This window comes from Cuculus canorus, chromosome 10 (genome assembly GCF_017976375.1).
Source record: "Cuculus canorus isolate bCucCan1 chromosome 10, bCucCan1.pri, whole genome shotgun sequence".
In the NCBI taxonomy this organism is placed as follows: Eukaryota; Metazoa; Chordata; class Aves; order Cuculiformes; family Cuculidae; genus Cuculus; species Cuculus canorus.
In genome coordinates this window covers 19928201-20031597 of record NC_071410.1, presented here as the reverse complement: position 1 = coordinate 20031597, position 103397 = coordinate 19928201, and the positions used below count along the sequence as shown (strand labels likewise).

At 46.1% G+C, this 103397-nt stretch overlaps 1 protein-coding gene across 2 annotated transcripts; it reads left to right on the top strand.

The window, feature by feature from the left end:
• Positions 1-24384: 24384 nt before the first annotated feature.
• On the top strand, positions 24385-91953 carry GAB3 (GRB2 associated binding protein 3). Of its 2 annotated transcripts, none has more exons than XM_054075724.1 (10): positions 24385-24670; positions 72083-72386; positions 79222-79438; positions 79880-80358; positions 82882-82934; positions 84060-84315; positions 85452-85533; positions 87203-87305; positions 88523-88630; positions 89602-91953. In XM_054075724.1, the coding sequence occupies exons 1-10, from the start codon at positions 24599-24601 to the stop codon at positions 89716-89718; spliced, it is 1791 nt and encodes a 596-aa protein (XP_053931699.1). In that variant the 5' UTR covers positions 24385-24598; the 3' UTR covers positions 89719-91953. The 2 variants fall into 2 exon arrangements, with proteins under 2 accessions (XP_053931699.1, XP_009560624.2); XM_009562329.2 differs by having other exon boundaries at positions 82879-82934.
• Positions 91954-103397: the final 11444 nt, after the last annotated feature.

Sequence of the window (103397 nt, the reverse complement as noted above, 5' to 3'; positions counted from 1 at the left end):
AGTGTTGAAAAAGTTCCTATTTCTAGAATAGAGGTAGCTAAATAATGTTGGTGTTATTCTGCCTTGCTTGTTATTGCGTGCGAAGGAGGGAGGTATGGGCCTTTAGATAAGAATCAAAGGACAAAAAGAAAAGGAAGGATTTGATACAAGAAGTAGTTACTACTGCAAAAGGTAGAACATTTTTATTTAAGCTAAAGTAGAATTAGTTTTCTGTAGAATCAGTTTTCTAACCAGTTTCAGTTAAGTTTCATTTAAGTAACTGTATTTTTTGAAAGTTGGGCAGAACGTTCTTCTGAGATCATGGGGTTTTTTTAATACCGTGTTTTTTTCACAGTGTTTTTCCAGACACAGTTCTTTGAGAAATTGTAATGTTTTATGTTAAGTATAATCTGTGCTGAACAGAGGTGTCTTCTCCTCTAATCACCTCTGTTTGCAATCCTTCTGTATCTGAAAATGCAAGGTGAGACAGGAAACTGGCTCCAATTAGCAGAGGTTTGTTTAATAACATTAAAATGAGTTCTTGGAAAGTAGTAGAATATGCATAAGATTTCTTGGAAAAATTATACACATGCATGTAAGTGGGAAATCTGTTCTGTAACAAGCTCTTGTTCTGTTATGTGTGATGATGGATATCATTCGCTCATGCTGAAATTAAAGGATGTTTCCTTTTTAAAACTCCGAAATGAGTTATAGAGAGTTTATTTGCTGGCACTTTTGGTGTCATGGCACAGTTGTAAAGACCTCCTGGATCAGCAGAGCTGCATCAAAAAGAAGCGTGGCCAGAAGGGCGAGGAAGGTGATTGTCACCCTCTGCTCCTTTCTCATGAAACCCCACCTGGAGTCCTGTGTTCAGTTCTGGAATCCCCAGTATAAGAAGGATAGGGAACTGTTGGAACAGGTCTAGTGGAGGCCATGGAAATGATCCGAGGACTGGACAGGCTGAGAGAGTTGGGGTTGTTCAGCCTGGACAAGACAAGACCCTGGGGAGACCTTAGAGCAGCCTTCCAGCACCTGAAGGAGGCTACAGGAAAGCTGGGGAGGGACTTTTTACAAAGGCCTGTAGTGACAGGATGAGGGGGGATGGCTTTAAACTGGGAGAAGGGAGACATGTTTAGAATAGACATTTGGAAGAAATTCTTCACCATGAGGGTGGTGAAGTAGTCGCACAGGTTGCCCAGGCAGTTGTGGCTCCCTGTTCCTGAAGGTGTTCCAAGGCCAGGTCGGATGGGGCTTTGGGCAGCCTGGTCTAGTGGGAGGCATCCGTGCCCGTGGCAGGGAGTGTGGAACTGGATGAGCCTTAAGGTCCCTTCCAACCCAATCCATTCTATAATTTTATGACGTGCCGTCTTGACGGACATGGCAACTCGGAGCAGAAGTTCGTAGACCTACTCGGCAGAGCTGTTGGCCAAGCATGTATGGGTAGATCTGCTGGCCCAGCGTAGCAGGGTAGACCTGGCATTCTGATGGAGCCGGGAAGATGCGCTGCCAGGCAGAGCCAAGCACCCTGCTAGCTTGGCAGAGCTGGCTAGACCTGCCACCCAGCGGAGGTGCCTAGACCTCGCAGTGCTTGTTTTCCCCGTTAAACTCTCCATCTGGACCTTGGAGTCACCTCCTATAAGCTGGTTCTTCAGCGCAAGACGTGTTTGCATCATGTGCTTTGGAATCCCTGCAAGCGTTGAAACCTTTGAAAGTGCTACCAGGAGAAGGAACTACCCCTTTAGGGACTCCCAGGACCCCTCTAGAGCCCCCCAGTCCCTTCTAGGATCTCCAGAACCCCTCTAGAGCCCCCAAGGACTCCTTAGGTGATGCCCAGGACCCCTTTAGGGACCCTCAGAAACCCTCTAGATCCCCCAAGGACTCCTTAGGTGATGCCCAGGACCCCTTTAGGGACACTCAGAACTCCTCTAGGACACTGAAGACCCATTCAGAGCCCCTCAAGATGCCTCTAGGGTCCCCAGGACTCCTCAAGAGCCTCCTGGGACCCTTTTAAGCAACTCCCAGGACCACTCTAGGAGCCCCAGGACCCCTCTAGTACACTCAAGACCCCTCCAGAGCCCTACAATACCCCTCTAGCACTCCCAGGACCCCTCTAGAGCCCCCTGAGACCCCTTAAGTCCCCCCCAAGACCCTTCTAGTATCCCCAGAACCCCTCTAGGGACCTCCAGGACCATTCTGGAGCCTGCTGGACACGTCTAGATTCCCCAGGACTCCTCTAGAGCCCTCTGAGACCCCTCTGGAGCCCCCCAGGACCCTTCTAGGACACTCAAGACCCCTCTAGAGCCCCTAGGACCTCTTTAGAGCCCCTCAGGACTCCCCCAAGACCCCTCTAGGGGCCCAGGACTCCCAAGAACCCATTTTGGGACCCCCAGGCCCCATCTAGAGCCCCAAGGATCTGTCTGAGACACTCAGGACCCCTTTAGAGTCCCCAGGGACTAATTAGGAGACCCACAGGAACCTATTATGGACCCCCAGAATCCCTCTAGGACTCCTGGGACCTTCCAGGACCCCTCCAGAGCCCCCTAGAACCCTTCTGGGACTACTAGGACCCCCTCTAGAGACCCCCCCGAATCTCTTGAGGGAGCCCAGAACACTTCTAGTAGCCCCAGAACCCTCCTAGAACCACCAAGAGCCCACTAGGACCCCACAGGACCACTCAAGGATAGCCACGACCTCTTTAGGGGTTCCCAGGACCACTCTAGGACACTCAAGTCCCATCTAGAGCCCCTCAGGTGCCCCTAGGACTCCCCAGGAGCACTCTAGAGCTCCCCCGGTCCCTTCTAGGATCCCTAGGACCCCTTTAGACCCCCTTGGCTCCACAGGACCCCTTTAAGGCCTTCCAGGACCCCACTAGGGCCCCCAGGACCCCACTAGAGCACCCTAGGACCGTCTAGGACCCCCAGGACCCCTTGAGAGACCCTGGGACCCTTTTAGGGCCTTCCACGACCCCCTAGGACCCTCAGGACCCATCTAGAGCCACCCAGGACCACCTTGGAGACTTGCAGGACCCCTCTACTACCACCAGGGCCTTTCCAGAGCCCCCTAGGACCCATTAAGAAGGGTCCTGGGGGAGCTCTAGAAGGGTCCTGGGAGTCGCTAGTGGGGTCCTTGGGGTCCTAGAGGGGTGCTGCGGGTCCCTAGGGGGGTCCCGGAACGCCTTAAACAGGTCCCAGGGGGCTCCAGAGGTGTCCTGCGTGTCCAAGAGGGGTCCTAGAAGGCCCTAAAGGGCTCCTGGGGGGCTCTAAAAGTGTCACAGGGGTCGTAGATGGGTCCTGAAGGGCCCTAGATGAGTCCTGGGGGGCTCTCGAGGGATCCTGGGCATCCTAAAAGAGTCCTGGGGGGCTCTGGAGAGGTCCTGCGAATCTTAGAATTCCAAGAGGGGTTCGGGAATCCCCAATAGGGTCCTGAGGGGTCCATAGAGGGGTGCTGGGGGCTCTTGAAGGGTCCAGATGGGCCCTAGAGGGGTCTTGAGGGTCCATAAATGAGTTCAGGGGGTCCTAGAGGAGTCCTGGGGGGCCCTAATGGGTCCTGGATAGGAGATTCCTGGGAGTCTTTTAAGGGTCCCTAAAGGGGTTCTGACTAGTCCTGGGACTGGGGACACTGGGAGCACTGGGAAGGTGACTGGGGGTACTGGCAGGGTGATGGAGGCACTAGGATAAGGACTGGGGGCACTGGGAAGGTGACTGGGGCACTGGGAGAGGACTGGAACCCATTCAAGCCCCTCAGGACCCCTTTAGGCACCCCCAGGACCTTTTAAGGAACCCTCAGAGCTCCTCTAGGAACCCTGTGATTCCTCTAGGGATCCCCAGGACCATCTATAGCCCTCCAGAAGTCCTCTAAGAGCCCAAGAACCCCTTTAGGGACCACCAGAACCCTTATAGGACCCCCAGGACCTCTCTACGACCTCCAAGAGCTCTCTAGAAGCCTCCAGGATCCATCTAGGGACCCCACGGACCCCTCTAGGATCCCCAGGATTCCTCTAGAGGCTTCTGGAACCCCTCTTGTGACACTCAGGTCCCTTCTAGGACCCTTAGGACCTCTCTAGAGCCTCCTAGGACCTCTTTAGGGCCCCTCAGGACCCCTCCAAGATTGGTGGTTCTTCCTCCAAGATCCTCAAGGTTCTGAAAAGCAAAAATTAAGGCAAACAAAGACAGTTACTAATTTTTACTCCGATCAGCACAGCAAAAACAACTCAGTTGCCCACACATCCAGGGGCCGGTGCCAATACAGCAGGAAAACAGACAGAGGGCAAGAAGGAGGTTGGGATTGCAGCCATCTAATTTGTATCAGTTTAAGCTACCATAAACCAGACTTTAATAAACAACACTGCAATTGTGAATCCTGTCCTGAACGCCAGATTTTTGCCCACCTACGAACAGTGATATCATGCAGATTCAACAGTGATCATAAGGATTCCTTTGGAGGTCATACATTAATTCTTGACGTAATAAACTACGACTTTGTCAAAAACCGGGGACGCTGTGACAAGAGAGCCCTTGACCAGAAGAGACTAGTTCTTTTGAGAGAGAAACTCCTAAAGTTATTTCAGATTGAAGCAAAAGAGGGTGATCCAGATGAAAAACCATCTGAAGTATACTTTGCTCTTTGCTGCAAGGGCGTCCCTTTCTTGCCTACCCTAGGCAGCAGGTTTCTCCCCTAAACTTCTTCAATATTAAACATCTGTAAATAACCTGTCCACAAAAGAGACCGAATTTTGAATGCCTGAGAGCTCCCGGCGAGGAGGCGAGCGCAGTACAGCCTTTAACTCTCTTCAATGATGGTTGAAATCCTTTCTTCGCAAATTCTCTGCCTGAAGTAATCACTTTCTTAAGCAAAAGCCTGTTCCTGTAGGTCTGATTTCACAGTTATCCCCAAGCTGATCACAGCCTATTTGGAAATGTAACAATTGTTCTCCAAAGGTTTTAGCATGCACCAGGATTTCCTTTAAACATGGGAAATACACAGAAGGATGCTGTAAAGCGCTGCCTCCATTATCCTTGCAGACGTGGCAGATGCACTGCATAAGCCAAAAGCCATCACTTCAGTTGCCACATGCTTTATCCTGCTATCAAAACAGTTTTAAGCCTGTCCTTTTAATCCATTCTACTTGACAACATCCACTCTCTGTGGGAAACAAGGCTGAACCTGTTCTATTTTCCAGAGCACTATCCATTTCTCCTGGAGGACCTGTTAAATCAGAGTAGCTGGGTTTAGTTTATCCTACTCCACAAAGAACCTGTTTCTGCCTTTCCCTTCGCTCCAACATTTTTTGGCTGGTTTTCTTGCCTGCCCGCCTGGGGCTTCGTTCTTCCTCATCCTGTAATGATTCTTCTTTTTTTTCATAACAGCCTCAAATACACAGCTGTCATCAAAACAATTCTTCCTTTCCTGCGCTTACATTCCTCACACGGGGCAAAATCGTACAGGTGTAGTACAGAAATCTGATCTGTTTGCTGTAACACCCTCTACTCAATTGTAATTTAAATAAAGTACCATTTGATTTTTCCTTCGGGGGGAGGATACCTGTTTCACCCACTGTTTCGCCATCTGCATGAAGATATCTCACAAATCACAATGTGAAAGGTAGAGTTCCTGTAACTCTCAGTCACACAATTTTCCGGCAACATAGAGGACAGAGGCAGACAGTGTCCTGTGTTAACTCTTCTGTCTTCATTTTCATGGAATCATAGAATCACTAAGTTGGAAAAGACCTCTTGGACCATCAAGTCCAACCACTCCTATCAACCACTAAACCATGTCCCTGAGCACCTCATCTACCTGTCTTTTAAACACTTCCAGGGATGGTGATTCCACCACCTCACTGGGCAGACATTCCAGTGCCTGATGACCCTTTCTGTGAAAAATTCTTTCCTGATATCCAGTTTGACCCTCCCCTGGCACAGCTTGAAGCCATTCCCCCTTGTCCTGTCCTCAGTCACTTGGCAGAAGAGCCCAGCTCCCTCCTCTCCACAACCTCCTTTCAGGTAGTTGTAGAGAGCAATAAGGTCTCCCCTCAGCCTCCTCTTCTCCAGGCTGAACACCCCCAGCTCTCTCAGCCGCTCCTCGTAAGACTTGTTCTCCAGCCCCTCACCAGCTTCGTTGCTCTTCTCTGGACACGCTCCCGAGCCTCAGCATCCTTCTTGTGGTGAGGGGCCCAGAACTGAACACAGTACTCGAGGTGCGGTCTCACCAGTGCTGAGTACAGAGGCATCTCATCATTCTGCAGTGTTCACGGGTCTCAGCAAGAATATTTTATAGAAGCCAAGACCCTGCACTTCATGATGAGCCTTCCACATTTGTGCATCTCAAAATAGCTGGGTAGATTTTTTTTCATTTAAATATAAAACTACGAACTACTTTTTCCATCTGTTTCTGCAGGCCTTCCAGAGACCCCTCTTTAAGCATCACGTCCAAACATCAGGTTGCTCTGAATAGCTTAGAGTAAACTGTTTTCAGCAAATTCTTGCTTTCAGGAGATTGAAATTAAAGTTTAATCATGATTAATAATAATCTCTTGATAATAATTAATAATAATATATTGTGAGACCTCATCTGGAGTATTGTGTCCAGTTTTGGAAGCCTCAACATAAGAAGGAGATGGAGCTGTTGGAACAGGTCCAGAGGAGGCTACAAAGATGATCTGAGGGCTGGAGCACCTTCCATATGATGACAGGCTGAGAGAGTTGAGGTTGTCCAGCCTGGAGAAGAGAAGGCTCTCAGGAGAACTTACAGCGACCTTCCAGTACCCGAAGGGGCTACAAGAAAGCTGGAGAAGGGCTATTCATAAAGGATTGTGGTGATAGGACGAGAGACAATGGATATAAACCGGAGAGGGGCAGATTTAGACTGGACATAAGGAAGAATCTCTTCACGCTGAGAGTGCTGAGGCTCTGGCCCAGGTTGCCCAGGGAACTGTGGCTGCCCCATCCCTGGAGGTGTTCCAGGCCAGCTTGGATGGGCCCTGGGCAGCCTGAGCCAGTGGGAGGTGTCCCTGGCCACAGCAGAGGAGTTGGAACTAGATGATCTTTAAGGTCCCTTCCAACCCAAACTATTCTATGGTTCTATGATTCTATGATTCTGAGATTTGCTATTTCTGATCTGGAAGACCCATGTCATAATCTTGTTGTCATACAGATTATTTTGGATTTCAGGCTATTACATTCAGGCTATGGATTTCAGGCTATTATTTGACTGTGTCATACCACCAGAATCCACCAGCTGTGCAGATGAAAATTCCTGCAAATTGCCATATAAAGTTACTCAGTAGTAAGGAAATTGATGACACGGACTTCGATATCTTGGATTGAAGACCCTTTATTGCTCACAGTGAGCTCCTTGTATACACAAGGTTATGCTGCATATAAAACTTGGTGTCATTCAATTGGTTACAAACAACTGTTCACACATAAGGTTATAATACTGTGGGTTAATTGCCATTGTCCACGCACCTAGATCAAATGCTTGATTGGTTAATCAGCCCTGCACATATTTACGTGCTCTTCTCCTACTTCATCAGGACTTCTATTTTTCTAACTTACCCTTCTTTCGTAGCTCCTGGGTGTGCAGCCATAACTTGCTGTTGCAATCGGTTGCGTCCTCATTCTGCACCGTTCAAGGTCCTTCAAGGGCGTCGTGGCCTTCGTTGATATAAAATGTCTCCACAATTCCACCTTTCTTTTCTTCAACAACTAGGATATCGAGTTGTTGATATTGTTTTTCTATCATTCCTTGAACACATTGTGTTTTGCAAGGAATTACCATCAAAATCTGAATGACCACCAATAAAATGATTCTAATTTTTATAACTAGTTCTTGTAGCCAACCTCTGATGCCCCATCCAGACAACAACTGCCTCAACCAATCTGGATCATTATTGTGTTGTAACTGTTTTGTCAAATCCTTCAATTGTTTCAATTCATGGCGGATTGATTCAGAGTGATCCGATAAATTCATGTAACACATTCCTTCAAATTTCTTACACCCGTGTCCTTGGGCTAATAATAAAAAATCAAGGGCTGCACGATTCTGAAGTGTAGCATGTCTTACTGAGTTAACATCTACTGCAAGTTCTGAAATCAATTGTGAAGTTAAATTTGTCTGCTTAGCTACCCAACAACCAAGCTTATCTATCTCTCCTAATGCTTTTCCTACAGGTATATTTGGCAAAAACAAAGCTGTTATTACCTTTTGCCAATCACTCCACGTGTTAAAGTTTGACTACAATTTTCATTATAAATTTCCCTTTTCCTTTCTGCTTTGTTTTGTCTTTGTTTCATTTAAAATTTGTTGCATTGATGGAGTAAACGTTGTTAGCCTCCCGATCATGCATGGTCCTCCTACAGGTCTTGCTGGTATTCCTGGTCAAGCTCAATCCCCAGAAATTAAAAACACTCCTGACGGCAACATTTTTGGGGCATTATTCTCCTCTGACTTCACATATGCCTATTGACCTCCACACCACCAGCTACTATTTTGATATAATTCACTGTGGGGAGAAACACCTTGTAGTCCTCTCCTAATTATATGTCAAATGTTTTCTATACGATATTCATACCAAACATCTTGGAAAACACTTGAAACTGATTGAAATTTTTCATATAATCGTTCAACATTCAGGACAAATCTAATACAGCTATGGTTTCCCCCTGATGCTAATATTTGCAGTTCCTCAGGATCAACCATGGTCCCATTCAAAGATGTTATGATCTTTGCTATGTCACTGCTGCTTTTTACATTCTGAGTCACTGCTCTGTCATTTACCAATCCTTTAAAGCTATTAAAATCAGTTATTGATAATCCAACTAAACATGTTCTAAAGGGATCGCTCAGCGTAGCCAAAGACAAATATAACGATTGCTGTCCAGTCATGTTCACAAATGAAATCCAAAGGTCATCCCTGGGTTTTATGGTCCAGGATCCTGCTGTGGCAATCGAAATCGTTGCTAGCCAGATCCATCCTAGCAATGCTCCTTTCAGGGTGTTCTATAACATACTTTGTCTACTGCCGGCTTCACCCATTTTGCCAGGATCCAATTCGGTCCATTACCTGTAATGACACAAGTATATCCTCTTCCCCATGTTGTTAATTGAAAAGGTCCCTCCTATGACCCTTCTCTGTTTTTTACCGACACCTTGGAATGCTCTTGGAATGTAGACGTTCCTGTTGATAAAGTCTGTATGTGTTTAACAGTGGGAGGAACCTCGATATTCCCTGCTAAACGCAAAAAATTCATTACATATTGCACTTTCGTAATTCTGTTTGCGGGGGTTTCTCCTGATTCCCTGCTTTTTTTTGTCTTGATAAGTACTGCTTAACTATCTAATGTGTCCTTTCAATAACAGCTTGCCCTGTGGGTGAGTGTGGGATCCCTGTGGTGTGTTCTATACCCCATCTTTGGAAAAATTGCACCATTGTTTGTGATACATACGCTGGTCCATTGTCTGTTTGGACTCTTTTTGGAATTCCTAGAGTGGCAAAGGCATGTTGAAAATGTGATTTAACATGCCTAGCTGTTTCTCCACTTAGCGCCATTAGGCACACCGCCATAGTCTATAGGTACATGCACATATTTCAATTTTCCAAACTCAGGAACATGTGTAATATCTGTCTGCCATAGCTGTAAAGCACTTATCTCTCTACGATTTACCACAACACCAGGACCCTTCGTCACTCTTTGACAGTCAGGACAGGCTTGGATTACTGCCTTTGCCTCTGTGATGGGGATGTGAAATTGCCTCTTCAATACCCTGGCAGATTGGTGAAAAAATTCATGTGACAATTATGCCTGTTGTCATAAGTTAGGAACAGGTGACATAAAACCAGGTTGTGTTAATACGTCCGCTCTCCTATTTCCTTCTGCACAAAACCCAGGCAGCGATGTATGGTTACGATGATGACAAACATAATATTCATGCTGTCTGTTTTGAATTTCCCACCATAATATCCTTAACTGTCAAAACCACATCTCATTGTTCACTTGTTTTAAAACAGATCTCTCTATCCACTGCACTATCCTGGCTACATATGCTGCATCTGTGACTGCATCTATCGGCCATTAATCCATTTGCTAAAAACCTCCACTACGGCTCTCAGTTCTACAATCTGAGGTGAGGTCTGTAGTGTTACCACACGTGATTTCCACTTTCCGTCTTCTAGCCATGGGAGGGCAGCCGTACCCATTTTTCCGCTGCCATCTGTAAATACGGTGAGTCCTTTAACTGGAATGTCTGGACATTTTGGCTTTGGTTCTCCTACCTGTTGTTCTAAAAACGTTATTAGTCTGTGACAGGGATGATGGATTTTTATCTGCCCAGCAAAACCAGCCAAGGCAATTTGTAGAACCTGGCTATTCTGCAGACACTGTTGTAAATATTCTTCCATCATAGGAATAATAATTACATGCGGCTCTTTTCCAATCAATTCTAATATTCTATTTCTGCTCTTCATAAGTAATTGGGCAAACATTTCTGGCCAAGTGACAATAGCCTTGTGTGGCTGATGTGGCAAAAACTGCCATTCCAATAATTTTAATCTTTCCTTTTCTGTTTCTTCATTTAGCCATTGCATTATTATTCCTATGGGTTGTACTTCATTGCTTATAATCAACAAATCAACTGTTGTCCATACAGTTATGCGATGTTCTTGTCTCTCATTAATCAACTTTTCAATTTTTTGTAATGCTTTTTCTGCTTCCCTCGTCCAGCGTCCAGGGGCTGTTAATTCTGAACCTCCCTCAATATTTCAAACAAGGGTTGCAAAGTTTGATTGTCAATCCCTAATAAATTCCGTATCCAATTGATATTCCCAACAAGTTTTTGTAAGTCGTTAAGTGTTTGGACTTCGACTCGAATTGTTACTTTCTGAGGTACAATACTCTGATTCAAAATTTTCCACCCTGAATATTGCCATGGTGCTTTCTCTTGCACATTTTCTGGCACCACCTGGAGTTTACTTTCACCCAATGTTTGACATAATTCTGTTTTTATTCCTTCTAAGTCCTGGCCCGCTACCAATATATCATCCATATAATGATATATCTACAGTTCCTTGTGTTTTCCCAAGGCCTTATCCACACACAATTGACACATTGTTGGTGAGTTTTTCATCCCTCGAGGCAATGCCACCCACTGATAATGTTTCATCGGTCCCTCCTTATTTATAACAGCAACTGAAAATGCAAATTTCTCACTATCCTCAGGATGTATCGGGATAGTGAAGAAACAATCCTTCAAATCTGTTATTAAAATTTTCCACCCTTTCGGGATCATGGTTGGGGATGGCAATCCTGGTTGTAATGGACCCATGTCTTCTAAAGTCTCATTGATCTGACACAAGTCATGCAACAGTCTCCATTTTCCTGATTTCTTGGGTATAGCAAATGCTGGTGTGTTCCAGGGACTGGTAGATTCCTTAATGTGTCCTGCATATAGTTGTTCCTGTACTAACTGTTGTAATATAGCGACCTTTTCCTTTATCCACTGATCTACCCAAATTGGTTTCTCTGTTTGCCACCTCAACTTGAGCAGTGGTTGCTCATCAGTGGCCAAAATTAAAAACGCTGTTTTGATTTTGTTCACAATACGCACTTCAATTGTCCCAATAAGTTTCTGCTCATCAAATTCATAGGTATGTTTGCAACATAGGGCTTTGTCCAACATAACAATCCACCTGGCATCTTTACTGCAATTGTGGTTTTGCTCATTTTTGTTGTGGTGTTGCCACCCACGCCAACTAGGGCACCATGTGATAGGACTACTGGCCACTCTTCAGGCCATTCATTCTCCGCAATGACCGTTATGTCGGCTCCTGTGTCAACCAACATTTCCCTACACACCTCATGATTATTCAAAATCAAAGTCACTTTCATTTTTGGTTTTGCATTTTGTATTTCCAAGGCCCACATTATTTGTTTTTCTTGTCCTGTTGAGCTGAATCCTCCGCGCCCCCTTTCTTTTCTTTCACACCAGGAGGCTTTGTTTACGAAGGATAATTAATTGTGCCAAGCGTGTCCCTGATTCTATGGACACCGGTGGACTCAGAGTCCACACCAGAGCCTGAATTATCCCCACATAATCACTGTCAATTACTTCAGGTAAAACAAAAATGACTCGCATAGTGATGCTAAACAATAAAGCACTCGGGGGCCATGGGCGTTAAGCGGTATTCTGTGTACCTTTGATGATGCTAAAGTTACCTGTTCAGTCGTTACAACATCCACTTCACTACTTCCTTGAGTTTTCATGACAAGTTGATCCAGACATCCTGATTGTCATTTTGGCCATCCAGCAACAGCGATTGGTTTAGCACATTTAAGGGCATTTGTGTCTGGGTGTGCCTGATTCGCGCTGTTCCTCCAGTTTCTCTGGTGGTTGGTGGGATGACCATCCCAGTCAAATCTCGATCAACATCGATTAGCAAAACGTGGGCCCTTGCGACATCCTGGGCAAATTCCTGGACCCCGTTTGTCTTTCAGCCCACGCACCCTCTAGCGTTTCGATTTCCGCATTGATAACTCAGATGGCCCCGTTGGCCGTGCGTATAAAATTTCTTGGACTGTAATGGTCTTAGAGCGGTAGCAAACGCTTCAGCCAATACACTGGCCTGTTGTTCCATGCTCCCTACTCTATTGGCTGTGTCCACCATCTCTACAAGCATTGAGTTTCTTGGCAACTCAGTCAAAACCTTTTAACAATCGGCATTCACATTTTCTATAGCTAATTTTAACATTAACAACTGTTTTGCTTCTGGGTGTTCGACCTCCTCAACAAAGGCTTCTCTCAGCTTGTCTATAGATGGCATATATGTTTTTCCAGGCTTTTACTTGATATTAGTAAAAGATACCAGTGATTTTCTGGCCTCAGATAACATTGCAAATGCCCTGAGGGCCAACTGTGCAGATTCTCTTAAAATCTCGGGCATCATTCTCGCTTGTCCCTGTGGATGGGTAAATGGGTCTGTTCCCATATAACGTTCAATGCCCACTCCGAGTAATGGGTCACCTGGTTCCCTCCCGACGTTTTCTACCACTTTTACTTCACAAAGTTTGAGCCATCGGTCCTGCCATAACAATTTTTGTGTCGGCGTTAAAACCATTGAAGCCAGCTCCATGATTAATTGACCTGTCAGTCTGTTTTCTAATAACGTTTGTGTAAATGGAGCCTGGAGTCCATTTTGCGTGACCGCCTTACGCAACTCCTTAACGAGCTGCCGCTCAAACGCATGATATTGATTTGGTTGCCCTGGGGTAATGATAACGGGGAACGCACTGTGCATTTCTCCCTCCTTTAATGCTTCTAATGTTATTTTCCTCCAACGTTCTCTAATGGATTCTCCCGTTGCGTTGTCTTCGGGGGCTGTCGGAGGCGGCCTCGCTATTAGTGATAGCTGATCAAATGCTTGAGCTTGTCCCCTTTTCTTACCTTGCCCCTTATGCTCAGAAAATGACATAATAATGCTGTCATTACCGAGTTCGATCTCGCTTTGCAGACATGTCAGCATGGATCGGTTCCTTAACCCGGTCAATAGACGGCGGCACCGCTCCACCACCCGAGTCTGTGGCGCACTTTGTTTCTTCAGTTCCCCGTTGGTGGTTGTATTCAAACATGGCATTCTGTGCCGATATGTCTTTCGGCCCTTAAGTCTTTCAATGCTTCTAATACCAAGTGCCATGTTGTTAAGACTCAACTTGCATTTAAATCTTCCTTGGAGGCACCATCAAACAATTTTTCACGTGCCTCCTTCCAAGTCCCAATACCAAAAACACATGGAGATTCCACGGGCATATTGTTGCCTTTTAAGCAGGCTAACAACAGTTCCAGTTTATGTTCTTCATAATGAATTCCTTTCCTTTTCAAACTATGTTTAAATATCTTTACTATAGCCTTTTCTTCTGTTGACATATTTGCCCCCACCTTATACTACTTGGCTTCTCAGCTGCTCACCTGAATCTTGTGCAATAGGTGATTATGGGCCCCGGGGCTTTCTCCTTATGTCCGTTTGGTCCAGCTGGCAAGGTGATCGTTCTGTTGAGATGCCTCCACCATACAGAATCACACAGAATCACAGAATCACAGAATCACAGAATCACAAGGTTGGAAAGGACCCATTGGATCATCGAGTCCAACCATTCCTAACACTCCCTAAACCATGTCCCTAAGCACTTCATCCACCCGTTCCTTAAACACCTCCAGGGAAGGCGACTCGACCCCCTCCCTGGGCAGCTGTTCCAGTGCCCAATGACTCTTACTGTGAAGAATTTTTTTCTGATATCCAACCTGAACCTCCCCTGACGGAGCTTCAGGCCATTCCCCCTTGTCCTGTCCTCAGTCACTTGGGAGAAGAGCCCAGCTCCCTCCTCTCCACAACCTCCTTTCAGGTAGTTGTAGAGAGTAATAAGGTCTCCCCTCAGCCCCCTCTTCTCCAGGCTAAACAACCCCAGCTCTCTCAGCTATCATATGCTATCTTCTTCAGCGTCCTTCAGACCAGCGTCTCTCTTACTGGGTCACGTGATCACATTGGGGTCACCATTGAGGAGATTGATGACACAGACTTCGATATCTTGGATTGAAGACCCTCACAGTGAGCTCCTTATATACACAAGGTTATGCTGCATATAAAACTTGGTGTCATTCGATTGGCTACAAACAACTGTTCACACGCATAAGGTTATAATACTATGGGTTAATTGCCATTGGCCACTCGCCGAGATCAAACGCTTGATTGGTTAATCAGCCCTGCACATATTTACGTGCTCTTCTCCTACTTCATCAGGACTTCTATTTTTCTAGCTTACCCTTCTTTCGTAGCTCCTGGCTGTGCAGCCATAACTTGCTGTTGCAATCGGTTGCTTCCTCGTTCTGCACCGTTCAAGGTCCTTCAAGGGCGTCGTGGCCTTCGTTGATACAAAATGCCTCCACACAGTAGACCCTCTCACGCACGGGCTGAGTTGTATTCATCATTGTTATATATGAAAAAGGAAGCAGATTTTTCTTAGCTTCTGAAATCAATCAAGACAGTTAAAAAATAAACTTTTCCTCATGAAAAAAAAGACATCTTCTCTATTTCTGTATCCCCTCCTTCAGCTGCAAGGATTATTTTCTGGTCTTGAGGGGCCATTGATGAAATTAGCCCACAAGGAAATCCTCAGGAAAGGGTTGGTACCGATGCGTATGTAGTGATTAACAGCCATGACTTGGTCGACTTGCTATGTAGACATCATAAAGTCATTTTCTAGTCTGGAAACAGAAGCTGAAAAGTAGCAAAAGTGCAATTTTTCATGTATACTTCCATGGACGAGGAGAAAGAAACCTATCTTCTGATGAAAATGCCGGGCCATGTGTTTGCGCCAGAGCAATCTTCTGTTTGTTACCACCACCACTTTAGAAAAAGGCAATGGTACATTGCAGATAAATACAGAATCACACAAGGTTGGAAAGGACCCATTGGATCATCGAGTCCAACCGTTCCTAACACTCCCTAAACCATGTCCCTAAGTACTTCATCCACCCGTTCCTTAAACACCTCCAGGGAAGGCGACTCGACCACCTCCCTGGGCAGCCTGTTCCAGTACCCAATGACTCTTACTGTGAAGAATTTTTTTCTGATATCCAACCTGAACCTCCCCTGACGGAGCTTCAGGCCATTCCCTCTAGTCCTGTCCCCTGTCACTTGGGAGAAGAGGCCAGCTCCCTCCTCTCCACAACCTCCTTTCAGGTAGTTGTAGAGAGTAATAAGGTCTCCCCTCAGCCTCCTCTTCTCAAGGCTAAACAACCCCAGCTCTCTCAGCCGCTCCTCATAAGACTTGTTCTCCAGCCCCCTCACCAGCTTTGTTGCTCTTCTCTGGACACGCTCCAGAGCCTCAACATCCTTCTTGTGGTGAGGGGCCCAGAACTGAACACAGTATTCGAGGTGCGGTCTCACCAGTGCCGAGTACAGAGGGAGAATAACCTCCCTGGACCTGCTGGTGACCCCATTTCTGATACAAGCCAAGATGCCATTGGCCTTCTTGGCCACCTGGGCACACTGCTGGCTCATGTTCAGTCGGCTGTCAACCAGCACCCCCAGGTCCTTCTCTTCTGTGCAGCTCTCCAGCCATTCTTCCCCCAGTCTGTAGCGCTGCATAGGGTTGTTGTGCCCCAAGTGCAGGACCCGGCATTTGGTCTTGTTAAACCTCATCCCATTGGTCTCGGCCCAGCAGTCCAGCCTGTTCAGATCCCTTTGCAGAGCCTCCCTACCCTCCAGCAGGTCGACACTTCCTCCCAGCTTAGTGTCATCTGCAAACTTGCTGAGGGTGCACTCGATGCCTTCATCCAGGTCATTGATAAAGACATTGAACAGAGCTGGACCCAGTACTGAGCCCTGAGGAACTCCACTTGTGACTGGCCTCCAGCTGGAGTTAACTCCATTGACCACCACTCTCTGGGCCCGGCCATCCAACCAGTTTTCAACCCAGGAGAGTGTGCGCCTGTCCAGGCCAGAGGCAGACACTTTCTGAAGCAGAATGCTGTGAGAAACTGTGTCAAAGGCTTTACTGAAGTCCAAGAAGACTACATCCACAGCCTTTCCCCCATCCAGTAGTTGAGTGATTTTGTCATAGAAGGTGATCAGGTTAGTTTGGCAAGATCTGCCTTTTGTAAACCCATGTTGACTGGGCCTGATCACCCGGTTCTCTTGCATGTGCTTCATGATAGCACTCAAGATTACCTGTTCCATGACTTTCCCTGGCACTGAGGTGAGACTGACAGGCCTGTAGTTCCCCGGATCCTCTCTGCAACCCTTCTTGTATATGGGCACAACATCAGCCAGCCTCCAGTCTAGTGGAACTTCCCCAGTCAGCCAGGACCTCTGAAATACATTATTCAGCAGAACGCCAGCTCTTCCACCAGTTACTGTCCTGAACAAGAGCCTCCTCTCTGAGATGCTGGGTGTCTGCCGCTCTCTCCCAGGGGCCATCAGTGCCAGAGGGCGTTGGTCTGCTTTTCTGAAACAGATTGACAGAGCTCTCCCTAATGGTAAAATTAGATTCTGCCCTGTCCACAACAATATATAAAACAATATAAAACATGCAGCTCACATCGTTCATATACTTCCTGGAGGAAAACCACAGCAACACTCAACTGCTTATTTTCTCTTCTTTTTTTTTGACTTTCCCAATGGCTCCTGCTTCGGAAGCAGGTACCTGGCCGTGAGTCCCAGCGCTGGGAGAGCCTGGGGCGGACTGGGTCTGCCGCCTGGTGCAGAGAGAATAGATTTGTCGGTGGACCGGTGTAGTGAGAACACAGTCAGCATCGCTCGGTGCCATCTCCAATATTCAAGTTAATTGTTTAAACAATCACAACATCTTGCTAGGATGCACTCCTCTGTTGGATCTGATTTGTGTGGTGAGGACAGGCTAGGGAAGGGAAGGGAAGCGGCTGAATTACCCGCTGTGTTTTTGCTGGATTTGTCCTTGTGAATGGAAAGCGAGGGAAATATTTGTCACGGGGGAGGGGAGCAGAGTGGTAGCTGTCAGGAACAGCTGGAACATATATACTGTGTCATGTCTTTTTGTGGCACTGGGCTTTTCTGCTCGCTGTGGGAATGCTGCAGAGGCATGTTAGCATTTTGCTGAGTAAGTGTGGTGCGAGCTCCCTGTGTAAACAGGGATCAGGCACCAGATGAGAGAAAAGGGCTGTTCTCCCAGGCTGTCTCTCGCATGCACCTCAAGCTTCACAATGCCTGCAGGGTTTTGTAAATTAAGTGTGGGGCTAAATTCTGGGAAAAAAATATATGCTCATGAGAGTGTCAATCTGGATAACTCCAGGGTCTCTTCCTTCTTTGATACTTATAAATTTGTGAATTAATTAAATCATCCTGATTCTTCCCATCACAGAATCACAGAATCACAGAATCACAAGGTTGGAAAAGACCCATCCTCTCTGTCCTGATTATTCTTCTGTCCACAGCAGAGCAAGGACGTTCACTGCTCTCAGAATTAATAATTACACCACCAGTTGCTCCACAACATGTAAAATGGGAAGCTTAAATAGCACGCTTACTGCTTTAAATCCAGTGCCTGTAGGGTCATGAAGGAATTTCCCATCAAATGCAATTAGCCAATTTGTTCTCTGCTGTTTTATTAGTAGTCAAGTGTTGTTTTTCTCTGAAACATCAGGAGCATAAGTGAGAAAACGAGAAGAGTAGAGCAGTACGTTAATGACAAGAAGAGAATTCCTCTTATGTACCTGGCTGGTGGGAATTACCCACACATTCAGGGTCAAACTGATGATGCTTACTCTGATCTTTGCTAGCGGCACAGCTGAGATCAGTCTGGTGAGGACAAACACACTGACATGATTCAAATAAAGACAGATTCTTGAAATTTGATTGAGACATGTCAGAACATGAGTCACCTGTGCAATCTTTGTAGAACGGAGAATTATTTTACCTTCTGGGATTTCAGTTTTACATTTTACATTTTGTTTTTCTTCACTTGCTCCATAATCACTTTTACAGTTCACATCCATGAAGGCTCGTTAGATTTTAACTTTATTCTAGGAAATGTCAAGAAAAAATTATCCCTTGCAAGATTTTGAAGATTTGCTACAACTGGCTTTGATCTCGTATAGAAGGAAAGATAATTTTATTCTAACTCGGGTCATTTGAGGTTGAGTTTTACAGTGGTCAGTCACATCTGAGAACGTTCTCGTAGCTCCGCCTGTAGTGCATTTGGAGAGGCAGCCACCACTGCCTGATGCTGTTGTTACCAAGCAAAACCTGATCTCTTTCCAGGTAACTATGTGATATGTATAAAATAAACTTAAACAAGCGTATGTAATTTTACACTTCCAAACTTTTCAGCATTGTAATATTAAGGAAATAATTTTTATTTTTAAACTTTTTTAATTGGCTTTTGCCAGCGATTTCAGCATAAACATTCAAAATATACTTGAAGTCTGAAACTAAACGCTAATGGATAAATGCAAAAGCTGGAACCAAAATAAAATATCCCAAGGGCTTTGCAGAAATGTTCAGGTGAAATCAGTTTTTCTTTGCTCTTCTTTCCCTTCCCATTCTGTTTCCAACCTCATCTTGCTTTCTACATACGTCTGCAAGATTTTTGAAACAAGGACCCTGTGATTCACCATGAAGATGAAGGGTTTAAGTAGAGAATTTTATCATTTAAAAGTGGTTGAAAATTTGTGCATGGAGCTAGACAAAACTGAAATCCCACTTCTCCCATCAGGGCTTGATAACATGAGTTTTTAAGCCTATTTTCAAACACTATTGTCAAACCTGTACCTGAGTGACACTTTATCAGCACAATGAAAATCATTAGGGTAAGAAAATGTCTTCATTTGCTCTTTTAATGTTTGGATCACAAATACCAAGAAGGCAGGGCAGCTTTCATAACAAACATGTTAACCCCCACATGCTCGGCTTAATTATGATTTCTGGCTTCCCGTATTTCCCCTGAGGCTACGGCACTCTAAGCAAACTGGCACAGATTTTATTTATTCTGAATAAATTGAGCTGCAACGTGCAAGTAGTGGGGCAGGTGCTTCACAGGCAACTGAGCCGTTCCAGCAGCGAGGACAGGAGTAGTCGGACAGAGGAGCAAGGGGTCTAGCAGGGAATGGAATCGAAGTACCCCTCCCTGTCACCATGGCTACCGCTCAGCAGGCGCTTTTTGGGCAGAAGTGCCAATTTTAAGCAACTGCTGATTTGTTATTCCTGCCTCCACATCAGCCCCTCCGCTGGTCAAGGACGAGCATGTGGCAGACCACAACATTTCTTTCTGGCTGCCCTTATTCAGATAAAATTCCTGATGTGTTTAAGGAGAGCATTTCATAAGGAGCCTCACAAAATGCTCTCCTTAAATACACCAGCAATTTTAAATTAAACACATTAGGAGACCAAAAAGTAGTTAAAATATGCTGCTTTGCATGTGCTTACTAGTTTCCCTTACACATCTCATCCAGTGGGACGTGTCCCTGCCCATGGCAGGAGGGTTGGAACTGGGTGATCTTTAAGGTCCCTTCCAACCCAAACTATTCTATAATTCTATGATTTATCAGAGCAGGAAACTAGTCCTGATCCCGCTGGAAAGTAATCGCCTTTTTTTGACTCTTTTCCAGACAGTTTTCTGATTCAAAGCATCCTGTAACCACCCAAATACACTGTGACTGTGTGACAGAAGAGGTGGCGGAAGGGACAAGAGGCTTAAGAGAGGGGGTGGGCTGCTGGTGATTTAAGCATCCTGGTCTCCAAGCAAAGCTGGAGAGAAAGCTCTCCTTAAGACTGTGGTTTGGTATTCAATATTTAGATCCATTTGGGGCCCAAGTTCCTGCGCACCCAGTCCCACCCTCTCCTCATCTCCTCTGCTGCTTTCTTGCAAGTATTCCTGCAGCGGCACAAGGAACCTGACAGGGGAACCCATCTGGCTGAAGAATGATCCAGTAAAAGATCGCTATTGTTATGTCACTGCAGGGATAACACTCAAAGGATATCGCTATTCATGTCATTTTGGCAAAATAATGTTTTAAAGCCTTCAAGTTTACGGCTCTCCTATCTGTCAGAGGAACGCAGTCAAGTCACATGTGGAAGAAAAGTGTGACTTTCCTTCCCTAAGTAAGTTCCATGTTTGGATGCGTCTCTCCAAGGAGAAGTGCTATAAAGTCTTGTTCACAAACCTGCTTTTATACATGTGAAGTTGTTAAAACATCACTTTGGATGGAGCTGGGTGAAGGTGGTAGTACAATGGCAGGCTGGGAATTAAATAAGGCTGCATGAAAGTCACTCTGAAACAAAAACTTATCTAGAGGAGTCAGAGCATGTTTGAAATAAATGGCTTGCAGTTTATTCATGCCAGTTTTCATCTGTTGTAAGATACTTTTAAGAGCAGTGATAACGTAAAGCACTAGCAACGGGGATGCTGCGAGTTCATACAGATTTATTTATGTGATTATGTAAATGCACATAGGGCATATATTTATGTATTATAAGCCATTAATAGTACTTATTATTATATTGTAATACAATAATACAATATTATTATATTGTATTAAATACAATAAATACATATTGCTATAATATTTTTGCCTAAAATCTTGCAAACCACAAGGATGGTTTCTTGTCTGTCCAACTCCAGCAGTGACACTGCACAGAATCACAGAATCACAGAATCACAAGGTTGGAAAGGACCCACGGGATCATCGAGTCCAACCATTCCTAACACTCCTTAAACCATGTCCCTCAGCACTTCATCCACCCGTTCCTTAAACACCTCCAGGGAAGGTGACTCGACCCCCTCCCTGGGCAGCTGTTCCAGTGCCCAATGACTCTTACTGTGAAGAATTTTTTTCTGATATCCAACCTGAACCTCCCCTGGCGGAGCTTCAGGCCATTCCCTCTTGTCCTGTCCCCTGTCACTTGGGAGAAGAGCCCAGCTCCCTCCTCTCCACAACCTCCTTTCAGGCAGTTGTAGAGAGTAATAAGGTCTCCCCTCAGCCTCCTCTCTGCACGCTGTGGTCAGCCTGCCCTGCTACAGAGCTCCAGTGCAACCCTGAACATCTCTGTCCAAACGTGGTCCTCTCACCCAGGCCTGGTCCCAGGAACCACTCCTGGTGAGATGCAGCCCCACCACGTGGGCTCTGCCCATACAGAGGCACACGAGGCTCCTCAGAAATCGCAGACTCGTAAAACCTAGTGAGGAATCACTGCGTCCACTTCAAATATGCTTCAAGATTATAAGCAGCTTCTTGAAAATGAACACAAGCTGCCGTGTCCTTGAAGAGCCAGGAGTTTCCCATCCTGAAGAGAGGCACTCACTCAAGAATATCAGCAACGTTATGCACTCTGCAGTCATAGTTTTCAGCTCTGACAGTGGAAGGGCAACCCAGCTCCATGAAGTTCCTTCTGACAAAGTCCTTTTCTAAAAAAAACCTGAAATGATATGACCAGAAAAGTCAAGTTTATTCATACTAAATTCATGCATGGGGCCAAATGCCACTGAAAACTCTTCAAATCCACAAAGTGAACTTTGGAAGCAGTGGACTGGGCAGGTGGTGGAAGCTGAGGTGGACATTTCAGTGCAGGCAGAGCGGAGCTGGGGCTGTCAGCATCACCTAGGCAGGGAAGGGGCTGTCAGCATCCCCGGGGCTGGGGGCTCTCAAGTATCCCCAGGGCTGGGTCTCAGCATCCCCGGAGCAGGGTCTCTCAGCATCCCCAGGGCAGGGTCTCAGTATCCCCAGGGCAGGGTCTCTCCGTATCCCCAGGGCAGGGTCTCAGCATCCCTGTGTCAGGGGTCTCAGCATCCCCAGGGCAGGGTCTCAGCATCCCCATATCAGGGGTCTCAGCATCCCCAGGGCAGGGTCTCAGCATCCCCAGGGCAGGGTCTCAGCATCCCCAGGGTGGGTCCTCTCAGCATCCCCAGGGCAGGGTCTCAGCATCCCCAGGGTGGGTCCTCTCAGCATCCCCAGGGCAGAGTCTCAGCATCCCCAGGGCTGAGTCTCAGCATCCCCAGGGCAGGGTCTCAGCATCCCCAGGGTGGGTTTTCTCAGCATCCCCAGGGCAGGGTCTCGCAGCATCCCCAGGGCAGGGTCTCAGCAGCATCCCCAGGGCAGGGTCTCAGCAGCATCCCCAGGGCAGGGTCTCTCAGCATCCCCAGGGCAGGGGTCTCAGCATCCCCAGGGCTGAGTCTCAGCATCCCCAGGGCAGGGTCTCAGCATCCCCAGGGCAGGGTCTCTCAGCATCCCCAGGGCAGGGTCTCTCAGCATCCCCAGGGCAGGGTCTCAGCATCCCCAGGACGGGTTCTCTCAGCATCCCCAGGGCAGGGTCTCAGCATCCCCAGGGCTGGGTCTCTCAGCATCCCTGTGTCAGGGTCTCTCAGCATCCCCAGGGCTGGGTCTCAGCATCCCCAGGGCAGGGTCTCAGCATCCCCAGGGCAGGGTCTCTCAGCATCCCCAGGGCTGGGTCTCAGTATCCCCAGGGCTGGGTCTCAGCATCCCCAGGGCTGGGTGTCTCAGCATCCACAGGGCAGGGTCTCTCAGCATCCCCAGGGCAGGGTCTCTCAGCATCCCCAGGGCAGGGTCTCAGCACCCCCAGGGCAGGGTCTCTCAGCATCCCCAGGGCAGGGTCTCAGTATCCCCAGGGCTGGGTGTCTCAGCATCCACAGGGCAGGGTCTCTCAGCATCCCCAGGGCAGGGTCTCTCAGCATCCCCAGGGCAGGGTCTCAGCATCCCCAGGGCAGGGTCTCTCAGCATCCCCAGGGCAGGGTCTCAGCATCCCCAGGGCAGGGTCTCTCAGCATCCCTGTGTCAGGGTCTCTCAGCATCCCCAGGGCAGGGTCTCAGCATCCCCAGGGCAGGGTCTCAGCATCCCCAGGGCTGGGTGTCTCAGCATCCCCAGGGCTGGGTCTCAGTATCCCCAGGGCTGGGTGTCTCAGCATCCCCAGGGCAGGGGTCTCAGCATCCCCAGGGCAGGGTCTCAGCACCCCCAGGGCAGGGTCTCTCAGCATCCCCAGGGCAGGGTCTCAGTATCCCCAGGGCTGGGTGTCTCAGCATCCACAGGGCAGGGTCTCTCAGCATCCCCAGGGCAGGGTCTCTCAGCATCCCCAGGGCAGGGTCTCAGCATCCCCAGGGCAGGGTCTCTCAGCATCCCCAGGGCAGGGTCTCAGCATCCCCAGGGCAGGGTCTCTCAGCATCCCTGTGTCAGGGTCTCTCAGCACCCCCAGGGCAGGGTCTCTCAGCATCCCCAGGGCAGGGTCTCAGTATCCCCAGGGCTGGGTGTCTCAGCATCCACAGGGCAGGGTCTCTCAGCATCCCCAGGGCAGGGTCTCTCAGCATCCCCAGGGCAGGGTCTCAGCATCCCCAGGGCAGGGTCTCTCAGCATCCCCAGGGCAGGGTCTCAGCATCCCCAGGGCAGGGTCTCTCAGCATCCCTGTGTCAGGGTCTCTCAGCATCCCCAGGGCAGGGTCTCAGCATCCCCAGGGCAGGGTCTCAGCATCCCCAGGGCTGGGTGTCTCAGCATCCCCAGGGCTGGGTCTCAGTATCCCCAGGGCTGGGTGTCTCAGCATCCCCAGGGCAGGGGTCTCAGCATCCCCAGGGCAGGGTCTCAGCATCCCCAGGGCAGGGTCTCTCAGCATCCCCAGGGCAGGGTCTCTCAGCATCCCCAGGGCAGGGGTCTCAGCATCCCCAGGACGGGGTCTCAGCATCCCCAGGGCTGGGTCTCACCATCCCCAGGGCAGGGTCTCAGCATCCCCAGGGCAGGGTCTCTCAGCATCCCCAGGGCAGGGTCTCAGCATCCCCAGGGCAGGGTCTCTCAGCATCCCCAGGGCAGGGTCTCAGCATCCACAGGGCAGGGTCTCTCAGCATCCCCAGGGCAGGGTCTCAGCATCCCGGTGCCGCGCTGGGGCGCCGGTGGCGTTGTCGCAGCCCGGATCCCCGGCCTCCCCATCACGTGCTCGGTGTGTTGCATTGTGCTCTCGGCGGAGGGGAGGGCTGGCCGTGTCAGTGATCAATGTCATGACTTCCTCCTCGGGCTGGAGGAGCGGCGCAGCGCGGCCGGAGGCAGCCGCTCGCTGCCGGGCTCCCAGCGCCGGGGAGCGCCCCCGCACCCGCGGACCATGAGCTCGGGGGACGTCGTGTGCACCGGCTGGCTCATCAAATCGCCCCCTGAGAAGAAACTCAAGAGATACGTAAGTGCTGATGATTTTCCTGGCTTCGCTCTCCCTTTGGAATGTCTTGCCTTGGATCGAAACGAAAAGGTTTACGCGTCTCTGCGCCCCGGAGGTGGTGTAGTTTTCACCGATATTCTTGAGCTCTTTGGAATTAACCTTTCCCGGCTCGTAAATTTGTATTACTCCGGTCGTTATGCAACGTACCTTGCGTTAAAAAAACCACATTTCGGCGTCTGTTAATGTTGCCGTAACTAACGGAATTGTTGTAACATAATTTCAGCTGTCACTTTTCCCGGGAAGGGCAAGAACCTCCTGAAAAAAAAAAAGAAGCCTAATACTTTAAATTCTGAGGCTCAGCTTTGTTGGGATGCTCCATAATTTCTACGACACTTGCTAAAGGCCACATCTGTGATAATTTTATTTATCGGTTTAATACGCCGGCGCAGCTGCTAGAGGAGAGCCTGGCTTTTTGTCTGAGGTGCTGGAGGATGCCTTGCTGTAAAGTTCCTGAGAGCTGATGGGTGGAAGGGACCGGGAAGCAGCGAGGGCTGCATGCGTGGAGAGCTGCAACTGCATTCTGTGGGAAGGGGCCCCCTTGTTCCTTTATCTCCTGCCTGGTTTTCTGGGTTGGGAGGGGAGAGGGTGCGTGTTGCAAACATCGGAAACTCTACCATTGCGAGGAAGGCACCAGAAATAAATGACCCTTACAAAATAGCATTAAATCTGTCAGCCCACCGTGGGCCCTTTTGCAGGCTCGGTGGTGATGGTTCTCCACCAGGCATGCGGGCAGTGCTGTTCTACTTTTATTACCGGTAATACGATTGCAAACACGCTCTTCTAACTCCCCGCCGAGCTCCGCACCGGACAAGAGGGATCCCTCCCGGGACAGACCCACAGCCCATTTGTCCTATTCACTTCTGTTTATCAGCATATTTTTCCTCCGGGTGCTGATGTTAGCTGTTTCTAGGAATGGGAGGAATAACTCTCTCGCGAAGAATGCGGTAGATATCATACGGTAGTATATTTTTTTTCTCTTTGCACTGAAAACTAGGGGAAAGGATCTTTTACTGATGTAAGAATTTGCTTTTAACTTATTCTAAACCGGAGTTTCTTCCTTTAGATGGCTTAATTGCATTGAAACGGCCGAACACTCGCTTTGTTCGGTTAGCATTTTTTTCCAGTTCTAAAATAACCACTACGATGTGTCTCGAGGGAGCCGCAAATAAAATATGGATATCTCATTTTTGTTATATTTTGTAGCGAGTGCACTAATAGCAGCGTACATCAGGCACCAGACAATGTAAGAGCCACTGATTCACCCAGCTGGTATCATTAGTAACTCTGTCAGTGAAGCTATTTTTGATGACTCAATATTCATAAAAGGGCAAAGTAGAGAAAACAGAATGTGATAAAGCTGGGGTTTGAAAGCCCCCATTATACAGTCAAGATAATAGTCACAACAGGGGCTCTGAGCAGCTCACCAGAGAGCTGCAGCCTGCTCTGCTCAGATTTTGCACCACAAAACCTAGGGAAATGGGTCCGTGTTATTCTTCAAACATCAGCCACTAGATTAGCCAGATCTCTGCAGATTAGGCTTTGTTTTCTGGTTAGGAGGATAAACTACTCCTTTGTCCATAATAAAGCAGACAGAAATCTGCTGCGAGTACAGCAAAGATTAATGTCCATTCTCATGCGACTGGTTACACAGCAGATGCTACAAATCGAATGGAAATTGGCTCTTACCCACTGTAAAATCTTTTTTTCCCCCACTTTTTATATAGTTTCACCACCGTGCCGGCTTGTGCATCTTGCTCTGGCGTGGTAGATAGCTCAGGCTGAGCCACGGTGACTGCTTCAAAACAACACGAGCTTGAAAACAATGACTGTTTAAACTGACTTCAGTAGGTGTCAAGTGTCAACCGCTTGCAGGAGAATGGACTTGGCTCTGGTTCTGAACTGACAACGGACATAAATCCCCGAGCTTTACACCACCCTTTGTGTTCAGCTGGCAAAACCCAGGCTCTGAGCTGAAGCTTCCAGGGAGCTTCAAATATGGGCTTGGTCTGCTGCCCCCGGGGAGCTGCCCCACCTGGCTCAGTTGCTCTCCTGGGGTTGTCTCCCAGTTGACATTCTCCTGAGCTCAGCATTTGTAAGGTCCAGTCTGAGGGTCTCTTGTTTTACACACAAATAAATTCTTAATCCTCAATCTATTAACAATCACTGGGAAAAATCCAATTGATTTCAGTGCAATCTGTAGTTAAGAGAGCAGACAAAGTGATGAATTCAGGTTGGGAGACTGGGAACTCCAGATAGTCCCACTGGAGGCACTGTGAATATTCACAGCATTTATAAAATTAAACAAATACATCTTTGTGAGACTGGAGCCCAAAGACCGAAGTATACCTTCATTTATGCTTATTCTCTGATAAAAACAATTGGGTTTTCTACAGATAAACAAGTCAGAATTTGGCCCTCCGTAAGCAGAACCTTATTTTCAAAACTTTGAAAAGCAAAAAGCAGGTGTTAGGAGTATATTTTTCCTGTAATATCTTACAAAGCTGATGCTCGTAGTAGCACTATTCTTAGAAGTGTCTTATCATTCCCTAACAAAGGCTGCTCTCTTACATGTGCAGGAAACGAACATGAGATTAATTACCCAAGTGTAACTTTCTGTAAAAACAGAGAGCTTAAAGCTAAATGCACAGAATTCATTAGAAAGCACAGCGAGCTTCACTTCAGCAGGCAAATGCCCTAATAGTGTTTTAATAGCATGTACAATGCTTTTCTCTCTGTCTGATACTTGAACCACGAATCCAGCGCCTCCGCCTCTCTAAAGAGGCAGTTCTGCAAGGGGTCTCCTGGGAGAGCATTTGGTGTGTGTTACAGTTCTTTGTCCCCAAAGTGTGACCTGAAAGCTGTGCTGCTCTCATTTCCCCACTTTGTTCCAGCTTTTCTCACCAGTCAGGGCTGTGTGGAACTGAGGGGTACGGCGGAGAACCCCAAGCTTTGGGGAGCTGAGGCAAGAGAGGAAGAAAATGGCTACCAAAAACTGGGAAGTGGTGGTGGTAGAGGTGAAGTCCATCGTGCTCTGGACCAAAAATGCTAAGTTTCAGGTGCAATTTGACCCATGGGAAGAAAATCTGACCCCACCAGAGATTTTTTGTATTGGTATTAGTGGACCATGGGAGAATCTGCATCGGGTTTGATGGGTTTCACAGTGCCTTTACTACTGCTGAATATATCCAACCACGGATTTAGATTAGGCGTTCAGAGCCACAAGGGGAAAAAATTGTTTATGTCAGTTAAAAAATTCAGAAGGCTCAGGGTGGTGGTGTTCACGTATCTCGATTCTGTAACGTCAGCCTTGAACAGCTGGCTTTGGATACTTTTCATATGGAAATTTATCTGCTCGCAGACTGGTAATATTTGTTTTCTGTTTATTGGAGAAGGGGGAGAATGGTTTCATGGCCTAGAAAACAGAGGAATTACTACAGCCGGTGCAAAAAGTCACTGTGAGAAGAAAGTTTATACGGGTATAAACTGGTAGAAATGGTTATAACTGGGTATAAACTGGAGAGGGGCAGATTTAGGCTGGATATTAGGAAGAATTTCTTCACTATGATAGTGGTGAGGCCCTGGCCCAGGTTGCCCAGGGAAGCTGTGGCTGCCCCATCCCTGGAGGTGTTCCAGGCCAGGTTGGATGGGCCTTGGGCAGCCTGAGCCAGTGGGAGGTGTCCCTGCCCATGGCAGGGGGTTTGGATCTGGTTGATCTTTAAGGTCCCTTCCAACCCAAACTGTTCTCACAGCGGTGAGGAGCAGCAGCGGTAGTGAGCCAGCCTGTCCACCGGCTTCCACAAACGCCACGCCAGTATTTCCTTGCAGTTGATGTTCAGTTACGTGGTTTGCAATAGTAAAGGGCTCTGTAGAGATTCTTGCGTGTTGTGAGTCAGTGCAGCTCCGTTTAAGTCAGTGCTGCACAGCTGTACCCCAGCTGAAGGGCTATTTTTAATCTTCAGTACTATACAGATTGATGAGGGAAGACCACTTGCTCAAATAAAGACGTTTCCCACTTTGCTTGAGTGACTGCATTCTTCAAATGTTATTGAAAATCAAAATTCTTTGTCAGCATCTCCAGAAGAAGAGTCCAGAATGGACCCTGTGTTAGAAAATCAAGCCTTGCACCTCTTACCACACTTCTTGGAGTGTCTGTCCTGAGAAGACAAAGAGAGGTGTAAATTAAGGTACCAGAAGCAAAAAGCTGGTAAAGCAGTGTCCACTCCTGCTGTCTCTGCATGAGGGACAGTAAGGGCCATCAGAAAGGCTCAGCAGCAAGGAGTCGTAGACGGCCATCTCTGGTTGTTGGGGGGATTTGCCAGAACTTGGCCACAGCACCCACTGCCAGGGTTTTACAAGGTAAGAGAATCAAGACGACTTCTCCATTTTTAGCTGAAGTTCCGGTGTTTATCAGGAGAACAAACGGGAAGTTACTAGCTGCTCAGAAGAAAAAGTAAAGTAGAATTATGGAAGAGTTTGCTCAAGTTATAGGAACAGAAGTCCCACAGCACTGCTAAGGGTGAGTGGGATGCAGATCAGCTGCTGTCTGACCTAGCGTTGGGCTGGTGTCTGCAGGGAACACTGCCCCCCTCGCCTAAAAGAAATCCCCAAGTGCCATGTGAGGTCAAGTAATACTTCTCCTGGTTTGGGATTCAGGGGAAGTCTCCAAAAAATAACTGTCAAAGAGAAATCTTAATTTTGTCCATAAGCCTTTATATTTCCAAGTGCTTCCTACGAATCCTCAGCTCTTGGGCACTGTCCTCTCTGAATAGAGAGTTACAGCCACCTTCCATACTCCGCTGGAGTCAGCATTGTTGAAATAACTGAGTTTTTTAAATGAATTTTATCAGTTCTAGTTTGTGGTCCGTGTGGGAGTAGGAGTCCCGTGTGACAGAGAATGTTGACAAGAGCTTTCTAGCTGGTTCTAGTTGTAAGTTTTGTTCCTGTGCTCTTTCCCGCTTCCGCTTCATTTAAAAACTCAGAGTATATTCTGTCTGGTTTGTATATTAAGGAAGAACTCAGTTTTGAGAAAATGAAGACTCATACAGCAGCTCTGGTGCTACAGGCTCCGTGTTCCCTTCTCCGTGAAATCCTGAACAAAATCAATCTCACTGGTAAAATAACAGTAGAAAATTTATCTTAGGGAGGAGTTTTCATCATTGGAGTTAAACCTTTGTAATTAGCTAAGAGCGAACCTGACTCTTTTCTGCTCCTTAACCTTGTTTTGGTAGATTAAGGACAATGTTTACTCTAGACCATCTTCTTCCATTTTAATCCTGCTTTGGTAGTTTAAATGCAATGTTCGATGAGATAGGCTAACTTCTAAGAAAAAAATAATTTCTAAAAAACACTGCTGTTCTTGGCAACCTGCGTATCGGAATGTGAAGCAGAAGAGTTTCCCTTGGACTATTTATTTGGGTGGAGCCATAATAGCCCTGAAGCCCCGGTTTAATCTTTGACTACATGTTTTCAGTGCACAGGAATGTTCAGCTATTGGTTTCTACTCAAAACATGAGTTATCAGGTCTTTGCATTCAAAAACAGAGACTTAAAAACATGCTAGTTTGAAATAGAGAAGGAAATGCTAACTTGAGTGGTAATTAAACTAGTGATGCTATCAAACATGTCTTAGAGGACAAAGCATTACATGCGGTTCTTTGGTGAACTCTTTGTTGTAGCGTGAAAACTATAATACGGATAAACACATTGTTTCTATCAATAATACATTAAAATGCTACAAGTGTGTATTCTGCCAATTTGATAGGTTTTTAGGGAAAGGGACAAGTTTACTCCTATAATGTTACTCGGTAAAGAAACAGTCATTTTATTTGCTTTCTTGTCCTCTTCATTTGAGTTGGAAATTAATTAGCAATGTGATAAGACAAGGAAAAAAATGCCAGCTTTGAAATGAAATTTGCATGTCAAAACATTACATCCAGCAGGATAAAATAGATTTTCCTCTTTCGCTCATTTACCTGTTGCATAAAAAGCAAAATTTCCACTTTTGGGGTTTTTTTTTTCTGCTTTACATTATTTCTTGACTTGTTTCACTTTGTGTTGCATCAGAAAAATGACGAACGTATAGCCACGCTAAACTCAGTCTTAAGATCTGCTGCAGCTTGGTATTTGTTAAAAATAAACCAAAACTGATGCCTAGTCTTCGTGGCAGAAAAACACTCCCTTTCTGAGGCTAACACGTTTGTGGCTCTGTAATTGTTAGAATGAGACAACTGTTCTTAGAGATTTTGTTATTCCCTTCCCTTCTGATGCCAGAAACCCCACCTGACCCCTGCCGTCAAAACTGCCTCGTAGCTTTCCAAAAAGCCTTGAACGGTGCGTTTCAGTTATTCAATATCCTTCCCCATCGAGCATTTTACGGAAAGGCAGTAAAATGTCATTATTACTATGAATTTAAAATTACTTAAATGAAAGCGTTCATTTAAAAGGAACTTAGATTGTCACCTGGAAGTTTTTGACTCGTTTTTGACAATGCTTTTTAACAGCCAACAGTTTGTGTGAGCCCCATTAGTGACAAATATTATTCATCCTCTGACTCCCAAGTCTCGGAGACTGTGGGTTAAGTATTTCTATTTCTATTGGATAAGGGCCATAATGGGACCCTTTCTAAATTTGCAACTGTTATAATCTCAACAGAGTGAGTAGTTTGGGAGCAATCTGGTTTTACATACCAGACTTGCAAACTGTTTGTAGAAGTTCAAGGATTTTACAGTTGCGAAGTCATTTTTTTCAAGCTGACACGAACTGGTCATGCCAAGGAGAAGCCAAGAGTTCGGAACAAGCATGAAACGTGTTTTACTTCCAGACTTTACAAACCGTGCAGTAAAACCACTAAGTTTACTGAAGTACTGAGGGTATAAACCCTGGGAAAATGCCTGCTGTAAAGCAGTGCTTCCAAGATCTGTTGATCAGATTGGCTTTCAGAGATGACCGTGTGCTGATAACATCGCTGTGAGATGAGAAAAAAGCATTTGAAGAGATGCCAGCTGAGCTTGCAGTAGCAGTGAAGTTTCATGAGAAGTCATACACTGCTTCATGAAGTGCTCACTGCAGTTCCAGTTACTACATCTGGGTTGTTTACTAGTATTTATAGCGGAAGCTTCGCAAGCTTAAGGAGTTCTATTTTTAATAAGTTCAACATTTTGAACCCATCCTAAAAAAATGATGGAGTTCTCCCTGAAGACGAGGGAGGGGGTGGAGTCACCATCCCTGGAGGTATCTAAAAGACGGGTAGATGAGGTGCTCATGGACATGGTTTAGTGGTTGATAGGATTGATTGGACTCAATGATCCAAGAGGTCTTTTCCAACCTGGTGATTCTATGATTCTATGGTTTAAAAGTAAGAACCACTTAAGTAGCTCAGGGAATTGCTTTTTTTTTTCTTGAGATACTTAGGCACATTGCTTTCACAAAAAAAAGGATTTGCAAAATGTTTTCACTGCCTATTCCAGGGCTGCTTTCACAGGGTCTTCACTGTCTGCCTTTCCCTGTGAAACGGCGTATTACCCTTTAGCTCTGGTTTAGAAATGAAAAGTGAGGGAAAACAATCAGACAGATCCCATCATTATTTCCACCTCCTCCCCAAACTCCGGCTTTGGTCTGTGTTGAGCCTGAGAAATATTCAAGCTGAAACATCATTAAGATGAACAGAAAGGTGAGGGCACAGTGACTGCCGTAGGAAGAAAAGGCTTCTTGAAGGTGACGTTGTACATCCCTCTGTATTGGGTTTGCAGACTGGAAACTTAATAATACTGGCTTGTAAAGGGAAAAATAGAAGATTTATTGAAGTGTTACTAGACTGCAATTCTTTAACAGTTTTCTTATGAAAAAATACATTGTTTTTTTTTCTTTTCTTTTTTTCAAATTCACAACTGAAAGTACTGTTGCTACGTTACTGTAATGGTGTGTAGGCTGCTAAATAAATAGAGGGAGTTTAGTCCATGCCAGAAATAGAAAGCCAGGTCAGAGGGGACATTTGGGACATGTTGAGAAAAAAAAGAGAATGTATAACTGTTTCTTTCCTTCCTATCATTCTCTTCAATCTCATTAACCTCAGACAATTTAGAAGGAAATTACAACAGAATTTCTGGACACATGCAAGTACTAAAAACTGACACTTGTGGGGCTCTACTAAGTCTTTTGGCTTTGTTTTTTTGCAAGTTCAAATTTACAAGGGAAACTGGTAAAAGTATGGCACCTCGCACCTTTGTGAATTGATAGCTTTGAGTTATCAAAGGGCAGGGGGAACTGCTAGAAATTCACTCTGCCACGGTGTGACCAGAAGGGAAAATACGGCAGAGGGAACAAGCTTGGAGAAAATGTACTCCTGGGAAGCTAGAAACAGGAAATTTGAGTCCATTGTCATTTGGGGGGCAGTCTGGCAGGTTACCAAGGACCAGATATATGAAAGCATGCTTAGGTTCTTGTGCAAGGAGCCCTAGGTACCTGCTTGCACCTATAGCTGCCTAAACATATTGTAAACCTGGCCCGTGAGCGTGCATGAGTGCCTTGTTTGTACCACAGGGTCATTTTCATCCCTTCTCTGTTGTCTGTGCATGCTCCCCATTTACAGACCTTAGCATCACAGGCTTTCATTTAAGCTCCAGCGGCTGATTCTGTAAATGGTGGGACCTACAAGCTGCTAACGTGAAGAGTAGGGCCCAGTCCTCCCTCTATCCATGCCAGCTGGAACAGAAGCAGCCCTTATCCTAGGAACGAGCACTGCAGCCTTGTTACTTGCAGGCAGCGCTTTCCAACTTTATTTCCTGAATGCTATCACAGAGGCTGTGTGCTCTGTGCTGTTCCCCCAGCCACAGAGCCCCCCAGCCCCCTCCCACACCTTTGCAGGCATTGTTGAGGGCGTGCACCGCACCCTGATGCTCCAATGCTGCCGTACCCTTGGCCCCGATGCTCCAATCCCACTGTACCCTTGGCCCCGGTGTTCCAAACCTGCTGTATCCTTGGCCCCGATGTTCCAATCCTGCCATACCTTTTGCCTCGATGCTCCAATCCTGCCGTATCCTTGGCCCTGATGCTCCAATCCTGCCGTACCCTTGGCCCCGATGCTCCAATCTTGCCGTACCCTTGACCCCGATGCTCCAATCCTGCTGTATCCATGGCCCCGATGCTCCAATCCTGCCGTATCCTTGGCCCCGATGCTCCAATCCTGCCATACCCTTGGCCCCGATGCTCCAATCCTGCCATACCCTTGGCCCCGATGCTCCAATCCTGGAAGCTCTTCTTGAATATATATATGTTTACTTATAAACAAATCATGAATATGACACAATATGTGGCATCTAATGTCTTTGTGAATCAGGGAAGAAGCCCGGAGCCATAACTTAAACCAGTTCAGTGCATGCAATGGCTGTTAGTATTTCTTTGTTGTATTTTTGTAATTCCACAAATCTTTTGCTTTCCTGCAAAGAAACAATGTAAATGTAGCCCCTGCCCAAGAGATCTTTGGATCTGAGGTGTTCCAGAAGATGCTACATTTACCATAAAACCTCTAGGGGAGGATTAAATTAGAGGGTACCACAAGAGCCAGTGATGCCAATACAGTTACTCTTGTCCCTAAATTGCAGGTTTTTTTAAATTTTCTTTTTATTTGTTAACACTCCTTGAATGGAGGACTGGAATTTGAATGGCTAGGAGTATTTCCTAACACAATGGATGCGAATATCTCATTTATTAAGAAGCTTTACTAATTTTCAGCCACAAGCCAACCCCTAGTGCCTTAGACCTTGAGCCATGTCTGCAGAATGTCTGAGGTTCTGTGTCAGAAAAGGAACGAGAAGTTCAGGAACCACCAGGGCTGTTTATTTCCTTCCATTAGGAGTTTGCTGCTGCTGCGATGGGAGACAGTTCTTGTTTCCTAGCACAACCGGTATTCAGCCTCAGGCTGAAGGAAAGGGTGTTAGAGGCTTTCTTGTCCCCTGTGGAGTTCATACCCTCATTTAGGCTCTGTCAAATGCTTTACCCTTGCCAGAGACTGCATTTATCTCGGAACCTAAAGAGCAATTATTATGATTTATCTGTCTTCAGAGTGACCAAGATTTTACCAGGCATTTTCTACACAGAAATCTCCAGCAGAAATGCAACCTACAGCCTGTCCTTTGTAGGGCTTTGTTGCCCATGCTCAGCAAATTGCCTGGTTTTAACCGTCATTATCAGCATTGCTAAATGGAAAGCAGGATGAATTATACCCTCTGCAGTTGTGTTATCCTCCTAAAAGACCTATTTGTCTTTCATTCTATTTCCAGGTCCTTTGCGCTTGAAACAACCTTCTAAACTTTAGAAGTAAACTTGGTTTGCTGACTGGTAAATGAAAGCTGTTTTCCCGTTAGAGTGTTCCAAGTGGGCTGCAGTGATATCTGCCTGTGCTCTTTGTCGGGGCAAACAGCTTGACTGGGAAAAGCCGAATGAAATACGGCAGACACGGCCGGGTTTCGGATAAGCTAAAGTTACCTGGGTGAAGATGAAGCATCTTTATGCTGATGATTTAAATCCTTAAGGACTCCTCTCACCGTGACACCTTGTTGTGGGTTCAGAGAGGCTTTAGTGAAACTTGCCATTTGAGAAGAGGCAACAGAAGTTTGGGAGGTGAAGAGCCAGAAGAAGCTTGCGTGAAACAGTAGCAGTGCAGTCCTTTCCAGGATGCAGCGATGGAGAGGGATAGCCGTAGAGATCGACCCCAGTGCTATGCCTCCAAGCAAATTATTTGCATGTAGTTTAGCAAACTGAGCTATGTGGCGATTTCAGCAGTGGCAGCTAATGCTCATTTGCTCAGAAATTTACTGTGCACCCACAGTCAGGTTTCAGTTTGACTCATTCCTTGGGTTTACTGGATTTGAAATGGAACTGGGATCTCTATATGAGCATATCATTGTAGATTCTAGTTCAGAGACTGGTATGGTTTATTTTTTAAGAAAATAACACTCTTACCTACTATCTATGAGTAGGAATAAAACATAGGGTGCTGAGGGAAGCAGTCAGCTTATAAAGCTTGTACTATTAATGGTTGTGAGTCGTAGGATCATTTTATTGCAGGGCAGCCGGTCCCTTCTGACTTGCACCCAGGGTTGCTGCATACAAGGTAACTGCTCTGAATGGAAATGTGGTCATGCAGAATCACTCCAGATCTAGTTCATGGTGCCAGGTTAGGGCAGGATCTTCATGATTCCTTGCTGGGACTAACAAGAAAAGGCATATGACCCTTACACAGCAATAGCAGCAAGGAGATATGGGAATGTAGCACAGCTGAGTGTAACCATCAAACAGGAAACTTTTCCCTTCCAAAATAAAATGCCCCCATAATGGACAGAAAGCGCAGGTAAACATTTGCCTTAATAAGCTGCTGGAATTGGGCAAGTGCTCAGTCAAACTGGAAGGTTAGATTGGAAGCTTTTATTTGCATTTATCAGCTTGCACAAATCTGCTTGGAAAACCTCTTTGTCCTCTCTAAAAAGATTTTAGATATGAAGTACTTAGACTTATCAGAAAAAAATATCCTGAAATAGAAATGGCACCTTGTGTTCTCTAGCAATGTAGGAGCTTAAGGAGAAAACAGAAGCCAAAAAATGCAGTCTTAAATTCTAATCCATTATGGCCATATTTATGGGGAACATTTAAATAATCTGAGCTGTTTCCCTACATGTTCCGTGCTGTTAACAACAATACCTTATGACTGGTGATATCTTGTCTTCATTAAATGCTGAACTTGAATATCAGAGTGGAGCTTCAGGCTTTTCTCTTTATCTTTTGTATCAATTGCCTGGATGCAGATAAGGCACAGAGCCATGGCCCTCAGCAGCAGGGGAGTGTGAAGAGAAAAGCGGATAAGAAGGTTTTGCCTCCTGGTCGATGCCCATACATCTGCCATTATCAGAGCTCCTGGTAGCTCCAGTGCAACTGGGAGAGGTGGCACGTGACATGGGAACTGCAGTATGTACCAGCTTGTAATTGGAAACTGAAGACAAGGAATGGATAAGAATATGTCGAAATGCACGATTTCACTTTGTTTTGTGTACCATCTCTCACATAAAGCTTTCTACTCAAAGAGATTACAGACTGATAAAATTATGGTGAAAACTAAAAGCAGGGTTGCAGCGAAATTGGTAACTTCTTAAAAAGAGTAAAAATCTCACTTTCTATTTGAGAGATAAAATCTATGCATAGAGCAGCTTTGCATAGATTGATGTAGAGATGCATGACTCACAGCAAGCGGCATTCTGAGCACTTAGAAATACATAATGCGAAGGCAGATGCTGTTGGCCGCTGGCTGGGGAATTCCTGTACCATCTTCGAAACGATGATCCGGTTTGATGGGGCAACACACGGAGTGCGAGGCAAGTGCATACCATGTTTCTCCCCTAGGTAAGGTTATTAATCTGAAGGGTGAGAGACAGTGCGAAGGCTGGAAACACCTACTGTCTAACAGTCAGTTCCAGCTGGTGAGGATGGATGATGTAATGGATCAAGCAGGAGGAGAACGTTTTAGAATGGGAGGGTGTAAATTTGAAAGGGTGCACGTAGGAATGAAGAGTCGCAGTCATTATTCGAGTACATCAGCATCTCAGCAGATGGTCCAGCAGATGAGCTGCTGCGCACCGTGGTACGTGTGAGAACATGAGAGTAACGGCGACGCTTCACGCAGAACCATGGCCCTGCCCTGTGCACAGCACGGGGGAACGTCAGATGCTGTGTTCCCTACCCCCTTCATCTTCTATCATGGTGCTTTGTTGGCCTGCACACTGAGCTTTCCACAACGGTATTTCTTCTTGCAGTTCTGCATTAGAGCAGTTTCCTCCTCCGTGCTTTGCCTTCCCTCTCCAAACAGAACAAGAGCCAGCCCCTGGAGTGCAGGTCCTCCCCAGTCACACTGACACTGATCTTACATCACTCACATCTCCGCCTGCTTTGGGTTCCAACTGAGCGGGCGCTACTCTTGAGGCGGAAAACCTCCTTTTTCAAGCCACAGAACGGCTTCGCTGCGATGTTTTGAGTTTACTTCCTACAATTCCGGTTCATCCAGCAGTGAAGTCTGGTGTCCAGAGAGGTTTAATGTGCATCCTATGTGACTTCCACTTTCCCTAATAACTGCAGCTCTTTGGGAATTTTAGGGAAAAACATCAGAAAATCTCCAGAAATCCATACTTTATTTACTGACCAGTTTGATTCTGACTTTCTCCAGGGGTCTGTTTAGCTGCTTGCTATCTGTAAGACTCTGGGGCTCCATTTGCAAAATCCCCTATGCATGCACTTACAACTACATCCTGGAAAAAGCATCTTTGCCGCTAACAGCTTAGAGTAGCCTTTGCCACCTCACAGTGATGTCGTGTTGCTTCTCAACATAACAGCATTAAGACCTTTTTTATTTCCCCAGTGGTTTTCTAACAAACCTCTGTTAATGCAGAACAATATATTCATACGGCAAATTCCAATAATCCACGTTTTGTGATAAAGCAAAAATCTGTCTCACTAACCAGTTTACGTATAACATCGATGAAATTCCTACCACTAAATTGTTTCATTACGCTCCATTTCCAGTGCAACCTAGAGGAAAATCACAGGTGTATAATGATGTATGAATTCAAATCACTATAATTATGCTGATAAACATCTTCGATGTTCTTGGAATGAGTGACATCCTTTTCCTTTTTCTTAAACTGCTTCTGAAGCAATATAAGCTAAACTGGGAACGACGTTCTTTTTTCCAGTATCAGTGTTCCCATGGCACACTTCTTCTAGCAGATATATGGCTGCTCAGCTATGCTAGTAAAACTGCAGACAAGCCCTTAGATTCAAGCAGCAATGACATAAGCGATGGTAATCCCTACTTTCCCACGCACTATCCTGTCAGATTCCTTTTATCATCTTGCAGTCTTAAAAACATAGTTCAGGTTTTGTGTTTCCTTCAATCTTAGTGTATTTACTTGATTTGCAAACAAAGGGTGTCTTTAATGCGTCCTATTTTTGTTAAGGTCTCCTGGAGCCAGCGCTAAGGCTGCCAAACGCACTGAGCTCATCCAAGGACATACTGTCATTTCCATCGTGGGTTGGCCAGTCGTTGGGATGACAGTAATTCTATGAGCCCCCAGTGATGGTTGTGGGGCCAGGTGGTGGATAGGATACACAGTTGAGGATATTTCACTACTGGACCTTTCAAGTGTGTTTAGGAAGAAGAATGTTCTGATCTTTCATAATTAAATTTTTTATGTACAGCAGCCAAACAATGACAAAAAAAAAATCCGGATCCGTGTTCACTGTTTGTAAAATGAAACTCTCTGAAGTGTCTCTCAGCAGAAGAGCTGTGAGTCAAAGTGGAAGATTTTATGTTAGTAAAGGAAAAATTAAACGTCATAATCTATTTTATTGTAAAGAAGCAGAAGCATGTTAAAAACTGTTACGATGGCTCATATTCGTTCTAAACAAATGAACGTTCTGGAGCATTGTATATGCATACAGTAAAACAGTTAAATAGGAAATCGTGAAATCCACTATGATTTTTACACAACTTTTACTTTCATAACGTACTTGTGCAATAGAGTAGTCAGAATGCAATAATCAAACTATGTTTTTCCATGCTTGTACGTTAGTGGCCATCTGGAAAATTGTATGCTCTCTATATGCAGTGAGTTGGCTGAGCAAGGAAGTCATCTCTAAGGAAACTTAAATAAGTTTTATGTGTTTGTAAGTTGATTTTTGCCAGAAAGAGGACAAAAATATCACTTTTGCCACCATTCCTCTTTGGAGGTGGTGTCGGTCAGCACCAGGATGCTAATGCAGATCATGGACTCAGCCCACAGCCACCTGGCTGGTCCAGGGATTGTCGTCACATAAGAATGGCAGCAACATTGTGTTTCTGGTAAAGACACCGGAGAAGCCTCCAGAGCAGCAGAGAGAAATGCCCAAGTGCTGGAAAAAAAACCTTAACCTTTTGCAGGAAGATCTTTGAGGAAGCACTGACCACTTCTGATGAGGGCTGTGCCATTCCAGATACCCTTTCTGCCTCTGGCACTTATAATTGTAGCATAGCAATTTATTTGAAAAGCTTCTGCTGAAACAGCCAGTTATCACTCTGATAGTGCAGGGTGTTGCCGTTTCTCTTCCTGGTAAAAACACTGAGCCATGGACAGGGTCTGTTCTGGGAATGGGCTATGGGTTCTCCCCTTTGTCAGCAAACACCAGAGCCCCAGGGCAGGGAGTCAGCAACAGGGAACGGGTAGGAGGGCACATCTGATGCTTGTTGGTAATCCATTATTAAAAGTAAGCATTGACTTGATGAACTTCTAACCAAAACCCTGGTATGGCAGAAGGAAACTCTTTTAATGCTCAACTCTTAAGGTCAGGGGTGTGACTGTGATAAGGCACATCTCAGCTGGGTGGAAAGAAGAGCTGAGCTATCCAGCGATTTGATGCCCCATCCCTGGAGGTGTTCAAGGCCGGGTTGGATGGGGCCTTAGGCAGCCTGATTTAGTGGGATGTCCTTGCCCGTGGCAGGAGGCTTGGAACTACATGATATTTAAGGTCTCTTCCAACCCTAACTATTCTATGATTCTGTGATTCTATGTAACTACACAAGGTCTTGGCAGCTTTGGCCCCTCTTCTTTTGAAACCCATGTCTGACTATGTTATACATTTAGCTTACTGTTATTCCTGGACTTGCTCATCTTTTTGATGAAAATGTCATTAATTACTAATTTAGTTCAGTGAAATAAGAGAGTTCAACTGCGTATGAACAGTGCATTTAGTGGTTTCAGTCCTTAGCTTATAATTGCTCTTTCCTGAATATGATGCTGTTGGAAAATTCTTAGATTCACAGCGTCGAGCCATTAATTAATCAAGGACCAAATCAAGAATAAAGAGCTCTGTGGAGAAAGTTCTTAGGTATCCAAAGTCACTGACAGTAAACGCCTGTGGCTGCGGGTGGGGAACTTGCTTCCAGATACACATTCCCCTGGCTGCAAACGCAGTGCTGCTGCTTCGCTGTGCAGAGATGAGGCACAGCCCGTGAGTCACGGATCTGTGCTCAGCTGTGTCTGACACATGAAACTCTAGAGCAGGGCAGAGGCAGCAGCTTTGTGGTGTGGGAATGCAAGATACAGAAACACCCCCACCCCAAAAAAGAAGTCTAATGTTCAGTGCAGCCCAAGATTTGAAGATGGCTTTAAAGGCCTTTGGCTTTTCTGCTTTTTACTACATCCAGCCAGCCCCACCTCTCCCGCATTCTGCCTTCTGGCAGTTTTCATGGCTAACCCTCAGCATCCATACAAGTGCTTCCCTGGCCTCCTTGGGTGGCTGTGACCGTGCTAGCCCACAGAAAAGCAAAGTAGCCACAGGTTTAGGAAATGGCAAACAAACAGGTTGATCTGTTGGGAGGGCTCGAACTGGATGATATTTAAGATCCCTTCCAACCTAAACCATTCTATGATTCTGTGTTCATACCTTTTAACTTTTCTGACGGCTGCTTCCTTTAAAGCTTTGAGGGTGCTTTCATACCAAATTGCAACATTGATGACAACTGCAGCCTCCATTTTTACTATAACCAAATTAGGTTTTAACCATCTCTTATACGTGGCTCAATAAATATGTTCCAATCTTTTTTTCTTGGATTCTTTGGTTAAAATTTCACAAACTACATGATGTCTTTTAATTCTAGCATCCTGCACCCTAGGACAATACCCAACTATATGGGCACAGGACTCGGTATTAGCAGGGCAATGCCTACAAGATTTCACTTGCGCTTCTTGTCTGCGCCTGGACAAGAATTCTCTTGTTGGGTACACATTCGCCTGTAACTGTAGTGCTGTTATCAATTTCCTGTGAGGAACGCCCCTATAGTTTACAATCCAGTCATTGCTGATCTTTTCGTTCTCAAAATTGTTGACACCTATACCCTGAGACCCCAATTTAGTCCAATTAACAAACTCCCTTCTTCTCCAATTGCAAGGTCTCGGAAAAATAGTTTGTGGAGCAGATGCTTCCCCTTCCGAGACTGGATCATCCCCTCCCTACTATATCTGATATTATCATTGTAGACTTGGTTTTGCTGTTTCTCTTCCTTGAATGCAGCTTCTATAATCACACCTTGCGAAATGGATTGTGGAGTGAGGTCCTTGTGCCTGCGAGTAGGGCTGTGGTCCTGGACCTCTAAAGGGATGGAGCTGCTCCTCTCAGAAGGTGTTTCTAGCACAGAGCATGCGACATCTGTCATATAATTCCACGGCAAAAGGATGTTTCTGACACAGAGCTGAAGCACTTTATGAACTGGAATTAATCATGGGTATATGCCATGGGGTTTTATTTAAATGAGGAGTAGAAAGTGTGTATAACAACAGTCAGTTTCTAAAGATGTTGATTCTTTACAGCAAAAGAATGAAAGTGAAAATATTCTGAAAAACAATTACACAAAGAGGACTGTAGCTCTGGCTCTGCGAAAATACAAACATTTCACACTGGATGGAAGAAATGGCGTGGGGAAGGGGCATGATAGTATTTTAGTGCTTCATTCCTCTTCAACCTCAGTTGTGCATTATGGGTCTGATTTTACAGTCAAGAAAGTCTTGAGTTCCCGTTTTAGCTGCCAAATACGAATGAACACAGAATCAGCCATGGAGAAAGAGTCTTGGATTAAACAAATGCAAAGTCCTAATCCATTTGTCTTTCAAAGCAATTGGGTTTTATTAAGAATTGAATAAATTATAATGGAGAGGAGACTCAGGTTACAGGACCAAAATTAGCATTCAGAGAGACGGACAAAGATGTCCTTTGGCATATAGGGTAGTCTTCTACTGGATTTATTGAAAGATGAATAACCAAATAGCCCAGATTTCCTACATAGGTTTTAAAACTCTGTGTCCTTTTAGGTTTTTTTTTTTTTTGATAAATTGTGGATATTGTGACTTCAAGACAGTAGCAATGCAATAATCTTAGTAAGCACTGTAATTCTCAACCTTTGTTAAGTAAGAAGAAAGTCACAGAACACGCAGGAACATAAGGGATGGGTTAAAAAAAATATGAATTCAAATAATCAGCAACACCAGAAGCTCTGATTGTTGCAGAAGTATTTTATTATCTATGGGTCATGTTTTCCAAGAAATAAGTGAAAAATGTAAACACTTCCAAGCATTTGTACCTTTGGGCACAGGGTGTATTAAATAACAACTTCATAGGCAAGAAAGCATTTTTTTGGCCAAGGGCATAGTAGACAGAAGCAAATAATGCCGAACTTGGTGAACGGGCAAGAAGAACAAATGTGCAAATGGTTGTATCATCTGATTCATGGAAGTTCTCTATTCACGTGAGTTTTAAGGTGAAGTCTCCTTCAAGTTTAAAGAAACAAACTGGAAAACTTTTTCTGTATTCGAATTCAAAGCAGGAGATGTGTGTAGTAATTACTGGCAAGCAAATAGTAAATACTCTCAGAGGTGAAAACCACAGAGCTGGAAATCATAACTCTGCTAAGATTCTGGTCAGATTCTGTGCTTGATTACACTGCCTGAATAAACTCTTGAAAGACACATTTCAAACTCTTTTTTTCAGAAGTGAAGTTCTTACTTTTGCAAAGCAAAGTGGAAATATGCAGAAGATTGTGGCATCATTAATTTGCTGCGTTATAGGTTTAGATATGCCCTTTTGAATAATGCACGTGCAAAAAATCCCATTGATCCCAGGCTAGATTGTAAAACTTGTAAGATTGTATAAGTCATTTAAGCATCTAAATCCATTTTGTTTCCCATGTCAAGTCTTTGAAGTTGGTTTGATCTCACAACAAAAAGTTAATCAGGAGATCAACGATGGGCTGAGAATCCATGCTTATAGGGTGCATGAAAATCAGCGGCACCCGGTTGTTAATATGAACATCAAATAATGGCATTAGGACTTCATGGTTCATCTAAAACATGAAGCACATTGGAACGCCATAAAAATCAGAAAGGATGTTTTTCCCTTTAAAATCTCCTGGAACACAGCTGAGAAAATTGAAGCTGCCTCCTGGCAATAGTAATGTGTCATGTTTCACCCCAAGTTCTATCTCTCCAATTTCTGCTCTGATTGCATACAAGAATGGTTATGGCACCGCCACAGGAAGGATCAAAGTCAGAGTAAAATTCTTGGAGCTGGACTTGATACAGACCAAGACCATCAGAAACCACAGATTTCAGGCAGTGTTGAGTGCAAAACAAGAAAATGGCTAAGGCTTTTCCGTCTGTGGCAATCCTTGAAATTTAGCCAACAAAATACAGTTTGCTGTTCAAGGAGTCATGGTATAAAAAACTGCCTGGCCTTCTTTTGAAGTTTTTTCAGTTTTCCCTCACATCTTAAGGTCAAGCCATCAGCTTTCTGGAAAGACTGGTTTTCAGTATGCTTATAGTTTGAGGCATAATCCCATTACACTGTATCGCTTATCTTTATCATTCATGGTACACGTATGTTTTGTACGTGTCTGATTATACGGGTAACCCACTGAAATCAGAAAAGGAATTTCCCCCCTTGTTTCACCAAGGCCAGGATGCCATTCATCATCTTCCAGTGTGATACTGTTTTCTCCCTCCACAGTCTTCCCTCTAAATCAGTCTGTTCAGGAACAGAAGTGGCATTTCCCTTGGCATAGCCCTGGGAAACAGCTCCCTGATATTTTGCAATGAATTCTAACACAGCATCACTGTATGATTCTTCCTGGGCTCTGTAAACTATTAAAAAAATATTTTCTTTCCTTAGGAAAGGCTTTTCTATGTGCACAAGGGTTAGATAAATCATTACATTTTCTCATTGCCAGTTGAGAAGTTGTAAGTTGACGTGTATGCTTGTCTGTTACTGTCTCTCTCAGCCTGTCTTTTAAGTCTCCTAAAACATCAGCACCACAATGACCATCAGGATCAGATGTCCTCTGCCCAGCCCGTCCCTGTGCTACAGCCACACTTGCTCTACGAATGCACTTATTTCTGGCTGATTTATGGAAGTATGCTTTTGTAACACAAATCATTGCCCTGACCAGACCTCATCTGGAGTATTTTGTCCACTTCTGGAATCCTCAACAGAAGAAGGAGATGGAGCTGTTGGAACAGGTCCAGAGGAGGCTACAAAGATCATCAGAGGGCTGGAGCAGCTCCCATACAAGGACAGGCTGAGAGAGTTGGGTTGTTAAGCCTGGAGAAGAGAAGGCTCCGAGGAGATCTTATAGCGACCTTCAGTACCTGAAAGGGGCTACAAGAAAGCTGGGGAAGGGCTATTCATAAAGGCTTGTGGTGATAGGACGAGGGGCAATGGGTATAAACTGGAGAGGGGCAGATTTAGACTACACGTAAGGAAGAATTTCTTCATGCTGAGAGTGCTGAGGTCCTGGCCCAGGTTGCCCAGGGAAGCTGTGGCTGCCCCATCCCTGGAGGTGTTCAAGGCCAGCTTGGATGGGGCTTGGAGCAACCTGACCCAGTGGGAGGTGTCCCTGCCCATGGCAGAGGGGTTGGAACTAGATGGGCTTTCAGGTCCCTTCCAAGCCAAACTATTCTATGATTCCATGATTTTACCTCCCACTTGGCTTCATTTGAATCTAGATGTAAGCTTTACCATTGTACTAACCGCATCAGCAGCAGGCAGCCTGGCTGGGTTGCAGCACACATATTACAAGTTACTTTTACACTGCATCCTAACAAGTCACATTTACAAACTGTTCTCTGAAAAACGTGGTAAGAAAGAGTCTTAAGTGAAGGAGAACAGTAGGAGTAATTCTGCATTCTGATCTAAATTTGTGTCAAGTGTGGGATGAAGTTTAAAATAGGAAAAGATAATAGTTGGGGTTTGTTTCTTTGCGCCTCTTTGAAAAGTCATCTTTCATCATATTGTTTACCTCTTTAAATGTGTAAATTTAAGTGGTGGACCTTTGCTGAAGTGTTTCAGGAGTTAAAATTAACCTTGAAAATTAGCAGAAGGTGTTACTTGCTCTGCATTTATTTCTATTTTATTTTTTCATATCTCACCAGAAATGGGTAGTGTGCAAATGCCTCTTTGTGGTTTGAACAAATAAGCCATGAAGTCTAAAAAAGGAAGGCAGTTACTGCTTTCTGTGTACAACCACTGCTTTCAGATGTCTCTTTTTTTTTTTATCTGTTAGTGCCTGTGGCTGTGGCTCCATTTTTACTCAAAAGCATTCAGTGTTGTTGGGGTAGGAGGGATCAGAGGAAAGCATTTTACGAGTTTGGTTCTCTGCTTGAAGGGAGCTCCTGCTGCATCCCTCCCCTGGACATCAGCAGGGACCTGGGGAACGGCACGAGATTGAACCTTGCCTCTCCCTACAGAACGCAGAAGATTTGTTATTCAAAATGTCAGTTTATCCACAGCAGAGAGCTGTAAAGGTTTCAGGCGTGGTGCCCATCTCCAATTTCCCCTGACCATGTCTGTAGTTTTGGATGTCCTTCTTACACACTGTTCTCTGCGCTGTTGCTGTGTACAACACCCAGACAGCAAAGGCAACACCTTCCAAGGAAAATCTCTTGTCATATTCAGGGTCGGCCTTTGGGGTATCGTGCAAGAATTACCTCAGCCTTCCAGGACAGAATTTCTCTCCTCTGTGCGACTCTGGCTTGAAGTCTGGAGGGAGCACTTTGCATTATTAGTATGTTTTAAGGAAAACTAGAAGAAAACAATATCTCCATTATATTTTTCCTTTTCCGCTTTACTGTATTTGTTTTTGTCAACTTTGAGCTTTCGGATTTAATTTAGCTTAGATTGTTTCAGCTAAGATGAGGCACACGGCTTTCGCAGACGGTGAGCTCTCACCAAGTTTGCTTTGCTGCTTCTGTTGGACATTTTCTTGGTCCTTGCTCGGCTGGAAAGTTTGATGCTTCCAGACTGGTGTTTTTCTTTCATGGTTTATTAGTGAATCACAAAGGTCTTGCTCAACTGTATTCTGATCTATTTTACGTACTGATGATACACACTTCATGGCTCTCTAAGTTAGCAAAATTGGTTTTGTAGATAATAAATAAAACAGAAACACAACTGAAGGATCAATGACTGTTGTTTAAAATACATATTAGCCTCTGTATTCAGAGTTGACAAGTATTCCTTGTAGTTTTAAAGGTGTCCAGAGATTGGGTTAGATATTAACATAATTCAAAGTTTGGCTTTCTGATATTCAAACTGCTTGGTCTTCATTTGTAATTAATCTGTTTTCTCACATTGCACTTCAGCCTTTGGGAATTGTTTGGTTACTGAGCTGCCTTTCTTTATAATTCTATAAAAAATCAAAATATATGGTAAATGTTGCTTATTTTAGAGAGAGAGTAGAGTTGAAGAAACCCATTGTGCTGAAGCAGGAACACTGTGCAATGTCTTGCAGAAGCAAATGCGTTTTGGTTAAAAATGAAAGGTAAAGTTTTTGAGACACAAGGTAAACAATTTGACTGCATTCTGACTTCTAGAAGAGCCTACCCCTTCCAACTTGAAGTTTCTAATTAATGATGCAACTGATCGTGAACTTTCCACTGCTGCGGACATAGAAAGACAGAAAGTGTAAAGATCTAAAGCTTAGAAAAAAATCTTTCTCCTAAATTAAGAAAATAAGAGTGAGAAACCCTATAAAGAGCTCTCTGAAATATATTGATTATGAATACACAGAAGAAGAAAGATCAGTTCACAACATTCATACAGTCCATTAACCTCAAGTGGACTTACAAAGTGTGCCTGAGTACATTCTGGTTGGGGGCTGCCTGTTATTCAAGGGAGCTGCGTAGAACCCGCCGTTAGCACGTCCCATTGGAAGGGATAAGCCTCTAACAGCATCTGCGCTGAGCTTGTCTGGCTGAGCATCTTCTAGGAAGCTGGGAAATGCACTGCTTTGTTGTCCAGGCTTAAATTCTTTTTCATAACTATAGGTAAAAAATAAGTGTGTGATTTAGCTTCAGCTGACCCACGGGTCAAGCTATTGTTGTTTGTTGTTGTAATTTCTATAGTTACAATGGAAGCACTCTGGGCATTTAGGTATTTTGATTGCCAAAAGCCAGAAATAACTAGTTGGAATAAAAGTGTTAATAGTCTGATGGCTGTGTGTGAGTCATAGCCACAGTGGCCTTTGAGACAAAAGAGAGATTGCTCTGAGTACAGCAATGGAGAAAACCCTCCCTTTGTGCAGCTGTATATGCTTATTGCACATAAAATTTAAATTTAGTTACTCAGAGCACAAACGGGTCTTCTATTTGCACAGTCCAGGCTCCCATACCCCAAGATCCCTGCATCACAGAATCATTCAGGTTGGAAAAGACTTTAAGATCATTGAGTTCAACCCTTAACCTAACACTCCCAAGCTGAACACTAAACCGTGTCCCGAAGCACCACGTCTACGCGTCTTTTAAGACATTGCTTAGTTGGAGTCAATGTTCTCACTTCATCGTGCCAAGCACTGCTTAGACTTTGGGCAGTGAAAATGGCAGGGGGAACTTGGACTATAGCCTCCCGTAATGTGGGCTCAATTCCTTAAAGTATCATAGTTTAAAGGAGGTCAAAGACTTTCTGAGCTTGCTGCGAAGCATGCCCTCAAGTACCTTCTGGAACTGGAGTCTAAACTGGGAGGGCAAATTATTTGGTTATAAATGATTTGGCTTTTTTTGGTTACCTTCAGGAAATGGCCTGCAACAGAAGGTTTCTGTCAGGTTGAATTTGGGAGGGTAAATAATGCCCTTATGCTTTTGGACTTGAGAGGTGGGGTGTTTGTGCTAACCCTATGGAAGTCTCAGGATCGAAGCGCTCTGGGGTGTTTGTTTGCTCTGTGCTCAAACAGCACTTATCTCACATCACTTTTTGTGAGATTCAGTCAGCAAACCCTGCGACTGTGAACTTCACACTTCTGCTTACAGCCCGTGACACCGCCCTGGAGCAGATCGTGTTGAGTTTTGTTGCCAGTGTGAGGATACAGCCTCACGGGCTCTGGCATTGCAGCGGCACAGCTTCCTCCCCGCGGGTAAGCCTGCAGCTAGGTCAAATAACAAAAGCAAATCTTTGTTGAAGTCTTGGAAGATGTGTGTCTTCAGGAATGGGTCACGGGGTTCTCAGCTCTGTGGCCAACCTGCAGGTTTTTTTTTTCGCAAAGACTTTCTGGAAATTCATGAGAATGTGCATAGAAATTCAGGATAATCTACCGTTTTTGCTGACATGAAATTTGACTGTTACCATGAGAGAGCATCTCAATACAGAAACACCACACAGTGCCATGATGTGGGATGTCTACCTGGGTTTGTATCAGAGGCCCAGGAGCTCTGGATGGAAAGCATAACCAAACCCTGGGATGCTTCACGCTGAGGAATGGAACCACGCAGAAAAAGAGATGCAGTGTGAAGCAAGTCTAAGCAACAGGCTTGCTTTGTTTTTCTGGTATCGTAAAGGAGCAGCCTAAGTCTACAGGGACCTGAGCTGCAGTGATTTGCATCTGTTTTTGTTCTTTATTTGAGGGATTTGTTGTTAGTTTAAGGATGGTAGGACTGCTCTCACACCTACCCACCAAATGATGTTGTGCCTAGATAGATACCCTCAGCGCTGGTTTACGTAACACTTGCTCACCAAAGTGCGAACGCTTACAGTATACCATGATCTGACCTTTTTAATGGTAAAGTGATCAGGCGTGTTCGCATCCTTCTTCTTAAATAAAATTCTAGATGTGTCTGAATTGTGACGGTAATTCCCAGCTCAGACTCTGCTAGCAGAGCAAAAAACCCACATGTACTGATAAGCTCAAAAGAATCTGTTAGCATGCAATTTCCTCGTGGTCCTTGTGAAGATGTGTGGTGGCTTCTTACTATATATCAAGTAAAACCATTGGGTGAAATTGTTGAGATTAATGTGTGTTAAGAAAGACCAGTTACTCAGCCCTTGATTACCTTTTAAACTGCGGGTGAAGAGACACCCTGGGCTGTGACGGGCTGTCACCATGTTTTTGACGTGATTTAGGGCAGAAAAACAGCATTGCATGAACCGCCACTGATCTCAGGCTACAAGTTTTATTTCAGTAAAGTATGAGTAGTTTTATTTTTATTTTCAACAGCTGTCCTCACGATACTTCTCCGTACTAGTCTGATCACCTTGAGGAAGTTTTCCTATATAGAAAAATTATATAGAGCATTAATTTGCACAGAGCAGTGACATCACTGTTTTTTATAATAATTTAAATGAAAAGGTAGAAATGTTTAAATTAAATTATAATTTCTTAACTTCATTTTTTTCCCCACAGGTATTTTTTTCATTTATTTCCTTGGATTGCACTTCCATAAATTGTTGTGCAATGATTTACCATTAAATGGAGTTTTTAGAATAAATGTGGCAATTATTTTTGCTAACAGGGGTATTTTATATCAGTCTATAAATATCTAGGCATTTGTGTGGTTTAATACACACTTACTCATGATCTTTGTGTTATATTTTTTATATTAAAGCAGTACCCCTGTGGACAGCCTTCTTCCCCAGCAGGTATTATTTTATGTGATTTAAAACATTTTTGAATGGAATTGGAACTCAGTAAAAAGGCATGAAAGCATTTACAAGGAATTTTAAAAGGAATTAAGATTCATGAAATTACTTACAAATAAGCTAGGTGGTTTTTTAAATTTTCACCTTGTTTTGAAAGCAGATTTGAGATGGGTTTGGCTTTTTTTGCGACAACATATGGAAATGTGAAATTCTGCTTTCTTTGACGCTACCTCTTTAAAAAGCAGTAAGCGAAATACTCATGGGAGACAGAACTTTAATGCAAACTGACCAACATGAACAGTCCAGTACTACTTCGTTCTGCTGTTTCAGAGAACTCTTGTGTGCTGAAGCTTAAAGGCGTTAAATTACTGTTCTTACCACAACATACAATTCAATTACAAAGCTTATATGCTGCTACATATTAATAACACACTTGAAGTTGAAAACCTGTGAATGGGGTTCATGCATAGAAGTGTTAAGTAAGTTGAGTTTGTGTGTTAGTGCGTATTTGCTACAGAAATGTGACTTGGCTTTGGGACAGTTTTGCTTTTGCTTTTTCTTACCTGCTATGGAACAGCACAGATACAGCCACCAGATGCAGATGTGGAGGGAACCGTATTCCCAGTCTTGTCCGAGTAGGGAGGGCTGACGTTGGCAGCAAATATCTGCAGAGAGCCAAGCAGGGGGAGACAGGGTTTCTAGCTGGCCTGAGCGTTCCCCAGTGCCAGGGCAGCCCCAGCCGGCACTGCTTGGGGCTTGGTGGCCAGAAGGTACAAAATCACCTTTTCCAGCCAAGGATCCTGCCCACCGGTGTGTTCAGTTGCTCAAAGGAATATCAGTAAAAACCCAAGATCATTCCTACTCCCCATTTTAAGAAAGGAGAGTCAGAGCAGCCAGTCTGTGTGTGAGTCAGACAGGAAAACACTAGCCCACATGACTTGTACGTAGTGACTTTGACTACTGATGAGTAAAATACAAGAAACAACTAAAAGCTTGTTTTGAAAAGCCTTTGCTTGAAGTGCTTTTTTGCTTAATTCTTCGGGATCTCCCAACAGCTCTGCTGAACAAGAAACCATCCAGGTTAGGTCCTGCCCTGCCTTTACAAGCAGTGGCTCTGTGTATCAGAACTTCTGTGTAGAAGGATGGTAATAACAACCTGAGTGCCGAAGAGTTACGTAAAAGCTTTATCTAGGGCTTGAGATGGAGCTTGGCCTGGTTGTGAAAGGCTGGCACTTATTTACCTGGGAACAACTGGAGCTCTTGCAAGTGCCATTACAAATTCTGGTGCACTAATTGTGAATGTGAATTCCTTGGATCAAAATCTGTCCTTTTTGGGTTTAGCTTTTTTGTCTAATGCAACTGGGTCATGGATGAAGGCCCTTAAGGAGTCTTACAGTACCATGTCTGCATCTAACCTTTTTTTTGGATTCCCAAGGATGCACAGATTTGTCAGACTGTAGCTATCAACTTATATCCTGGTCAGGAATGGTGGTCCAGTGCCTTTCTCCAGGTGACCCCCCCACCTCAAGCAGTGCCAGAACCTTCAGCCTAGACAATGAAGATCCTCCTTCCCTGCAGACAGACAGTTGTGCTGAAAACATCTGACCTGGCAATGTCACTTTTAAAGGCTGCTAAAAGTCAGTTAAAGATGTAATGAAAAAGATGCAGAAAAGAGTGTTAAAGGTGCAGTAAAAGCAGAGAAGTCCTCTCTCCTCAGCCTCGGTGTCTGCCCAGCATCTCTGACCGTGCTGGCTGCATTCGGAGGTAGAGGAAAGCTGGAGGAGGGGGAAGCTTGCACAACTATTACTTGCTCTCATCATCCCAGAGGATCAATTTGCACACCATTATCTACTTTCTAACACAAGCAGGCAAGCATACTTCACTGATGTGGAGGGGATTTAAAAGTTAGCATCTGAGGAATACCTATCAATATACAGACACCATTAGCTTTAGGGGTTGTTAGTGGCTCTGCGGTAATGTGTAATGCTGAAACCCAGCAGCAGACCAGGTCCTGTTGTCCTGCTGGAGACAATGTACGTTGCTATCAGTTTATTTTTCTCTAAGGCACATGTGCTGTCTTTGGAATCTTTTAAATCTGTCTTCAGCTTAGTCACAGAGCGGAGGCTTTCTCCTTTCCTAAGCCAGCTCGGCAGACACAGCTATCTAGCAAGCCAGACTAGCCCTCTCCAGCACAATCGCAGGAAGTTATTCCAAGCCTCAGACAAATCCCATTTCTATCTCTGGAAGAGTAAAAGGTCAAAAAACACCAGGCTGTAGTTTTGCCAGCAATAGCAGCCCTAGCCATCGCAGCTCCGCACCGGGGCTGAGCAGAGGGGAGAGCCCCCTCAGCTGCTGAGTCCCACCATGGTTCTGCCCCCCTGGCAGGCCTGGTGGCTCCTGCCCACACCGCTCCAGAGGAAGGTGGAGGTGCACGGGGCTCCAAAAGTGCTTCACCGGCTGCGTCATTCCACAGGCAACGCCAGGAGCGGGAAGAAGGAAAGCGTAACTACCAGTTTACCAAAGCAGACTTACTCTGGGAGTCAGCAGAGTCCTCTGATCCCACCTGCCATATTACTGTTTGCATCCAGCCACAGCCCCATCATCTCCCAGCAATAGGCATCTTAATTAGCACAAGTCCTGATTAGCTCTTGCCCTCTGCTTGCAGTGTACTAGCAAAACAGGAGGTTTCCAGGACTCTCTGCTATTCTTTAGCAACAGCCGGGTGCTCCAGTGCCAGAGCTCCGAGCTGTCCAGGCTTGGCCGTGCCCACCACGCAGTGCTTTGGACACTTGGCTGCTGCAGCGACTGCCCCTGCAATTAAAGCAGAGACATGAGGCATAGTCTTTCATCATTCCCCACTGTTCTCATAGGATTTCAGTAACGACCTCTTCCCTCCTGTTGCTTTGCTGGCTCTTCTGTTTGGCTTCAGTAAAGAAGATACCTCATAACAATGCATACAATGGCCAGCCCACGGCCTGATGATTCACAGTGCTATGGGGCTACTCCACCCATAGTAAAAAGTTGGGTGTGATTTTGAGCAACCCTTGCCTGAGGAGCTGAGAGGACGGCGGTGCTGTGCCGACCATACCTCCCTCATCCAGGAGCAGGGGTTTGCTATCAGCACTCTCCGGGTTGTGGTGATGTGCATCACTGGGGATAGAGCTGCTCCCCCCTGAGATTATTCCCACTGAGCTGAAGAGCCCAGTCCTTTTTGGGAACGATTCCTGCAGTTTGTTTTCTACTTTTCCTTTTTCCTTCAGCTTTCCTGCTCCTCCCATTCAAGTCCTTCCAATTTTCTTGCCTATTTGGGGCTCCCCTACTCTCCCTTTGTAGATCCCACTTTAACTCTCCCTTTGAAAACATAATTATTGCCCTTGCTCCTAGGACATAAACACTGTTGAAATGACCCAGATTTAAACACAGCCTTCATCCTTTCTCCCACTGCTACCTACAAGCACCAACTGCCCTGTGATACCCACATGCTGTCGCTCCTAAATTAACCAGGTAGGAGACTAGATGGCAGACCTAGGGGGCAAAACGTTGCCTGCCAAAACAGAAGTGGATTTGAGACTTGTTGAAAAAAAGAGACCTGCAGTGAACTATAGCTCCTGTGTGGATGTGCAGAGCTACAAAGAACAGCACCTAAACCCATCATGTTGGTGCACATACAGCTGTGAGCTGTGCTGTCCTCACTGCTGTTGCCTGCTGATACCTCGCTGGCCTGGAAATGTGTTTTAGTCACTTGTTGAAAAACCTCGAAGCACTACTCCTCACCAGTGCCAGACACTTTGCTCTCTGCCAGGATACTGTATTCTTTATAAAAAGGGTTGAACAGATCTTCATGGCTCCCGACCACCACATTTCAAGTGAGGGCAGGAGCAGGGAAAGTCTTATTTGTTTTTCTCTATTAGACTGATTAGACTGGATACTGTGGGTTCAGCCCAGAGCTGAGGATTTAATAAGGTTTCCTTGTTATAAACCTGTCTGTCTCCACACCCTCTAAGACAAATGCTTTGAGCAGTGGTTTCTTTGCCAGCACGAAGGCACTGACTGTCGATGTTCTGCTCTCTTTGAGGCAAGCTGAAAGCACGATGTTGTGCCTAAACCTTCAGTTATTACACCATCCTGTGGTGGGGGCATCGCTGGTGGGAGGAGGAGGAGAATTCAGCCTTGTCTGGAAAGGGAGCACAGTGCCCTCCACACGGGCAGGAGAGCTCTGTAGCTTAACTCTGCTTTCACACTCAGCTGATCAGGAACGGTTATTTCTGGGGATAATTCGGAGTTTTTATGCATCTACTTTGTGGTTTGAGCAGATCTCAGTGTATACTGTTGTCTAGGCATTTCTGCTGTTAGTTTTTCTATCTTCATGAATCTCTCTCGTGGGACTAGAAGAAATAAAACCCGCTTAAAAACTGAAAATGAGGTTGTATGACTTAAAAAATCAGCAGAGGAACTCCAAGCCAGCCTGAATTTCACTTCAGCTCCTGTTTTGCAGTTCAAGTTGACAGCGTGACATTAGCACTAACATCAGCCACGCTTACATTCGCTTCCTTCTGAAGCACATGCAAGCACTGCAGACTGTGCCGAGGACTGCACACTTTCAGTTTTGAAGATTTATGAAATTTGGGCTGGGTGAGGTTTGGCTTTTAAGGCCAAACAACAAGGTCTTCCCATCAGAGGAAAGCAGAACGCAGACCGTGTGGTCATTACTAAGGTCAAGAGGGGGCTCTTCGAACCGACGCAGTGTGTGTCCTTGCCAGCTGGTTGGGATTGGATCATCCTGCGGAACCCTGCAGCCTCACCAGGACTAGAGCCAGATAAATGCTACAGGTGCCCCATACGCTTCCCTCCTGTTTCAGGGCACAGGGGAAGCAAGTTTATGGGAATTTACACCGAGGCAAAATGCATGTGAATGGCTGTTGCACAGCTGACGGCACTGACGTGCCATGAGTGGCTGTGAGGGGCTGCCCAAGGGCAGGGGGCTGCGAAGGCATCATCAGTCATAGCCATTTGTGAGGCACAGTAACAGAGAGGAAAGCGGGTAGCCAAGGAGGTAGTGCTCTTCATATTCTCCCCTTTCTTGCAGCTTTGACATAGGAGAGGACGGCTGGGTGGAGGTGTAACAGACCCCGACAGCCTCGTGCTTGTGGGGTGCAGCAGCACGGGTCTGAAAGATCCCTTATTTCTTTAGCTGTGGATACTGGGAGGGCACGGGGAGGCACCACTCCCCACAGCAGCATCCTATTTACCTCTGGGGAGGACCAATCCCATGTGTTTCTCCAACACCGGTCTATTCAGCACCAGCAGCAGAGGCAGTGCGACATCCCCAAAGAGCACCAGTCCAGTCCCGATGCCTTCTCCTCTTCCCAGGTCCATTCCTTTGCGCCTCCAGGGAGCCCTGGTTCTCCCGCCAGGCAGCTGGCAGCGCACACACAGAAAATGAGGCAGTCACAGGCTGCATCCACATCCTTACTGCTCCTTGGTGACCTCATTTTCTGGGTGTAGCTCAGAGTGCAAAAACCACAAAAAAAGGGATAAGGGAAGGGAGGAGAAGAGATAGAGAAGAAGTTGCAGAAAAGCAGAAATAAATGCTGTAGTTTTGAAAACGACTGTGGAAAAACCCAGCTGGCTCATTATCTTTACTTTTGTAACAGTAACATTGATCTTATTTCACCATCCCACAAGCACATACTCTTCTGATAGTTTTACAGTTTAAAAAAGATTCAGATCCGGATAGGATTCACAGCACCACTGCCTTCAACCGCGTTTATCAGTTTACATTTACTGAGAATCTGGCTTTTGGTACTTCATAGATTAGTGTTCTGACAGGTTGAAAAATGATAGAAAGGGAGCTATTACCCTTCTCCCACATTGCTCATATTTAAGATATTGCTGAGCACGTTAATTGCACGTTGTTCCCAATAGATCAAGCTGAACTTTCATTTCTGAAATCTGTTTTTACTCCCAAACTGTTCCACTATTTGTGGAGTTTGGCAGAGAGTTTTACTCCCGCTGTACTAGCAAAAAGTCTGCACTACAAAATTCTGACAACTGGCCGAACGTAACCCCAAAGAGAGGGCACCTGCTCAGGAAAACCGGCCCATCCTTTTGCAAGCTGCAGCTTCGCAGAGGAACCAGCACATTTTGGCCATGCCTGAGGAGGCAGACAATGTGTGAGGACAGGGTTAGCAGCTCCCTCCAGCCTGGGCTGTTTTGGAGCAAGCCACACCACTCGGTTGTGTTGTAACACTGATACCACAGAATTGTCATCGCGCCATCAGTCACTTCACAGCAGTGAACCACTCTAGATGTGAAATCCATGGAGTGCTGCACAAATGACCACTCTTTTTTTCTCTCTTTCTCTCCATCCCGTTTGGGGAAACCCTATTGCCTTCCCTGACACCCAGCAGCCCTCCCAGGATTTCACACACGCAGGACCTGGCCCTTCCCAGCACAGGGAGGACCGTGGCCAGCTGGTGAGGAGCAGCCTGGCTCCTGCTCTTCCCTTTTCCCGTGGCCGGAGTGGGGAAGATCAGAAATGCACTGGCACAGGGTCAGGGCGGATAATTGGGAGGCAGAAGCAGATGCCCAGCAAGGCAGTGCATCGCACCCTGTTAATTTAGTGCTATATTGGATTTGGGCTTTCTACGCTATGGAGACAGGAGGGCACTAGCAGCAGTAGATCAGGCACATTCCTGAGTGACCCCAATCTGCTGCCCACAGGCCAGCAGGTAGAAAGCTGGTTTTGGGATCCTGAACTTGCTGCCTGAGGCGTACACTGCTGCAGCAACCCGAAACCCAAGCTCTCCAGGCAAAGCTGGTGTTTGGCAAGTCTGGGGCATTTCCTGGGAAATAAGTCAGGGTACATAGTTGGTTTCAATGCTGCTGTGATCAGAGTGCGAGCCTGTAAATACAAAGGGATACCAGAATTTGGAGCGTTAGGGATAAAGTGTGCAATGTGCCAAACGTAATTGTTTTCCTTTTGCAGCCCGTTATATTCAGATGTTGAGGAAATGATTTAATATTTCTGAACATGTTGTGATTTCATCGTTTGGTTCAGCAAGGGAAGTTCGAAAAGCCATGCAAATTAAGATAAACATTAAATATGCTGTTAGTACTTTATTTGCCGTGCTGAGTGTTTTCTATAGCAGTGCTATACAGGGTATGCCGGTCCAGGGCACGTAGGTGCCTTCATGTTGAGATAAAAGTAACAGGGAACTGAAACATTTAGTCTACATGTGAGTCGCAATTGGAAGGATCAGTGTCAGGAGGAGAAAAGAGAAAGGACTGAGGAGGTGTTCAAGGCCAGGTTGGATGGGCCTTGGGCACCTTGATCCAGTGGGATGTCCCTGCCCATGGAAGGGGGGTTGGAACTGGATGGGCTTTGAGGTCCCTTCCAACCCAAACCATTCCATGATTCTGTGATTCTACGAGTGACACAGCTTAGGACCCAGTTGCACCATCCCGAGACTCTGATAGAGGCCACTGGATTTGCACCCTGGGGCTCGTTCCCAGCTCCATTGGCGTTGCGCTCCAGTGTGAAGTAGGCAGAGCATGAAATGATACACTGAGCAAAAAAGCGCAGGTCTGCAGAATTTCACAGGCAGCATTGCCTTCCCACAGTGGAGTGGAGAAATGTGCAGTTATCTCCGAAGTGTGGGAAGTTTACATGATAAATGTTTGGATACTCGAGCTGAGTTTAACCAGCTGACTTTGTGAAATGCACCTAAAACATGAAGGAAAGCGGAGCTCACAGAGTGTTGTTTCTTCAAACCCTTAGCCCTGAAAACCTTGTTTTCTTCGATGCACAACAGCAACCAAAAAAAATATTCTGACAACTCAAAGAGAATTATTAAACAAACAAAAGAAAAACTGGCACAAGGAACACTGTTTATATTTTTCCTAACATTTATGTACTTTAAAATAAAAAATGACAGGCATGGGATGCTGTGTATTATGAGCCGTATGACTGATGATGGCTTTTCTACAAACTAAAAAGAATGAAAATATAATCCTAAAAATGTTTGAAAACTAGCTCAGCTTCCTGCAAAGTGTAAAGCAGAAATTAATATAAGACAGCTTTTAAAGAAGAAGAAAGCCCAGTTCTGGAAATGCACCACTGCCTAGAGGAAAACCTAAGGGTAAAACAACACAGTTTTGTTGCTAAGAAGACAGCAGAAAGCAGCAGAAATGCAATTAAAATAGATTTTTAAATTCCTTAGCGTAGCTGGGTTTCGAATATTGTACTACGAAGTGAGCAAATGGGTGTAAAACCAACTATGGAGCAATTCCAGCCTCCTTCAGTGTTGTTGAGCTTTGGTGCAACCCCCTCCAGAGCTAGCACGGGCCACCTAATATACCCCCCAGCGATACGCGTTCGTACAGACGCATGCAAGACAGGACCAGACCTCATCCAAGGCGTTTCACTGTGTGTTTTGGTTTGTGTCTATCCCACACTCTTAGTGTGCTCTTTAATGCAATTATGATATTTTCTAAATAGGACTGACAAATAACTCTTACTTTATAATCTGGTTTGTTTTCTGTAAATATTCAGTGAGGGAATCTGGCCGGTGATGACTGGCTTTGGCTGAGCGTCTGAATCGCACAGCACTGTTTCCAGCTGGTGACTGGAGAGACTCAATTTCTTGAATTCTGTTTCTGTGACAAATATGGACCTCTCCAAATTCCAGCCTATTTCATCATAATTCATTTTCTTGCTATTGCTATTCTGACAGCCTGCCTTCCTCTCAGACTGGGTCTTCAACCACCCCTGAAGCCACCGATAGGAGTTTGCTCTCTGGCTGAAAAAAATTCAGCGTTGAAGGCAGCCTGTGTGTAACCCACAAAACCCAGGCTAGACCCATGAAGGGAGAGTTCATCTTCTGATGTGGTTGATAGAAAGGCTCCTCATCAGTCCAGATTTTTCTTTATTCAGAGAATTCCTTCATATCGTGTTTCCATTTTTGGGAATCTCTGCATTTCTCAGAGCTTCCTGTCAAGAAGAGGACCCGGCCCCCTCAGAACAAGTGGGAGCTTTGCCATTTGCATCAGTGAAGTTTAAATGTCACCGCAAAGGCCGGGTGGTTCCCGTGGGACTGATTTCAAGCCAATTTGTAGATCCCAGCAGAGATCTTCAGAGTCTGGATAGCTAAGAGCGTGCAGTGAAATCAGTGTGCCCCTCCACATGCCTAAATCCAAAGCTCATCTGGATACTAGATAGTTGCTGTTATGATACTGGACCTATTTCTGGGTTTGTATCCATCTTCGTACATATATCTAGAAAGGCTGATTCTTATTTTCAACAAATGCGACCTGCTCTCTAAGACAAGTCCTCCCACCCATGTGCGCCTCCTCCCTGTTTTTCTGCTTGCCTCCTGCACACTTCCTTTCTCCAGGCAATTTTAGGAGTGAAATGAAGTGCAAAGGTCAAAGCCTTTGCAGCACGTAGCTGTGAATTCAATAAGGATGTAAAAAAAAAAGGACAGTCCAGATTTGGCCCAAAGTGGATGTGGAGGATACGTCTTTTGACTCCTGGGCGCTCCAGCCTGGGAGGTCAGCTGAGCTGCTGAGCAGAGCCCTGAATGCAGGTTCGTTTCCCTACATGAACCACATTGTTATGATCAGGCAAGAGTGTTACAGCGTAAACAATTGTGGCTTTTATTCTGATCCTGCTGGCTACTCTGGTTTGCTTCACTAGGTCCAACAGCATGTTGTTGAAGGGTTTGTTTTAAATAAATAATAATAAAAAAAGAGGCGGTAATGTGGTCCCCTACTAAAAGAGTCACTTCACCCAGTTTCCTGTTTATGTTCCCTCTTTTCGGAGCTGCCACATCATGTGAGCACAGACAGTTATAGATAGGCTGTGTGACTGTTGCTGACCTCACACCACATGTTCAGTTGACAAGGTGAAACAGCAAAATTTGTTCTGTTTGTGTAGAGAATACTGAGAAAAATGCCAGTTCCAAGTAAAATAGAGGGAGAGTGACTCCCGATAGCCCCAGGCAGGGCACAATCTCCAGGCTCGAGAAACCTCCAGTTCTTTCTGGTCTTTAACTGCTTTGCACATCTGTATTTACATCGTGCTTGTGAGTTACAAGAAAGAGAATTAGCCCCAAATCTACTCCCTTCCTTAACAAAGCAAGTTTGGAGTCTGTCCATAAAAGCTATTAGTTTAGCAAATTTGCTCAAAATTTGTCCAAACTCCAGTCCCTTTGGTATATACATTTATGCTCACTTCCAAAAATGACTGAAAACTCCTGTGACTTAGCTAGCTTCAGTCATCCAGCAGATGCTTACACCCAATATTTGTATTTCAGAACTGCTGTTTCTTAAACAACCTAGGATCAGCCTAGTTTTTATTAAGATCTCAAAGATCCATGCAGAGCCCTTTGAAGATGTCTGAAGGTTACACAAGACCCTAGGATTAAAGCCATCCCAAGAAATCAAAACTCACCTCTGTTCAATATTATATCTTGTTTACTATGTTGGTATTAAAGAATTTATTGTGAATGAGTTAGAGAGATCTTAAGGGTTTCCAGGTCATTTTATCCAAGCAGTTTTTCTGTAACAACTGGGAATCCCTTGCATGTGGCATGAGGTTTCAGTGGCACTTTTCTCACTAAGAGAATGTGAAGCTTTGTTGTTGAATCCAGGATGACCTGTGTCGGTGTGTTAGTTTTTCTTTTCAAGGGTTTCAACTCATTTCTGTAAAAAGCCCAATCCTCCATCCTGAGAAATCAGGGATTTGTTTCCCAGTTAACTGACCAGAGGAGATGCACTAAGCCAGACCAGCAGTTCTCTGCCATGTTGAACAGATAAACAAGGATTTCAACTGGAAAACTCGCACTGTGGATTGGTTGAAGCCAAATGCTCAGATGTGGCTGCGTACCTGAGAGTGTACAGATGAGCATCCTGATTATCAGGAACACCACGTAACTTCAGAGGCAGGTGGATCCCCGTGACAGGTGAACAAATCACAGCATATGTGGCATGTAACAAGTACGTACCAGTCGTTAAGTGCTTTAGGATTTATGGGTGAAAAAAAGCACTCCAGAAATTTAAGCTGCATTCAGGATGATAATAATAATAATGTAATTTTAGATACTACACATAAACATACTGTGAAGGACTATGGAACTAAAACTCTTGGCTAGCTGGCGAGGCTGTAAACATCCTCATGTACAGAGTCCTGCCTGTAGGTCTTTGTTGTCAGGAAGCTTAAATGCCTGCAAAAATGTAGCAGCAGCCAGGAGGTGACATTTGGGGAGAAGCTTAAAGGAGTTAATGTTACACAGTGCCTGCCCTTAAGAAAGGAAAAAATGTGCCAGAGGACCGGAGGGCTCTAGGTGGGAGGAGATCCTTGAATGGCTTTAATCACTTCAGTGCTGTCTTCTGCTGCTGAGAACTCTACTTGGAACTGCGACCTACTTTACATCCCTATTGAAAGTGAAGAGGACAGACAAAATGAAACAGAAAGGAGAGCATGAGGATGCTTAGGATGAGAGATAACGTCCACGGCTAGCTGCCCCAGCAATTGCTGCCCCCACCCAGCATCACGGCTGCTGGGGCTGCAGCATGCAGGGATCCAGGCAGAGGGGCAAGGACACGTGGCCCAGATCGGTGTCGCTCCACCCAGGTTTGCTCACTCATCACAGGTTTGCTCACTCATCACTTTGATGAGAGCCAGTGGCCCAGGCGCGGGTGGCGAACTCAGAGCTGAGGCTTTACTAGGAACATCCCGGCTGCACTAGGGACATCACAGCTGCCTGGGCTCTGCCCCACCTGAAGGCTTCCCAAGCTTGCGCGAATCTCACACTGCAGCTGGCTTTCTTTTCCTTAGCTTGGTTTTTCACCATTTCTCCAGATCACTTTGAGTGCCTCTTTGTAATGATGCCGAGTCACAAAAATTCCAGTTGCTTCCTGAAAGCGTGTGAGACTGTCTTGACTGTCTTGTTAGTCCCCATGAAATGCAGCCAAGCACAGTGGGGGAGCCACTTTATTTATTTATTAATATCAACTGTGTCATTTTACTGGCACTCTGCAGATGCTGTCGAGGTTGCTGGCCAGCCCTGGGCACTCGGTGCCTCTGACAAACCCCACTCAGCCACAAGCCTCTCCCTGGGAGGTGCAGCCCTCCGGGGCACGGCAGGGTTTCTGCCCTGTGGTGGCAGTTAGCTGTAATTTCATAATGACTGATGGTTATGCTTTCTATAAATGAGCTCAAAGGGGCCCGCACATATTTGCAGGGCAGCTGTTAACAAGAAAAGATGCAAGATTTCAGCACCACTGCTGTCAAAATAGGGAGAAGAATAGGGAAACGGGGTGGGTAGCTTATTTACTTCATGCTTGGGTCAAGATTTCACTGCTAAATGAATCCACTGAGACAGGATTGCCACCCTGCCATCATTTCTAGAGTGTTTTGTTGCTGTGGATTTCACAGGTAAGGCTTTATCAGTCTGGAGCCGTTTCTGTAGCCGTGGGACACTAGTAAGCAGTGAGCTCTGTGAAGCATTGGTGAGGACAGTCCAATCCTGCCTGCACTGCATGTCCCAGAGCAGGGCAAGCAAGCAGCGCTGCAAAGCCATCTGACACATTTCAGTCCCTCCAGGCAACACGGAGCCACGGTGTTTTTCTGGTGTGGTAGCATCTGTTGTAGCTGGGACCAAAGCCAGTGAATTTTTCCCTGTAGCAAAATCTTGTGGGATGAGATGCCCCATCTGTATCTTCCCCTGGGAATCTCAGGGACCCATCTGGGTGGCATCACCATAGCAACAGCATTTCTGCTTTGCAGGAGAGCCTCTTGACACCCACATGCCAGGAGCCACGGGGAAAGCAAGGAGGTGACAGCAGTGCTACTGCTCTTCACCCAGCAGTGTCTTGTTGAGCAATTCTTACTTGCATGAGGAGCAAGGGGATGCTCTGTCAGCTACCAAATGTCTTTGAAGGAAGCCTCTAACCAAAATGTTTATGAGAAGCACAGTTTTCATTTCGTTACTGCTCTTACTGAAGGACAGGGGGCATGAGAGAAATGACATTTATTCATCCAAGCGTCTGCCTCCTTCCTCCCTCCTCAAAATGCAGTGGTGTTATTATTAATTTTACTTTCAGAACTAGTTTTCTTGTTTTCCACAATGTTTTTATGGACTTAGAACACCCAAGTTTTTGTGTCGCTATGACTGTGACCTTCATGCCCAAATGAACCTATGAGGTTTACAAAGAATCTGCATGTTTATTAAATAGCAGTGACTCATGCTGTTGCAGATGTTTGTATATGTAAAGCACCATAAATATTATGGATCAGGATATGGACAAGCAATGGGAGTGTGTGTAGGTTAGCAGGCAACCTATGACTCTGGGACTTTTTCCCCTTTTTTTTCAGTGTGTGTCATTTTTTCTTCACAAAGCCCAGGTTTCTTTTTGTAAGAAACAGAAACAAAGCAAGCCTCTCTGCTTCTACAGGACGTCATCCTAGATGCTTTATTACAAAGCCTTCATGGCACTTATAGAGCACGAAAGTTTTTGGTTGGCTTTTTTAGTCAATGAATACATCAGATGTATCGGTCGCACCTTGAAAGGCAGAAGGTATTTCCCCTTCCACTATGCACCCATTGCATCTCCTCTGAGGAAGACTCATGAGGACTTTCTTGAAACAAGATTAGAGTCATACTGAAACTACAACAGTCAGAAAGATGAGTGACTCAATAAATGACTCGCAACTTAGCAGATGAAAATAGTTTTAAACTCTAGTCTGTCCTGAACTCATTATATGATGGTCTTTTGCACAGGACAAGACAGACCGTTAGTGATATTCTCTGTTGGAAGGAGTTTTGTGTGGGAACACTGGTCAGCTCGGAGCTTTTTCCTGCCATAGCTGAGCCCTAACCCTGAGAATACAGAGCTGTAGTGGGCATGAATAGGCACGGGAAGGGAGAGCTGATGCATTTCCAGGACCCATGGGAATGCACCTCAGCTTCCAGGCACCCAAGCAAAGGAAAAAAAGGTACTGTAGAAAATCTCTCCCTCTGTTCTCTAGGTTAAATAGAATTACATGCTTGTGGAGGCAGAGGAAGGCCGTAAGGGGGAAATGTTCCTCTCTGAAATTGAATATTTATTGATTTTTTCTTTCCCAGCCATAAACTGTGAGTTTCGGCCTCTCACTGCTGCTGAAGTGAGGTCTGGGTCAAAAATAAGGGAAACCAGACAGCAAGGGAGACAAAATCCAAGAGAAGCATTAAACCAGTGGGTGATAGACAATGAGCTCAGCTGCTCCCAGAGTGCAGTACATGGACATAGTGGAACGGACAAGCAGGCAACCTCATTAGGGAGAGATTTTGCAGAGCAGATGAAAGCTGCAGACCAACAGCCACAAGTGAAATAGTGAAACCATCACTCCAGCTTGGGGACAGGCTGGGTGGTGTAAGAGGTCTTTTTCATCTCAGATTTCTGCAAGAGTCAATCGATTGCTATTACCAAGCAATACGGGCTACAGAGCAGAAGGTGTGAACCCTTCTGCAAGAGTCTTGCAGTCTGAGGAGTATGAGCCGCTTGGGGCTGGCCCTTTTCTCTTGAAAGGGTGGCACGAAGATCTCAACAATGTCCTCAGCTCTTTGAACATGAGGATGATTGCCGCGGACCGGGCCTGACTCGTTCCTCCTTCCCTATGCACAGGTCCCTCTTGCAGGGACTGTAGTCTGCAGTTCCAACGCTTCCCACTCCTTGTAGCTGGGGGAAACTCTTAACTTATGTGGTCTTAATAGGCTTCGACATCAGCTGCTTACAAACCTGTCTACGTAGGAATTTTAACTTCCTCTTTTAAGTCATTTATAGGAAATGCTATAAAGTTCCACTTATTTTTCCCCCTCAAAAAAAAGTTTAAAAACCTGTTCTTTTAAAAAAAAAGACAAGCTTTGAAAACTTGTGTCAAGCGATGGCTCTCCTGCAGGACTATTATCCTGCAGCTCTGTTAGTTCTCTAGCCCCAAGGACGCCTCAGGGCTCACGGCAGCTGAACCGGTGAGCAGCATGATGCCCTCAGCCAGCCGCAGGAGGGAAGCCACTCCAGCTCCTTCTCTTGTGGGATTTGCTGCTTTCTCCTTCCCAGGGAATTTGCCAGATGAGAGCAATCCCAAACGTTCAAATCTTTCACAGTCCTCCCCGTCACTGTGCTCTCAAACTCTTCTTTCAGTGCCAGACCTCTCTACAGCAGGTTTGGGGATGAGCACGTCCTTTGCCCAGAACACGACTGCAAGGCCACCAAGTGGGTGAGGAATCAACATATCTCTGCTGATCGTTCTGCTTCCCCTTGCCATCCCCTCTCCTGCATTCTGTAAAACGAAGATGATCTTTATGGGGAAGTCAGAAGTAGTAATTTAGCTGGTAAAGAATTTCAAGTTTGTGGGTTATGCCATGTTTTGTTATTAAAACCAGGAAAAAAAAAATCCAGAGGAAAAAATCTATTTCAGGCCAATCAACCTCATTTAGTTTGTATGTGCTCTCATTAATTATTTAGATCTCAGATGTTGGATATTTTGTACATACAAATGAAAACATGGTCCTCAGACAGCAGGTAAGCAGTGTAAGTCCTTGGCTAAACCTTCCCCACACAGGCACTCAGCTCCCATTCTGGCCTTGTTTACCATGTAGCTGTTTTTTTCAGCACATAATAGGTTCGCTCGTGGCCTGTTTTATCTGATGTTGCCACAGCGGAGCAAACGTTAGCATGTAATAGCAGCCCTTTTTAAACCTCACCCTACTTATTCAGCAGAAGCAGAGACGTCTGATTGTGGAAGTAGCAATTGCTTTCTTAGAAATCCTACTGAAATTGAAACAGAGCTATTCCTCTTCCTTTTAGAAGTAGCTCTGGAATTCCCGAAGTGAAAAATTCAGGAGCAAGAAGAAAACAGTGATAGCTTGTGTTGCACAGAGCAACGTGCTGGCGTCCGACCAACACTGCTGCAAATTCTTTCTTCCTTTTGGCACTGAACTATTCCACTTACAAAGGGCAGATGAAAATTGTTCTAGATTTATTTTGGCTCTTGTCTGATTGTAGTTGTGCTTTTCTGATAAAGCATTCTCTCTAATGCCAAAAAAGCTTTGGAGGACGTGTAAATATAACATTATAATATCATTCCTTCATCAAGAAGGAACTAATTTCAGGAGGCCCCCAAATGAATGTAATATTTCTTCTGGACGTGTAGATCTTTTCCATAGTGTAAGTGAGGAGCCTAGGCTGTATCCCAGGAATCCTTTCCTATTTAAGTGTATAGGTTACTTCATCTCAACCATGCGAACACAATCTTTCACCCTTAAATTGGTCCATTTTCTCTTGTACATTTGGCAGTGTGTGCAGCTCCAGACTAAATATTGTCAGATATTATTGTCTCTGATCAGCCTGATCCTGGCTCTGCGCAGCAAACACAGCACAGCTTCTCTGGGCACAGGCTCACAGTGATAACGACTGTGCCTTACAAGCCGTGAGAAGGAAGGTGTTGCAGAAACACAAGGGTGCAAGATGACCGTGCACACAGTTGCTGCCTGGGATGGGACGGAGAAGGGAGCAGGGAGGTCCTTGTGGTACCATGGGGTGCTGGCACAGGGCACTCTTCCCCAGAGAGGGGTCTGTGAACCCTGGGCAGGTGCCCATCGCCTTGCGTTGTGGTGCCAGCGCAGGCACAGCTTCTGGTTTGGGTGAGTGATGCGGAAGGGGAAGAAGGCGTGCGTCGCACTGCACCGTGTCCTGGTCTGTGGGTGAAGGTCGTGCTGCAAAGACAGAAATCCAGGGATGGTGGGAAGTACTGTAACAGGAGAAGGAGGAAGCAGCCTCGTGACTGGTAAATGGCAAAAAGAAAACTACCTAGAGCATACAACTATGTAAAACCTCAGCATGCTCTGCCATTGGGCTGGGTTGGGCTGGAGAGGAGCCATGGGGCATGACTGCCTGCATTGCCCAGCAGGGGCTGGGAAGTGCCAGGCACCCTCTGCACCTCCAGCCTGGCGGTGAGGAGCCCCACCCCCTGCTGCAGCAGGGTGGACTGCATGGGACTTGTGTTGCCTTGAGTCCCTGCGAGCTAAAATCTGCTGCCGCTGCATTGTCTAACCAAGGGCCTGCCAGAGCTTGGCTCCCAGTGACACCACTGCGCTGCATCCCCTTCCTCTGGGGAAGGGAAACATGAAGCTCGTTGCAGGCAAATGCCAGGAAAATGAGGAGAGAATGTTTGATAAAAATATTTATTGAGATAAAAGCCTCATGCTGAAAGGTGTGCCAAGCCCCCTGCTTTGCATGGAGCAGGGCGAGTCCTCTGTGCTGGCAAGGGCAAGCCTGCTTGCGTGCATTTGCAAGTAGGCTAGCGGTGCCTCAAAAGCTCAGTGCGCTGTACACAGCATTTTAGGATAACCAAAAATGTTTTGGAGCACAACGTTTCACAAGTGAAGGCGCGTGTCGCTGAAAGTTAGAGAATGGACATAAGAGGGAGACAGTGAGGGGGACTGGATATGTCAAATGGGAGAAGAGGTGCAAAAGATGGTCCTTCAACCCCAGCAATGAGGGTCGCTATGTCGGTAGCCAAAGCTGCTTTCCTCCTGAGGAGTGGAGGGAACAAATGGAGCGCAGGGAGGCAGGGTGCAAGTGCGCTCTGTGTGTGGATGCACTTTGGTAGAGTCATAGAATCATAGAATAGTTAGAGTTGGAAGGGACCTTAAAGATCATCTTGTTCCAAATCCTCACTGGCTCAGGCTGCCCAAGGCCCATCCAAGCTGGCCTTGAACACCTCCAGGGATGGGGCAGCCACAGCTTCCCTGGGCAACCTGGGCCAGAGCCTCACTACCTTCATGGTGAAGAAATTCTTCCTAATGTCTAGTCTAAATCTGCCCCTCTCCAGTTTGTACCCATATAGTAGTACAATAGTAGTAGTATAGTAGTAGTATAGTAGTACAATAAAGCAAGCACCAAGGGAAGAGTTGGTCCCATTCCCTCTCATCCTTCTACCCGCTTCTGGTCTGCCTGTGCCCAGGCAAGGCTGGGTGTTGGGGCTACCAGCCCTCCCTATTTTCCACAGGTTTTGCTCCATGAGACATCTCTTTTTGGTAGCAAGCATGAAGCGTCCCTGGCATGGGGCAACAGGCAAGCTTACGAGGTGGTACCAGCAAACTCCATGGACCAGGTGCACCATCACCCTGTGGTGCTGCCACCCTGCTGTGCCACCTGCACTGATTTCAAGGGGCTTTAAGTACTTAAATGTCTTTGAAGATCTCAACCTGTGAGTGCTATCTCAGGCTGCACCTATTTAAAGGTTGCCATCCTTCAGTGCCTCTCCCTCCCCTGGGCTCCAGGTCCAGCGGCAGGTTGGTGTCACGGGCAGAGTGTTTCCATTGGTCGCTTCAGCTCACAGCAAGGCACCACCATCAGTTTCTGAGCACATAAATATTTGGGGCCACAAATGGCACTGCCAAGGGCTGTTAGCTTGTCCGAGCTTGCAGTATCATCGAGGGGCAATTCCTCTGTCCCTTTCTGCCCCTCACCTTCCTACACGTTTCCTACAGTTCATGTGTTACCCCCACAAGAAAGAACCGTTCTGTTTTCAGCCGGACGGGGGGCTGGCTGCCTGCATGGGCCCCGCTGCAAGCCTGCGGAAGGCAGTGAGGGCAGCCGTGTGGGAGATCATAGAATCATAGAATAGGTTAGGTTGGAAGGGACCTTAAAAATCATCTAGTTCCAACCCCTCTGCCATGGGCAGGGACATGTTGCACGGGACCAGGCTGCTCAAGGCCCATCCAACCTGGCCTGGAGCCCCTCCAGGGATGGGGCAGCCACAGCTTCCCTGGGCAACCTGGGCCAGGGCCTCACCACTCTCATAGTGAAGAAATTCTTCCTTATGTCCAGCCTAAATCTGCCCCTCTCCAGTTTATACCCACTGCCCCTCGTCCTTTCACTACAAGCCTTCATGAACAGCCTCTCCCCATCTCTCTTGTAGCCCCTTCATGGTATAGGAAGGTCGCTCTAAGGTCTCCTCGGAGCCTTCTCTTCTCCAGGCTGAACAACCCAACTCTCTCAGCCTGTCAAAGCCTGTCTCAGCCTCCTGACATGGAGAGGGAGGGCCCACCCAGGGCCCACCCAGGGCCCACCCTTCCCAAGGGCAGTGCCGATTTGGGCAGCTATCGGCATTATTTCCCTTCAGCCCTGTGTTCATGGCTGCCCAGCTATGATAGCCAGTGTTTTCTCACACAGCCGCAGCCCCGCTCTCCCCTCACAGGCTGCACTGACTGGGCACCTCTCTGTCTCCAGTCTCATAGCACCAGCCAGATGATAAGCCTGATCAAATTGTGTGTCTGTAGGGAAACAGGTTATTGGGCAGCTTCTCAGCTTGTACAAAACCAAAGCCGGCAGAGCCACAGCCACTCACCCCACGCTGAAGCCAGCCTTTGCCTCTGAACAGAGGGACTGTGAGCTTTTCCACAAAGTACAGCTGCACTCTTGTCTTTCCTCTCACTGGCTGCTCAGGCTGTGCTGAAATTACAGACCCCTTTACACTTAGGAAAATTCAAACGCTAAAAAAATGGGGACAGGTACTGGACCATCGTGCCTAAGGGTGTGGTAGTGGCCAATGCGCAGGGAGCCCCGAGCTGACCCCAGCCTCGAGGCTGAGCTCTCACCTCCCCGCAGCTGCACGGATGACAGCTAGACAGCTGCTCCCCCATCCCACCCTATCCCATCCCATCCCATCCCATCCCATCCCATCCCATCCCATCCCATCCCAGTCCCTCCACCCTCAGCTTGCTCATATGCAGGTGCTTTCCATCCAATTTCCACCAGAAGAAGCCAAGTATATTTGAGAGTGTGTGTGTGTGTGTGTGTGTGTGCGGGCTCAGGCTCCTGAAGCGTGTCTCTCTTGGTTTGTAGGGGAGAGACTGTGTTGGGGGGGTGACCTTTCTGTCCTGGGGCATCTGTGGGATGTGCATTAGGTCTGTGTGGCACTTGCATTCCCCGTGGCGGAGATGTGGACTCTACTGGGACTATACACGTGAGGTACCTATTGGATTGTATTCCGCTGTTGAAGCTTGCTAGTCAGGGAAGTGTTTTCTCCATGTAATGTTTTTCCTCTGTTTCCATTTCCTTTGAGGGAGTTGTGGTGGTAGTGTTCTTTTTTTCCCTATCTCCCACAAAATTAGACTTGTCTGAGGTTATCTCAGTAATCTGTTACCTTTAGCTACTTTCAACAGAGACCAAATCACTCTCAAACCTCAACAGGTCATGAGGGCAAGACTTAATTTTCTTTGTGCAATACACTTTGCACCTCACCTCTGCTTCCTGTTTATTCCTGATGTGACCCTCCTCTCTGAACCCCCCTCCTTTACATAGGCCAATATATGTTTGTTCAGCCTTGCACGAGCGCTCTATGATATTTCATACTCTGGTCTCTGTACATTGTGTTTGAAGAATTCTTTGCTTTCAAAATAGATTAAGGTATTGTCAGGCTGAACAAACTTGCTTCCAGATAAATTTTGGTATGAATATTGACAGACTGTGGAAAGCTTCTGGCACTGCAGGAAAGTCTCTTTCGAGTAGAACAAAAAAAAGCTTTTTTTTGACAAACGATTGTCACTATTTTTTGTTGATCATTTTAACTATCACCATGCCCGTGGGAACTAAGTGTCAGCAAAATGTATAGTGCCTGTATTGATCCTAAACTGTACATCTTAGCAGAAATGCCCTCAACTCAGTTATTTTGCCTTAAGCCCAGCGGATGTCTGTCTTCAAGCTGAGGGGCAGAAACACTTTTTGCAACACACAAGCGTGATTATTTTTTTTTTTAACTCTAACACAAGCTATCACCCAAATTTAGGTCATTGTAACAAGTAATTTTGCAAAAACACTTGACTAGGATTCAGGTAGGAGGTTGTGGTGGTGGTGGTTGTTCATATGCTTCTTTAATGAACTTTTAACTCTGAAGGTGACTAAAGGAACCCGTGGCTGTGCAGTTACTGTAGGACACAGCTTTATCCAACAGTTTTTATGGAGTTTGGTAAGAGGGAAGCCTCTAATGTCTTATTTCAGCTTTTCTGTGTAGAAGAGAGCTTGGGGTGGATTTCTTCTGACACTTGGTGTAAGTGTGTTGGTGACAGCTGTAATCAACAGAGAGGTGCTTACGCTGCTGATGAACAAGAAACAGCTGCTAGGAAAAAAAAGGGGGAAATATGTTTTGTTCCTGGAAACTTGCATACAGCATTATAAAGCGATGGAGTGTATTAATCCTGCCAGAACTTCATTTAAGCCTATATGGGACCTGTATCTTTAGTCACAAGGGTCTAAAAGACAGCAGTGCTCACCAGGTTTGGTTTGGGTTGACTGGAAGCATTGCCTGCATAAACAGACCTCCTTCTGTAAGGTTTGGAAGTTTTATGTTTAACTCTTTAGCACTACAGCTCCCTTAGGGTTTGTTTAGGGCTTTCAGAAGTAATTGGTAGCTCATTAACAGCTTTTTGTTAGCACTGAAAACCATAGGAGGGAATCTGCAGGGGTCACCTGGAGCCCTTGGCTTTGCTGGGCAAAAGGTGTTTGTTGCCAGATAGTAGCTGATGTACTGCAGGGTACAGTTCTAGATGTTTTCATTTCACAAAGAAAAAGGTGTTATCTGTTCTATAGATGCGATGGTGAAGTATCAGACCATTTTGATTATACCACACTAGCAGGCTGAGGGTGAGAAGAAGGAAGAGGTTTTGCTCCTCTTGACCCTCAAAGGGACAACCCTCTGCCTTTTTTCCTATTTGAAGTGCAAGCTGATAGCAAGCACTGCAAATCAGAGCTACAATTTGGCCAGTTTATCAAAACAACAATAAAACCTAAAAGAAAATATGCATGTGTGGGCTGAAGGATACATTATGTGGTTGGCACTAAAAGTTTGTGCCATTTGCAGGCATGGCGGAAGCGGTGGTTTGTGCTGCGCAGAGGCCGCATGAGTGGGAACCCAGATGTGCTGGAGTACTACAGGAACAACCATGCCAAAAAGCCCATTCGGATCATCGACCTCAACGAGTGCGAAGTGCTGAAGCATTCAGGGCCCAATTTCATCAAGAAGGAATTTCAGAACAACTTCGTCTTTATTGTGAGAACCACCTACCGCACCTTCTACCTGGTAGCCAAGACTGAGGAGGAGATGCAGATCTGGGTGCACAACATCAGCCAGATCTGTAACTTTGGGCATCTAGAAGATGGCACAGGTAGGATCATGCTCGTGCTCGTCTTGGGGGTTGGGAGGACGACCTGTGTCTGGGCTCCTCCACAGCAGCATCCGAGGTGAGAGAAAGCATGGACCTTACTGGCTGGTTGGGCTGTGCAGATGGTGTAGGATTTTGTTTCCTATAGCTCCACACAGCACTGAGATGGTGCTAAATCCCAATTTGAAAGTTACAAAGGATTTTACTATTGCTGGGTAGAAATAATAGCTGGCCACTTGGTGTCACTTTGATGAAGCAATTCCTGCTAGAATAAACAACAGGTCCTTAATAAGAAAAGGTACTGTTTATGTGAAAAGCTGACTGTTATCTTCTGGGGCCATGTATTTCATTATGTGTCCTGTATTTATTTAGTTTGGCTTGATGTAAAACACCTGTTTCAGGAAAGTGTCCAGCAAAACTTGTATTTTCTCAGGCTTAGCTAGATGTGGAATGTGCACAGTCTTGGGTGTATATGCACATACATAAATCAATGACAAAAATACTGAGCTGTCTTAGTCTATTAATGAGAAGAAAAATAAAGTAAAGGTAGAGGACAGGGGAGTGTTACAACTATGTGTCTAGACTTAAGAGATGGTCCTGCCAGTGAAGCATAAAATCAACCTGTTTTGCCAGGACCTACACCTGTATATACTCAGTAGGGTGAGTTCCTTGGAAAGCTTCCAAGAATTAACCACTCCAACATGGATGTAGCCAGTAACTAAAGTCAGGACCTGTATCATCATTAACTTACCTTTCAAATGAGACAATCGGGCTCAGATAACAGCGATCTCTTTCCCTTGACATTTCCAAGGGGCAGATACAGCAGCAATTTGAGAGCTTCATAGGAAGTGAGTCAGAACAAAGTCCTGTGATAAAAGGCAGTGCAAGAGCAGAAAGGTGGTTATGGAGGGACTCGTCCTGACAGCAGTAATGTGTTTGGCAGTACTGTAGTGTGTCCAGGCAGATTATCCTGCCATGGTCCCTGTGACCATGCGCTCAGGCTGCAACTAGTGTCTGCAATAGCCGCATAGCCGTGCCATTACCTTGTAACTTGAAAGGAACAAAAGGCTACGGTGAGATGTTTTATTTTAATCTGTCCTGGTTTCTGGCCACCTTTAATCTTCCCTTCAGTAGTTTATTCTGAGGTGAAAAGGTAGTGTAAAGAGCAATGCCATGGTGATCATGTTATAAATGGCTGCTCTTTTCCCATTCACTTTAGAGACCACTCAGAAACCATGCTGACATATTTTTCTGCGTTAGTACAAACTACTCACGAATGCAGCTTGCAAACCAGCGCTGGCAGCTTTGAGGGATTGGAGTCAGTAGCCCTTCGGAGCTTAGATGTGATTAGGGCTATTCAGCAACCTCCTTCCTACTTATTTGCCCTTGTTGACACTGAGATGTTGCTCTTGCATTGCTACTTCTGGTGTATTGCTTTTAGATATCATTTTACCAATTGCTTTGAAATGAAGGTAAGTCTTTTCTGCTGGTCAGATGTGCCTGCAGCCTTCTGCTGGCACTGTGAGGATATGCCAGAGAAGTTAAGGTAGTGGCTGTCCCCAGGATAGCTGCGTTTATTCTAGGAAATGTCTGTCCTGTTACGCATTGTTTGTAAGACTTACACGTGGGCAATACTTGGAGTATAGCACAGTGGTATTTTTCCCAGCAAAGACTGCCAGTGTAAACACTGATAGATAAGAAGTGACAACTCTTGGTGCAGCCATTGGGAAAGCTGACTTCCCAACTTTCCACCTCCATTCAAGGTCAATATTATCCCCCTAGAAGTTCGACAGCGCAGAGCATTATCTTGGTTCAGTATAAAGTCTGGCACCTGAATTTACAGCCCTCGTCAGACTGTGTAAGCTAAGCTTCCAGGCGTGCACTTGTTGTATCTCTGATGACAAATAGTTCATAAGATCTTCCCTTTATCCTGCGGTTCACGCTGCTGAGATCAGGTCTGGATGTTTTCAAGTCAAGCTGCAGGGCATGTTCAGATCTTCTGATTTAAATCTGCACAATTCTACAGGTTGCACATCACATTTAAAAGAGTTGCCAATTGCCTCGGCTTTTTGGAAGCACCTAAATCCCCTAAGAGCCTGTAGGCTTAAAAAATTACCCTTAAAAATTAACATAAGAAGAGAAAAGCTCTATTAAGTGCCATATGTGTTTTTAACTACTGTAGTAAAAAAATAATAGTCCCTGAAATGAATCATCAAAAGAAAGGCACATAAATTGCAGGAAACTTTAATAAGCTGTGTGTTAAAATGGATCTCGAAGCCAATGTTATATTGTGTAATCAATCACTCTTAATCCTTGCAACTCTGAAAAGTTGCTGTGACTTTGAGGCCGAACCCAAATCAGCTGCTTTCTCTTCTTATTGCACAGAAAGTGCAGCCCCAGGTTTACACAGTGACTGAGCTGTAAATGCCACCCTGTTTCTCCCAGTTAGATCCTTCCAGTAGCAAAGAAGCTGGATGAACGGCCAGATCCTAGTCGTCAGCAGCCTCCGGTCTGACATGTAATCAGCCAGACACACGCCAACCTTAGCAAAACAGCGGCTGGCCCTGTGAGGGCAGATTTTAGTCAACAAGAGAGGGGATGGCTGAGAGGCAGAGGTGAAGTGCAAGCTCCAGGCAGATGTCAGGAAGCACCTGGGAGGGTGGCTGTTGAGAAGGACTTGCCAGCAGCAACCATTGTGCTATGGCACTCGACTGCCACAAGAAACTGCCGCCAACTGTGCTTAAAATAACAGGGGAGCTGGCACCTCTGGGGGACTCAGCTAGAGGAGAGAGGAAGAGGCTTCCCTACCTGTTTTTCTATCACTTCTCTGTAAAATCTTGCTCCGTCTTTGGTGAAGGCTCCCAATGGAGCAGTCTTTCCCCAGTCCCAAAGGACCCCTGACCACAGACAGGATTGAGAGGAGGCTTGGGCCAAGCGGCTGGGGAGGGGAGGGGATGCAATGAGGTGGCTATGGGACAGCGTAGGCACACTTTATCCCGTATGCAAGCTGAAACCATGATTAATCGACACAGTGCGATATAACAGCTTTTCATTGGAGGAACTGCTGTGAAAGTTGTTCAACTATTTTCATTAGGAAGTTTTACTTTTAAAGATTGTATCTGTGCATCGAGTGCTCCCCCAGGCCATGCCTCGGGCAGGCAGCTTCCACTTCACTTCTTCCACATGCTCCTGGTTCCACATCTCATGTAAACACCTTGCTCCATGCAGATGCAGCCCTTGCGAGGAGGTCCCTGCTGATCTCCATCACTCCCCTGTTGCTGCCCACAGCACCCAGGACCGCAGTGGAGACTGATGTCCCTGGGAAGCACCCCTCACTGGTGCCCTTCCTGCAGAGTGTGTGTGGACCAGGAAGCTGGCAGGGTCACCATAAGTGACCCCAGGTTACCCTGGGGTTCCTCTTGGTTGCCAGCGGTTGGATTAGAGCATTTCTGCTCCTGCACCTCTCCCTCTCCTCTGGATGCTCTGTTATTCACATCTGTCCTTGCCCATTGCTGGGCCTCCTCCCTTTCTGCCTACTGCTTTGATAGTTTCTTTGTATCCTTAGATGTCTCTCCTATTTTGTTTGTTTTGCTAATGGGGATGGTTTTATTCCCTGGGATCTTGCTGCGGCCATGCAGCAGAGTATCTCCCGCAGCCAGGGCAGTGTGCTGGGAGCAAGCGGAATCGGGAGCACCACACTGAGGGACTGCTTGGAGGGGTTGTGCTCTCCTTGCACAGACTTTCTCCTGAGCATCTTTGCTTTATTCCCCACTCTGTTCCCATACAAAGCTGGGCAAGCAGCATCCTGGCAGGCTTGCTTATGGCAGCACCTGGCCCTTCTACAGGAGTTCAGGGGACCTGTGACAGCTCTTCATAGCCCATGCCGGAGGACAGGCACTGAGGCTACCCCTCCTCACTTTCCTCTCAGCAGAAGGAAATCCCTCCTTGGCTGCATGGGCTCCAGGTTGCTCTTTAATGTCAGGTTTTGGCCCCTGGCCAGGAGTGGCGGGTGGCATTTCTGCCTCCTTGTTACTGCCACGCAGCCTTGGCGGGGGTTGCTGTGAGCAGCACGTTCACTGTGTCCCTGCACTGCTGTTGCACTGCAACAATTTTTGGGGAGAGGGCCGGGGTCTGTAGCAAGGGGAGCAGACCCCTGACTCTCCAAGCAATGGTCCTCCATTGACAGGGAAGGTCACCACAGGGGATGCTCCATGGTGACTTTCCCTGTCAATGCAGGGCAGAAGGTTTTCGGGTTAGTACCCACCCAAGCAGTTATTTTGACAGCCAAAGCTGCCTGCTGTCTCTCAGGCAAAGGAGAGACAAACCTATTCTCCGCCTTCTGGCTGTTGAAAATGGCCATGCATAATTTATTCTACCCAGTTGCTGCTGCAGTACAACTTTACTGCAGGCTGATTGAGTTACCAGCAGAGCTGGCAGGGGCAGGGCTATGCTGTTAGGAGCTGGCTTCAGGTCCCTGAGCTCCTGAAGGTTAGAAAAGGGTGGATCTTCTCTGTCCCCATCCCTCCCTCCTTTTCACAACGGTCGCCATGTGGTCTGCAGCTCACAGTCTTTCCTGATGGGATAATCCATGCTAAACCCTGCAAGTACCAGATGGAGTTCAGGCCTGTTTGTTCTCTGTGTCAATAATCCAGAATGTCATTAATTTCTCTTTCTTATGCATTGTGGTGGGTTTTAGCTGTTTCTTTTTAAAAAAACAAACTTGTGGTCAGATGGCGATGTGAAGATGCTTTTCTGAGATCCCTGTGGAGTTAGCCTGGTACATATTTGATCATCCTCAGCTTGCAAGACCAGGGTTTGAAAGCAGAGTTACTGTCTGAACCAGCACAATCAACAAGAGAAGTTATTTTTCAGCTAGGAAGGCTGCAGCCCTCAGCTTTGCTTTGCAAATGGGAAACCCCATAAAAGCCATTCCTTCCAGATGCTCCCTGCTGAAATCCTGCTGCTTTAAACACTTGCTCAAAATTAAGCAAATGTGTTGCATAAGCTTGAATTTAAGCACATCCTTACGTGCTTTGCTGACCTAGGGTCCACCACAGCACAGCACCGGACCTCCAAAGCTAACAGGAGGAAGCAGCAGTGAGTCAGTGCTGGTAGATGGGATGGAAAAAGGTGGCTCCCTCTCCGACCTAGAGGGATGAGCTGTGGGATAGCGCAGAGAGAAAAGATCATTTGTTTTTCTATTCTTCTAACAGAGATCAGAAAGAGGGCAGGGTGAAGCCTGCTGTGGCTGGTGTGGAAGTGTGGGTCCCTGGAGGGTTTCGTTTGTGTTCGGTGATGTTGGTGTCTAACCACCCAAGCCTTGGCAGCTCTCTCATCCCTCCTCGCCTGCTTGCATGTATACCTAGCACCTCCCAGGGTTCAGAAGTGACTACGACAACCTAGTACAGTGCCAAGGCTTGTTGCCTTGTTGAGCTGAGAACTAGATAGAACCTGCTAGAGGATCTCAGGACCTCACCACACTGTGCAGGATCTGGCCTACAGCATGCATGCAGGTGGTCTAGGGCTAGTTACCAGCATTTCCAGCAAATTCTGGATATCAGCATTAGAGAAAGCTGCCTTCCTGCTATGCTTTGAAGACATGCTTATGCTTGGTTTGGTTTTATCAGCAGGAGCTTGTTTCTTGTGCTTGTTTCTGCTGCGGGATCTTTTATTCTGAGGACAGGGTTTGTGGCTTTGACTCAGGCGGTGTCTACACTTTAGCCAGAGAGATGAGTACCCACTGTCAAGCCCTCCGGGTGTCAGGGACAGCTGGGGTTCCCAGTGAGTACTGTCTGATGTCCACACAGCCCTGGTGAGGGAAATACCATGTGGCAACCTGAAACTTCATTAGAAAAATATCATAGTTTCTAATTGAGGGTTATGTGTTGCCGTCTGAGTTTGCTGCCAGGACCAGATGCCTTTGGGGAGCTGCTCTGTCAAGACACCCCCAGGCCCTTCACAATCCAAGGCTGCCTGTGGTGGGAGGTCTGACTTGCACTGAGGACTTGATTTTTGAATCAAAATGCCCCGAATGCTGGAACAGAGGTTGTGCCTAGCCTTAACTTTATGTAGCTCAGCCATCACTCCTTCATCCCTCCTGCCCAGCATCCCCAGATCTATAGCAGAGCAGGAGGATGGGAGAGCAACAGAGCTGGACCTGTCTCTGCTGCCTGGCAATGCTTGGGCCAGCTGGGTACGAGTGCCTCGGCCATGTGCTGTCAGCGAAGGGTGGCCTTGGTGGTCGGAGGTGAACTCGGAGCTGAGCAGGTGGCCATCTCTGTGCAGCCTGGGCCAGCCCTGCTGCCTGCAGCAAACCTGTTCCTCTTCCCACTACCACCCCTCTCTGTGGCAGGAAGAGCTTGCAGATAAGTTCAGACATGCATCAAATCTGGCTGCTCTATGAGCCACTAAGTTGAGTTTTGTCCATTGAGACCTAGGAAGTGGGAAGAAAACAACCCCTTTCTTTATCACCATTAATTTGGAGTCTTGGATAGTAATAATGAAGTATTTGCGTCAGGTCCTCGCAAAGAAACTTGATAAAACTGACTGCACTGCCTCAGCAGTTTCCTCAGCATAGGTTGTCTCCAGTACTATCGGAGTGGGGCACCCCAAAGCCAGAGATGTCTGCACCTCCTGCAGCCCCTGGACTGGGCAGCTGCCTTGCCCAGCCTGGACAGGGAGAGTCGCTGCAAAATCCGGCTCCATTTTTGCCTTGACCTGCTGCCACTCTGGTGTAAAACATCCCTGGTGCAAAAGCAAGGTGGCCGTGGCCAGGAAAGGCAGTGGTTGAGGTGAGTCTTATCAATCCCTCAGCCAGAGTCATCCATTCCCATTGCAGGTTCGGTGGAGAGCCTATCTCACACAACCTCGTCCCCACAGCCATCGCCAGCTGCCTCCACCCACGCCTCCCGAATAGCCGATCCCTCCTTCTCGGTTGACCACACTGCCGCTGACATGTCTGCTGCAGAGGAGACCCCCAGCGAGTCAGAGTCGGTCTTCCTCCCTGACTACCTCTTCCTCTCCAACTGCGAGTCGGGCAAGCTCAGCCACAACAGGTAGGTCTGGGTTCTGCCGGATGCTTTGGGCTGGAGCCACTCTGTCTAACCAGTGGTGCCGAGGGAAACTGGGGCAAACTGGTCCTTGAGCCCTGTCACTCAAATTAGGCTGCTGAGCACGACAGGGGACCATCAGCCTAATCCAATTTACAGGGGGCTTTTCACAGTGCAGATTAGCGATCAAACATTGTATGTTGGTCCTGTCCCTTTTGAGGGTGGGTGGTCTCCCTCCAGATGCACTCTCTGCCTATCGCTGCCCGTGGTGGTCTGCAAAGTGCTCCATCCCCTTGCCCAGCTCAGGGAGGACCTTTCACAGCCGTAGGGCAGGAACAGTTATTTGTCCCAAACTGAGAGGTCGTTTTGGTGGTTTTGCTGTATTGCTTGTTCAGTTACAACTAGAAAAAAAGGAAAGCACAGGTCCTGACCTCTGTCTCTGTGCAGGTGTGACAGCTGGTCAAATTCAGACAGATCTCTGGAGCAAACATCATCGGACGATGTTTTTGTTGACTCCTTGCAGTCCCAGTCCTCCTTGTACCTTGTACAGCCATCCAGCGCTGGCACTGTGCACCAGGATGGGACCCTGCTGGCAAATCCCACTACCGTGTCCAGGAACATAGACATTAGTGGGCCACCCAGTGACTTTTCCTCCTCTTCTCCACGACTTGGGACGCCGCTGACGCCAACCTTTCAAATTGACAAGAACCAAAATGCGCTGCCCTATGGTGTAACGCAACTGGACATCCTGTCCAACACGCCTCCACCGCGGCCACCCAAGCCAACCCACTTCTCAGACAGAAGAGGGGATGAGGTGGGCAGCGGGGCCCTCCAGAACGGGCACACAGGGGTCTGCCGGGCTCAGGTTGCTCTGGTACCCAGGAGGATCTCCTTATCCAGCTTAGACAACGTGAGGAACTGGAAAGGTAAGTGTGTTTCTGAGAACCAGCAAAGCAGGACTGGTGTGAGGGATGGAACTGTCCACTAGTGCGAAGCGGTTTCTCACCTCCAGCTGTGCCTCTCCCCTACAAAATCGTACGCTACCCAAAACAATCTGAAACATTCAGATTCAGACCTGTCCTGGACATTCAGCCTCTGCTCTGTAAAAGCACCTCAACGTGTACACATCACCAACAATTTGGTTGCGATTCCTTTGAGGTGCCTTATGACATGCTAGTTCTCCACCTCCCCTCCTTCTCGGAAAAAAAAAATAGGTAGTAAACCAAAAAATGAAAAGCCATGCACTGGATAAAGCAGTGCCAGACTCTATTTATGCAGGTGGGCTTGAACATGGGAAATGCCTTTATAGCTGTGCTGCTTTGCTACACCCAGTCCCTGCCATAACAGCAGTGTGTCTCACAGCTTAGCGTAAAGAACAGGAAGCCAGGGAGATGCTGGGGATGGCGTGTAATCCCAGTTGAACCAGGGACTCTGCATGTCCTTGAGTAAATCCTGCTTTGTCCTTGCTCTTCAGTCAGGATAGCCTGAAAACCCGCTGCAGAGCAAGGCTCGGCTGTAAAGCCAGTTCTGCTCTGAGTTGAAGTGGCTTTTCCAGTTGTTCTTGAAACATCATCATCATGAACAAAAATAAGTCAAAACCCCAGAACGTCAAGGTGTCAGTGTACAACGAGAGTTTTATTTTGTGGAGCTGTAGAACAGCAGCTGGAATACCTGGCTGGAAAGTCTCAAGCATTTTGTGATGTCTCATTTTTGATGAGCAAGAAAATGTGGATTTTTAAGCATCCTTTAGACTCCTGTAGTTTGAATGACTAACCAGTGTTAGAGGCTCTTAGATCTTGCTCTTAAATCTTCAAAGCTAAAGCAAGGAGAGCTCTGCCCAGTATGTTTATCAGTGTGCAAACAATTCTTTGAACATTTCTGGAGAAACACCCATGAATGCAATTGGTATTCTTAATTATCAGTTATGTTTTGTTGCTCCCTGAAAGGTGCCGCTCTTGCTTGTGCATGTGTGCTGCTCCAACACTGCCAGTGCACCAGAGACAGCTCATCTTCCTCCAACCCAATTTATGCCAAAATGTTTTTAAGAGGATTAAGCGGCCAAATGTCATGTTCTGCTACCGTGCTGCAAGGTTATCTCTGCCTGACAGGGGGCAGCAATGAATTAATAAGTGCTGCTATTTTTTCTTACCCTAAGTGCAGCTGTGAAACTATTTGAAAGGTTAAACTCTGAATTGAAATGCTTTTAGCAGGAAAAATTGGAAAAAGAAACAGGGAGAAAGCAGCTGTTCCTCACCAGCACCCAGAGTGAGCCCACTCAAGTTATTTACTTCATTTTTTGCTCTTGGCAACTTGTAAAAGCTGAACAGATATAATTAACCCAATTAACTGCAAAGGCAGTGTATGTGGTTGCAGTGCCATGAAGGGGAGTGAGATGTACATGTGTAAGGCACCTGTATCCTGGCATCTGCCGGAGCATTGTGGCTGAATGTCTCTGCCAAAACAATAGCTGTAGCTGCCCCAGGACAGCCGCTCTATCTAATGTATATCCACACTAACAGTATTGCTTTGCTCTTGTATAGCACCTCAGCCTTTTATGCTTTACCACCACAAAGGCTCCCAGTTGCAGCACGGTATTGATATCTCCACCACAAGAGCAGCGACTGGATGAGCGTGGTTGGAGGGTTACAAGGCATTCTCGCAGAAAAGCCATTTTCTGCACAGAAAAAAAATTTGCAGAAAATGATGGTAGTTTTAAGCATCTCTCACTGCTGATCTTCTATGCACTGAATGCTGATTTTCAGGGGGTTTGCCTTCTGCTTCAAAAATAAAGTTGACCTACACCAAGACAAAGGCCACAGGCTTGTGACCCTGCACAAGGGAACACTGACAGATGTTTTCTCTGTTTGTTCCCCATCAGCTTGAGCCATTTCTACCATATCAGTATTTCTTGGTGACAAAGAGAAGAATTTCTGCCCTACCATTAAGTTCCCCTATGCACCCTCTGTACAAAAACATGCCTTTCCCTGGAACCTTACATATAAGGCTCCTAAATAATTTTCCAGACAATAACAAATTAATATTCCCCACGGTACCTTTCTACATAATTTCCCCAATTTGGCAGAAGGGGGGAAACATTGGGAATAGAGCAGGAGCTGTGTTTAAATTTTTGCTTGGTCGCTTGCTCTCCACACCAGTCTTTCTCCCCAGCTGCCTGTGTTACAGGAAGTATAAGTTACAGCTGGATTTTACATGAACGTATTCCTTGGTTTCATCATACTTTAAAATAGATGTAATCATGCTTGAAATGCAACCAAGTTAGTTCTGGTCTTAAGACCATTAGATTTCCTCATTTAGGATAAATACTAGGAGTTATGGAATCTTTATAAAGCTCAAATTATTTTAAAGCCATATGCTTTACTCCAGAATTATCTCCGTAAGATTGCACTGCCTTATCGCATTTTTAATCACATTTTTTTTCCTTGCAGCAGACATGGAAGGCAGTTCCTTAAGAAGTCGGGATAAGAGGCTTAGCTTGAATTTGGTAAGTACTCTGCCTGCATAAATTTAAAACACTGGCACATGACAAATTTCAGAAAGTGAAGCATTTCACATCCTGGTATTCAATCATTCCTCTCTTGTGTTCAGCAGGAGAATAAAAAAAAATGGAAGAAAAACATGGCTTTGGGGTGACTTCTGTGCTGCTGCTTCTCAGCTTCAGGGAGCCTTTGAGAGAGGAGGGAGGGGGAGGCCACAACACTGAGCACCCTGATTTTAAAGCAGATGAAGCTAAGTCTGTTGTGAAAAAGGACACCAGCAGCCTTGAGAATTAAGCTGTTGACCAGGAGTACCTGAGAAAACTGCTTATTCCTTGAAAAAAGGATCTGAAGAAGGCTTTCTTCATGATCCTGAGGGATATGTCCCTTTAGGACACAGGAAAGGCTCTGCTCTTAAAGTGCCTGTTATTCAGGGCTCTGTCAGTCCAAAACTTCCTGACTCAGCCTTTGACAGGCATGGTTAAATGTAGCACCATCGCACAGCCGCTCTTCTACCTGGTGCTGGATACAGTCTTCTATACGGGAGATGCTTTGCTGCTTCTATGTAAGCTCTTTCTCCCCTTTAAAAGCGTGCAAGGTTTGTAATCGGTCCCTCTCATCACTCGGCCAGCAGTAACCTGCATGAAATGAATTTTTAGTGTTTATTCTTAGCTATCAGAAGCAACTGGTGGGTTTGCACGTCTGTTCTCTTAGCTTCCACATTTGCAAAAATCTAATTCATTACATGTTCTCCTTTCAGATTTTTTTCTGTGAAGGACCCTCCTTCTTGTATAAGTCAAAATTACTGATGAGAGAGGCGAGTGCAGCCTCACTGAATTTGGGGGATTTAGCCTACATAAGTCACCAAAGAATTTGGTCCTAGTTTCCAGCAGTGACTTGCAAAGTTCGGAAGTGGAGTTCTCCAAAGCTGGAATGTGCATCTGAACTCATGTGTTTGTCTCAGGTCTTCCCAGCTTGCACCTCTCAGAAAGGTCATGTCAAGACTCTCCTGGCCCGGGGCTTGGCTCAGATCTGCTGCCAGATCACACCACCTCCCAGCTTGCAGGGTGTTAGCTATTCATTTATATTGACCCTTTTATTGACTCTTTCTTTTCCTCCTTTTGCTTCTGAAGCCCTGTCGGTTCTCCCCACTCTACTCGACTGCTTCGGACAGCCCAGAGGACAGCTACGTGCCCATGCGCCCCAGCACCTCTCCCTCTGCACCCGGCTCGGACTGTTCACCTGATGGCTACATCCCCATGAGCCCTGGCTCAGCCACGTTTACCTTCCCTGTCATCAGCACTGAAAAACTCACCAGCCCGTTGCCTGAGCTTCCCTCAGACTTGGAGCCCCCTCCAGTGAACCGAGACCTCAAGCCTCGGAGGAAATGTAAGCCCAAACCTGAAGTGCAATTGGCGACCAGTGGGTCCTGATAGCAGGACATGGGTGACCTCCTTTGAGGTATCGTTGACACATTTTAAAGTTCTTCCTGCTCTGGAAGAGGAATTGAACTGCTGTGTAAGTGGCTTATAGTACTATAACATAGGATGCGTCTACAGTCCTTTGTAGGCAGTGTCCATGCCTACTTTTGCAGTTGAAGATCAGGTGGCTGTACTAGCATGGTGCATGGCTTCAGGTCCACCCTGACTGCAAATATCCAAAAGGATGTAGCCTTGGAGAGACAGCAGACTAATCCTGCAGCTCTGAAGTATTTGTACTGCTGGCTCACCAGCTCCCTGACTTTCCAGGAACAGGACATCCAAACATTCAAACTTGATGTTTGAGTGTTTGAGTGTGGGCTGTTGGTTAAACCTCTGTTAGGTACGTGCAGCTGTCTTGGTTTAATCAGGAATTTCCTGCTTTTACTGGTGGTAATTATCCACTCCTTCTTTTCATGGCATCTCCAAATTCTGGGTTGCGCTTCCAGAGAATATACTAGGGACAAAAATCAGATTTGCAGTGAAGAAATTGCATAAACCTAACCTACGTTAAAGCACTTCAGGCTGCAGAGACACAGGGCTACTTAGAAATTGGTTCAGGAAATGCTGCTGTGAAGTGGAGACAGAAATTTAGACTGCTGCCAGGAAGCAAAGCAAGCTCGGGTCCTTTCTTAGAGGGCTCTAAGAAGAGAGGGGAAAATGTACATAGGACCAGTGAGAGGAAAGATCTTGATCTTCATGTGTAGGACCTTTTTGTTTAGATGAGAACCCTAAACCTGTTTTGACTTGTAGGCTGAACTGGCCTCTCATGTTCAACGCAGCACATGCAGAGCAGGTTTGAGACAAGCACACAGGGCATTTGCTCTCCTTATGCGTATTCTGTTATTTCAGGGCAAATGAGGGACTTTGCTTTCCAGCACTGACTGAAGTGGTCATTTGTTACGATTTCTTTTTTCATTATATCAGTTGTGTTCTGTGGAATACTCTGTTAGTTTCTTGCTAATATAAAACTGCATTTTTTTTAAACAGTTCACTCTTTGTTAGCTCTGCTATTGGAAATGTAGCTCTTTGTCTATCTACTTGCAGCACGGCCACCTCCTCTGGACTTGAGGAACCTCTCCACAATCCGAGAGCATGCTGCCGTGACCAGGATGTGGACTGTGCCTTAGTAAGTCAAGAAGAAACGCGCGGTTCCAATCTTTTAAGCATTAACATTGTGGAATGGAGTTAAAAATAACGCATCATTTACCACAAGAAACAGTTTCCTGACAAAGTCCACAAACAAGAATTCCCCAGGGCTCCTTCCAGCATCCCACAGGCTTTTGCTGTCTCTAAAAAGCAAGGCTTCCTTTCACGATGGGCAGTTCCAATGCGTTCAACACCATGCAGTGATGCTGAGTCTATTTTAAAGAGACTGGAGTTCATCTGCACTGTGGTGTGGTAGCTGCAACGGCTAAAAGCTTCACATGCCTAAATTATTTTTATTTCAATGTAATGGATCCATTTTTGTTCCTGAAAATTCATATAGCACAGGAGAACCACATAATTTAAAGCTCTACCTGACTTGTAGCCTGGATGTAGACTACTGCACAGCCACACAGCAATTCATACTTGATCCGTTGGTGTGAGCTTTTGTCACTGGAAATTACTTGTGAGGTAAAACAAATGCATTAGGTCCCAAAGCCCCGACAGCATGAACAGATGATACTGTGAGGCTCCAAGGGCAGCAAAAGACTCATCTTCAGAGAACTCCTGAGCAGGTGAAGACTGCAACCTGCTGGCTCTGGGGTTCTTGGTGCTATGGGCAAAGGCTGATAGGAGAGCGAGCTGCGCTGAAGCATGCATGCAAAAGCCAGGAATTCTCACCAACGTCCAGTGCATATCACATGCGCTCCGTAAAATGTGATCTTTTGTTAGCATGCGTGCCAGACAGGGCATTTCTGCTCCCTCGCCTCAGGTAGTCATTTGGAGGGCAAAAGGGAGAGGAGACGGGCAGTTTCTCAATCGCAGACCCCTCTCCCAGCCATACAGTCCAAAGCAGGATAAGTCCTTCAGCACTGCCTGATGCGTGCTGCCTGTTAGGGAAACCCAGCAGCCTGCCTCCCAAGCATCCCTGCCAGAGTGCTGTGGCTAATTAGTGCTGACACAGTGCCGTGTCCTGAAGAGTAACGAGCTCAGAGGGAGTTTGCATGTTTTACATTAACAATACTGAAAAATGAGTACGCCCAGAACTAATAAAGCAAAAGGAATTATACTGTTCATGTTGCAGAAAGTGGCCATCCAGTTTTCTAATAATTAACCCCATTGTGCTACCCTGCAATAATACCTCTGACGGTTATGTTAGTGGAAGAGATTTCCTTGTACAAGGGCTGAGTCGCAGCCATCTCCATAGCGCAGATAGTATGTGTTTACACTGTGTTGAAAGCCAGACAAGTTCCTCTGCATGCAACTCCAGCAGCTGATTAATTCACATCCATCTCCAAAATGTGGGTGCCTGCACAACTAAGTAGCTGCCCCACTGGCATGTACTACCTGGATGAATTATATCTGTCTCTGTGTCCCTTGCTGGAGATTTGCTCCAATGTTTTATGCTTTCTGTCATACTAGAGATGGCAAACCTTTTCATAAACCCCATAGGAAAAAAAAAAATCAACAAAACCACTCATGGTTCTATAGCACACTTTTTCTAGAACTAAGGAGTGGGTTTGGACATCCTCTCTGTAAAGGCTGCAGCGTTAGTGTGAGTTTATTCACCATATGAGCGATGTCAGGCTTTGGCTTCATTTCAGAGCATCTGTAAGATGCTTCCTTAACCTCTCCTGTGTTTTTCTTCATAGCAATCGAATGAGCTTTATCTCACCAGAAAGAGACGGTATTAATTCAGCAAGAATATTTGCCAATTCAGTTTCCGGAGAAGAGGAAGAAAGTTACATTCATATGGTAATCTTCATTTTCACACAGCCATCCTTTGCTTTATCCTGCTCTGTCACATCGATGGAGAATGCAGAAGTTTGTTTTCTAAGAAAAAATGTTGAGGAGGTTTGTCCTTTGCCTTCTGTTTTTTAAAAAAATGATGGAATGGTTTTAAACCAAAGACACTGGGACCGATTTACAGAGATATAAGGGAAGCCCTTCTTCTGCTCTGCAGAACTCAGCTGTTCGCCCACGAATGTTGCTAAGCAGTTCCAAGAGATCACAGGGATCAGCCATATTTACATGAGAACTCATTAAGGCAAAGGAAAATCAAATCTTTTCACCTTTTAAAAGTGTGCCCTGCAAAATCTCCTAGGAAATGACAGAAAGCTGTTAGTGCACTTCCTAAAAGAAACACACTAAATACTGTGCAGAAACAGAACTCCCATTAAAGCCTCTTATTGCTTCTGCTTTGGCTGTGGCACTAACCCCACTTCCCATCCCATGAAGGAAGAACATCTGGCTTTGTGGCTTCCTTTTCTTTCATTCACTCGTTAGCCATATCTTGCAAAAGATCAGAATCTCAGTTTCCTTCAAATTTTAGGTGGAAATGGATCTCAAATTCCTTGATCTGAGCCAATGTCTACAGATTTGTCTTCATAGCCAAAGCCCAATAGCAATGGCTATAGAACTATATTGCAAAACTGACCATGACTTCCATATACCATAGTCCAAATTTTAACCTACAGCTCCACTAGATCAAAATCCGCTTAGGATGGCAGTTCCAGTTGTAACTACTCCCCATTTGATTGTTCTAGTCAAGTAAAACCTTCCACACATTTGTGATCACTGTGATTTTCCTAGATTTGAGCAGATTTATCACCACTTCTTCAAATTCATAGACCAATGATGATTGTGAGGACACCTCTGCAAATCAGAGCCTTCCAAGAGCTACAGTTGAGAAGCTGGGCACAAGTTCTTCCTGGTAACATTGAATGAAAATCAGCCTGGTGTGCTTGTTTGGCCATAATTACCAGGAGGAAAAGGCTCCCACAGTTTCTTGATGCCATTCCACAATTAATCAGTGTTATCCTGTGGTTAGTCGCCAAATGCACTCTTGGCATAGAAAATTATGTGGGTGCTGAGTCTCCTCACTTGTGAGTTTCCCATCTCACAGTTGTTGTCCTGCTTCTTTTTAGGATCATGTTTTAAGAGCATTAAAAGTGTCTCTTCTTTCTTGACAGGAACACAGACAGGCGACATCAAGTGGTGCTTTTCCATGGACAAGGAAATCTAACCTTGATTACTTAGCATTGGATTTTAATTCTGCTTCCCCATCCCCTGTACAGAAGGTATGAACCATTTGAAAAACCCCACAGCCTCCTATCTTTTTCTCTGCTGGGAGGAAAACAAGACCAAGAGTCACAATCTGCTGGGTGCCCAAAGTGTCATGATGAAGCCAGCCGTGTTTCCAGCTGACTGCATTTGTGGCAGGCTCAAGATTAATATAATAAAAGCACTATCAGGGTGATGACAAGGTGTCCTTAGCGTGACCCATAAGGATGCCATTAACACCAGTTCAGCACAGGGCGTGAAGCTGCACTGGGATGCGCGGCTGTGAGGCCTTGTGGGCAAGCTTGTTGGTGTTTGCAGGATCTCTGCATGCTCCTTCATTTTCATCAAGTCTCCACAAAACCTTTTCTGCTAGTTTCTCCCCTTAGTCTCTTTGAAGTAACAAGTTTACAGCCCATGATAAATTCACAGGGTAAAGCCTTACCATCTCTTGTAACGTGGCAAAATGTACATCTTTACTCTTGCATCGCCAAAACCATTTCAATTAGCTTACCTTAGACAGGTGGTGGGGAGGCATCACTGCAAAGCAATGAACTGTTGGTAGTTTGGGCTGTTTAGTGTCCTGTGTATCATTTTACCCATCTGCTAATACTCCTGGATGCAAAAGACTCGAGACTCCTAAGCTTTCTTATTTAAACCCTCCCTGTAGTTAAAATGCAGTTAGGCTATCCCTGCAGCAGGATCACTTGAATGAGATGAGAATGATTATCTGCATGGAAACAGCCAGAACAGCACGTTTCACTCGCTCCCTGTGCTGGGCTGAGTGACAGGGTGACAGATGGATAATTATAGCTAAAGCAGGCTGTAAAGCAATGCTGTTGTCAGCTGATGTCACTGTAAGCTTCAAGGTGAAATGAAGCAATCAAGGAACAAGGGAAAGAGAAAACAGAAAATGAAGCCAAGTTTCATTAGCATCCCTTTTCAACCCTAAAATTAATATGTTGGTTTTTTTCCTCTCTGTCTCCCACAGAAACCTTTTCTCTCTGAGGAGCAGAGAGTCGACTATGTCCAGGTAGATGAGCAGAAGACTCAAGCTTTACAGAACACTAAGCAGGAATGGACAGATGAGAGACAATCAAAAGTTTAAAGGAAGAAGATTGGGATCCGGAGGATGTTTTTTTTTTTTGCACTGGAACCACAGTGTTAATGAAGCAGCTATGACAGTAGAGTTCATAGACAGAGAGAGAGGCAAGATGCTCACAGTCTGTAGAAGAATGGCGTTTTTAATGGAAACCTTTGATTTCAGCTGGAAATAGTATGTTGAATGAGTGGTTCACCGATGATTGAAGTAATGCATTGCCCCTTTTACTGCCCTTACCAGTAAGCTACATGGTACCATTTTCTGGCATGATTCTGCGACAAGTCATACACTTCATGTTAACAAATCCACTACATGTTGCATTAATCTAGTTAGTCCTGCCGTCTCTCTCTGTTGCATAATTCCTAGTTGCTAAAGCTATTTTTTGATATTCCTACAAACACTGCAGGTGCTCGGAGTGCTTTTACGGCAGCGGGCATCTGGCAGGTATTGGTGACTAATCAACTAAGGGCTAAAATACTGAAAAAATAAACAGAACTTTTTGAATATATAGTGCTTAAGCAAAGAGAATTTTGGAAAATATTTTTCCCCTGGGTTAAAAAGGTCTGACTCTGAGCTGATGCCGTCAGAAATTCAAGACAGGACTATGTACTGTTGGGACTGGAACACATGTTTTTTGACCCTCTGAACGACGGTCATCATATTAAGATTCTTTCCTCCATTGTGGCTCACACTTGTCGCCTTTCTGTCTGATTCCTACTGATGTTTTCTCCCATGTCTTGAGGAGTATCTTTGGCACAGCACAGCTGCTCCTCTAGCAGGAGGCTGCAGGCACACAGCTCTTGGCTGGCCGAAAAATAGAAAGGGAAGCTGTGAGCCTGTTTCTGCAAGTCTTGGGAGAACTGGCAGAAGACCAAGAATGCTTTCATCTGAACTGCAGAAGAAATGTCATTGGAATTGCTGGTGGCAGTCATCAAACTGATTGTTTCACTAGACCCATCCCCCAAAAACAAGAGCATTAGGAAGTGCAGCGTGCTCCGAGAGAGGCCAGCAGGCCTGCCAAAAGAAAACAACAATGCGCTTACGCAGCGTGAGGACTTCTGGGTTTAGGAAGCTTATCTACCTTGGGACTTGTTACAGGCACTATCTCAGGATCACATATGTGTATAGTTTATAATGTATTTAACTTTAAAAGCTTGGCTGCAACCTTTATTTTAAGGTGGCACACAGCCACTTGAATCATGGAAGTATGCAGTACTGCTGAGTGACCCGCACTGGATTTGATCTTGCTGGCTTTGCTCATCTAGGTAAGTCCCAATAGCCATAAGACGTCTGGTCCTGCCAGCAAGGACAGACAGCCAGGACCCTTATGAAAGCCTTCCTCTTCGACAGTGCCAAGCCATTGGCCTCCCTTCAGGTGCCTGTTGCCACCACATTGTACTACTGTAATCTGACATCCCAAATATGCTGATTTACCAAACAGAGGTTGTAGAAATGTCACTGCAGAAACCACTGGCATTTCAAGGCTTCTATTTACTGTCCTCCATGCACCCATTCTGCTTCAGCCATTTGGGCACTCTGGGAGGCTGAGAGATGCAGCCGAGTCGCGCGTCCTGCTGGGAGAGGCAGCGTAGCTAACAGAAACACCATTTTTCTCCTACCTCAAGAGAGCTGAAGTGCTTGCGAGTCTCGCTGCTTCTTTAGAGCAAATACAAAGCTGGGGATCGACGGTGACCAGGCTCTTATTAGCTTACCCTGTGAGAACAATGAGGTTCACCAGCGCCTTTATTGACTCTGGGGCACCTGAGCACCCAGGCCTGCAGGCATGAGCGTTCTGGGCTAGAGCTGCTTAGAAAACGGAGGTTTTAGAGTCAGAGAGCTGGCTTGCCGTTTCCTCCTACTCTGCTTCCCCCACCCTCTTCATTAAAGCTCTAAAATGAAAGCTCACGTTCTTAAAAGTTCTGAAAAGGAAGTCAGACTTTTCCGTATAAATCTTGTTGGTGTGGAATTTAGTTTGCTAAAACTCCGTTGTTTTGCGCTAGAACTGACTTAGGGGAGCTCTGAGCAACCGTGCCCCGGGTGTGGTGTTGCTACAGAGGAAGAGGGCTTGGGGAGAGGCGGCGGAGAGCTGTGCCTCCCCAGAGCCGTTAGAGGAAAGCAAGGAAGGGCCACAGGTACGGAGACGTTGCCTTTCTGCTCAAAAGAATTGCCTTTCTTTCAAACTTTACAAATAATATATGTCACTGAAAGCTTTTGGTGTATGGTGCAGTACTGAAAGAATTAAAAGACCACCCGGGACGTTTATGATCATAGGGACAGAAGGCATCCCCGAAGGACAGGTACAATTATGCTATGAGACTGCAGAGTGATGGCACGGCAGCCTCCGGTGTGGATTGCAGTAGCTCACAAATCAGCTTATGTTTGGAGTGTTTATTTTCATGTTGTCAGAAGATATTCTGAAGTGGAAAAAAAACCCAGGTTATTGGAGACAAAACTGACTCTCTTCTTATCCTAGTTTATTGTAAAAATATTTAAACTTGGACCAATCTGGCTAAGAGATCTTTCAGAAGAAAGAGCTCTTTTGGTATTTTTCCCCCTAAAAGCACATAACTACATCGTTCAGTGGGGCCTGTCCTTAGATAAGAATGGCCGCCTTTCAACGTCCACATGTGCCCTGCTTGCCCCTGCCATTCCCTTATCTTGATCAAACACTTTATCTCAATCGAAAAAGTTTGATTTTGAACTTTCGCTTTTACAATAAAAGATAAGTTTGGGAATTTATTCAGATTTTTCATTTAAGGTCTACTTTAGCAGCTGTTCCAGAGTCCATGACGTGTATTCTTGTGTAAGCACAACATAGGAAATGGAAGCGACTTAAAAACAAAAAAAAACCCCGCCTTAAAAGCAGAACAGTCCTCCCTCGAGGCTTTTTTTTTAATTTTGTTTTAGTCAAATTTCACAATACTCCAAACAGCGTAAAGAGGAGGAGGATGGTGGGAGGATGGGAAAGGCCAAATCTGTTGTGGCCACCCCATCATTAAGGATCTTGGTGCGAGCCGCTGCGGTACATGACTGCTGTGCCAACTGCGGCAGCCCAGAGCCAGCGCCCACAGATCCTGCTGCTGGGACAGGAGCGATGTCACCAAGCTCAAAGGGGCCACTGCTTAATTAAACCTGCTACTAAATACTGATCCCGAGGTCAAAGAGGAATGAAAATCTGTTAAAGCAGCTGACACTGAGTCAGCTTTTGACAGCGTCATCTCTGAAAACGTTGCCCAGGCGAGAGCCCTGGGTGAGTGCTGGCACCAGGCGCACTCCTAGGAGCGTCTGCTTTTTGCTGTGGGTCTGTTATGTTGTTATTTGTGTGTGTTCCTTTAAAAAGTATTATGAGAGCTGATGCAGAGAGAGGCTCTGCACCTACATGAGGACAGGGCAGCCAGTGTTCCCTTAGGAAACCCTTGACTCCTCGGGGAAATGGCATTGCCCGGCTCAGGACTTGTAGTGCCTTCTCCAGCACCGCTGGGATTTCTCATTTAAAATGGAGAGGAGCGCTAAACAAGCAGAACAGTTTTTGCTTAATTGGAAATGTTGCTCTGTGGAGTAGGATGCACAGGATCCTACTTGGATTGGAGGATGATGTGGGAAACAAACAGGCTAAATGGTTTCAGTCCTGTGGTGATTGGTAGGATGATCAGCTGGGTTTTGCCCGCCGTTGCTGTGGTCAGGGTGCCAGCCTGGACGGAGGAGATCAGAGATGAGATGGATCGCTTTTACTGAAGTTGTCTGTGCCCACGGAGCACAAAAAGCAGCCAGCATCAAACACCTGCTTGAAATACATCCTAAAGAATCATAAAGAAATCAATCTGATCTGAACTTCTTTCCTGGAGCAAGCAGGATGTCAGCACTTACTGGGAGTTATGTGCATTCCCAGGGTCCTTACTCAGTTCAGGTTTAGGATGGCCTTATTCTGCAGTCATTCAATCTCTACCCATTTAAACAAATCTTAGCAGGATCCAAGACTCATTTTCTTTTTTTGGACTAAATTGTATTGTCCATTTATAATTCCTTCATTACAGGAGGCAGCATTAAATTCCATACTGGGAGATAGGAACCCTTTACTTGAGAAATGTCAACAGCCATTTAACTCGAGCCAGGTGTTCTCCACCAGCTCGCTTTTGCCAACAGCAGCGCCCGCTCTCTTCCATGTCACTAATTACATCGTAGGTGTAGATTTTGGAGTTGCATTCACTTGAAGTGATTCAGTGGTTTAGTAATTCAAAGACCATCAGATGCTGTGATGAGAATGAAGCACAGGGCAATGCCTTTCCTTTGTTCCCCTGTTCCGCAGAACTCGCTCAGGTTTAAAATAATAAAAAAAGCCACCAAAATAGCAGACTTTTGCCATGTCAAAGCCAGAATATTTTTTGTTCAAATAAAAATAAACTTTTGTCTTGTGCAAACGAAGCATTATACATTTTTTGTATTTGTAAATCTGTGGGGAAGCATTAAACAGTCATCTCTGTTGCGAAGGAGTAAGTCATTGATAGAGGGAAGGGGCTCGCCTTCCCGGTGCATCATTGTAATGTTTGTTGTATATATTTGCACATTAAACTGTATCTTTTTTCTAATAAATTAATATAAAATGTAGGTATGGTCTTTAATTATTTTGATAAGCAAAGGTGCTCATGGGGAAAACTACTTCATTTAGCATCTTTGTCCATTTTTTAGATCTTTTACCAGGCTGTAACTTGTTCTTATAAATTATTTGGACACAAACAAACTTGCAAACAAATTTCACACACCTGCATACTTGTACCGCACCTTGAGCACTGTGTTCAGTTCTGGGCCCCTCACCACAAGAAGGATGTTGAGGCTCTGGAGAGTGTCCAGAGAAGAGCAACAAAGCTGGTGAGGGGGCTGGAGAACAAGTCTTACGAGGAGCGGCTGAGAGAGCTGGGGTTGTTTAGCCTGGAGAAGAGGAGGCTGAGGGGAGACCTTATTGCTCTCTACAACTACCTGAAAGGAGGTTGTGGAGAGGAGGGAACTGAGCTCTTCTCCCCAGTGACTGAGGACAGGACAAGGGGGAATGGCCTGAAGCTCCCCCAGGGGAGGTTAAGGCTGGACATCAGGAAAGAATTTTTCACAGAAAGGGTCATTGGGCACTGGAACAGCTGCCCAGGGAGGTGGTGGAGTCACTTTCTCTGGAGGTGTTTAAGGAACGGGTGGACGAGGTGCTGAGGGGCATGGTTTAGGGAGTGTTAGGAGTGGTTGGACTTGATGACCAAGTGGGTCCCTTCCAACCTGGTGATCCTATGATTCTATACCAGGAAGATTGTTTGCAGGTGACTTAAGAAACAAAGAACAATGAAGCTGTGACCGGGGCTTGTGTCTGCATCCTCCTGGGGCCCAGGTGAGCTGCAGCCCCCGCCCACAGCTCCTGCCCCTGCTGCTGCTGTAGCCAAGGAGAGGAAAGGGACTTATCAACCAAAGACGTAAGCCACAAGCACAAATTTGTTCAGCATATGCTCTGGGCTTGGATACAAAGACTAGTTGTTATTTAACCTGATCCTTTAATTGCTCTGTGCTGCGGAGCATAGTTGCTGTTAATGTGATTTCCAGATGTAATTTTCCCCACAGCAAGCCGGGGATGTGGGATCCTTTCAACAAGCACATCTCAGAGCTTTGAAGGCAAAACAAGGCAGTCCATGGGAGCAGAGCTGAGCAAGCCTAGCTGCTAACAAGCAAGGTAGTTCGGGAAGTAGTTTATTTATTGCTTCAGGCAAGTATCACTTCTGGATCCGTGTGCTTTGTAACCCTGACTGGACACCTACTCTGGTGAATCGAGGGACTCGTGCTGTTTAGGGAGCCACTGACACAAACTTGGCCGCAGGACTGGAGAAACACAGACACGTGTGATTTAGATAAGCCCGTGCCTAGGGGCTTGATAAGAGGGAACTGCATGACATTTTGTGTTTGATCTTACAGGGAGGGCAGGTCGAATAAATAAAAGGTCAGATAAGGTCTGACTACCGGTCCATGGGCTGCTTCTGTGTTCTCTCTCCAGTGGAGAAGAGAACAGCCCTTTCAACAGGGATTATACCCACAAAAGTGACCTCTCTCTCCTGCACCAGATCCCAGACCCTCATAGGGAAGCAAGCCGAGCAAAAGCCACTGCCGCTCCTGCCACAGTGGCCCAGCGTCTCCTCTCCATGAGTTCCTTCCAGAGCACCAGAAGGGTTTGCCATAGGGTCCCAGCACCCAGAGCATCCCTGCAGGCAGGGAGAGCCTGGCCCACGGGAGCCGATGCCCTCTGAGCTTGCGATCAAAAAACTGGGCTCTGTGAGTAAAGGGAGCTGAGATGAAGCAGCACAAGGCTGCACAAAATTCAGGAAGCTCTCAGACTTCTCTCTCCTCTGTGCAAAATTCTGTGGTGAGTAGGTAATAATAATAATAATAATAATAATAAAAGCCTGATAGCAAAAACAATATATAATAATAATAACGGTAAAAGCCTGACTCTGTAAACACTTCTATAGTTACATCTGCAATTTCTAACCACATAAAACACTGCCCTGAAGCAAAAAGCTGCAGAGCAGCCAGCCAGTTACAAACCCAGGTGATCTTTACGGGGCACGAAACAGAAACCCCTCCAAAAAGGCACTAAGTCCTTGTTGTCCTGGTGCTTTCTGCCTCCCTAACTCTTTTGGTTAAGAGAGCAATTGCTTTGGTCTTTTTTAGCCTGAGTTGCTCAATAGAGCACTGCCTTAAAAATGGGCATTCCTGTGTAATTGTGTCCATGCTGGGGAATGTTTCAGTGCAAGGATACAGGGCTTGGGACACAGTGCTGAGATCTCATTTCTTTCCGGTAGATCTCCAACAGCTTTTGCAAGGGTTCTGCACTTTATTTCCAATTTTTCATGTGGGCTTTGAGGGACAGTGACTCCCCCACGGTTGGTGGCAGCAGCAGAGGTGACACCTGGGTCTGCGGAATCTTAATCCTGCCCTTTTGCCAGCAAATAACGCAGACTGCATGCTGTGTTTTGACAGGTTTCTAAGATCTGTATTTCCTCATCAAACAGCATCTAAAGCTTCTCTTCCTGTTGTTTAGGGCAGAGAGTGCAGAGGGACATTGCTCTGCTCCTTATACATATTCATAGGAGCATACTGGATGTCAGCAGCTCCGTATACAGCACTTAAAAACAAAGGATGCTGGTGGAGCCTCAGCTCCTTCTCACCTGGGGAGCTGATCCTGGGCCCTGTTGAAATGCAGGAGTGGGCAGGGAGCGACCAGCCTTTCATTCATTATCCTTTTTTGTTCTACTTTGATATTTGCTTTTCCTTTCACATCCCATTTTAGCATAAGCTCATTGTTATACAGCCCCAACGTACCGTGCTCTGACAGCTCCGGGATCTCAGTTTTGGCAAAGTCATCACTGTGTAAGAGCCTGAAAAGCCCTTGCTCTGCTGGTGGGGTCTCATCAAGGGCTTTAAAGCTTAATAGAGTACAGAGGTGGTTTCCTTGCATGTGCTTCATGGTGGTCCTTGTTTCAGTTTGGTTTGTTTCCTCATTCAGAAATGTTCAGTGCTTTGTCAGGGAATTCAGGTACTTTGAAGTGCCTCTGTTATGCCGCTATCCTGAGCTACTTGGTTGTGCTGCTGCTGCTGTAATTTCTTAGCTTCCTTCCCCACACAAACAGTACAGAGCTATGGGGGAGAACTACTCTATTTTTCCCCACAAGAAAAATATCCACAGATTCCTCACATGAAAGCAGCAGTCCTGCCACCCACCCCAGGAGGATGCTGCTCTGCAAGCACCTTAGCGTTCTCTGGGAATGCACAGAGCGCTTTGTAGAGTTACAGGATGATGGAAAAGGCAAAACACCAAACGAAGGCAGCGCTGGCAGGTGTCTGCCAGCAGCGGAGGAGATGCCAGAAGGCAAACATAGCTTTTGCCTTTAGGTTTCCAGATCAAAGTTCAGGACAAGATTTCAGTGTGACCTTTTGTACAACCTGGAACAAATCCTCTACAGAGGGAGAGGGAGGATCGAGCAATAAAGGAATTCAGAAAATCTCCCAGGTCCAGGTAACTTTTTAGTCTCTTGGTTTTGTATTAACGTAGCTTTTGGGAAGCAGCCAGGCTTGCCCAGCAAAGGGAGCTGAGGTTTCAAACAGCCTCTTAGTGGGGCTGAGTGCCTCCACCACTGGGGCTCCCAGCCGAGATCCCCTTGAGTTGCCAGGGTTTCAGAGCTGCTGAGCCATTTCCCTGCAAACTGCAGTGCCGTAGGATGTGTTGGACCCGGAGCTACGTTACTCCGCCACTGCTGCGCCGCCCAGGAGGGCTGCAGGGACAGACTGACCCTCTCTCACCTCCTCCCACTGCTGCTTCTCCCGCCGAGCAGGCTGACACCCCACCAAACCCCACAGCGCTGAGCCAGGCAAGGGTTCCAAAACCAGAGACTGGCAGGGGTGGAGAGATTTGCCCTTGGCCACCGGAGCAGGCAGCCCTCCGTCATTGACGTCTTAGGGTACGTTCTTTCAGACTATGAATTACTTATTTCAAAGCCTGACATACTGACACCGGCAAATGAAGCTCCTCAAAACTGGAAAGGGCTTCCCAGCAGAAAATGTATCTGCCTTTTGGTGTATATTCATGAAGACGAGCCTGTCTGCAGGGCAGAAGGAAGGCTGTTTACGCTTCAAAAATAAGAGACGTGTTCTTAACAGGGTTTTTTTTTTTTTTTAAAAAATAAAAAATGGAAGATTCATCATTTCTTTGGTTTGACTTCCTCCACAGTTAGTCAGAAATCATCAGGAAATGCCACCAAAGGAAATCCGTCCTGTTCTGCCTGGTCAGCACGAGGAATGTGCGCACACAGAGGAGGACGGGGTGGGGGGCTCTGGCTCATCCCAAGCAGAGCTGAGTAAGGCAGCAGAGACAGCTCAAGAGCAAACTTGCATGACATGCAAAGTAGAAATAAAGATGGATTTCCACAATTAGCACATCCAGAATCTGATTTTTGCACCAAATCAAAATTTGGAATAACTCCAGAATTGTCAGTAGTTTTTTACCCCCATGTTTATATACAGTGCAAACACTTCTTTATCCATACACCTCTTCAGATTTTGCTTTCTTCTAAACAGCTCTGACTGGTAAATGATGTTATATGACTTTTAATGTTGAAGGCTCATAAAATAGCTTTACATCTATTGCAGACTCGTTCATTTTCCTGTGTTCCTCTCGTCAGTGACCACACTGTTATTTCCTCCACAACCTGCAGCTGGGCTGGCTCAAAAACTACCTGAATGTTGTGATTTACTTTCAGTGCCTCTCAGTCATGCTGGGAGAAAGGGATATTTTGATCTTACTCCATCAGGTATGGTAGCCCATACACTTGTGCCTGCAAAAATGGAGACAGCTAAGACAAAGCACAACTTTTTTCCATTGGCAGCATAATGTTAATCCTCATAACGAGCTCTTGCTAATTCTGCTGAGTGCAGTTCGTTGAAACAGTAGAGGGAGGAGTGCGTAGAGTGGCCTGTCCACATTGGGAGGAGGCGAGAAACAGAGATGTGCAGGAGCTTGGAGCAAAGTGCAGAGCAGCTGTATCCACGGGGTTTGTTTTAATCCTGTAGATGAGATACTGCACAGGAAGGGTTAAGTAGGTGAACAACCCCACAACTCAGTTTTACAGGCTAGTTTATTTAGAAACTGATGTTCTTATTCAGAACCATATACCTCTATTGTATTCTATGGCAGTGAGTAAAACGTGCCAGGTAAGGCAGCAAAGCGTTGCTCCTTAGTTCTTTGCATCACTCTAGCTCTCTGACTTGTGGTGCTCCGGAGGAGGCAGATGCCTCACCCTCGGGGTCTCTTCATGGTCCCAGAGAGCAGAGCCTGACTCGTGCCAGCAGATGCCCAAGGCTGCTGCAAGACAGGTAAGGAAAATAACCTTTACAGGCAAAACCACCATTGTGTTCCAGCCCTGCAAATACCGTATCCAAAGAGTCTACAAGCAGAAATAGGGAAAGGCTCTGGATTACATCTCGTGTTTATTGGGGCTATCATTCCTACAGGTGCATTTAATCCCGCTTCCCAGGGTAATAGCAGGTTCAAGGAGCTCTGGGGCATAAGGAAATGTCAAAGGTCCTTCTGTTGGAGAAAGGCGCGGCAGGGCCAGCTGTGCAGTAGCAAGGAGCCCACTCTTGACCATCAGCATAGATTTGTTTGCCCACCAGCTCTTGCTACCGAGGCATGGGCTTTGTTTGACAAATATGTAAGCTGCCACTTTAGCTTGAAAGCCCTGCGTAAGCTCCTTTGGCTGTGTGCATCAAGAACAAAACACAGCCGGCTGCTTGCACCTTCTCCCTTACAAAGCACCCAGGGGAGAGTCCCAGTCTTGTACCTGGGGGAGTGAAAACTGCAGTCTCAGGAGAAGGCAATAAAAATCTCGCTCATCTGGAAGTCTTGCTTACAAATACTGTATCTTAGCAGCAGTCAAGGGCAAGCTTTCTTAGTATACCCTATGCAATTCTGAATGGTCGGAAAAGATTTGAAAATCAGATTTCCCTGAGAACTCTGACACTTGCACTGCAGCCAAGAGGAGTCCTCTGCCTGGAAAACATTGACGCAAAGACTTCCTAGTGCTGTAGAGCAGCGGCTGGCATGAGATTCAATCAGTAACTCCAACCCAGAGTTGAGCAACCTGTTTGTGAAACCTCGATCTGGCCACTTCCCGGGGCGGTGCTCGCTTCCCCTCTGCGCCAGCCATCGCAGTACAAAGAGCCAAGGTCATGGCAAAGAGGGAGAAACCCAGAGAGAAAAGCTGCTAGGCACAGGGTGAGACAGTGCTGGGCAAGAGCAAGCCCTGCCCTGCTGTGCCCAATACCTAGCTGCTGCTTCCACGGGGAAATTACAGCCCAGGAGCCTCCAGTACATTCAATCACATCTTTGTAGGAGGTTGGCAGAAGCTTTAGGATGTGCACAAGATGGTCCACAGACATTTGTAGCTGAGTGGGTGGAAAGTCAAGGGAATACAACTGCAACCTCCTAAAATATTACCTTTTATTTTGGCTAAGAAAGCATGAAAACAGCTGCCCTTCAAAAGGTGTAGAGCCTCTCCTTATCTGCTATTCACATCCTGCGCAGCCCTGCAGCCGTCACCTCAGACAGGAAGGGGGGAAAAAGGGAAACTGCTTTGGTGAAAGAGGCACTTGGTGCTAGCGAAGAGCCCTCCTAAAGATTTCCAGTTATCGTGGGATCTACTTTGTGCCGTGATTGGTTTGTTTGGTTTTTTTTTAAATAACCAGCCTCAGGAAATATCAGAAGGTAAAGCCAGAAGGGAGAGCCAGCGCCAGGATCTGAGGGCCACAGGTAGCCTCCAAACGAATCTCTGCTGCTGTCAAGGCAGAGAAGAGGAACCACCGCCACTGCCTCCCTAAAGGCTAATCTCCCATCTCAACTTGTGAAACCTTTCAGGGGGAAGTGGTCAACCTCTAGCCACGGTTTGGAGTCATTTTCATGGAAGTCTCCAAATAGATGTTACATCTCAGTGCTGAAGAGGGCATTTTTCAGAAAAGTAAACAACAGGCTGTTGCCACAGACCATGTTTTGTCAAGAACAGTACTGAAAGTGGATCAAGTTCAGCTGTATTCCTTTTGTCCTCTTTCTGCTCACTTTCCCACATGCCTGCAGCAGAGGGAAACGAGCCCAGCAGCAATTTGGGCAGCAAAGCAGAGAGGAAATTCAGGATTTAGGCCCTCAAATAAAAGCAATTCACCTGGATTTCTTGTCACAAAAGGATGTTTTTCATCAATTCATTGGTAATAAAATCATTCCAAGTGATGTTGTGACTGATGCTAAATTGACAGAAAAAGTCACTGCCTGTGGTTCCTCATTCACAGCCCCTTCAGTGACCACTGCCAAGGTCCGTGATGTCCAGGCCTGCTTCTGCCAACACTAAATAACCAAGGTTTTGGGTTTGCCGAGGTAGTCAAGGATTTCTGATGTGGGTTGTTCTTCTGTGACATTGGGCTAGACACACAGGAGAGGGCTTAAGGAAGGCTGGCAAGCAGGGCTCACCTCCTTCTCCCGCCTTGTGCTGCCAGATGCCTCCCCTGCATGCTTGTTCTTCACTTCACAACCCAGCTGAAAAAGACTCCCAACCCTAAGGAGTTGCCAGTGAAAGAGCATGTACTAGAATTAAAAAACAATCACACCTATATCTATATAAAAACTATATATATATGTATAGACACTGTGTTTGTATAGTGTGTGCATACATAGCTTGAGAAGGTATATATGCATGTGTTCTTGGGAAGCATAAGATGTCTGTCTCTCGCAGGAGGACCTGGAGATGTCTGTGGTCTGGCCTGGACCCCAACCATTCCTGTGGGTTTCTGTTTTGGTTTGCACCTCACTGCCCAGTGCCTGTTCTGCTGTGCCTGCGCATCACAAAACATGGGACACGGCACGCGCCCTGGCAGCTCTGTGCTGACAGAACAGGCAGGGTGGGAAAAGGGAGAGGAAAATGCTTGTTCTCCTTGTCACCTCTTCCCATTCAGGGCTGCCCTGTGGCAGATGTGACCACCACCAGCAGCATGTGCTGTGACTGGGATGCTGTGACACATACCTGGCCATGGTGACTTCTGTTTTCAGCAGCTCAGAGGGGAACAGAAAACAATTCTATTTTGGGATTTTTATTTTATTGCTGTTGAAAACTGGCTCTGTAATGGCCTTAATATCTTGCAGGTGTAAGCCTGCTTTGTGGCTCCTGGCACTGGGGTTCATTGATCCATTAAGATAAAGCTGGCAATTCAGCCTCATGCTTCCGAATACAGCCCTGCCAAAGTCCTCGGTGCTACAGGTGGGTCACCAAGGGCAGAATTTGCCCCAGTCTCTGCATACACTTTATTAGACCTGTATCACTGTCTTCTTTGGAAGATGCAGGTGAGCTATGGGTTACAGAAGATGGCAGTTGTGCCATGTGTAATGATTTTGCTCCTGTTCCCTAACCAGGTCAGTAGATGACAATGGCCAGGCTTCACTCATACTCACTGACATGTTGCCTATTGGATTTATTGCAATATTGGTCATTGGTTTGTGTTTGCAGAAGCAGATATCGAAACAGCGGTCACTTCTGTGCTGGGATGGGAGCAGTGGAACTCACCCTGCAGCTCCTCACAGCAAACAGTGTGGGTGTTGCTGTCGGAGCAGTCAGGCGTGAGGCAGGACAGAGCTGTGAGCACTGGATGAGCTGGAAACACAGGTTGGCCTCAGTACAGATATCTTCCCTCTGGTGCCCTAGGCTCCTTGTCCCAGGGAGATAATGCAGCCAGCAGTATCTGGCTGTGCCCAGGCACAGGGCTGCTCTGCACTGGTGTGCACTGGGCAGGCTGCGGGAACCTGCCAACACCCAGCAGCTTTAAGGTGGAGGGGCTCTGAGCCACACCACAGCCATTCGTTCCAGGACATTGCTTTTCCTTGCTATTAGTTTAGCATGCAAGAGGCTTTGCAGTCCCTGTTCTTGTTATTTTTACCACGTTTTACCTTCTGAAGCAGGCAGACAACTGTCCATTTTAATGCAGCCGTTTTCACTCTGTGGCATGTGGACCTTTGCAGTCTTTGGACTGCTCCCTAGACACCCATGGGTGACGTTCCCAGGGGCCAGACACAGCGATACCCATCACCCCACGAACACAGTGCTCATTGCAGCTAATCTTGGCTTGAG

Coding starts and splice junctions, on each gene's coding strand:
- GAB3 (XM_009562329.2), top strand. CDS start 24,599: ATGAGCTCGGGGGACGTCGTGTGCACCGGCTGGCTCATCAAATCGCCC. Junction 82,935..84,059: donor AGAGGCTTAGCTTGAATTTG/GTAAGTACTCTG, acceptor TTGCTTCTGAAG/CCCTGTCGGTTCTCCCCACT. Junction 88,631..89,601: donor CCCCATCCCCTGTACAGAAG/GTATGAACCATT, acceptor TGTCTCCCACAG/AAACCTTTTCTCTCTGAGGA.